The 118,500-nt window shown below is 38.1% G+C and overlaps 3 protein-coding genes across 15 annotated transcripts; 1 reads left to right on the forward strand and 2 right to left on the reverse strand.

Moving 5' to 3' along the window:
• Nucleotides 1-2,187: 2,187 nt before the first annotated feature.
• On the reverse strand, nucleotides 2,188-76,724 carry TRIP12 (thyroid hormone receptor interactor 12). Of its 10 annotated transcripts, none has more exons than XM_051626704.1 (42): nucleotides 76,594-76,724; nucleotides 52,633-52,779; nucleotides 45,441-45,566; nucleotides 43,680-44,479; nucleotides 36,159-36,264; nucleotides 34,785-34,921; nucleotides 33,812-33,895; nucleotides 32,343-32,438; nucleotides 31,218-31,366; nucleotides 30,874-30,909; nucleotides 30,686-30,781; nucleotides 30,190-30,282; nucleotides 29,879-30,040; nucleotides 28,202-28,270; nucleotides 27,914-28,079; nucleotides 27,076-27,193; nucleotides 26,778-26,934; nucleotides 26,313-26,466; nucleotides 25,549-25,777; nucleotides 24,707-24,825; nucleotides 23,876-24,083; nucleotides 22,670-22,770; nucleotides 22,369-22,543; nucleotides 21,842-21,983; nucleotides 20,710-20,901; nucleotides 19,872-20,023; nucleotides 17,915-18,087; nucleotides 17,403-17,476; nucleotides 17,092-17,291; nucleotides 16,119-16,246; nucleotides 15,695-15,846; nucleotides 15,094-15,236; nucleotides 13,685-13,841; nucleotides 12,438-12,536; nucleotides 11,794-11,908; nucleotides 11,377-11,531; nucleotides 10,740-10,904; nucleotides 9,100-9,264; nucleotides 5,485-5,598; nucleotides 4,911-5,005; nucleotides 4,628-4,731; nucleotides 2,188-3,570 (listed from the first exon to the last, which is right to left on the reverse strand). In XM_051626704.1, exons 2-42 carry the CDS (start codon nucleotides 52,728-52,730, stop codon nucleotides 3,374-3,376), a joined length of 6,201 nt encoding a protein of 2,066 aa, XP_051482664.1. In that variant the 5' UTR covers nucleotides 52,731-52,779; nucleotides 76,594-76,724; the 3' UTR covers nucleotides 2,188-3,373. The 10 variants fall into 10 exon arrangements, with proteins under 10 accessions (XP_051482664.1, XP_051482667.1, XP_051482662.1 ...); XM_051626707.1 differs by lacking the exon at nucleotides 76,594-76,724 and adding an exon at nucleotides 76,235-76,574 and having other exon boundaries at nucleotides 17,915-18,072; XM_051626702.1 differs by lacking the exon at nucleotides 76,594-76,724 and adding an exon at nucleotides 76,235-76,574.
• Nucleotides 76,725-89,398: 12,674 nt separating this feature from the next.
• Nucleotides 89,399-93,803, forward strand: FBXO36 (F-box protein 36; the record flags this gene model as incomplete). The annotated part of the gene is given in 2 exon segments (XM_051626562.1): nucleotides 89,399-89,510; nucleotides 93,213-93,803. Coding segments are annotated over 2 exon segments (276 nt in total), but the record flags the coding sequence as incomplete, so codon positions are not given.
• A 5,964-nt stretch (nucleotides 93,804-99,767) lies between these two features.
• Nucleotides 99,768-110,740, reverse strand: SLC16A14 (solute carrier family 16 member 14). Of its 4 annotated transcripts, none has more exons than XM_051626717.1 (6): nucleotides 110,575-110,740; nucleotides 107,226-107,346; nucleotides 106,663-106,939; nucleotides 105,648-105,791; nucleotides 101,783-102,775; nucleotides 99,768-100,081 (listed from the first exon to the last, which is right to left on the reverse strand). In XM_051626717.1, the coding sequence occupies exons 3-6, from the start codon at nucleotides 106,922-106,924 to the stop codon at nucleotides 99,933-99,935; spliced, it is 1,548 nt and encodes a 515-aa protein (XP_051482677.1). In that variant the 5' UTR covers nucleotides 106,925-106,939; nucleotides 107,226-107,346; nucleotides 110,575-110,740; the 3' UTR covers nucleotides 99,768-99,932. The 4 variants fall into 4 exon arrangements, with proteins under 4 accessions (XP_051482677.1, XP_051482676.1, XP_051482678.1 ...); XM_051626716.1 differs by lacking the exon at nucleotides 110,575-110,740 and adding an exon at nucleotides 108,771-108,967 and having other exon boundaries at nucleotides 107,226-107,368; XM_051626718.1 differs by lacking the exon at nucleotides 110,575-110,740 and having other exon boundaries at nucleotides 106,867-106,939; nucleotides 107,226-107,557.
• Nucleotides 110,741-118,500: the final 7,760 nt, after the last annotated feature.

Genomic DNA, 118,500 nt, shown 5'->3' on the forward strand with positions numbered 1-118,500 from the left:
AGAAAGCCCTCTGCAGAGGTACAGGCTTCTAAGATGATGGGAACTGGTATTACTCATTTGAAGACAGATTACTGAAAACAGGTGGGACAGGGCCCAGAAACTGTACAGATAACAGACCTGCTTCCAGCAGGGGCTAGAAAACAGGGCACAAGTGATGCAACACTCAGGATTGTATCAGTATCTGCCCTTAGGCACCCACCATCTCCACAGGGGAGAGTTCAGTAAGGAAAAGGAGACAAAGAAAAAAAGAAAAACCCAAACAGACGAAAACCAAACCGCACAAAAACCCACCCAATCCCCCCCCTGCAACATATGGGTCAGAGAAGGGAGGAGAAATCTAAGCAATTAAATTATGCAAGCAGTCTGCACATGAAAACTGCTACCTCACAAAGTTTAGCAATGGCCATGGGGATTTTACACACTTAGAATTAATTCTTGCACATCTTCTGATAAAATATGAAGAAGCACTAAAACTTACTAATCCACGTCATATGTGATGATACTTAGATGTTTCCTACACAAAATATTTCTGTATAAAGCAAGCATCTAACAAAAACAAATTACTGCACAAATTCATTAGCAGCTAACAGTGCTCGGATGGTACTTTTTTCCCCTGAATGACTCTTTGCTGTTCTTGGTAGTTTAGGACAAGAAACTCATCCAAAATAGTAACTGATACCTGGTGGTGTTTAAAAGCTGTTGAACTTACTCTGCTAAAAAAAGCCTTTACTTTCAAAAATAAGACTTCTTATTATACCTTTTATTATAGTTTATAAAGATGTGGAAAACAGTCAGTACTAAGACGACTACATGTCCTGACTGCTCTTAGGCACACATCTATGATTAATTTTAGTGAGTTTTTCCCTTAATGCAAAGTTCCTGAAAAGGAGGAATCCCTATGATCTTGCACCACCCCTCCACTTGGTCTTAACTGCTCTCAGAAACTGCAGTTCTGTTTGTAGGAAAGTACTGCAGTCCTGCAAACTGTGACTCTTTAATTTATTATTTTCATTTACTACCTTCACCCTTTAAGCCAGACTTCTTTTCTAGTAACAACTAAAAGCTGCCCTTTGTAGAAAAAAAACAAGTGTCACCCAAAAAGGTTTAATTCACTTTTCAGGCCAACTACATCCTTGTTCTGTGCTGAAAACGGCAGCCAGCACAAGAATAAATTGTCACCAAAGTTACTTGTTTTTTTTTTTCCTTCCTTTTCAAACAGGCAACAACTTATTTTCCCACTGAAGTGAGTTCTACAATGGCTATGTATCAAATTTGAAACCTCAAAATTTCAGTCGATGAAAGCCAGATTCTAGAGGGAGACAACATGGGTAAAAAAAAATATCAATACACATGGTATTTTAATACAAAATATTAGCTTTTTTCTTTCTTTTTTCTTTTTTTTTTTACACAAGTCAGTTGTTTTTTTAAATATAGAACCTTAAAAAATAAACAAATTGCTATCCACACACTATAAACACTTTTTTGTGCTCAGTTTGATCAAGTTATCAGAACAATTTAAACACCAGTCCATAGTTTAAACGCTGCCTTGAAGTTTTATGAAAACTATGCCGCACTGTGCTCTGCCATTATCGTATGTACAGTGTGAAGCACCTTCTTTCAGTTTTAATAAGGTAGCAGAAACTGTTCAGTTACCAGGTTCTTTGTGCAAGGGTTTCACATTCTACTCATGCTCAAAACAGATTTGCATTACATTTCAGTGGCACTGGTACGAGCAACCACGTGTAATCCTGTGAATGCTCACTGGAAAAATGTCCATTACACGAACTGAAACACATTCTGCAAGTACAAGTTCTTCAGCTAGATAAAAGAAAACTTGTTAGTTCAGGGGAAACACTAGCCTGATTAGCCAGAATTTAACAATTTCTAAGCACTGAAATTAATTTTGATTTCTCAAAGTTGAATAAAATTAATTAACTATCACATTTTCATAGAGATGAACTATATAGCAGATACATCTCAGGAATATTTGTAATCGCCCGCTTTTTGAACCCATAGAAAGAAAAAATTTCCCTCTAAGTTGGAGGTCTCAAAAGGTCTTGTTTTAGTAGTAAATCATCCACAAGTTGCAGGTTGTTAGCCAAGTAGATTTTAGGATGATTTACTTGCATTACAGTAATTTACACAATTGAACTTTATGCATACAGTACAAAACTATGAACAAAAAGGTGAAGCAAACTTTTTTATTTATATTCAGGTAAAAACATTAACCTGATGAAGTAAATTATTGCAGATTTGAGAAATCAGCACATAAAACAGTTGGACAGAGCATTGCTTACAGGTGCTTTATCTGTGTCAAAAGACAAAGGCTGAATTGTTTGTTCCAAGCTAGCGCTGGGAAAAAAAAAAATAGGGAAAAAAGAAAAAACCTACAAAAGTAATCAGGAACTTAGATTAAGAACGAGAAAACTGTTTACTCAAACAGGGAATGAAACTACTAATTTGTCTTTTAAAAAACTTCCTATCAATTCGAAATGCTCTGGCCTTACCACAATACACACTGGCCAGCCCAAGCTGTTGGGACTTCAACTACATGAAAGAAATAATTCTTCCTCGCCTCTAGTAAGAGGCTTTTGCTGCCTGAATCACTGTGTAAACAGCTCTAGAGCGTCGACTGGTAAAGGCTGTCGCCATTATATCCTACCACTACAGTAAAACTATGCTATAAGAAAGGTTCTACCTAGTTACAAAGGCTGAATTATATTGACAATATATATTTGATTTCAGTAAAATTTAAATTATCTTAATCAGAGAAAGAGGCATGGAGCAGTTAAATGCCCATGCTAACCAAAACATAACAATTGTTGAATGTTGCACACAAAAAGAACCAAGTGAATTGCACATCAGACAATACATGAGGTTGGGTAAAATTAGAGGCAGGTGAGGGTACACAGAACTAGTCTACTAAACTAGATTCAAATACATGGTGTATTTTAATTTCTGTACTTATGTACAAAAGTTGTCTTTGGAGGAAAAACTTCAGACTTAGCTAGATGGATACACACAGCCCAGTATTAAACTGCACAGCGACATTTATTGTTCCAGCCTGGAAAAACATCCCTTTTTAAATTTCACACAGCAAAGCAAGTTAAAAACTTCACTCATCAAATAAATGATAATTTAAACAAGAACTTGCTAAAGAAACCTTGTCACAACAACTTTTAGGGCCTGATCACTTTTAAGTCCATAGGGGCCTTTAATGAATATCAACCAAGTGTCTTTGTTTATAATCTGCAAGCCGTTTTTCTACAACAAGAAGGCGTAACACGTTTCCTTGACTCAGGTGATATATTTAGAAAAGAATCATGAGTTTCTCTTTTGCTGTAACAGGCAGACATTTCATTTTTCATTGTGATCAGGAGAGATGGAATGACTGCTGCCCTTCTCTTGCAGCTATCAAGAGTTTTTCACGCATTATCTCAATAGTTGAATAGTCCGGCAATTTGAGATAGTTCACACAAGTCATTACTGAGGGCAAGAAATCATCTGGGTTCTCTGTAGACTCAAATGTCTTGCGTACAATTGTCAACGGAGGATTCAAACTTCGGAAGCCTAATAACGAGAAATGACATTCAGAATCAGGTTATTCCTCTTTAAAACCCACAGCTCACACTACAGACATCTAACAGCGACAGAAGCACGTGCCTCATAACTGTCTTCATCTCAGTTTTTAAAAGCTTAGGATACGGCCTTATAAGGCCCAGCTAAAAGTTACCTAAATTCCATTCTGTAGATTCGTTCTAAAATATTAATTTTTTTTTTAAGAAGTAGCAACCTAGATGCATCTACTTCCAATTCTGTATTCTGTAAGTACCCTCTTCCAATCACAGTGCTTTCAAGGGTCTGTTGGTTTCATACACACCTTTTAAGATTCTCAGAAATTATCTGACTGTCATACCTTATGATTTTACTCCAGCTAAGGTTTTCATATTCCTAACCATCAATCCTCTCTGCACCATATCTTCCAGAAAGAGCTCTAATTTATTTCTTTAAAACAATCAACTCTTTCTTATAATGTCAATTCCTTAACTAGAAAAAAAACAAAACAAAACACCAAACCCCAAAGAACGTAAGTAATGGAACAGATACATAAATTATGTTTTTACTTGCAAAGTGTTCAGCTGAGAATACAGTAAAATGTTTGTTCTATAAATGGTCCCTAGCAAAGACAGCAAATCCCTCAGTTTTCCTCACTGCCTCTTATCTAAATTCTGAAATTCAAAAGGAGAAGAAATTAAAGTTTAATCACTATGCTAGTATTGTCTCCTTTCTAGAAAAAAAAATGAAAATGTTTCCAGGTAGCAATTAATCACATTGTTATTATCTTAACTTAAAGCAGCTCTAGTCAAGGAATACAGTATTAAGGGGTTTCCACTTTAAATTTTGAACTATTTTTTGTCCTCCAGCAAAAACATCATGAGATTAACACAACATTTGAGAATTCTACCCGAAGTCCGCCCAGCCACTGCCAAAGCTAGACATGTCAGACAAGTCTGAGCCTCTAAAACACGCAGATAAATTAATTTTTCTATACTGAAACAATCAATTTATTCTGAAATGCAATATTATTACTGCTTTTATACACAACAAGGTAGTAAACAAAACCTACCTCCTACAGGCAGTCTGGGGCTACCCGTCACAAACTGAAGAAACAGTCTTTGCTGCTCACTATCAAAGCTACTGAGGATTTCAAAGAGATACTTCACTGCACGACTGAGGGGGGAAAGAAGCACGTTGTTATTGTTTACAGTTATAATAAATTGCATCAGATTAATATTCAGCGCAATACGAATATTTTTAAATAAGTTTCATACCATTCTTTTAGCTTGAATTACCAAGTTCATTTAAATACATATTTTCTAATATTTCTTTTAACACCAACACCATATTACCTGTCGTGTGTATAACCGTGATCTGGCCTGCAACATTCCATTAAAGTCTTTGCATCCCATGTGTCCGTTTTACTGCCGCACAAGAGCTGCTCCAACTATAAAGTTAAAAAAAACAAAAGAACAAAAGAAAAAAAAGGAAATTTTCCCCTTTAGAACTTGAGGTAAAATGAGTACTTTCTGTTCTGACTACTATCACAGCATTCTACTTTCTGGAAGAGCTTGCTACAGAACAATCTTGGTCACACCACACAATTCTCAAATTCTGTGAACACCATCGCCTCATCCCAGTGACAGCCTCATTTGCTCAATCTGCCTCTGCATACCAATCCACTACCACATGAGAAAAGAAAACTGAGCCATTAGTAATAAAAACACTGAATAAATAACCACCAAACATAGAAATGTAACATTTCAGTATGCAATTTAAAGGACATCACTTCTTAATAATATGCATCAGAAATGTGACGTAATCAGACTGTCACAACTGCACTGCATGCAATGCAGAGCTAGGTCAGACTGTCCATATGTATAGATATAAGGTTATAAACACACAAGAAAAAACAAGTTTACCCACCTCCTCAGGGTAGAAGTACTGAAGATGACTGAGGGGGAAGACTGATTCAAATCCATCTCTGAACGAGTCAAATTGTCTGGCAACACCTTCATTTAGTGCCCAGAATATAACCAACTGCAGAGAAGAAAGAAAAAAGTCAATTAACAAAATAAGCATTGAAGGATCATTACTGTACTAAATACTACAGCTGCAGAAAAAAAACTCTACAGAAGTCTGGCCATGTACTCACTCACAGAGTCTGACCTTTGATTCAGAGCTGCTCTACAGCATTGCCTCTTTCTGCCTTAATTCATAAGCTCATATTGCTGCATGTGTCAAAGTGCAGTGCTGCTATAATGGAACAGACACAGGTTGTTGGGTTTACTCTTTACAGGTTTCTCATGTGGTCTGACATTGCAAATTAGTAGAAGTCATTTGTAGTTCAAACAAGCTCATATTTATGATAAACTAAGCATCCAACTCGTGTGTTTAAACAACTTGTCTTTATTTTTGACAAAGCAAGATTAATGCATGAAATTCAGAATAGCTAGTTAAACTGATCCTATTTAACAAAATATTTTAAAATAAACCAAACAATTTTTTTCAGAAGTTTAACCTAGCTGTTCCCTCTGTACACCGATATCCATTTAACACTCAGCAACTGGAATAGAAATCCTTAGGGCATCATTGGCAGTATTATCTTAGTTTCCCCCATGGCAACATATGGGTCCCTTTTCTAATATATAGTTACAAGAAGTAACTATATACTTTTTGTTATATTAACTGGATTAGTATTATAAGAATACATGGGGGGGGAAAAAAGCCACTTCATGTCATGTTAGTGGGATTTGGTAAGCATCATAAGGCAAAAGACAGCAGCAGTCTAAAGTTTTAAGGTGTGTGTTTTTTAGGTTTTTAGTATCTGCAGTTACCCCCTCTCAGGATTAAACTCACCTTCCAAAGTGGACAGCATATGCTGAAACAATCACTGGGGAAGAGGGAAGGGGACATGACAAAATTTCTTTTAAATCCCCTGCAGCCAGCATTTCTCTACTAAATACAGTACACAGGGCAGACTGCATGCCAAGTTCAGATTCTTTTGTCAGTTAGTGCCACTAGTGATTACACTTGCCTTGGCTACCCTCAGCTCTCACAGGAAATGGAAGGCTGGATAGAAAAGATGTGTTGTCAACACACAGCTACTAGTTTTTAAATGTGTTTAAAACTCTGACCTGGAATGCTGAGAAAAGCTTTGAAAGATATCCAAGATATCTACAAATGCATCTGAACATGATTAAAAACTTCACTGATACTGGCTGGACTCCTGAAGCAAGTATTTCACGCTGTCCCAATAACTGAAGAGTTACTTGTTCCAGAAAGCTCTCAGATGTGAAAGCCTGTTAGGTTCTGTGGTAAAGCCTTCCTACAAAAGAGTCAGGCATTGAATTTCAGGGAAGAGACATATCCCTGCTTTCACACATCAGGTTGTAATACTGATGAGCAAGCTGGTAAGCATCAGCAGCACAGAAAGCTGCCCTACTGCACTTGATAACACACACTATTCTAGCAGCAGAGTTGCTGACTTAGAATTGTGATTACTTTTTATGACCATCAGTGTGTGACAAAATCCAGCTGCACTGTATTGTTGTGGATTCGAAGTGGAGATCAAATTGTTAGTCAAAAAACTGTACTCCAGAAACTTTTTGTCTACAAATTTAGAAGATGGAAGTTGGCCTCTTTCTTTTTAGCACAGAAGGGAAAAGGGGAAAAAAAATATAATAAAGTCTTTCACTATACTTGTAGCTGAGATAGTTCCACTTCCTGATAATACTAGCTTCTGTGGAAACCGTCCTTAGGGAAAAAAAGGGAGGTGGAGAGTGGAATGACAACTACAGGAGAGGCATGCAAAGGAACAGTAGGGTATTCTAGCTTTAGAAACTACTTTTAATGGTAATCCACACACAAGATTTTAATGAAAATGACATTTTCAAGAGCAGGGCAGCTGACCTACAGAAAGTTGTACAGGCCAGCTGATAAATTTAATACACGGTTTCTAAATTGTAATTCATCATACTTGTGATACAGAGGATACTAATTTTCTCTCTAAAACCTTTTCTACTTCCTTGACATCAAGTCTGCAATGCTCATCACTGGGATCTAGTTTGAAGTCTCCTCTATATGCCAGGAATATAAAGACACAGACAGAAAAACTGCATAGGTGTCCTTTAAAGAAAATAGTCCCAACAGTTTAGAAAGAAGCAGAAAGCAAGCTCTCTGTAGTTATCTGCTTTTCCTTTACAGTGCCAGAAGCACCAGGACAACGGCAGGACATCCGAGATATCTGCAAGCCTTTCTCAGCATATCAAATACCCGGTATGTGTTACCTAGAAGAAAAAAAACTGACTGCAAACTATATGAAAATCACACTTGAGAGCAATCTTGTTCAGTTTTCCTCAGTAAACAGACTAAAAATGCTGTTTGTAACTTATTGTGCTGCTGGCATTCCTCATCTGTAAGTCTGCAAATAGCTTTATACCCGAATGTTTAATTTTATAAGTGATTATTGACTAGCAAAATATTTCAACAAATAAAGAGATGACAAGTGGATATATATATGACAGCTTGAATCTGGAAGATGAAAAGCACCTGCTCAAGATTAAAGTCGTACGGATTATGTAATAATTTTGCGAAGTTGTCAGTTGATATCCAGGAGCTGATATGCCCATTAATGAATAATTTCTACCAAAACATCAGGTATGTTTCTTACCAGTGCTAGAAAATCTTAATCCTCACAGTGAAACTGGCAGCAGACTAATCTGTCAGAAAATTGATTTAGGAAATGGAATAATGGCTTTTTCATTATACAATCAATCATTCTTATCTCCATCCTCCTCATGACTTCATGCAACAGTAACTGGGTTCTTCCTTTGTTTCTCAGCTCTCTTTCTAGGCTGTTTTTAAACTATTGCCTTTAGAAGTTTCTTGTGTAGAAACAGTGTCCTAGCTTTGTTCAGCAGCATCACCCTTTTGTCTTTCCAGGTTTTATGTCACTTCTGACATAGGAATAAATTAATATGTAGGTATAATGTCAAATTATTATGGCACTGTTTCGTTCTCTGCTCCATATTTTTGTTTCTGTGGTTTGGGAGTTCTGTTTGTTTGCTTGTTTTTGGGGTTTTTTTGTGTTTTGACCCAAAACTCAGCTGACATTTTCATTATTACTATAGCAGTTCAAAGCTCACTGAAATGCTAGTACTAAATCACTCTTGAAGACAGTTTCATTATCATATGCAAATGTGGGAACACATGGAAAGATTCTGAAAGTCTACACCTCAAATTACCTACTACAATATTTATCATCCAAAAAAAAAAAAAGGCACTTCTGACTACTGACTACTTCATTATATATCAACAAGACTTGTTTGTACTATAAAGTTTTCGAGTCAGGCGCACTGACTAGGATTCAAACAGTTTCTCTACAGTAATAAACTAGTACAGAACAGAAGCAATCAGTAGAAAAAATATTCTTATGCCCAGTTAACGAGAATGAACTGAAATAGGTATCAAAACAAACTTCCTGACAGAAAGTTAAGGAAGAACAAAGAAAGCTTTAGTCCTAGCTTTGCTTTTACATACTCTGAGATACTCCTCTAAATTGTGGATGGTGACTGGTGTATCTTTTCCCCCTTTTTTCAGTTCTATGTTAGGAAACCCGGGAAGTGTGAAGTCCAGCCCTAGATCTTCCACTGAGCAGCCATTCATAGTCAGAGCTTCCAACGCATACTGTAGACTTTCTTTGGTCTAAAAAATTGGAAGCAAAAACCAGTGAGAACAATTCATTCACATCAACTTATCCAAAAGTTATGACTTGCAAACCGGTTTTTGCTACGTAAACCCAGTTTTGTAAAAATATTACTACTAATATAGTTACAGTACTCCTTGCTTTCTTCTGTATTTTTCATAGTTAACAGTAAACCAAGACAAACCAAATAAACTATCTTAATAGAAAACCTTGCAAGACAGCAACACTTCACTTTTTCTAGCAATTTTGTAATTACTTTAACTTGTTGTATATGGGGAGGGACTATTTACTAGGATGCATAGTGATAGGATGAGGTGTAACAGATTTACACTGGAACAGGGTAGATTTAGGTTAGACATTAGAAATAAATTCTTTACTGTGAGGGTGGTGAGACACTGAACAAGTTGCCCAAGGAGACTGTGGAAGACCGATCCCTGTTCAAGGTCAGGTTGGATGGGCTTTGAGCAACCTGGTCTAGTGGAAGGTGTCCCTGCCCTTGAAGGGGAATGGCTGGAACTAGATGATCTTCTAGGTCTCTTCCAACCCAAACTATTCTACGGTTTTATTATTTATTGTGAAAATACTCCTGCAAGAAAAGGAGATATGTACTATGCTAAGGCTCTTAGGCTACGTTTTTTTCCTTAGAATAGTTAATGACATTCATATTTGGTGTGCATACTGACATTTTTCAGCTTTCATCCATGAGGTTTCAGGTTTTTCAGACTCTTGTTGGGAAATTAAAAGCGGTGATCAAGGAGAGAGAGAGAGTGAGACAGTGAAGTGAAGAGGAAAAAGGCCCACAAGTCTGCAATAACTTCACTAGTAATAAAGCAGATGTATTAAGAGTATGAATTAGGTTATTACCACCTACCATCTATTAACATTGGATGCTAGAAAGAGCATGCATGCCAAAGGCCTTTTATCACTACTCTGCAACAGTGAACACTACTGTTTTTAGATAAGAATGGATAACCTTGAAAAATTAAGACTCTTCTGTCTCACAAATTAAGCCAGTTTATACCAGTTCTGCACACAGTAAGGGAGGAAAAACCCCACAAAAGGCACTCCTAAGAAAACATGGAAGTTTTACTAAACCAGCAAAAAAGCCAAGCTTTTTGAATGTTCAAAAATAAAATTTCCCCACCCTCTGATATTAATTAGTCTTTTCAAGGTGAAATAAAAAGAGAAGTTATCTTACACAAACATCTGACAGTTTTAGCCATTATTAGCCTGGTAATCACATAGAAGAAACCCATAATAAATTTCTGATGTTAGAGTCTGCATTAGAACAAGACTGTAATAATTACTAGTGAACAATTTAACAACATTAAAGCTACTCCTTTTATTAGAATGAAGGTATTTTCACTGTCACCCATCAGTATTAAGCACTATCACACACTCTCAATTACAGCTACTTCATAAAATCCAAACATGTGAAGATGCACCTCTTCCATTCCTAGGGTTATTTCCCCACCTGTGTTTTGTCCTGTTCAAGTCTCTTCTTTTGTCTTACAATATCTTCAAGGTGATATATTGATTTGGCTACTACTGGATCAATACTGAATAAGTCATGCGACGTCAAGGAAGTTTCCTGTCGTAGCATCCATTTATAAAAAGGAAGTCCAAGAGGAAGGTCCACCTGGAAATCGAAACTTTATTTAGTATTGAACTGTCTTCCAAAACTGTATCTTTCACCATTTTATCTCTTGACTAGATCTAAAATACTTTTTACCCATGCATAGTTCTAGCCCACGCCAGAACATCATGTTTGACCCCTTTTACCTGAGAAACTGACAGTCAAGAAAAGATAACTTGACTGCCTGAGTAGTGCAAATACATGATATACAATTGGCAAGCTAGCAGCTGTAATAAGCCTAAAATGATCTTTGAAAGACTGGAGAGAGGTGGCAATATATGACAAGCAACAGTCTCAAAAGCCACTGTTAACATCCTTCCCTCTTAAAAGCTCAGCTGCATCTCCCCACATCACACCCAAACTGCTAGAGCTGAAAATAATTCCATGCAACTCCTAATGATACTTTTCCCCAACATAGTTAAAACTAGAATTTTAATTTAATCCTTCAGAGTAACATTTTCCATTTTATTCTCACCAGTCTAAAATCCATGATTGCCTTGGCCATCAGTTTTCCTAGAAAGCGGAACTTCATTTTAACTTTTGCAATGTGAGCTGGCTTGGCTGTTCTACCAAAAGGAAGTGCAAAAAGCCCTTGAAGGTTATGGATGTACTTGGTACCTTCCTGGCTTCCTGTTAAGGAAGAAAGACAGTTCAATACATATACTGCTAGTTTCATTCCAGACCCAAGTTTGAAAGTGGCTATCAGATAACCATAACCTAAAGCTTCTTATAAAATTAAAAGAAAACCACAAAGATAATCACACACAATCATGAGGCACATTATCTGACCACAAACTGAGGTGCTCTTTCCATCAAAGCCATTCATTAAAGTCAACTCAGAATTAATTGAATATTAGATCAACATTAATACTTTAGGTAGCAAAACATTTACCTTTTGGATTGGCTAAAGTCACTTCTTCTCCCCTCCAAAGGCCTAAGTCTGCTCTCTGTAGCTCCTGAGATACAAGTGCATAGAACTCTAGCGTGGGGCCTAGGCCTGTGCCAACCTTCAGGGGGAGGGAGAGCGCAGGGAGAGGAGGAGTGAGAAAGATAAATAAGTTAGTCCATTAAGTCAGTTTTACTATCAAAACAGTTAAGTCTGAGAACTATAGTACATTATTGGCTATAAAGAAGACTGCACTGCAAAAAGTGTCTAAAGAACCTAACTATGCCAACATTTACAATATAACTGAGACAGCTTGGAAAGACCACGTATCAAAGGCAGTAATAGTGGAATAAAAGTATTAGCCACCAAATTATCATATTATAGAAGAAACAGACACAGCTGTTTGCTAGAAAAGCATGTGCTCCACAGAATAAGATGGATTATGAAATTTGGTAGATCAGAGTTTCTCCTAGCAACTAAAAAAAAAAATCACAAACAAGTGAATTAAGGATAATTAATGGACACAATTTAGTGGGACCAGCAATAGAAGGACCAAGAGACTGCCCAAGTAATTCTATTAAAGGGGTAGCTTTTTTTGTATTAATATTCAGTAAAAAGGAGTTAAATTAGACTGCATTGATATTACTTACTTCATTCTCGTACTGGATTTCCAACATGGCTCTTGAACTGCCTAGATCCTGCATCACAGATTCTGCCTGTTTCAACAGCTCATCTCTGTTCACAGTGCGCTGCACATTAGAGAAGTTTTGAGTAGTAAAATTATGTCTGTAAGTCCCAGCTCCCAAGGCAGTTACAACAGGAACAATAATAGTTATGCAGTTATTCTACCCCATGCTTATATAGTTTCACAGTTCAACAGTTTGTAATCTTATATGTAAATAAAATAATTGTTGTTTCTATATAAAAACTGATGAGAATTAAAGTGTTCAATACAAAATGAAAAACCAATGCCTTACGTTTCTAACAGTACAACTAGTAGGTACTACTCTTGCCAAGAATCTAGCAGTAGGACTATAACGTAGAAGAGAAGCATTGTTATGTGATACACCTTAAACTAACATGAAGATGAAAACACAGAATAAAGATATCAAAACCCACCAACCTAAAGGAATTCTCTTACACCTTGTCACTGCAGATTCTCTAGTAAGGCAAGTGGCAGGTTTCAAAGAACAAAACAAAACAAAAACACCCAACAAAGCAAAAAACAACAGCACTGGAATTCCTGCATGCTGGAAGCTCTATTCTAGTTGAACTAGGTTTTTATATCTCAAGTCTTTTTTCCCCAGAGATATTCAAGATCATAGAGCAGATCCATGCTATACAGCAGATCTTAGTTTAAGATAACCTCTCTCCAGGCTCAAGGAAGACACACAAGACTCCATCAATTTGAAACAGTCACAGCTCAGTTTTATTATATCGCAACAGGAATTTTAATACTCTCTCAGAATACATGGACAATGCTTTTGTTTACTTAGATAACACTTACGGGTCTAAATCTTATTGCTTAAATAATTCTGAAATTCTACATAAAGCAAAATGGAGGTTTACAAGGTAACACAAGGAGATATTGCCAGTGTAACCAAAAACTTCAAGTTGCTTCTTGGGGTATAGTTTCTGTAAAGGTTCCAGTTCAGAATTAAGCAGGAAGTGACCAAGCAGTGTAACATACTCTAGCCCCTTCTGCCACCTACTGGCAGACACCTAGAAGACATTGTCCTCTCGGAGGCTTTAAATTAATAAAAACAAACCTCCCATTCATTGGTATACTACTAAAACCTGAAGTTTTACAAATAAAACTTGCTGACAGTGGTATTCTTAAAGACAATATAAAAACACACAGATAATTCATTCCAGTTTTAAAGCAAGATATACCTACTTTTTTCCTGTCCAGTCGTGGTGCCACTCTGCTATCCTGAGAATCTGATTGATTGATTTCTGGATTAGTATCCAGTAGTCTTTGCATGGCTCGATCTCGATCAAAAGCAGTTACATAAAACAGCATTTGACGGGTATCAAATGGAAAGAAAAATGGGCTGTAAAGAGCATTGGATTAGTTAACTGTGTTTCAACTAGCATCTATGACTATAGTTTATTTTAAAACACAATAGAATTGCAGTATACCCAAAATTAGTGCTTTATTAAACACTGCGGTGAGAGCAGCCTCCAAAGGAAGCCTTCCCAAACACACCTCAGTTTAGATACAATGCTTATGAGCAAGAGTCTAGAGATGGAATTTCACGTAAGAAGGAACCACAACAAATTCTAGAAACTTCTAACTCTTCCAGAAAAACAACTCAGAATACTTGAATGCTCAGCTATTCAGTTTGTAGCAGAAAAGAAGTACTCTCTTACTTGTTCACATATGTTTTACAATTAGTAAATTTAACTTAGATCAGTGATATTAAGAGGGTGGGTCAAGTCGCCGTATTTGAGGGGTGAGGGGAGGACTGAACTGGGAACCTACAGCAGCACCATTCTATCTTCCATTTTCAAAAAACACTTGAAATCATCTGTGAAAGACTACCAGAGAAACTTCTTATTTTAGCTTATCTACTATTCACAAAGTCATGTACACTAGCAGTGTAGTATTCCACTGACATTTAAGTGAAAAGGCAGTTTTACAGAACAAATACTGCTACAGATGTTCGTATAAGCATATATATTTATATTTATTGTATGGAATGTTTATTAAGAAATTCAGGGTTTTTTTAAAATTCAAAATCAACTAGTTTCTCTTAGAGTACACATTTACAGTCAATTGTCACCAATGTTGCTTCAATTAACATGCTTGAAAAAAATCTAAAATTTCTTACTCTTTCAAATGCAAGAGTTTTACAGCTTATACTCTGCATCAAAATACTATAAACTATTCCAATACAGACTTAATAACTTTGTATTTGATCAGTATTTTTCTTCATACCGTATCGAATATGCTAAATGAGGTTGTTTGACAAAGTCGCCACGAAGCACTTATACAGGAGAAAAAAATTACCTGAATAATCAAGAACTATTATTTCAATGTGAAAACTTCAAATTGCTCAGAAACTCCTGTAAGAAGTGGTCCAAACTTTGCACTAGTCTCTCTCTCCACATTTGGCTTAAACCATGCCATATAGGTGTAAACATTCACCCAGGTGTCTCTATGTAACTCAGAAAGACAGTGGTGACTACATCTTACTCTCCCACAGCACTTTCAAAAGCCTTGCAACGTATGATGCACCTGGGCTGCCGAGCTGAGGCCTAGTGAACTGAAATTAGAAATAGAATATGGCAAGTCATTCATACCATGTTTTTCCAAGTTCTGTCAGCCAAGTTGGTATGTTTCCTGTCATAATTACCAAAGGATCTTGAAGCTGCCTGTTTGCTTTTGCTGTCAGTTTACTGTTGATAAACTCTGAGGTTGGAATTATCTCCTTGCAGATTGCATTCTGTGTTAAATAAAAACAATATACTCGTAGTTAAAGAAATGCTGGAAGAATTACCAAGCCTTTGTTAGAAGCATAAAAAAGCCTCTTAATTTGCTTATCATCACAAGAAAACAAACTTTCATTGTCACTTCGGTAATACAGAGTCTAAGCTATGAAAGAAAGACTGAGCAGATTTTTACCATCCATTTTCTTTTCAGGAACAGTGTTGCTCTTTGAACTTAAGGAAGGAAAAAGCATGGAAAACACGTTTAACACACTATAGAGGAAATACGATAGACAGAATTTATAGCTTTCATCTTACCAGAAGGTAGAGAAATATGTCAGGGAAGATCATAGTACTTATATTATTTTGTCTTAGTGGGGGGTGGCAGACAGAGGAAGAAAGCTACTTTAAGGTGTCTGAGGGACAGAGATGTCTGTATCAAACATGGAAGTGATTTTAAAAGTGCTCTACTCACATCATACAAATAATACCAATATCGACTGATAGCATGTAGAACTCTCAAAAGAAGAATAACATCTAATGAGGGATCTTCAAATGTTATGTTTTCAGGTGGAACCGATATGAGGTAAACTTCTAGAGGATTTAATACCGAAGGGCACACACCATCTAGCAAAAAAAAAAGTTAACAAATAAATTAGAAGTATTCTTAAGTAATTACTAGGAGCCTAGCAAGTACTAGTCACAGCATTCATTTAACTACAACAGTTTAGTCAGACATTTCAGTAACTATTTTTAGCTCTAATACACATATTAATATATGCTTTTCTTATACTATGCTTGCTTTAGAAGAAATACTGTGGTGTCTCTATAAACACTAATCCTCCCTATCCTTTCAGAAATTTCACAAATCTAACATATTAGCAAGGCAACACACTCACCATGCCACAATTCATCATGCTTTTTAGAATTTCTAGGGGAGGTTTTTGTGGGAGCAGTCTGTGCTCTTCCTCTTTTACCACCAACACAGTCTTTACTACCATCTTCATCCTCTCGTACGGGTTTGTACCTAAAAAGCAAAGAGAAGTTAAAAACATGATTGTGAAGTGCTACTTACATGGAAATAAAAGCAGTTGTAAAAGTTTTAGCTGTTTGATTACCAGAATTTCACTTGAATGACAGTTAAAAGCAGAAAGACAAGAACAATGCATTTGGGTATGATCCAGCCTTTGAAGCCAGGCCCTCAGAAGCAAAGTATGGTCATGAGGGGAAAAAAATGGAGACACTCTGGCTCCGTGAACTGGAAAGAGAAGCAAAAGGTATAGACAAAAACATAAAGCGGGTTGTTGTTTGTTTTTTTGGGGTTTGTTTGGTTGTGGTTTTTTTATTGTTTTGTTGTTTGGGGGTGGGGGGGTGGGGGGTGTCTTGTGAGGTTTGTTTTGTTTTTCTTTTGCATAACATTTAAATACTAGAAAGAACAAGACACTGCTGAACATTAAAATGTTTGGTCAATACTGCTCCTTGCAAAGTATGGCCAGAGGACACACTTGCACAGCAATCAGCTATGAAAACCAGTAGAAGTTGATCATCATTTGTAGACTGCAGGCACAGTCTCTATTGTTCATGGTTAGCTACCTAACACTCAATTATTTCCCTCTATCCAGCAGGTGTCATTTAAGATTAGCCCACTTCTTTTTCATTACCTTTGCTCATGAGCTAGCAAGAACATCAGTAGCTAACAGTGAATTCACACTAAGATTTCAGAATCTCAAGCATATCAGCAAATTCAAAGCTTCACAGCTTTGAAAGTGGGGGAAAGAAAAAAAAAAATAAAGAAGCTCTATAACATTTTGTTTATGTATATACATCTAGGAAACCAGAGAAGTTGTTCCCAAATTTCTCTAGCCAACTTACCAAATGGTATGAGTCTTTGTCCAAATCCCAGCTCTTCCCAATGGGTTGCTTTCATCATCCGTAGACTCCCTCTCCTCCTCGGCTTGCAAACTGTACTGCCGAACTGCCTGATACACAGTCATATTGTATGGCAGCAAGTGATCTCCAATGTAAAACTGCAGCCTGTGTCTCACGTTCCCTGAATTTAAGAACTGAGCAGCCTGGCAAAAACCAAAAAAAATCCACAAGAGTCGGGAATCTTGCTGCTAGCTTTTCTTTAAGACCCTCTCCACCTGTTCCCTCCCCCCCTTAACCTCAGAGCAAATGCTTACCAAAGACTCATCTATTTCTTCATCTGAGCCATCATCATCACTATCCTCATCATCTTCTCTAACTCTTCCATAACCTGAGGCAAGAGAAGAAAGACATCCTCATTTGTTTTTACACAAGACATAGCTATGCTTTTCTACTTTTATGAACCCCACTGTTTAAATCAGTTTCAAAACACAGTCAGAAAAAAAAAAAAAAAAGATTCACACGTGTTAGAACAAGTTTCACTATCAGTACTTGGCATAAGAAATGCCAAGTGACTGTCAGATTGGCTGTAAACTAGATTAAACTTCTGTTGGCATTCAGACTGAACTGCTTACAGGAAGGAGTCTGTCCCAGAAAACATTTTCATCAGCCTTAGTCTCCTCCCCTGTAAGCAAGATGCATAAGCACCTCCCATTTGTCTTCAACATAATCCTCACAGGTTTTTACAGAATCTGTATGACTGACAGTACTGATTATCCTGTGAAGCAAGACACATGTGACTGTATAATATATATAAATACATATATACCTCTAACTACAAGGTATCTTTCAATGGCTTGTACCAAAGCAAGAGGATCAATCTTCACAGGTCCACCCTTCCACTGTTTGACATTAGCACAGTCTGGATGTCTTTGCAGTTGGCATTTTAATTGATGCGTATTGAAGAATTTTAAAGCTTGGGATCCTCTGTTAAGAGAAAAACTCAAAATAATTTGTGAAAAAAGTTGCTACACAAAGAATCTAATAATACTTGCATTTTAACGTGCATTAAAATAAGCTAATCCATGCATTTACACATTTACTTGTTCAGAGTGTTATTTCTCATCTTATTTCTCTAAAAATAAGCTAGTAAATTTGGATAATCAGATTAAAAATTTTATTCTACAAGAACATCAGAATCCAAGCTGGACAAAATCTGATTTCCAATGGAAGCTAGACAGATTAAGTCCAGTCCAAGGTCTGATTACAAGATGGCCTATACTGACCATCTCTGAGATTTGAAGTTGTTCAGTGGTCAACTGATGCCACATGAGATTTAGAGCTGTGTTTACCTGCAGAGCAATGAGGATCAGAATCAGGGGTGAAAAAAACAATAATCTATTCACATTTTCTAATAAGGACCTAAACAGAAAACATGGAAGCTCCTCTGTTTTCTTGCCCGCTATAGTTTATATACATGTTTCATCATACTAAATTATCAATACTCACGCTAGCTGTTTTTACACATAAACCTCTTATCTTGGGCTGTTTCTATTTCTACGTGCAAATGAAAGACTAATAAATCATAATGCCTCAAAATCCTCACTGACATAATCCACAATAAGACTAGCAGTCGAACAAGGTTGCTGTTGTCTGACCTCCCATGTTTAATTTCCTATCAAGATTAATAGCATAACTTCATTTCTATGATTAGCAGCTTTATTAGTTCTCTCATTTCCCACTTTTTATAGAAATAATGCATATTAGCAACTATTGTAAGATCACAGAGCACATACTACTTGCAAAGGCCAGTATTAAAACAATTTACTCCTTTAAACTGCAGAAATCTGGGTATTGCATTCCTTTCCATTAATTTTAACAGTTTCACAAAAAAGTATGAATTTTAATGTAAGTTAAATGAATGCTATACTGTAAGGATCTACTGTAATGTATCTTGTACCACAATTAGGGGAAAAAAAAAATAAGTCACATTATCTTACTGCCTGAGAGACAGAATATTCTGGCATTTCCAGCTTTAAAGAATAGCTTTCAACAATTCCTTTTCAGTGCTCTTCCCCCCTCCTAATTTCTACATAGTCACAAGAATGTCTATAATAACATCTGAGCTTTCGGCCTGCAACACAATACTTTAAAAATGTGTACGTAACTTATACTGAAATAGTCTTACTAACTGCTATAGATTGAATGAAATACCACTTTGTTTTATTGAAGCACAGAACAGAAGTTTTAGAAGTAGGTCTTCAGTCCCCTGGTTTTGATACTTAAAATGCAAATAAGTTGGATTCAAATCTATGTTAAGACAAGGCAGTTCTACAGTTAGTTTAAACTATATTTACAGCCAACAGTTATCACTCAATCCATTATCATCCTAGAGAAGAGAACCTATCTGAATAACAAAGTTTAATGCTGTAATACAAACTCTTAGTAGCTAAATAAGTTCACTAAAAAAATATCAGTGTCTCAGCAATAAATAAATTCTTTCCAGTGTTTGCTACATGGGGACAAGGACACTTGAATTTTTAAAGCTTAAATTTAGATACTGCATTTAAAATTACACATTCACCTTCAATTTAAGTGAGAGAAGTTTCAAAGAGGTAAGGAAACATTCAGTTAAATATTCAATCTTCCATTGAATAAAAAAGCCAATTGTGTAATTGCTTTTGTCTTTAAAAAGTTCCCATTACCTCTTGGAACTTTGAGCATTGAAACAAGTTTTGGAAAACAAAAGCTTCTAAAATAACTGTTACCTGAGCATTAATCCTTACCTGCTCCCTGTTCCATTTCCACTAGGGAAGTCATGAACTTTGACAGGAAACTGTTCCATCTGACTGAGGCAATTATTCATTTTATGGACTAATGCCAACAAAGGTGCATTTTCTAATGGCTCTAATCTTCCAAGGGGTTCTTCTCCAGGAAGCTGAAATATATTCCAGTCTTTTAGATATGTGCTTGAATTAATCCATCTTAAATAATTTATACCACAAGTTGTTTAAAAAAAAACCCAAACTACACAGAAATTAAGAACTGCTGTTCTCACTCTAAAGTAGCAACAGTATCAGGACTAGATGGCTCCTAAGTTTATAAAATACCTGTTTCAATTAACACACTTTCCTCTCCTGGTTTCATTTTAATAACCCTACAGATTTTAAGCACACACACAAACATGAACAGTAAGTTTCATGGAAGCTGTAACCTCTCTTCCACTTTATACTTTTTTTAAAATAAAAACAATCTAGTTTCTTGCAGCATTCAGGACAAAAGAGAGCAAATGTTAAGATCACTAGCCAAACTCTTTCCACTTCAACTTTCTAGAAGTCAAGAACAACTTAAAAGATGTTGAAGACTCAGACAATTCTCCATTTTGGAATTTTCTCCACTGCTGTGTGGACTTCTCTGTAGATAGAAAAAATTCTAAAAGTTTGACTTGTAAAAACAAGAAACGATGTGAAAGTTGCAGTGTTATACAGCATAGGCATGAATAAAACACTCCTCTGTACTCCAAGTTTAAGTCAAGGCCACTGTCAAACCTCTCAAATGGTCAGGTAAGCACAATTCAAGAGAAAGACAACTAAGAATGACAAAACAATAAAGAAGAAAACTTACTGGAGAAGAAAAAAATACATGAAGAAATCTTTTCAATCTGATATCCCTGCTTACAGCATCTTTCTCACTTTTAGATGTCAAATAAAGCAGCAGTTGTTTAACAAACCCACTATGCTGAATTTCAAATGAGGAGACGTCAGACTCCGAGACAATGCTACGGATTTCTACAAGGCACTCTGTCCCACCATCCACCTGAAAAATATGAAGGCAGTATTTTACTACCCAGCTGCTAAGGGCTTAAGAAATACCATTTTTACTCCTACTGCATGGAACAGCTTTAAAGGGAGGGGAAAGAAGGGCGAGTCTGCAGTATAGAGTAACTCAATACAAGCAATAACAAGGCAAACAATCTGAGGATAAGCAATTTCTCTGTTCAAGAGGAGACCTTACAGGGAACATCTACATTTGTCCTGTTTTACGAGAAACACGAGGTCCCGTTTCTGTTTCATCCATTATAAAAATGAGCTCCACGTGAAGATTTTAAAATAAATTTTAAAACACCATAGCCTCAGATTGGTATATATTTTACATTATACACGTGTGGGAGAGAGAAGGGGGGAAGATTCATATTTTATTTATTGCTTAGTTAAAACTCAGATGTTCAGCTACTTTAAAAGTTACAGGTTTAGATCATCTATCAAGGTTCATAACTGCCTGAGAAGCAAGCTTCAAGTTCTTGAGATGCTAATGAACTGTTTCGATCTGTATTTCTTCCATCCTTTCAACAAATTGCTACTTCCCTCTTATCCTCTCACTCCACCACCCCCTAAGTTCTTATTACAAATTTTGTTATTTAAGTATAAAGTCAATCCCTAACACACACTGTAGAATATTAAAATTTGAAATAAAATGCTATGTAAATTACACATTGCTAGGAATCAAGAACACCCTTGCTAATACTAGTCATTTATCATAAGGGGTAGTGTGAAAGCTTACATACTAACTCCAAGAAAAAATTCCAAGCAATCTGTTCCAAGTTAAGAAACACTGCATCATCCTTTAAGATAACAAAAAGTGTGCTTAAAATATTGGGCATGCTCTCCAAAATCATCAGCTTTCCTCTAGCTTCCTTCTAAACACTTCTACGGCTTTCATTCCCACCCCCACTTAAAGTAAATTATCCATTTCTAACCTGGAGGTTGAGTTGTTCAGTTGCAGTGCAAAGTCTCTGTAATACATTTAGTGCAGGATTGCTTCCATCCATGTTTTCAGAACTAAAATAACGTTCAACAAATTTATGGGCTTGCTCCTTAATCCAGCCCTTAATTTTTTCTCTGTAAAGAAGCACACAAAAGGCATTTGGCCACTCCAAACATTTGCATATTGAATATCACAAGTAAATGCAGCCGAAGTATCCTTTTCCTCATGTTAAACAATAGTCATGCACAAAACCCCTTCCCTCTTATGCCAACACAGTAAAGGTCGATTCTCTACAGATTATTTCTTGCACCATTTTCCCAAGGATGCTGTTTTATTAAGAGGTTATTTTCTCTACCTTAATTTTGTAATTCTTCCAGTTATTTTAAGTGGTTAACTTCAAATTTCTTCAACAGATGCTCCTCAATGGCTTATCATGCACCTAATGGCTTATCATAAGAAAGTAGCTGCACCTCAAATTCAACACCATATTAGAAGTATGTTTGGTTTTTGTGTATGTACCTGTTATTGGAAATGGTATCCTTGGAAGCAGCCCTTGCAAGACCACTTACTCCTGCTGTTCGTGCTGGTTCAATATTGTTACTGTTGGACTGTGTGCTTAATCTTCCCCATGTTTTAGGATTTAAACTTGCCAAGAAGGAAGATTTAGGAGATTGGGTAGTTGTAGGGCTTTTAGCTGGAGGAAGCAAAGACAAAATTAAAATAAATCAACAAGTTTATTATAGCTAGCACTCCTGACAGCCTATAAGCTTACTTTTAAATTTAAAAGAAGACAGAGGATCTCTCTTTAAGAACTGCTTACCTTGATTGTCTACTTTGTCATCATCTCTTGGAGGCGAGTATTTTGGTCTCCTTGGCCCTCGTTTTGGCAGTCTTTTTCTCTTTAAAACGTCACTCAGTCGTCTGTTCAAATTTAAAAACAAAGTAACATGTTTCCATCCATTGCATTCATATGCATACCCATCCCTCAGTTTAAGATGCATCTGCCAGCTATTTCCTCAATAATTAAAAAAAGGTTCCATCCCATAACAAAGAGTCCATAATGTATGAACAAGCTCTGGGAGAAGGGGCCTCAATTTCATTTTAGTTGGAAGGACAAAGTGACTACTCCAAAATAAAGGAAGGTGTTTGCCTGCTGTCACGTTTCTACAATGGGCAGCTAAGTGCAGCCAGAAGTTCTGCTGATTCAAGGCAGATTAAATTTTCATAGGTTTATTTGTGTAGCCATCTGCTTATTCATTGGAATACACTTAAAAAGAAAAAAAACCCAAACCCCACAAATCTCTACTAAATAAATACCAAGAGACACTGGGTACTTGACCTGCCTCCCCTATTAAAGCCCAGAAAGCACTTTTTGAACAATTTATGGAGTCTCTACTCATCAAACCCTAAACTTACCAAGTTCACATATTTCAATTCTGGTTTAAAGTGAGTTTCCTTATTATGCCAATACATTAAGACAAACATTTCACCTTTAAATAAAAGCAAACTGTCTAACAGTACAATAATTTATTCCTCCAAAGATACTAGTTCTACAAGTGTTCAGAATGGTTGCATTCCAACACAAGAACCTAAGGATGACTTCTTTCCTTCAGTCCCCAGCAGAAAGTAACAATGCACCACAGCTATGAATGCTCTCAAAGAATCACTTGGTCCTCAAGAGTTACATGAGGCTACAGCTCTTGCTCTTGGCATTCTCCACCCTCTCCTCAAACAGCATGCATCTGTTCCTATTATGATATTGTAACTATCCAAGTCTTTGTTTTTTCTTTTTAAAAAACACTTCATATAAAATGAAACAAAACTATTCACTGATAGCTTGCAACACCATTTTAGGTCCTTAGAAGAAACTAACACAGCAAAAAGCTGATGATACTGTAGCAGCTCATGTCAGTTAAAATGTAAAAAAAACAAAAACAAACAAAAAAACCCACAAAAACCAACCAAACAAAAAACCACAGCACAAACAAACACGCCACACATGGCTCACAACCAATAGTGCACTTACCCCTGTGGGCTCAGATCCAAAGAATCCTCCCGGCTGTGTTGTAAGCTGGGAGAGCCCAAATCAGCAGCTGCATTACTGGCAGCAGTGGCTGTTCCAGTACTTATTGTTGTAGTAGTACCCAGTGTTCCTGATCCATTAGTGCACACTTTTGGTGGGCTGGTTAGCAAAGCCTCAGACTCTGCTAAGTTTTTCACTTGGTGCATCACCCCTTAGCAAAAGAAGAAATCTTTGTTGTGTGGATTGGGTTGGTTGGGAGTGGATAGAGGGGCTGGGAGAGGGAGTAGGGACAGAGGTGTTTGAAAAGGTAGAGGTCTGTTATTAGAATCTCTCTTTTGACTATGACAGCACTGGCTCACCCCACCCATCAATACTAAGTTTAAAAAAAAAAAGTTAAACCCTCTCCTGAAAAAGTTTAGGAAAAAAAAAAGCATGACAAACAGTAGCTAAAAAAAACCCCAAAACTCCACAGTAGATTTTAACAGAGTTGCTGCCCAAGATTAATCAGTTTTTTTCCAGTAAGATTACCCATGTAACTTCCAAAAGCCATCTTCAGCCTCACTGCAAGTTCACTAGTGTCTAGTAAGCCTGTACAAACTTGTTTCAGGTTCAGAAAAAAAAAAAGCTTGTCTCCTCTGAGTCTTGGTCAGCTCCTCCCCAGTCATATGACAACAGCTTGCATGAATTTGCCTTCCTTACTCGAGAACTAATATTAACTTTTTACAGCTTGGAGGGGATGGAGTATGGGGTGAAGGATATGGATTTGCCACACATGCACTTTTTCAAAAAATACTAGTAAGAAGGTGAAGAGGAAAAAAAAAAAGCAAGATTTACCTTCTCTCCTGAAGTAAACACTAAAAATGTCAGGTAACTTTTGCATTAAAATCTCTGCCATCTGCAGGGCTCCAACTACTATCTTAAGGTCTTGACTTGACAGCATGGAGGCAATATGACTAAAACAGATAATTTATGAGAATTAGGTTTGTCTTTTCAATTTTGTTATTTAAACAAAAAAACTCAAGACACTTCATTCTTGCATACATAGTACTGGAGGACAAAAAGCAAACAAATCTAATTGTGCTTTTTGTAAAAGCTATAGGACTGAAAAAGGCTTCTTACTGCCTAAATCACTTGCACCAAGTTTTTAACACATGGTATAAAAGAAAGTTTTCTTCCTTTAAAGAACATGGTGGTGTGAAACTTTGTGCTGCCTTTGAAAAACTGGTCAGTTTATTTTCTAACTGCATTATTTTATCTAGATCCCTACCTCATTGTATATTATGTAGGAGAGGTTTCATTAATAGAACTTAGCAGCTGAATGCCATGAGAGTCTTATTATTCACACTGTATTACCTCCAAAGTCATCTTACCCTGAGAAGAGTTTATAGGTAAGTTTAGACATCAAGAAAACAGTAAATGGCAATACTAGTCATTGCTAGTACACACAGCCACATAGGCAACCTAAGTTTCTAATAACAATGCTTAGAGTTGGCACCTACTGCAAGACCTAAGATGCAAAACAACTTCTGAAGAGCTGGCAGCCTCAGCTTTTGGAAAACAAACATTTAAGAATTTCAAAGTACAATTTTCCCCTGAAAAAAAACTATTTGAAAAACATAATCATAAGTTTGAGTTGTAAGCTCAAAATTTTCATTTGCAGTGGTCAACAAACCCACCTTGAAACAGCGTGGTTTTTCAACACATCCTTTAGAAGTTCAGCATCAGCAAAATAAATTATCCTAAGAATTGCTCTAAGGCACTTGTGTCTAACAGCAGGTCCAGCTGAAGAACTATACACTTCATAAAGTACACCAAACAATGTTTTGATAAAGGATTTTGCCAGTTCTGGGTCCTCTTTCATTAGTTGTGCTCGAGCATCATCCTTCTTCAGTTCTGAATGCCCACCTATGAGAAGTTGTGCAACAAATAACTGTGTAAGTTTTTGCATCTTTGCTTTGATAATGAATTTCTTTTTCTAATGCTGAATTAGTTTAGCTCTTAAATTGAAAGGTATAACTTTAGAACCGGAAGTCAGACTATGGTGAGAAAGTATGTACAAATTCCCCTATTTCAAGGGATCAATTTTTTTTCTTCAGTTTTCTTACATATTTCCATAAGCCAGCAAAAAGTTGTCACACAGCCTTTGTTGAGTAAGAGCTGTATGAACAAAACCATTTCAGAAAATCCTAAACCAGGAACACCCCTTACTCCCCTCCCAATTTAATGCATTTTCAGTTTGCAAGAAAAGAATTCACATGTTAAAAATAATACATTCAACAGCATAAATTTTGTTGTAATGCTGTCTTCAGTCACATAAATCAGAATAGTTTGATGCTCCACATAAACTACAAGAAATATATTAGCTGAGTAGCAGACTGTTGTATAATCCAGCTTAAGTTAGCCACAGCCAGACATCAGGTGCCTCCTAAGCTGTACTTACTAGTGTTTGTATTGGCTAAAGGGTTTGGTTTTCGCTGAATGGCACGTGCTGTTCCAGTATCCTCATTTATTTGCTGCATAGAGTTAAAATCAATAGTATAGACACGCCCAAGCGTAGACAGGCTTATCTCATCCTCACCAACCTGATGAGCTGCCTAAAAACAAGAAAGGGTTTAGAGTTAAGAAATCCCCAACAAATAGGAAGCTACATGAAAGCTGATGAGAGGGACAACACAGCAGGAAAAACAATGACTGACAGAAATACAGTAAGAAGAGTAATTAAGCAGTTCACCCATTACTGAATACCAACATGGTGTAATAATACAGCAGGAGGACTGAGGAAACTCATGTTTCTTACTCAAAGAACAAGGCTGATATTTTCAAAACCATAAAGAAAGAACTCAATTCCCTAGAAAACCACACATATACTTAAAAAACCATCACCACACACGTGTGGGATTACTACCTCTATTATTCGACTATCAATCCTGTTATAGGGATGCCAGAGACCCCTGTCATCTCGCCATTGCCATATTGCACCATCTGTATTTTGCGCATTTCCTTTCTTTAGCATAGTATCAACAGCAAAGATTCCCTCTTTTGGCAGGCAAGGCATCAGTTCACTGTAAAGAACATTAAAACAGTATTTTACTAGAAGTGTACAATAAGGTCCATCTAAGCTGAAAACTGTTTGCTATCATTTTACAGAGGTTACAAATTTTAACATACCAACCAGACCCAAAACCTACGGCTGACTAACTTACCAGATAAGAGAAGTAAGCTCATAAAGTTCTTGAGGACTTCGTGGAACAAGGTCAATTTGTTCTTGACAATTCCCATTTGAGGCTCCACAAAGGAGGAAGTGAAGCGTTTCTGCAATATCTATACAAATTATTATTTATGAGATTGTGCATATCAGATTACGGATTCCATTTTGTGTTAGACACTATGCAAAAGAAACAGTCACTGCCCTAATAAAACAGACAGTAGACAGTAAGACAAAAGTCACCTCTTTGAACATTTTAAGAAACATGTTTATGAAGTCTTAGGTTTGTGGATTTTTTGAGTTTTGGAATTTTTCCTTAACAGGACAACTAGGGGAGAAAACATCACTCAACATACAGGGCACAGAATTTTCTTCAGGGGAATGTACAAGGCAGTTGAAGTCAAAAGTCAAAATTTTAGAGATGAAAAGTAGAAAACAAGTGAAAACTAAGAAAGCTACAGCGTGGTTATTTTTTTTTTTAAAGTCTCCCCTTAGAAAAAGCCCTTCCATCACATGTTTTCCCCCACCTGGTAAAGACTATGGAAAGGTTTATTCCGGTTGTTTTGAAATGAGATAAACTTGTGCAGCTAAATACAGACTTAAAATCAGGTGAGTACTCCAGTGACAACAGCTAGAGACAGGAAAGGGGAGAAAAACCCCTCAGGAAAAAAAACTTTCAACAAGATGAACTAAACTTTGTAATCCCAGGGGAAGCACAGTAAGAGAGGGAAAAGTAAGAACACAGTATTTGTATAATCAAGTGCACAAAGTTACTTATTTACTACAGGCATTAACTGAAAGAGGTTTCCCCAGAACACGAAGGAGTCAGAACTCACTTTGCTTCATAAGCTGGACCGCAAGCGTAGGACAGTTGGAGCACATTAAGGAAAACATGCGCACCACCATGATGAACATTCCTGAGCTCAGGATAGGAGGCGTCACTACCAAGAGTTGCTGGATATTTGTTAACAAATCCTTGGAAGCAACCTGCTGGAGTAAGTTCTTTGGGATGGAAAAGCAAAGTTAAAAATGTTAGTCTGGCTTTGAAAGGTAAGATCTTAGGAGAAACTGAGGGAGGGAAGAAGGGGGGAAAAAATGCATGCTCCAAAAAAAGACACCCTTACCTCCTCGTGCTGGAAGTTGTCCACTAGCCGCGCAAAACAGAGGCAAGTGCTTTCAACAGACTTTTTGTCCTATTATTAAAAAAATAACATAAAAATTGTCTGAATTAAAATATTTTAATTTGCACTAGATTATCCCGTCATTTTACGGCATTTGTAACATTTTTCCAAAAAGGCCAGTCAAATCACATTTTACAGAATGTGAATTTTAAATTAATTTATACAGTCCAAACCGACCTCCTGATATTGCATATTCCCTGGGAAACACCTCACACTTGCAACACAAGTACCTTTAGAGATTATTAATAAACAGGTGTATAACATCATTTTGGAATTCTACAACAAGGAACCAAAGAAAATAGAGCTACAAAGCCTAAACAACAAGAGCAATAGAAGGAGTGAAAGCTGTTCTACAGAATGCATGAAGCCTGATTTTTTATATCATGCACTGCAGCCAAGAGAGCAAATCCAAAGACACCAAACAAAAGATAGCTCTAAAAACAGCTCTAATTACAAGTTCATTGAAATACTCAGAAAGTTCATCTGAACATAACAATACACTTTTACTGTAAGGGTGGCTGAACATTGGAAGAGGTTGCAGGAGAGGCTAAGTCTCCATCTTTGCAGTTCTGAGGTTTGTTTTTTTAAAGTTAAAAACAAAACAAAAAAACAGCTGGACATGGTTCTGGCCAATGTGCTCTGGCTGACCTTGCTTAAGCAGGGAGTTACGGCTATGATTACCTAACTCGATTTTTTTTTGCCAGAAAAATTCCACTTCAAAGTTTACTGAAATCTTACTTTTGTGGGCTGTAGCTTTTCTTCAGAGAGCAGGAGTCAGTACTTGTCCCTACTACTGCTGAGGATGGTGCTTTTATGTTTCCAAAGCACCATCTAAAGCTGACATTTGACTTCTGTGAAGCTGTCTCAAAGATTCAAGTAGTCTCTCAGCAAGAAGATATTGGCAAAGTTAAGAATAGCACAAGAACACAAAAGAACATTACCTGGAAGCTTCAATTTAGTTGTATTTGTTAAGGAACAAAATAATGTATCCCTTTTCCACTTTTTAACCTGGATCTGCCAGCCAAGCAGTATATCCAAATCTCTTGGTGCAACAGACATCATGAGTACTCATTTATGGACAGAGCAGGACAGACAGATCTTAGTAGTCCCATGATTTAGGATTCATCACTTCAAACTATTGTATAAGAGTACAAACTTTTTTAAAAGCCATAAGCCCTCCCAAAGTCGGGGGGGGGGGGGAGGGGAAACAAAACCAGAAAAACACCCACCAAAATTTAAGCTGAACTTTTTGAGTTTGAAGTGGGAGGGAAACTTGGAACTCCTTTGTTAAAAAAAAAAAAAAAGAACAGTAATGCTACTGGTTTTCCTCTTACTGATGGGCAACTAGTAAGGACTACAAATCCACTATTATTCACACTGTAAATTAAAGTACCTTAGGTAACTAATTTTACAAAATTAATAAGGGTATCATAAATCCTTACAGCACGTTTACCAAAAAAAGTCCACACACATTAGAATACAACAACTTGACAGTACAGAAACTTTAAGGCTATTATGACACTTAAAAGGCAAACAAAGTAAAGAGCAAGATATCTGAAGGCAACTTTAAAATGCTTTCACGCTAAAATTAAAATCTTCCACTTCATAATAGTTTCTTACCTGATGGGTTAACCTTTGTGTAAGCAGTGGCAAAGAGTCTGCCACAAAGTGAAACTCATCAGGTGTTATACTCTGGCAGCAGTTGGCAGCAATAGCTAGGGCATTCCTCTGTGCATTTATACTGAAGAATTCCAGGTACAGTAAACAGTCTGCCAATCCACCCTATAATAAAATAAACATTTCATTCGCAGTGCTGCTTACGTCACAGAAACTTGTTTTCTTATTTCATCTTCTCAAAAGATCACCAAGATGCAGAACTGGCACAGGTTAAAAAAAAAAAAAAGGCAGGGGGGGCTTTCTTTTTTACTTACTGCCTGCAGAATGGCTTTACTATGCCTGCGTGATAACATCTCCAGAGCTGTAAGTGCCTGCTCTGCCACATCAATGCACTGAATAACTTGCAGCTACAACAAAAGAGAAAGCTTGTAGATTAATTTCTCAACCAGTTTGTAAAAACAATAGTATTCATTAACACTTGGACAGTTACTCTGTACTAAGACACGTATGCTACAGTAGCTGCACTGTAAGCAAGATAGCCAATTTAAGGCTAGATTAGCTACTCCAACTTAGCAGTTTATGTAATTATGCAGTATCTTTGTAACACTAATCAGAGAAAAAGTTCTCAGTGAATCAGACACTGCTTTTCAGTAAGGGTGTGAACAAAGAATAAACTTGTTTTAAAAAGCTTCTCACACATTGAGCATTATCTTTTAAGCTATGAAAAAGTCATGAACTTAGAGGCATATCATAAAGTTCAAACAAAAATAAAAATCCCCTCAGTTTAACACTGTTTTGATTTCATTTTACCTTTTCCAAGAAGACAGGAATTGCATCTACCACTACTGCAGATGATCTGGGAAGTGCTTCCATCATATACGTTAAGGCTCGACATGCATGGTTCATCTATTAAACATAGAGATTTATTTATTTTTTTTTAAGTTGAGATTATAAGTTTTTCTATTTCCAAAATTTCTCAAACATTACAAATCACTTACAATATCAAAGTTGTGCTCCATCTGCAGCAGAGTTATCTGTGTTTTAAAAAAGAAGTATTGTTAGTTTAGTAAGAATTATCTAGAATCTAAGTGAGTACACAGATCAGTATTGTAGCTTTTGACTCAGTACTTTGAATTTTGGTAGAAATTTCAGAAGAGCCACTACTTATTCTTGAGCTATTAAAGAGTTAATAGGACTATTAATTTAGCAAAACACCTCTTCAAAACCAAACAGTAAGATATACGGATTGACATACACATACATAGAATTAAGAATATTTCATTTAAGAAAAATATTGAGTGAAAAGTTGCATCCTCCAACAGAAATGAGATTGAATCTTTACCAAAGCTGGTACAACACTCTTGACTGGAAATCCTCCTAATGTTTCTTCATTTCCCATGACCAACAGCTGGCACATCTCAATCACTGCCTGCAGTTGCTGACTTTCATCAGTGGCTTGGAGACCTTGTAAAAGCTGTTGGGCTTTGGAACCTAGATATCCAGGAAAAAAATTAGGAAAACATATTAGAAGACATAAGTGTTCAAGAGAAATGTTATGCTATACTTCTGCCAGATTGGAAGACCAAAGATAGTTTCTTTTCCTCTGTATTCCTTTCCCTGTCATAAAAAGGGGGGGGAATAGGAAAGGGAGGCAAAGTCTCACTCTTGGCTGTCTTTCAGACTGGTCAGCACAGGGAGTCCACCACACTGCTCACCACAGTCCTCTTGCCAACCTACAAGAGGTGTCAAAACCCACACCACTCCACCTTTAGAAAGCAAAGGACTTGACAACAAAGCCCCTTGATAAAACAGCACATGGAGTCTCCATGGGACCCCATCCTCTTCTTGGCAGGCAGTATAACAGGCTGCCTTTGTCTCTCCTGGGAAGCCAAACAGACTTGGGCTAGAAGGTACACATCTTATACGGCTGCATAATGCAGACATGGTGGCTCAAGACTAAGGACCACGCTCTCACTGACACACTGCCTGAAGGCAATTAGTTTTAACTGAAACCCAAGACAATTTTGAAACTATAAACAACACACCTTAGAACTGACATCTACTACTAGTTTTAAAGCTAGCTTAAGCACTTGTTTAAAGCTAGCAAAAAACCCAAGGGGGTTGAAGAGGTCTTTTGTTAAGCAGCCCATCATGCAAAAGAAAAAGATAAGGAAGGGGTGAAAAGGCAAGAACCCTCCCTTCCCCACCTAGAAGGGAACATTAAGATGCCCCAAAGAAAAAGAAGAAAAGAAATATGGCCAGAGCAAAATTTATCTTCCTTATAGGACAGCAAGCAAATTAGTATTATTGACCAATGGTCTAGCACTATCATGACATACAAATCTCCAACATGTAAAATATTGTATTCAACTATGAAGCTAACACAAATATTAGAATTTACTAGTGGCTGAATTCTACTACTCTGGAAGTGGAAAGAATTAAGTCAAATTAGACAAACTTTGCTTACTAGCTCCACTTCCAATTGTCCTGTGGAAGAGCTGCGACATCCGAGGACCAAGAGGGCCAAACAGGTGAGGAGGAAGACCCCTAGCCTCTAATAGAGCTAAAAGCAAACAGAGGATAACAGCCATTGTCAAAGCTTCTACATATATTTTTAAAAGCTTAAATTCCATGATGCTATAATTTAAGACTATTAGAATTTCAATACTTTAAGTAAGAAGTGTTAGGATTAGATCATTGCAGCTACCTCGATTTCCAAAAAAACCCAAAAAAACAGAAGGATGATCTTTAGGGAATAAATAACTTATTTTTGTATGCATCAGAGCATTAAGGCCCTTTAAGAAGTCACCCACTGAGTTTCCAGAGTTACGTATTTCACAGAAGAAATCTGGTCTACTGTTTTAAGTCTAGATCTAGAATATTAGATACACCAGACTGCAATTTCAAGTCCGAACTTAAGCTACACAAAATAGGTTAAGTTTATGTTCCCGCTTTCAGGAACTGAGTAGCACTATCAATCTGAAAAAATAACACTGAGAAAAGGGTCAGAGCTTCATTTGTTTTTAAGCAGGAGAGGGAAGGACTTCACCAGATGTAGGGGTTTTTTTGGTTTTGTTTCTGAACACTTTTCAGTAGTCTTACTTAAGCTAGACTAAGTGGGTGATTCTGATTTTTACTGTAGGAAGCATAACTACTGCTGATCGATACAGGAACAATTAATAGTAAAAATGAAGTCAGCTCAATATTCCTAATGCATACCTATGCTTACTGAGGACTATGAGCAAGTGACACAGCATTCATTTCCATATTAAATATCCAGATTAACCAAAACTGGTCATATGCAAGGGAGATCATGATCTCAGAACTGGCAATGGAGTGGTAAAATAATTAAAACAGTTGCAGGACATGCAAACTAAGTTCCTGTATTCTCAGGTTTTGAGACTTGAATTCTTTAGCCCAAGCACAAAAGCAAGCATTTTAAGAACACTTAGATTTTGTTTGGTCAAAGCTTACAGCAACATGGGTATCAATGACAAGCACCAAGAAAAAAAAAAAAGAAAAAAAAAAAAGGTTATCCAGAAGCAGGCGGAGTTCCAACAGGCCTAACCTGACTGGTCAACTAGAAAGATGCTTGCAAAATCTAATTTTCATATTTGAGCTTACACACTTAAACAGGATTCTCTACCCCCACTTCCTCCTGAAAAATCAGTAGTACTGTACTATACACCATATAAATGAGTAAGGACACTAAGGACACTAAACCATCCCCTCTAGACATTATTTTCAACTTCCTGTATCTTTAGTGAATTAAAGCTTGTAACTCCATACTTCAGATCTACAGTAAGCAAAGCAACACATGCGCAGACAGAGAAACAAAATACAGCCTTCCCACTACAATACAGAATTTGGGTAGGTATGGCTATTTATAGGCTGCAAAGAAAAAAATAAGTTGTACATTACTAACAACTTTTATACCTTGCAGTCTTCCCATCTCAGAATCATCTGACTCACTTTCTCCAGAGGTTGTCATACCTACAGCCCCAGCAACAGAACTAGAAGCTAAAGAAATAAAATACATGTTAATGCAAGTTAAAGAGCCTTTAAAGCCATAAATCTGCATCAATTCCACAATTTAACATTGCCACCATCATACTTCTGTACAACTGTAATGTTAAAGAAACCAGTCTAATGCTTTCCATAAGCTGAAGTGAGAGGCTATATCAACACAAGCTGATGAAAAAAAATTAAAAATACATCTAGATCAGGAAACTACCTTTCAGACAGATTTACCTGGTTCCTTTATATTTATATGTTTTCCTTAACTGAGCGTTATGCTACACTTAAGTTCCATTAATTTTTACTTCTTGCACTGATGAAGCTAGTTTTAAACAGAAACTTCCTACAATCCAGCATAATTGCTGGGAAGCTCATTTGAACTCACAACTGATTAGGACCTAATAATAACAAGTACTATTTAACAGGATTCAAGAAAAATAAACTTGGTTACAAATTTCTCCAGTACAGACACACTTGTCATTTCAACAGAAAACTTGTAGCATATTTATGAGCAGTTACAAAGGAGTTTTCAGACACAAACGCATGTCTTCTCTGCAGAGTTTGACATCTCTTCTGTTGGCTGTAATTTACATAGCATCTGCTGACGTTATAACTTTTTAAAAAAAGATAGATGCCTGAAACTAAAGTCTACTCTACTGGACATAGTTTGGAGACTACAAAAAAGAAAAACTGAAACGTACCAGATATCCAAGAGATCAGATTAAAAAATAAGGGCCCCTCTCACTCAAAAAGCTTCCAGAATTACTTACCAGCTGTACCACCTTATACAATAATTTCTCCCCAGAATTTAATCCATTTAATTATTTTTAAATATTAAGAATCTTAAATCAGCAACTGTACTAAAAATGTCTCAGTTGGAAGCTCTTCTTACCTGCAGCTCCCTGGGGAGCCTCATCTGTACGCGCAGCTGAAGAGTTAACTCCATCCTGGTTGTTGTCAGGATCAGCCATCTTCTCCTGTCGGCGAGCTTCAGCTGCTCCTCTTTTGCCCAGGCCAGAGCCTCGCCGACTAAAGATTAAAAAAACAAAGTTTCAGACCTTATGAACTGAGAACAAGAGATGTATTAACATAAGACTACTCAAAATCATGTAACATTTACATAGATCACTACCACATAGGTGCACAAACAACACTTCTGTATAAGAATCAGTTTTCACAAAATTATCCATCTCTTCTTTGTCTTCCTTGCCCCATACCACGGCAGTGATTTGTTTATGCTAAAGCATTACAACTCGGTTGTTACATTATACACCTCAAGATGAGGCAGTCTACTAAAATGTAATAGTCAAAATGAGCAAGATTGAAGTGACTGTTAGTTACAAATATTGTACACATTTGAAAAGTTCGATGATGGAATAGCTATCTTTAAAGGAAGTTCTGAACTACTGAAAGCACAGAGAACTATAATGTTCTACTTGGTTTTCAGTGACAGAACAAGTTTGAGGGCACGAGCCTTTTTAAATTTGCTTTTTCTAACACTGTCATTACCACTACAAATTTACATGCCTACCAATTAAAACAAATTCAAATGCACACTTAAGAACAGAATCAGACTTCAGCAGCTCTGTTTAATTTGTTTAAATTGGGGAAAAGAAGTTGTGCTGGAACTACTAAATGTAGTTTAGGCATAAGAAAAAAGTTTAAGGCTTCATAAGTCTAGCTTCAGAATATAAGCAACTACAAAAATTTTTTGCATTACAGGACATATTTACTCTCCCCTTCCATTTAATCTACCAGCCGTTTAAGATAATTAATTCAGGACTAATTTTTCCCTGCATCAGAATGTATATTAAGTAACTAGATATTTATAGTATTGTTCAGGTGCAGCTGCTGACAAGCTGAGTCAGCACAGTAACAAACAATTAAAACAGACTCCTGTGTGCTCATGAAGATTTATTTTCAAAATAATCATCTATTTGATTATTCACAATGGAGAGTAGTTCAGCACTCTCTCTTAAGTGTTTAATATCTTCCTAAAAAACACCTCCCTAAGGAATTACTTAAATTTGTATTATTACTGGCTTTGGGTGTTTGTTTCCCTTCACCCGCACAGCCAAGGGGCTTATTTGAAGGCCTGGTGGTGACAAATTCTATGTGCTATCCATGACACTGATGAACAGAGCAACCTAGCAGGCCTGAAAAGCTCCAGCTACTTCTACAATAACAAAGAGATGGCTGAGTTTTCATGCATGAAAATGACAAATATCAACTCACTGCAGTTATGTTCCATTATCCTAAGTCTTACCTGGTGCTAGCACAGGAGCCCGTGGTCTTTTGCCGTGTGCTCCGCCGCAAACTGGGGAGCTCAGCAGGTGGTGATTCACTGCGCTTCTTTGTAGATTTTCTTAGACCTATTTAATATGGAAAAAATTGAGAGTAAATCAGTCTTCAAATACAGAGCAGTTCTACAAAGAAATGAAACTTCTGTGTACAGGAAACTTACATGTAGAAGAAGAGCTTCTACACAGGACCCAAAATAAGTAAACATCAGCTTTTAGTCACCTTACACTGAACTGATATACCAGTGAAAAAAGGTTCAGATACTTACTTTTTAGTCATTATTGTAAGTAATACTAAACTCCAAGTTGTTACCTAGACACCTTTTCCTAAACTACACACTACAGTCATACAAGAGCTTGTCATCCTCTCTCATGCTAAACATATATTACATTATGGGATACAAACTTTATTATTTCCACACACTGCTGCTCAACACACTTAGAAAAAGATGCTTTAGCTTTAGATAAAGAGAGAAAAAGGAATTACATTGGCAAAGAGGGCAGTGGTGGTTGCATCTGTTTTCACCCACCTGAGTCAGCCTCTGCACTATAAAACCTAATTTTCTTCACTAAATTAATAATTATTTTTAGGCAGTTTTATTCATAATAGTATGGCTTAAGAATAACTGTCTTAAATCAAACCCATGCTCCTCCTCCCCAGGACTGCCAGGGTTGAGATGTGTCATATGTATTATTTGTGTTCCTGTTCAACTACATCCCTTCAACCCCTGTCACCATCACAGGGTCTTTCTTGAGGCAAATAATCAAGCATATCTTCACAGCTTTGGAGAATGAGTTCAAGTTTTAAATTTATAAGTATTTGCACAGCTGAAGACTGACCCAACTGGTATTAATTTGCTCTAGGTTATGAAGCCATTGTTCTCATGACACATCCCACCACAGAACCAGGTAAATCTTAACCACACAAAACCCATGGAATACCGCATTTCAGATGAGGAGCAAGATTACTATCAGACTGAAATATGCCATTACAGCTCCCAAACCATAAGGCTGATAATTAAAGTGTCAAAAATTAAAAATCCTTATCTGGCCTAGCTTTACATTTCAGTTCCACCCACCCCCCCCACCCCCCCCCCCCGCCTCTAAAATAAATAAATAAGAGAACCCCACAACATTCAATTTAGACATACTCCTACTAGAACAGATAAAAGATGACAAAGTTATGTCACTGCTCCCTCTTCTGGCAACAAAGCTGAAACAAAACATTTAAATGTGCAATGTTTCTGAGCACAGTACCTATCAAACCAACTCCTGACTACTTCCTTAATTCCAAAACATTCCTGGAATGCTGAGGTGCAGTATTGAGGAATGAAGTGATAACTATGCAAATTCTGACTGGATATTTAACAGAAAAGAAAAAATGCTCAGAAAAGCTATTCTTGACTTAGTCTGTCCTTTCAAACACTATGTTATCTTTGACCCAGGAACACAATGCTGTGGCAGTTAAGTTCCATATAGATGAAGGTTAACCTGATATTTGTGTATTTACTACACACCTGGCTTACTGACCCAAGAAAACTGGCAGCCTTAAGGAAACAAAGTCCTGTACTTAACAGCCACCAGGCACTGAAGCTGGCCAACCACTTGAATATTCAGATGGTCTGTATATACAGAACAAAATATGTAACTTTCTCATATATTAAAAAACTAGCATTTTTACTACATATGCTTTCAAATAAAAAAATAAGTTGAAGTTGCTACAACAGAAATATGAGTACTCCAACCCTACTCACATACAGTAAGATGGGCAGAGAAGTAGGTTATGAAGGAGAAATACAAGACAAAAACAGCATGAAACAGTTGCCACAGGATCCCAATGCCATAGCTATCTATTTTTCTCAAGTACTAGAAGCACAGATAGAAAACTCCCCTCATAGCTGCTTATATTTTACAACAGAAAATGCAAGCTTTAACTGCCATTAGGTACAGCACTGTATTACTCCACAGAAAAGGTGTTTACCACTCTGATTTCACATTACACATAAGGAAAAGTAGGCTACTCAGTACCTATAATAGCGTGGCGAAATTCTAAGTGAGATGTACTTTTGCCTTGCATTTCAAAGAATAAGTTAACCAACCTGTTACAGTGGAGTTCACTGGAAAACTGTAAAATGTATTGTAATTCTTTATGTCAGCATGACACTTTCTACTTTAAATCTGTACGTACTCATTTTCAGGTAATTTTCAGACCTAAATATTCAGTAACTTCTTATCAGTTTAGCAACAGGCTATCAATGCAATCCCAAATCAAAACAGGATTTCTGCTGGGGGTAAAGGTTTTGCCAAACAGCAGAGCTGAACAGCTTACTGTTGTTAAACAGTGTGATACACTCACTCATGTCTTACTGTCCCCAAACCAACCCCAAGATGCACAAAGTGCACACCTGACACACTCTTGTTCTGTTGATATTCTGGCAGCTTGGTGAGCTGAGCTTGCATAACATGGGTCAGATGAGCACAGACACTGTGAAGCAGTAGGGAAATGAAACTGTGAAATGAGCTGTCCTTTTCTGAAAGAGGTATTAAATTACCTGAGCCATCTCTTTGAACTGAATTACCTCAGTAAGAGGGTTTTGAAGAATGTAAAGAGCTACCCGGTTACCACCTGGTGGATGAGCTGCAGAATACATCACAGCCTGAACACCCAGAAGAGCTCAACTTACTTTCTCCTGCTGCTCAGGAGTAATTGTTCTACTTGTGACATCTTTTTGCCCATTCCCCTTTCCCAAGTCCTAATTTCTCTACCAGGGCACATAAACTTCCAATTCCCTCTATTAATTTCAAAGACTAAAAAGGATGAGACAGAAGACTTCTCAGAGCTTACTCCCTGCTGTTCAATGCCACTCTCTTGCCTTAAAGTTCATTGTTTAAGAAGGTTTCCTAAGTCAATCTTACCACCCATGTCTTTTGCAGTCCTTTGAATCTTCCCAGTACCATAAGCACAGGACTGCTAAATTCTTCAGCATAGGACTGAACTTACCCTTCACTGGCATTGTCAAAATTTGACCTCCCCATTAAGGCACTGCCAGCATGGCATCCAGACTGAGAATTAGCCCTGTGTCTGTAGGAGTTGCAGGAGGCTAACAGCCCCAAGCCTCACTGCTAAAAATGGCTCAACCAGCATTCAGAGAGATGGGATTGTCTGACAAAGGAAAGCACTGGTCATACTGCCACAGACAGTGGCAAGGGATTTCAGAGGAAGAGGTTTGATGTTCATCTCCAGAAGTTATTTGGCTCTATTTCTGCTTTCAAAGAGCAGGCAGAAGTTATGAACAGAGCAGGACTTTGAACAAATCAAAAGAAAATTAGGTTTCAGCAGCTCATATTCAGTAACTGCAAGAGCTTCAGATGTAAACTTCAGAATTAAAGTAGAGGCATAGATTTCCTTAGGCAAACAAATATATTACTTATGCCCTGACATCATCTTTTTTGCATGCCAAACACTCATGACTCTGAAGGAAAACTGATCCAAACAGGCTAAACCTGAAACAGCACAGCCTAACATCAATTAAAAAAAAAAGTAATAATATCTTCACATTTAAGTGTGTTTACTGGTCAGCTACTTATTTTTTTTTCTTTAAGGCATTTTTTGTTGCATGGAAGAAAACAGCTCTGAATGCAGCTGTACTGCATTCACTTATTTTAAGTCTGAGTGTATTACCCAAGCCAAAATAAAGCTAGTCAAATTTTCACAGTCCATAACCTGGAAAGGCCTTTGCAGCTGAGAAAGATAACCAGCCAAGGTTTACTTGCTGGGACTGGAAATTCAGATTGGTTCCTGTGTTGGGCTGTTCTCCTTACACAACAGAGGGAAAATACCTGTGGACAGGGGAAGCAAGACAACCTCCTTGTCATTCTAATACTCCACCACTCCTCTCCCTCAGTACCCACTCAAACATCCTCCCAGCTCTTGATTACACAGCCCCACACAGCCCTAGTTCACAGTTAAACCAAGTATATCCAAAGCTAGTAATCTTACTTACTCCATCTCAAGTCCACAACTCCAAGGCTCTAACGACCATCATGCAGACAGCAATGCACCCACAATCCCAAATAAACTAATTCAGAGCTGCTTTTATGTTCTTTTCTTCCTCACCTCTACCAAATTCCTTGAAGCCAGGAGTCAAACACCATTCATGCTCCATGTTCACCTTCATGTGGCTTTTGATATACCCCAATCATCTCTCCACCCCCAAAATCTTCAAGTATTACGATTCTCTCTCTCGGACAACCACTCTAAGTTACTCTTCTCTCAGCATCATCCCAGCCATCACTGCCAGCTTCTTCCTACTTAAGGCCCGTAAGACACTACACAAAGGCCAGCAGAGATTTCCCTAATAATGGAGACATAATTAAGCTTGATTTTATACTGTTACATAATCAGCAAGGTGATCCACTTTGCAAAATTTAAAAAGCTCCTACAAAATATAGGGCTTGAAAAGGATGCAAAAATACTCAAGTATTTCCTCTTTAGCTGGAGCAAAAACCTTGCTCCCCCCCACCACCCACCAAGAAACATTTAGCTACAAAAATAGAGGTGAAAAACTTTACCCTAGCCTGTTTTTGGTCTTTCAACAAATTCTACAGCTGTTGTTCAGTGATGTCACTGCTCAGTTACACAGGCTGCTCTGTAGCTGAAGATGTGGAAAGTCACCTTGGCTGCATTTAACACCTTCTAATTATCCAGTAAGGACTGAAAAAGAAACCTCAGAGTATTCTCCTCCAAAACAATAAAAGCTTCTCTAAAGATGGCAACCATGTCTCTCCTTATTGTACTCTTCAGTCAAGTAAGCCAGATCAGCTCTTCCAGTTTTTCCTTCAAAGATCAGAACTACTAATAATTCTTCTTGTACTTTGACTTAAAATACCCAGAATTGAACAGCATTGCATTTGCATTGACATGACTAAACATATGTTAGCCAGAATAACCCCAAATAATCTCCTACTTTTCTTCCTAGAATCACTCACCCATCATTCTTCCTGAAGTTTTTGCAGCTCCATATAGTTATGTCTGCATGTTTGTTTTTGGTTTATCTCCCACTAGTTCTGTAAGCCCTACTGCAAACTTCTTCAAATCTGTTTCACATTATATCCATATACAAGTCTACTGAGTTTTAGCTTTACTTTCTACACAGAATTACTATGATTTCTAAGGACATGTTTCCAGGCAGAGGCATGTACACCTCAGTAAGCCAATCTAGATCACTATTTGCCTTACTGCTTTAGAAAGCTTTAAGAGTGTTAATATTTGTGTGAAAAATCACCTATTTCTGCTCCCTTATCCTCCAAGGGTACTAGCTTGCTACAGAAAATACATTTTAATTTACTCATTCCTCCTTGAAAATCTACCTTATTTATTTTTAAAATACTTTCTTGTCACGTCCCAGCATTATCCAAAATGTGTATTTGGTTAAAATATTTCAAATTTGTCCCAATATCTGAGTTAGTGAAGCCATATAAGACAAGTTTTCTCTTTTTTTAAAAAAAGGGTCAAGCGAACAATAGTTACTATTGGTTCAAAGAGCACTTTACTCTGCTGTCAAAAAACTCTAATGCTCTATTTGAAAGGCTGAGACTATTTGAAAATATCAAAGTTTAACACTTTCTTCTATTCTAGGTTGAGTTCTTACTCTTAGTAGTAATTCAGTATAATCACTTACTCTGATCAACGATATTCAACATAAAAAACTTTGAATTAAGTTTTGCTGTTATGTACAGTAAAGAGGCATTAAACACTTTGTAATTCCTACTATCACCTGTTAGTATTTTCTCCCTCCCTCAAACTGGGACACCTTTTAAAGAAAGTAACTTTAACCTCTACCAAGTCTAGCCATGTCTCTCACCATCCTTTGAGCCCCCTGCCAGTGATGTTTTATACATTACACATCTGTATACATGGACCGTAGATCCATACCAACTTGGTTTTGTGACATACACTTGAATGTCTTAGTTCAACTTAAGTTAATCTTTTTGCAAAAGGTGACTTTCAGGTCATGGAAGAGCTGAAGCTCATCAAGTTGGCTTTCTCAATATTGTCTTTGTGGAGCCAGTTTACATTCAGTTTATATAGACAGGCTTATATTCTCAAGGCTGTTTTTCAAGCTTCTTAACACATACTGCCTTACATTGTTCTATCTCACCCTTCCCCTTCTCAGTTCACGCTCAAGTTTTGCAACTTATCGCATAAATTACTCTCTGGTTTCACCTTCTCATTGTTCCTTTGTTGGAGGCAAATTCTCTTTCACCCTGTTGCTTTTCTTTATTACTAGAAAGTCGGCTGTAACAAGGACAGACTTAGCTAACAACTCGTGGTCAATCCCATTCTTGCCTGATTTCTTCCTGGCTCACCCTGAAGAAATTCAGTTTTTACTGTGAAATTCAACACCTAAGAATCATGAAGCAAGTAAATAAAACCTTGATAAAAAGAAAGTATCTTCTCTCCCCTTCCCCAATGCTATTCTTCCTCAATTAGGTTAGGTCACTCCAGAATCAATAATCCAGTCATGTAAGTTATCCAAAACAAGCCTGCTAGGTCAATTACATCTATTTTGATTGTACAGGAAGACATCCAGTTGCTCTTGTGTATTTCACATATTTCCTGCATTAGTACTAGCTATCACCATGCCACAGTTGGCACAGGTGACTTGTGATCTTGTTTAGGTACAGGAACAACAGTAAGCAAGCTTAGGAATACAACTTTTTGAACCAAGTTTTAGAGAATACATGCTGTAAGTAAATCACAGCACAGAAAGGTAACAATGAATTTAAAAAAATAAATCGTTCAAGGCAACAGAGCTACAAGTGTATCTGCCCACAAGCAAGCAGGTGCTCTGCTTAGAGACAGTCTATATTTATCAGTGAGTGTCCAAGAACAGTACCTGCTATTCAGATTCAGCACCAGAGACAGGATATGTTTTGTAGGAACAGTTTAAAAGGTAAAGTGACTAATGTCCCAGGCACTATGTACACTAGGTTTAAAAATTACTGTTCTTAAAGTAACATCATAAACTCTCACAATAAGGAAAAATTAGGAACACGGGCTTGAAACAAGAAACCACATATCATCCACTTCTTTTCCAGCATTTATTGTTCCCATTTCTGGACAGAAAGCTGAAGAAAATGAGGAAAAAAAAAACAACAACCCTGAGTAATATAATTAAGGGAATTTTAGAACGTGTGTTATCATCACAACATCCAACTATTCTGCATATATTTTATTTTTAAAATTTATTTGCAAGTAAAATTTATGCAAGACAGAGAAGTAACTTAAACTTACAGAACACTGTACTCAATTCGCTTTTGCTGCAAATAGTTTGTCACAGCTTTACTTAAAGGCTCAGCAGAACACACTAGAAGTTAATTTCTCTAATAAGATCCCAAGAAGTCTGAAAACAATGGAAGTATTTGCTTAGAAGACTTGGTTTTAAAATGTTCATACTTATTCTTCCACAAAAGAAAAAACTTACTTGCTAGCTTAGCTTGTAGTCCCGAAGGTCCAGGTTTTGATGTCTCTGACTTGGAAGAGCCTGGTAGAGACAGTTTTGTTTTAGGGAGACTGACTTTTGGGCTGAATCGAGCAGCCCAGTCAAACTTTGAAGAGCCACTTGTTTTACTCGGTTCTTTGTCCCTGCTACTCCTTCTTGGACTGGGGCTGGATGCAGAACGGGAACGTCTAGCCTTATTCTGGTCCTTTCCCTGTTTCACTCTGGCACCTTGAAGAACAGTAGAAGAAGCAGAGGCAACAGCAGAAGAGGAGGAGGATGTGGAAGCTGAAGAAGAAGAATCAGTGATGGTGCTACACCCAGCTTTGGCTGAGGTCACCGATTTTGAAGCCAGCTTGGAGAGTTTTGCTGACTTCTCTTCAGCGCCAGTTGATTCAGCTGCTGAACCACTCTTTATACAAGACAGATTCTCTGTCCTTTTCCTTTTCTGACTTCGGGAGCTACCAGCAGCTCCACCCTTTCTGGTGTGAGCCTTGCTTGTTGATGGCAATTGTGTAGACTTGGGCTGTTCTTGGTCTAACTGTCTTCTTTTAGATTTAGTATGTGGTTTACTAGTTTCCAAGGAAGTTTCAGTGTGCTGAAGTGCTTTGGGTTTTTTAGCAGAGCTAGGAGAATTGGTCCTCCTGTAATCTGGACTAGCACTGCGTTTAACTCCTCGACAATTGTCTCTCTTAGGCACTTGCCCCGTTTTTTGCTTTTCTGAAGTACTGACTCTCTCTGGATCTTCTTGTTGTGGTATTAAAACAGCAGATGAGCAACTACCTCTGTAGAAGTAAGCAGAAACAGCATTAGTACCAAACTCAAGAAACCTCATGTTGCAACAGTTTAGCACGATAAATATCAGCATTCTCTAATAGTAAGTGAAATCACAGGAAAGAAAAATGGCCAATTATTAAGTTTACATTGAAACATGGAAAAAAACATGCTTTTATGAGCAGTCATATTGCAAACGTGAAAACTAAAACAAAAAGCAAAAGCAAAACACAGTACACTGCTTTTTTTAAAGAGGAAGATATGAGGTAACTTGGACAGATTTTACTGTTTGTTGTTTTTTTCATATAGATATGTCACACTGATTAAAAACAAGAAGAAATCAAGCCATGAGCCTATTACACAAGTGTTTGTGAATATAAGTTCCACAAGAGAATAAGGAGTGTTCAGTAATGCATAACTAGTCGTATCTGGTTTCTAGCTCAAGGAAGGCTCTTACTGAAATGTAAGGTTTTCACCAATTTTGAAATTGAGATAATGAATTGCACACAAAAAAGGCAAAATTCTCTTCTCCTTGACAGAAAACTGGTTCAGTGTGTATACAGCAGAAGTGCATGAATGGCAGATAGAACATGACCAAGATGATTATCCAGAACACAGGCACACTTTCTATTATTACATTGTTCAATTAATATTGGACATTGCTCAGAACTCCTTGGGCAATCTTCCCCCAACATGAAGTAGTAAATGGGGAAAAAGACCTTGCAAGTATTCCAGGACTAGTTATGCAGAAATCTTTTCCTCCCCATCACTGATGGAATCCTCTTAGTCAGTGAGTTAGAAAAACAAAACCAGAATGTGAAACACTGATATGTATCTACTGAATGCAATACCTAGTTTAGTTAAAATCTGTTAGTCATACATTTTATAAGAACTCTATATAAATAGATATATTATACACAATTGTGAAGCACAGATAACACTGGTTAATATATGAATACGAAGTACAATTACCTTTTAGAAAAGTGTCCCTTGGACTGCTCAGAAGTAGTATTAGACTGCACTTTGGGTGTCTTTGAAATTGATTTTCTACTCTCAGGAGGGCTATGTGCCTTATGTTTTGCCTGCCCTAAATGTGACCTGTCAGCAGAAAGTCAAAACAGAAAGCTATCAGGATTCCAAGATACAGATACAAACCTGCAGGTGGAATTATTATTTATTTCTTGGACCATTCACAAGTATTAGTTTACAGCTTCAAAACTTTCCATATCAACTCCTAACATAAAAGCAATATTTCAAAAGAACTGCCTGATGCAGTTACAAATCACTACCGGTGTAACTGTTTTGTAAAGCACACAATTATTTAGTCACTTTAAATGAATAAAACATCTTCTCATACCAAGCTGTGCAAATAAATTCAAACTTTCCGATGTGCAACGTTACTGAATTATTCACTGAAGCATTAAGTTTGAACACTAAAGCACAAGACCAGAGCACCTGTCAAAGACTTCTTTCTCAGAAATAGATACATACTTAGCATACATACTCAAGATTCTATGCCCTAAGACTTTACCTAGTTGAGAGTGTTCACAAGTTTATCTCTGCTCTTCAGTCTAAGAAAATCAAATGCTTGGAATGGAAATGCAACCAGTTCCACTCACTAGGAAAGCTCAACCCTGTCAGTTACTTTCTGGCTGCAAATCCACAAATTCAAAGGATTCAGAGCTGTTTCGTAAGAGCTGAAGTAAGAGGAATTAAGAAATCCATGCTACTGATGTAGTCAGATGAGAAAGGAAACTTGTGATGTCAGAGAAAGCAATGAGTTTCACAGAGATAAACTACAAGTCTTCCAAGCAGCTTTCACTGCATGCAAAAAATGGTTTGTTGCATGAGCTCTGACTGGAGGACAAAGATCCTACGTCACAGATTAAATTTAAGACTAAAGTTACATGTTCACATATTCCATATCTATTTTCAAAACCATTAAGAATTACCATCTACAAGACTCAGAAGAGACAGCTCACCAGAATTTAAATTAACACAGTATAAATAATTGCTAAGGCAAGAGACATCTCACTTTTACTTCCCTGGATGAAATGTACTTCTGACTCAACAGTCACAAGGAAAACTCTACTGTTCATATCCTACCCATACAGAAACCCCAAGCACCACTAGCCTTTAGGAAACCTCAAGCTAGCCTAGTATTAATGCTGGTAGAAGCAATGTTTTCAAGTTAAAGAACTGCTAATATATGCTTATATGCTACTAACCTAGGCTATCTATTCCTTTGAGTTGAGCTACACAAGTAGCTTTGAATGCTATAGGGCAAGGAGAAGTATAACTTCATATTTGAGTGCCCTGCTCCAACCTACGACCCCAAGCCCAACCCATCACAAACGTCAAGAGGTTTAGGCCAAAAGAGTAAGAGGAAAAAGTAGAAGAGTTCCATAAGCTTTCAAATAGCTTCTACGAACCAAATGCCAGAAAATCAGTAGCAAAGGCAGAGCTAAGCCTGCTACTGAACCAAAAGGTTCACCATCCTCTTCAGCATTTTAACACAAACATAAGCCTTAGAAAGAAAAAAGTACCAAGTCTAATCACCTAAGTCAAAACCACATGCTAGTTTGTTGACAGGGTCAAAAACATTAGAAAAACAGCCATATTATTGAAATTTTTGTTAACTTCCCTTCCTCTGTTCCAGATTATTCTCATTTAGTGAGATACTCGAACAGATGAGAGCACCTAGACAGCACATATTCAAAATACTTTCTGTGGCTCATCTTGCTCAGACCATAAGAGTCTGAAAACATCCTAACAGCATCTTCTCCATACTCTGGTAATTTGTTTTAATTTCTCATACTAGAAAAAATCATTTTTAATATAAAAAGTGAAATACAGATCTTTAGTTCACATTAGCAAACTCCATCAAGGCATTTTGGGAATGTTTTGCCTTATCCTGAGTGTTTGGATTTTCCTTTTCCCAACAAAAGATTTGGGCATGAAGTTTAATTTTCCCCTTGAAATGTTTTTATTACAGGAGTAAGAGAACTTATTGCATAATTTATACTTGTCAAGAATCTCATTTTTTTATATAAGCTAATTGATTAGGGTTTGTTTATTCTGAAGTATATTTTTAAAGGTTATTTTCCCTTAAAGATTTTTTGTTTGCTTTAATTAGAACTGGACTCAACCCTTAAAATATTCACAGAAACCAAATATTTTAAGATATTTTCAAATACAGCAAAACATCCAGTACTTAAAATTACATATTGAGGAGTTTCCACTCGGTACCAGGCTTCCCTAGTTCCACCTTCAAACCTTTCAGGATCTTACAAGTTTTACAAACCTAATTTCATACCAATGTCCAAATTATGTGGACCAATACAGCTACAACCCTACCCTGGAGATAGTGAATACTGTATCATGCAGACTATTTGTATTTACTCTATTTTCTTAATCCATCTAACTATCAGCAGAAATAACACTCCTAGCCAGTGCAGAAATGTTACACTAGAAACATAACAAATGGAGCCAAAGATTGATGAGGATTTTATTAAATTTTATTTTTAAGACCTACTAGGCACTCACTTCTTATTCTTTAATCATTCATTTTGCATGTGTTGCAAAGAGAAGGTACGCAAAAGAACAGCAATTGTACATGCAGTAGCATGTCTGTTAAAATGAGCATGACATTAACTCCCCTTCTCTAAGATTTATACAATGGCAAGCAAACTGTCCATCTGGAGAGTCCACAGAATTAAGTTCAAATAACTTAACCATACACCAACTAACAAATACTGTCTTAATTTACATTAAGATTATGACAGCTTGCTTAAGGTCTCCTTGAACGTTACCTTACATACTAAGGTAGTGTGAATAGTCTGATAAGCTGGAAATAAAACGAGTAACACTTGGACAACTAAGTGCTATGAAAGGTACATGGGCTACTGGAAGATTGGTTCTTGTTAAAAGCTATAAGCTACCTGTACTTTTGCCCATAACTTACCCGTTTACAAGCTCTTTACTCTTCTCCACCAACACAGCATCAACTCAGAAGATTCATTTGAACAAATATTTCAGAAACAAGTATTTTGAGAAGCTAAGCTCACCATTAATGATGAAAAATTATAAGGTAAGTATTTACGAGCTTACATGTGTCTATTTCTATTTGCAGGGGCAGATTCAGGAAGACTGAGTGCTTGGTGTACCTTCAAGCATTGTTTTGGGGTTTTTTTCTTTGTTGTTTTTTTCCACCCCACAACTTACTTTCATAACCCACTCCAAGGCTTCACTCTACTGGTCAAAGCTGTATGCTGATACACATTTTAATTCACACTCATTTTACAGTAACACACTTACAGAAGTTCACAACTGACCCACCATTTATTTTGAAGTATTTATAATAAACAAACTGCAACAAGCCCTTAGTCTTCTTTAGCAAAAGCATAATAAAGAACCAACTGTAACCTGTCCTCAAAGAATTACTCTGTGCATATTAAAAAAAAACATACCTTTTGAAGTTAGCTAATAAACAAAGTGTTTCATCTAAGTCATGTTCCTTAGCAGCTGAGAATGAGGTATTAAATGCTTTCAAATATGAAGTCCACAAAATTAAACACCCTATTACTTCTGCCAAGAGAGACTAGAAAAGCAATAGCACAGATGAAATCAGTTGTGTAAAAAAAAAAACCACTTTTCTCCTCAGAAATACTCTGTCTTCCCCATTGATTCAAATATTAAGTTTAGCTATTAACATCTTACCTGAGACTTGTGTAAAAGATAACATATAATCAAGACTGGTTCAAAACCAAATCCTGTTCATGACAAAAGTAATAACTAAAAAAATAATTATTCTTGCTTTACTATTTGAAGAACATCAGTCCAAACTGTCTTCCAGATTCTGCTTATATCCATCCCCTATGCAGCTAACAAGGATCTCGTTTCTCATTTAGCCTTAAACATTTATATACTATATTCTGAAAACTTAAAATTTGTATAAAGTCTACTGGAAGAGATAGTTCAGACAAGGATTCATACTGTACAATTAAGAAGGTGTCCTCATAAGTTAGGAGAGTATCACCAAATACTTTTCATTCATAGAATGCTTCAGGTTGGAAGGAACCTTAGAGATCATCTGGTTCCAACCCCCATGAATGGATGGGCAAGGACACCTTGCACTAGACCAGGTTGCTCAAAGCCCCAACCAACCTGGCCCTGAACACCTCCAGGGATGGGACACCTACAACCTCCCTGGGCAACAGTGAGCCCTGAGGAACACCACTTGTGACTGGCCGCCAGCTGGACTGGACTCCACTGACCACCACTCTTTGGGCCCAACTGTCCAGCCAGTGCTTGGTCCAACAGATTGTATGATCATCCAAGCCACGAGCAGCCAGTTGGCTCCCTGGGCTCCAGCACACTCTGGTGACTCATGTCGAGCTTCTCATCTACTACCACCCCCAAGTCCTTCTCCTCAGGACTGCTCTCTATCCACCCTCTCCCCGGTCTGTATTTATGCCTGGGGTTGTGCCAACCCAGGTGCAGGACCTTGCACTTGGCCTTGTTGAACTTCATGGGCTTGGCACTGGCCTACCTCTCCAGCCTGTCAAGGTCCCTCTGGATGGCATCCCTTCCCTCTTGGGTGTCAGCTACTCCACACAGCTTGGTATAGTCAGCAGACTTGCTGAGAATACACTCAATCCCACTATCCATGTCTCCAACAAAGATGTTGCACAGCACTGGTCCCAACACTGACCCCTGAGGAACACCATTCGTCACTTGCCTCCACTGGGACACTGAACCAAGTTGAACACAACTCTCTGGGTGCAGCCACTTATCCACTGAATGGTCCACCTGTCAAATCCATGTCTTGTCACTTTGGAGACCAGGATGTCATGTGGGACAGTGTCAAATACCTTGCACAAATCCAGGTAGACAACAGCAGTTGCTCTGCCACTATCTAACATCTCTGTAGGCTTGTCATAGAAGGCCACCAAATTGGTCAGGCATGATTTGCCCTTAGTGAAGTCATGCTAGCTGTCACCAATCACTTCCGTATTTTCCATGTGCCTTAGCAGATTTTCCAGGAGGATCTGCTCCATGATCTTGCTGGGCACAGAGGTGAGACGGATTGGCCTGTAATCCCCTGGGTCTTCCTTTTTCCCCTTTTTACAAATAGGGCCTATGTTACCTTTTTTCCAATCAGCAGGAACCTCAGACTGCCGTGACCTCTCAAATATGACGGACAGAGGCATAGCAACTGCATCCTTCAGCTCCCTCAGGACCCATGGATGGACCCCATCAGGTCCCATAAACTTGTGCACTTTCAGGCTCTTTAGATGCTCACAAACCTCTTATTCTACTACAGTGGGGGATGCTTCATTCTCCCAGTCCCTGCTTTCACCTGCTGTGGCCTTTGTGATGAGGCTGGAGCACTTGCCAGAGAAGACTGATGCAAAGAAGTTATTGAGAACCACAGCCTTCTCAATATCCTGCATATCTAGGTCTCCTGTTTCCTTCAGGAGACAGCCTACATTTTCCATGGTTGTCCCTTTAACCCCAACATACCTATAGAAGCTTTTCTTATTGTTCTTTACATCTGTGGCAAGATTTAATTCCACCTGGGGATAATGACTCTTCTAACCTAATCCCAAGCTGCTCAGACAACCTCTCCGTAGTCCTCTCAGTGTACCTGCCCTAGCTACCACCTTCTGTATGCGTCCTTCTTAAGTTGGAGCTTTCCTAGGAGCTGCTTGCTCATCCACACCAGCCTCCTTGAGTTTTTACCTGACTTTCTCTTTGTTGGGATGCATCGTTCTTGGGCCTGGAGAAGGTGATCCTTAAATATTGGCCAGCTTCCATGGGCCCCTTTACCCTGCTGCTCTAGAACACAACTTCAGTTTAACTTCACCCAAAGATTCTAAATTAAGTGTTCCAAGGCCATTCCATTATGTTAGCCAAAGCACAGGAAGAGAGTATGACAGATTTGCTTCAAAATAACATTTCTCAACTCAAATAAAATACTATCACAGATGCACCCTAAGTTCACAGTTAAAGAAGTATTATCCAAAAACAATTTTAGCTCGCTAAATAATCAGCTACATAAGTCAGCATCTTCCCCCTCCTTATGCTACAGAAGCCTTGTGTTTATCATCTGCTTTTTCCATTTGTACAGTAGAGACTAGTTTAGAAAAAGTAAAGCTGTATTTTGCAGATTGAATTATTCCCACCCAATGTTCCCTAGGAGAAGAGTTGGCCTCCCTAATCCACTTAACTTTGTTCTAAGTTAGACTTTATACTAGTAAGAAATACACCTCATCTTCATCATACAGTACAGCCCAATTCCTTCACTGGCTTTTCTTTTTGTGCCACTAATCTGTGGTATTTTAATACTCTTCTAAAACAAACAAACAAAAAAACACCACAACAAACAAGCCCAAGGTATGCATTCAAACAACAGGAACAGTAACACCTTGGAGAAAGCAAAAGACAGACAAATACTGCCTAACATGATACTATAACCTTCCTTCATTAGACTAGTATTTTAACAAATTAAAGGAAGACTTTGCCATACTGACTTCATTCATTCACAGAAAGCCTCTTAATTCCTTAAAAGACACGGCAATAATTATATAGTCAGCAACCACAGAAAGGTTTCAAGGACCATCTGTGTTGAGCATTGAAGCAGCAATCTCTTAAAGAGTAAATACAACCTGGTCCACTCACTCACTAGTATAAGTGTATTAAACAATGGCAAACCTTTTGTTCTTGGATTATTAAAAAACTACACAGGATTAACATACAGTGCAAGGGAACAGAAAAGTGAAGACTGGATAACTGGCACCAACAGGGACACAGATTTCCCCAGATTGCACACAGCAGTATCTCCCTGTGTCCTCCCACATATTTTTGTTATCAGCAACAGAAAAGGCAGAAGGAATTTGTTACTACTTATGATTTGTGGAATATAGCTCAGTTAGACTTTTTCCCCATAGATCTTCTACTGCTATTTCAGCTGAACATGCACGACAGTGAGTTAACTATGTTTCCATTCCATGCAATAACACCACAGATAGCATTTCAGGAGCAAAAAGATTGTTCTCAAGTTTCAATGCTTGGATTGCAGGGGGGAAAACTTCATTCTCTAATTAAGTTAGGTGAATTTTGCTTTTATTCATTAAAGCACACTCATAAGTAACTGTCATACCTTCCTCCTACTGCGTCGTCTTGTGGCTGGGCCCCAGCAGTGTTCCTCTGTGAACGTCGCAGTGACCCCCCTGGATTGTTATTAGGCCGGTTGGACATTGGCACCTCTCTCCTGAAGGGACATACCCTTTCTAGACACTATCATTCACTGGAAGACAAAAGAGATACAGTCATAAGATGTGTGGTGTGAAGACTTGCAGCTACACCTCCAGAGGCCAATGTAAATGCTATTGTTTAAGCAAAAACCTAACTAAAAATAGTTTAAAGGTTTTTGTCTTAAAAGGCACACAAACCAAGACTCTTCAAGAGCATTTAGATCCTTAATACAGAGCAGCCAGACTTCAGTACGTATCACATACAGATGGACTCTTGGACTAAATTACTTTTAAAGGTCTCCTCCAACCCAAGCTATTGTATGATTCTATGAGGACATGCTTCTTTTCTAGGAGGCTTCTATAATTATGTCAAAAAGACAAGCAAATGCAATTTCGGACAACCTGTATTTGTCAACACTGAGGAAGAACACACTAACTAGTAAAATTCAGTGTTTGATAGAGAGCAATAGTACTTAAGTATTTTAACTCTCATTGTAGATGACAATGCCAGTTTCAGAAATAAGCAGTCTCTGCAAGCTTCAGAGCTTTCAGTACAGCTTCTCTTTCTCCAGTTAGCGTCCCTTCGCATGAATATACATACATAGTAATTCAGGAAAAGAGCTCTAGCTATATAAAAAAGAAATTCTTGCCCATCAGAGCTTAATTAGTGGGAAAAGGTATCTGGGACAGAAGAATTTAAAAGTACAGAACTATTTTAAAAAATAATATTATTATTTGCATTACTTCTGGAATTGCTTTGTGACTGCTAGAGGTCTACAGATACTACTTTGGTAATTATTTATGGAAGACTACCACAACATTCAGCTGCAGGCCACAAAAACTGAGGCATTTCAAGATCAAGCCTCATTCAGCACCTTAATAAAGACATGTAACACTTGTATCCTGTGCTAAATTGGTATTTCTATGCAGAGAGATCAACAGGACCAAAACCAGCAAATCCTGTTTTACCGTTTCTAATTGTGTGGAATCTGGTAAAAAAGTTATGTGCAAGGAAAAGAAAAAGCTAAAAGAAGGATAATAAGCAAACTTTAATAATAGAATAGTCTATATGCTGATTCAGTTTCCATTATCTTTATAACACAGTAAGTCTGCCAGGAAAAAGTTTGAAATATTTCAGCTGCAGCTAACTAAGGCTCAGCTCAAATTCAAATGATTCCAATAAAATAACTCTCCAGGCCCACCACTGTCAGTAAAGCCAGACAATACTTGATTGTAATTGTCTATTCCTCTGAAAGACCATACAGAAGTGAACAAACGCAAGTAGAAAAAAAAAAACCAACAACACCTAAATGATTCAATTTCACTATAGGCCATAAACATCAGGCAGAGAAACTGGTATTATGCAAAGCACTGCCTCACATACCTAGTGCAATGCCAAAAGGTGCATTTATATGATCAAGACACCTGCATCACACAAGAAATTATTGATCATGATTCTGCTGCCTCACATTCAAGTCTTATTACACTGCAATGATAAAACCTAGTACTCAGATTTCCCAGTTAGCGTGTGAGAAATATTTTAAACAAGCTCCAGGAATCAAATAAGAATACAAGTTAGGCTGAAGAATTGTTCCCCATCCTAATTCCTACAGGACAGGAGTCAAAAGCATCCATGAAAAGTTCTTCCTGTTCTTTCCACTAAGATCTAACACAGCAGCAGACAACAAAAGCAAAAACTAAGATTAATTAGCAAATCATTATCTTTACCTTGGGGTTTTTGTTTGTTTTCATTTGTTTTGTTGTTTTGGTTTTTACCTTGTGCTTCAGAACTTGAAAGGATATAAGCAGAGCCAAAATACACAAATCCAAAAACCACAGGTGTTAAATGAGCCTTGTAGTTAAGCAGCCTTGGTGACTGGGAAGCTGAGAAAGCTGTAAACAGTACTCCTCAGAAGCTGAGCTTTCCCTCTTCATTATTATGTCTCTTATCCTAACTCCTTAATCATAGTAAATATTCCTGCTAAGAGAAATGTTTAAATATTTTAAGTAATATATGACAACACCAGCTTACAACTTCTTATACTTTAGAGCACAAAAGGATTTACAATGGAACAGAAAAAGCTTGCTATAGATAGAAATATGCCAGTTTGCTGGCAGAGCCAGATTAGTCAGGTTGGGGAGAACATAAGGGGCAGCATTCTTTGCAAACTACACTGCAGTTGCAGGACAACCCTAGCATTAACCAGGCAGAAAGCTGACCGAAGTTCCAGCTAAAGCCATCACAGGCCCTGTCAAATGCATTTTCAGTTTGTTTCTTTCTATTCAAATACCAAATAAAGATTTTCATAAGCATCAGCAAGAAAGCATGTTTTCTGCCATTTCTGAAAGCAGGGAGGGGTACGCCCCCCCCCATTCAGAAGTCAACTGAAAGTTGAAATTGAGTAATAATGTCAAAACTACCAGTCATACTATATGACACAGTTGCCATCTGCTCTATCACCTCGTACTGCCTAAACAACGTACATTCAAGCAGGTTTCATTCCTCAAAGAGCAGTGCTAACTCCAGAGCTCTGCTAGTTCTGCCACATGCTTTTACACCTGGGCCAGTACACGGGCTCCTCCACAAAATACCAGAAGATTTAACTGAAGAAAATATCACATAAGCCATTCTGGTGCTCTCTAGAGAAACTTTCATGTTGATCTGTCTGGGTAAGCTACTCACTTTAAGTAATCTGTGCTTAGAAATTATGCAGCACAGTGTGTTGTCATACCTGTGATACTTTCAACTGTGGCAGCTGGTTTATCCCGTAAGGTCTCTCTCAAGTCAAGACAATATACAAAGGCACCTTCAATGTCAAAACTTCTCCATTTAACTGTGTTTCTTACTGTGCAGGGTGATACCATATGACCATAGTTTTCCTGACTCCTAGCTTGCCTTTAAGTATAATGCTGTTTCATGATTCAACTATGAACTTTAACATCAAAACACTAACTTCAGTCTCATTCCAAGTATCTGTAGCCACACAGTACCACATGCTCAGTTAGTTCAGTAGGGAAGAGATGTCTCCAGTGGGTCACAACTGTTATCTTCCACATGCTATAAAACCAGAAGAAAGCCCTAAAGTTCCTAAAACTGAACTGTTCTCAGACTTGTCCCTCCATTTGTAAGCCTCACTCCCAACACTTGGTTAATTCTTTCCCCTCTTAAGATACCAAAAATCAAAGCAGATGTGCAACCCAGTAGATCAGTGGAATGCACCAGTGCAGTCCTGTCACATTTTAAGATCATTTCCTCAAATACATTGAGCATTCTCCCCACAGCCACAAAAAGAAAAAGCTTCTACTGTACATCAAATCTGTGTGCTTCAGTTGACAGGCTTTATGATTTTAGAATTTTAAGTTCAGGTCCTCTTGCAGCATAAAGTTTTCTGTAAACAAGCCATTTTACTTCACATTTCACAACTCCATATTCCTAGCTGTAATGATGCCAAAGCACTGGACTGCAGATGTTGTCCTCATGAGCAGACTAATGAGTATGAATACTAAAACCCAGCATTTCAAATAAATTCATAACACATCTTTTGAAGACATATGAAGGCATCTAGTTATTTTACATAGTATTCTTAAGTTTTAGTCAACACAGTTTCATTCCCCTTGACAGTCATCTTTGTTACTGTAGACAACAGCAACTAGAATTAATTTCTGTAGACCTCATGTAACCAATACTTCTGCTAATGTATAGCCAACATAACTTGGAGAGGTTCCACACAAACAAAATACAAAAAAAACATGCCAAGTTGCAGTGAAGCCTTCACCTCTCTTCTTATAGAAAAGTGAACAGGAAGTTACTGACACTTTTCCACATCTTTGAAGCAAACTGAGGAAACAGATAACCACAGAACAAGACTGTACCAGCTTTTACTGAATGCCCAAAAGCGTTTCCTGGAGGATACTGAGTAGTGTAATGCAGGCTACACAGAGTAAAAGAGAATGAGTAAACTGATGCACTCACACAGGCTCTAAATAGCATAACAAGGTAAATTGGTAAAAACCCCTGCAAAAACTAAATTGAACGTTTCATGGGAAAAGAGCTTTCTTAATGTACCTGGATGAGCTCTAGATCTTGTTTGTTGGGTTTTGTTTGGGTGGTTTGTTTTTCAGGAACTTCTTTGCAAGAGTCTTGGTAGTAAAAGAATTTTCAGGCTCTTGCACTCTACTTTCTGAAATATTTAATATGCCAAGCACCTCTACCTATACTATTCCATTACAATACCTGTTATCTGCTTGGGTTTAACAGCACTGGTCGGCATACTTCCTCTTTTGTACCTTGGCCCAAAAAACATTGCCTTATTTAATGCTGCTGCAGCAAAACTGCAAATACTTACTGCCCTGAAGTCAGTATTAGGCAAAGGGAAGGGAAGAAGGGAAAGACGGGAGGATGTTTATATGCCTTTTAAGTTCAGAACATTTTCTTCCAGTAAGTCGTGTATCTTGCCAGCCAGAACCCAGAGTTCAGCATACTTATCACAAAATGTTAAGTCTAAGCCTTCAGATTTGTATTCCTTCACTTCAATGTAGATAATGTTAATTTACTTGATCAGCTGTATCTGTGAAAAATCTAGCCAGTTTAGCAGAAGACACAGGCTAAATATAACACATTTTAAGAGTTGAGATATTGACTACAACTAAACTGAAGAACTTACTGCATACAGTTTGGTAACTGCTGAATTGTTTAGGACCTGCATTACTTCATTTTAATCTGATCTCATAGCTGCACCTCATTTTTGCTCACTGCTCAAAAGGTTCTCCTCATTTACTTGCAAACATACACACCTATTTTCTTGGCCTGCAAGCAAGCACTTGCAAGCATTCATTCAATTACTTCTACTACTTCACCAGCTGACTCAGATGCTCATTATTCATATGACTTTTTACCCCAGTTAGTTGCTTTAAACTGAGTCTAGTGCAGCTGACTTGGACACAACACTCTTCCTCACTATACTCTCTAAATTCAAGAGTTATGAACTCTGCCCAGTTCTTTTTCCACTCTAGTCCTCACCTCTAAACACAACTTCCATGTCAAAGCTCCTTGCAGGCAGAAGCTTATACTTTGGGTTTAGCACTCTCTTGTCCCTTCTGCTTGTAGAAATAGTCTATGGAATAACTTAGGGAGCGGGTACAAAAATATACTGAAGATTTCCTAGAAAAATTTCCATATACACACAAACAAGGGAAAAAGATATTGTCCCATAAGCTGCAAGATTCTGAAAGGTACAGTAAGGTCAATTAATTTTGGCTGCATTCATACAGATCTTGGGTTATTCAGCTGCATTAATGCTGAGCCTTACAGAATGGCAAGCTTTTCTTCCTCCAACATAGGAAGAACAAGTTATCACTTAATTTCTCATCTATTTCCGTTATCTATTTTCTCCCCATTAATAGCCATAAACTGTTTACATTATTTAAAGATACTAGAGTACAATAAGGCTTACCTGCTTTACTGCACCTAATGATTTAAAATTCATGTAATAACTTTTATCAGATTAACTTATTTTCATACAGAAACTGCACAAAATGGCACTGAATCATACAGTAAGTTGGACTACATTCTTTTCATATTCTCCCACTCCAACAGTAAACCCCCACACACACACACGCACAGACACACCAGTGAGAGAAAATTCAACACATGTAGAAAGACCTTCAGGACAAACAAGATTCTACAGCCTCCTAGTACTGTAACATTAGCTCACTGACAGGAAGACAGACAAGTAGGTATTGAGGAAACTTCTTAATATGAGCGTGTTTGGTAGTAAGGAAACAGATTTCTACACCTCTTCCAGCACAGAATTTCTGCAAAGTTAGCTGCATCACTTTTATCAGTTCTCCTGGAAGACATTAATAAGATATTGATGGGATGACAAACAAGAGTTTAACAGCACAGAGGCAAGCTTCTCTCAGACCTGATGCCTTTTTGATGCTGGGTTCAACCAGAGTACAAAAGTACTTCCAGCTTGGCTGGAAAGGACCTCTTGAAATTACCTGGTCCAACCTCCTGTTGGAAGTAAGACCTCAGATTATGTCAGAGCTCTATCATTCTGCTAAGAAGTGACAATTTTCAATCATGATGACAAAACACATTTCAAGTTCTAAGCATGAGCAGAAACGCAACAGGTGTTCTCCCCAAAGGAGAAGAAAAAAATCCCAAATTAAATAGCAAAACATCATGCCAGATAAAAAGGCATGCAGAGAAGACACTAACAGATTATCAGAAAACAGTATTTTCCATATAAGCTTTTTATCAAAAGTCATGCAATGTCTTTTCAAGTAATACAAAATCTGAGATCTGTGGAGATGTACAAGTATACAAAGAGAAACTTCCCATCCCTCCTTGGAACAAACTTTTCAGAGAAGAAACAGCTCTGGCCCTGTTCCTCACTGCAATCATGTATAGCTCAGAAAGCATTCTCTCCCATCCAGTTCCTCATAAACACAACCCAGTAACCTGTATTAAGGTGAAGTAGTAAGCAAAATGGGGATGTAAGGTACAGATAGCAAAGGAGTTCAGTCACTGAAGACATTATAGGCTTAGGACTGGCTCACATGTCCATTTTTACACTGGGTAACTTTACACAATACATCAGCTGTTAGCCAAAGACAATTTTTTCCAAATTGCTTGAGGAAAAAAAAAATCTTCAGCACCATGTTCTGCTTAGCTTCATTTACAATGGAAGAGTTCTTTTTTATTCAGCTACTCTGCAACCATTAGAGTAAAAGCATTTTGTAACCATTTCAAAAATGCCCCATACACATTACAAAAGGTATGGATATGCAGAGAACTTCTCAAATAACAGTAGGCCATAAATACAGTCCAGCACTTCACAGGAGTCTGAAAGAAAGAAAATCAGTAAAGGAGCAGGAGTTACCACACCTTCCACTGACTTTACAACAGACATTCATCAGAAGATTATGGCAACCTTTGGGTCTTGGTAGATTGGGAAGAAGTCAAGTTTTCCCTTACCAAGTCTCTCCACAGCTTAGACCTCACCTAGCCTCCTAGCTGAGAATGCAGCAATGTAGAAGGCTACCTTCATAGAATCAGCAAAATGAGCTGCTAAGAACTTGAAAGGATGTGACCACCAGGCTAAGGTTCTCTAGACTGCATCTATGCCTATAATTGTTTCTCTTACGCTCATAAGGAAAGAAATACTATAAGTTGTGTCAGTACTCTTTGGACTGCATTTTGGTTCACAGAAGTACACGTGTCATTCAGATTTTAGATCTTCATCCAGAAGAGAAGAAAAACAGCATTTCATTTTGTTGTCATGTTTCTTTAGAATTTAGCATTACACATCTGGAGGTCCTCAAGGCCAGGCTGGATGGGGCTTTGAGCAACCTGATCTAGCAGGAAGTGTCCCTGCCCATGCAGGGGTAGTTGGAACTAGATGATCTTTAGGTCCCTTCCAACCCTAGCCATTGTACCACTCATCTTTGGAAACCAGAAGTATTGTTAACTATTCCTCTTGTTTTTGAGACCATCAGCAATAGATTTTATTATAAAAACAATATCTTATAACATTTATCTACAAGGATAGATCACAAATAAATTGAAAGAATCTGTCCTTGTAAAAATAATAATAATAATTAAGTTGCTGTTCTCCAAATAAACCAAGTTTGATAACTTCTCATGTCACTGTTTGTACATGTCCTCACTAGTTTAATGTAAGTTTTCCATCAGTGTATGATTTGACTTGAATTCATTATCAAAACAAGGGAATGCTCTCTCAGTGGCAGAATGCCAAGACTCAACAGTTCAATAAAGTATTTTCATGTTTACAACAGCCATAGTTTGAGTCTTCAGTGCTCCATTTTTTTTTTGTTTTTTAACTCACTAAATACTCAGTGCTGTTGCATAATTCAGTCCATTCTGCAGCAGTTAATTTTTTTCAGCTCACAAATGCAAACATTATCAAAAGCATACAAACCTGAAACTTCTTAATTAATCTGCATTCAGTAAAAGAACAGTCTGATCTGAATAGCTGTGAGACAGCCAGTGACAGCTCAACTTCAGAAGAAGCCTGGAGATATTCAAGCCATCTCAGAAATATCAAAGATTTGTTATACCACTTGGAGAACAGACACATATGAACAGCAAACATCAGCTGCAGAATACTAAATCAGTTTTTTTGTCTCTTTGTTGGCAGATCTTTTTTCCCCTTTTAGCACAGCAATGAGAAACAGAAAAGCAACGAATGGGTGTGTTCAAATTTTATTCTTCTGCATGCTTGTGCCACAGAGGAAAATTTCTCTCCCAAATCAAATCCTATTGCAAGAGCTTGACTTCCACAGAAAACTTAAACTTAACTGTTACTGACAGGCTGTTAAGAGAAGTTCACACTGTGAGAGTCTCAGTGAGCAATTCTGCTACCTGGTACTAATGAAGTGTAGTTCCAACTAGTTAGCAACCATGGAAATAATACTTTTTCCCCCCGCTTTTAATTAAACAAAAGCAATGAGTACCTCCAAGGGAAAAATAACATGTTTTTCAGTAGCCAAATTCTGACCAAAACTCTGCTAACTTGCACCCAGAGTGAGCTGATGTGAATTCCTGTGTTTCTAGCACACTCCCAACAAAAGCCATCACAAGCAACAGAAGTAAAATCTCTGTCCTGCATTTTCAGCTTCTCTAGAAACCTTTGTTTAGTAGGAGCCAAAAGGCACTATCAGTGTGGTGGCTTAAGCTTTCACAAACAGCATTATAAAAAAAACAAGCTGCCTGGCAAGCTTGAAGCAGTGCCTTCAGAATAAGGGAATAAATTTGAATGAGGAGGTTTTCCCTTCTGCAAGACAACAATGAACATAAGCACAGAATCCTTCACAAAATTCAAAGCAGCAACAAGGCCAGAAATGAAGACAAGCTAGCAAGCAGGTGGTCAAGTTAAGAACAAGTAAATAGGTGTGGCAAAGTTGGGGCACGAGGCATTTATTACCAGCGAAGAAAAAAAGTCAGATGAACAACTACTGTAAATTTTAATTTAGAAGCTTCACTGCAGTATTGTCATGCAGGTGAACCAAGAAGTACCCAAGATCATCACCCACTTCAAGCCTGCCCTGCCCAATACTTGATGCCCAGCTGCCTTTGAGCTGCATAGCTCCATTTACTTCAACATTGAGTTTACATGTAAAATCTACTGCTAAAACACCAAGCCTCTTTCAAGCCCATAGACCAGATGGCGTCTTATTTGCAGTTTGCCATTTAACTGCATCTGGCACACACAGCCCGTAAGTAAAGGCAAGCGCCACAGCACTACAGGACAAATACTGATATGGTACATACACATGTCCTACCCGCAGAGCCTGTTAGACAATACATACCCCAAGTTGCAGCACAGCACGTTGCCTGAGCCCTGCCAAGTTCCTAATCAACCTCTGCCAACCTATCTTAAATCTCACAGAGACCTAGTGAGCTCAGTGGCTAGTAAAACATTGTTTCACCACCTAAAGACTAAATCAAGATAAAATAATCTCTGCAATCTGCAACTTAGGGGGAGGTGGAAACAAAAAAGAACTTTAACTAGCCATTAGAATGAAGAAATTCAGAGACCAGACTTGACAGAAGTTACTGCTGGAAGAAGAAACAAAAAACAGTTGACATGTACAAGCAGATTAGACAAGTGCCACAGATAAACCCACGATTACAGGTCTAAGGGCATTACGTAGATCTACCTTGGAAACAAGGTAAAAGGAGGAGGAGACCGAGTCTTTATTTTGATAATATTCAGCTTTAAACAAGTTTACATACAAAAACATCAAAAGTTGAGAAGCCAATTCACTCATTCTAGCATGTCTTAAAGAAAAACACTTCAAAGATTAAAAATAAATTAAAAACATAATTTATGTGTCCAGGGGGAGGGGGAATGCTCACCTGTTATCTGCTTAATCAAAATGGGTCTCAAGTTTTTACATCTTCAAAATATAATTTAGACATTTCAGAAAAATCAGGTGGATCTCAGGAGTTTTCATTTGTTTTTCTTATCACTAATATTTAGCACTGACTCAAGCCGATTTATGTGGAGGTCTCCTTTCTTAGACTGTCCCAAGGAGGTTATGCTATCCTCCTGAACAAAGACTTCTACCCAAATGCTACACAAAAAAAGTAACAGGCATAACACATAGCAATATTCCTACACCACATGATACAATCTGGGAAGTGGCTTAATTGTAGTTGTTGAGGAACAAATCCAATTAAAACAGGTTAAGTTTCCGGCTTCCTCAGCACTGGATGTGCGTATTGATCTTTAGCTATCGCAAGGATACTGCATCAACAAACAAAGGCATTAAAACACATCTAAGGTTTCTAAACTGGGTAGTGCTCAAACCAATGGCATCTTGGAATTATGTGCCACAGATGCACCTTCCCAACCAAAGAAAAATAATTTACACATTGACATTATACCTTGCAGTGATGTAATTAAGAGTGACTCCAATACACATACCAAATTACTGACAGGCACAATTAAAGACATTTACCTTGTATGAAATCATGAACTAAACTACCTATCAAATATCTGTACAGAAAAACAAAAGTTCTATGTGAAGATGAACAAAAGGAAGTCACATCCAAAGAAACACCTGTCGAACACTAAAGATTAAGCTGTCTTTAAAGCTTATTCTATTACTGATAGGATCAGGACTGGAGTGCTAAGAGCTCTGGTAACTAGAAAGAAGAACTTATACTGTAGCTTCCACAAGTGCATTTTAGGAAGGCTCCAGTCTTTATAGTAATGGGAAAAGTTGTCAAAAGCCATAGTATCAAGATTTATGGAAGAACTGAAGCAACTTTATGACACACTTCACTGATGAGACTGTCTATTCCACACATACGCACCTTTTCAGTACTTGACAAACCAAATGAGTTTGTGAGAATGAGGCATTGCACATGGAGATCATAGAGTTTGGAAATGGTAAATGAGTGTCCCAAGAACCTGAACAGAGAGCAAACTTCAATGCAGTCAAAAAAACCCACAAATTCCTCTCTTCCCTCCCATAAGTGGAAGTACCACCAGCTCTTTTTGTTTTGTACTTTACCTCACCAATGACTCTGAACATCTCTCTCACAAGCTTCCCACACACCTTCCTTGCACAAGCAACAGCTGTAACTATGCCCATATTTTCAGTAGATTAACAAGATGACACTAATAACATATTTTTCCTCAGAGTCATAGTCATGGCCAGGTTTGCCAAAGCCTGAATTCCTTGCTGATAGTCACTTCAGAGTTGGAAGAAAAGCTACTTACTTCCTGGCAAGCAGATGTTCCAATGGATGCTGCCTGAATCTGTTCAATGCCTTTTGTAACCTCCCAGATAAACTGCTGCCCTCTGATGTACTGCAAGGATTCACAGACTACCAGTAAAAGAGAACACCTATCAGAAGAACACAAAGTTTACCTTGTCACAAAAGAATAAGTAGAGCTGTAGGCTTTCCGTAGCTCGAATTTAGGATCAAAAAATCACTATTTAAGAACTAGATATTGCAATAGTTGATTTCATAAGCCTTTGTGCTTGCAGTTTGCTCTGTGACCCAGTCAGAATACTCAGCAGTTGCCTCCTAAATGGATGACCTTTTATCCTACAAAAATACTTAACCATGCCTTACAAGCAACCCTGTAACTCACGGAACACACCTATTACCTAGGATTGGAAGAAAATATGGTGAGGAAGACAGTGTTTGCATTAAGTACTTCATGTGCACAAAGGTAGAATACTTCGGAGCAAAGCTACGCATCCATCTTGCTTGCTCCTGAAATAATTTTTACAGAAGTGAAAAAAATCCCATACCATTAAGATAACACTGAATTGAAAGCAAACTTCACTTAACTCCTCTATCAGATGTCTTGCAGTTGTTTTTTTCTTTTAAAAATACATAAGATACTCAAAAAGCTTCAAAACTATTCCACATTATTCTCTTCACTATTTATTTCAAGTGATTTAGTAAAATGCACTAGCAAGGGAGACAAGACTTAAAGTGGAGAGGACAGCTTCATCCTGATGCAAGACACAACACCTTGGGAATATAGTGGCTTCACGGAGAGATTAAAGAAAGAATATGAAGTACACAGGCTTGTGAAGGAAGAGGGGAAAAAATCTGCAGGCCCAAAAACGAGTGCTGTTTTGCCCTTCTGCATGGTATCTTAACATACCAAATGCAAAATGTAGGTATGTCATGAAGGCTGCAGCCTCTCAATCCTACATCTGCTTTGCTAATCAAAGATTCTCAGATAGGAGCATGTACATCTTCATCCCATGTATGACTAATGAGCAATGAAGTGTTCTAGTAATCACAGCATCTTTACTACCTCTACTTTTCCACTTCAAGTCTCGAAAATAAATCTTTTCTCCCATCAATTATTTTCTAGCACTTCCAACCCCCATCAGCTATCAAAAGTGTTGAATTAACTATAACAACTTTGGGTCTTCTGCGCTTTTCAAGCTTTTCATGTCTGGTTTTTTTGTATTTAACGGCTTTCCTGGCAGAATAGTTTTGGGATGCAGATATTGTATACTGCAATTTGAAAATAGCCTGATCAGTCCAGCACAAACTTCTTCCACAGAATTTAAAAGTTAAATAGTTTAAAACCACTGCTCACCAAATTTGCAGTATTAAAAAATACTTTCAACTATTTCCTATTAAATGTCTATTTTGACTAATAAGAAAGTGGAGGGTATAAAGCATCTAACATTGAATTTTCAAATTAGCAGTCTGCTGTTGTAGTTTCAAACACCAAAGACAGCATATGGTATTAGCATATACTAGTATGTCAATACCGCAGAAGATACAGGGATAGAGTACAATTACTAGTTTCACTCTAACACAGGACATTTTCATGTTAGAATTCAGCATATCAAACTTCAAGATATTACCAAAAAAAGACGACTGCATCTGTACAGACTTACATACAGTTTAAAACCTGACACTTTACTATCACCAATTGTCTCCAATAAAAGCTTTCAAATTCTGCTGAAGCAACCTTAAATTAGATCAGCTTCTCTTCCACTCTCCCACCACAAACACTACTCTAGTCTACGCAAATATAAAGAATATACTTTTCATGGTATAGCTACAACTTTTACAACAATACAACTAGAGTCAGTGGTATAAAAGCTGAACACTTCTACATACTTCCATGCTTTCTGTCTCCCTGTTAGCTTTTAGCTGGCAACAAGATATTTTAGGCTAAAAGTCAGGAATTTAAAGTGCTCCAGTCAAAACTGATTCAAAAACTGTAAGGAAGAACTGTACCTTTGCTTTAAAAAATAAATATAAAACAAACTACTATTTAAAACAGATGCCATTAAGTGTTGACAGTATTTCCAGGAAGAGGCCTCTTCACAGGTCAGCCTACCTTCCTTCCCTGTGTCAGCAGTGCCACTGAATTAGTTAACTCTATGAATGTATGTAGGTAAGACATTCTCACTGAACTGGAGTTTAGCAGAAGTATTACTTGATGAGGACTATGAAACTACAGTTTACAGCCCTGCAAGTTACAAAGTTGTGTTACAGAAAACACACTATAGCAAGAACATTTTTTGTCTTAAGTGCTGCCATCTTTTAGACATATGTAGATTTAAAATACTCAGTTACTGTCAATATGCTGTCAGAGGCCCAGTGTTGAGAAAACAGTTGGAAATCACAGTTTCTGTAAGCTGTAGGTGCTCCAGCACTTCTAACGCTTGAAGGCAGGTATAATCTTAAACTTGTGATGGAATTAAATCTTGAAACCCTAATTCAGTAATGACAGGACATCAGTAGACTCCAGGAGTGAAAGACTTTTTTTTGACAGAACCCAGGACACAGGCCTACAGAAGAGAGGTAATTAATTATCTTATTTCTGTGGTTTAAAATCCAAAACTAGTTAAACAACCGGTTGCTGTTAAGTAGCATCCAAATAAAATAAATCACTGTGTAAGTTCAGCAAAAATTATTTGTTATTAAGAACAGACTACTACCTATAGAAAGCTCTATTGTCCTTACAGCCTTGCTTATTTCAACATAACTACCCAGGTGATATGGTTATCTAAAGCCAGAGCCGTTCCCTCAAAATGTTCCTGTATTTCCAAAAACTAACTTACAAGTTCCCTTTCTTCTCTTCCTGTAAGCATGCATCAAATACACAGAACATTAAACAATTCTAATGAGATATTTGCAATTCTATGAACTACAGTAATACCGAGCAGCATGAAGATCCTATTCCTCAGTACAAAACCCAAGAAGTTTTGCTATAAGCCAAGCCCTTGTCAGTTGCCATAAGCATTAGTGACTACATGTTCCAGGTTCTCGGAGTGATACTAGAGGAGAATGGGGGAGAAGTTGTGTGGATGAAGAACGAATACTTAAGATATACCATTAGAGTAACTGAGAATTCTCCACTGCTTTTGCACAAAAGATATTTGTCTGGAATACTCCACCCTGTCACAGTTGGCCTTGTATAAGAGAGACAAATTCCAGTCAGGAGAACAGAAAAGTGCTCTTACAGGATGCAAATAGTCAGGCCTGTATTATTTAGCCAGAAAATAAGAAGGTTATAAACGCTGCCTGTAAGTACCAAGGGTAAAACACCAAGAAAAGAAAATTACTTAAAATGAGAGGATTGCATTGATACAGTATAGCACACACACACAAAAATATTACAAACTTCCAGGCTGGAAATTTGATGATCCTAAATCTCACAAAACAACATGTTGAAAGAATCTCCCAGGAGGACTGAAGAATTAAAAAAGCAAGTATGAAAACAACACCAACGCATGTACTTAGCTCCTTTTTAGATGTTTGCAAGACATTTAACTCTACATCAACAGTATCAGCAGATCACATTTTCTACATCATGAGGCCTCTTTCTGAGCTTATTTCTAGGTATAAGTACTTCACTGTCCTTAGAGACAACTGACAAACACCTAGTTCTGTTGTACTAGGCCAACCACCGGAGAGATTACATGCTTAGGTTGCTCAGAACCAAGATGCTCAGGTACAAAAATTACTTTCAAGACTCAGTTCATAAAAAAGGCTAGTATCCCCACTTGGATCTTTTTGCTAAGGAAGTAACTGGAACACCATTCTTGTTATCATAGCGCTCATTCCTTCTCAGAACATTAAAAAAAAAATCAGAGATGGCACTGCAAGGAAACAAACCTGTATTATCTTGAGTTTATGAAGCTTTTCTTCAAGCTTCTATGGTACCACTAAAATTCTGTTGTGACTGAGGAAACAAAACTTGTCCCCACACTTTCTCCTGGGAAAGACAGGGCAAAGCAGAAGACAGCTCTCCACAAAGCAAGTTATTGCAGTAAGGAGAGAGTTCTAGGATTTAAAAATAAAAAAACCACAAACCATACAACCACACTTTTGGATAGGGTTATTCCATGCAGAGGTTGTTTATCCAGTTTGATCCTTCTATTGCTGTGTCACTCTGTGCCCATATGTTCACGTTTGATAGCTCCCAAATGTGTGTGCGTAGGGGGGAGGAGGGAGGAGCATGAAGGGGGGGAACATGTCAGAGTTGATACATTCAGAAAACCAAAACAGCTACTTAATTTCTTTTTTCTTAAAGAGCTCCATGTAGAACTAGCAGAAAAAAACACGGGAATGCTATGAAAGTGTTACAGAGACTTTATAACTGAGTTATTAACAACACTCAAAATAATTGATATTTCTGAACAGGTTACAGAACAGAAAGTCAAAACACTAATTTAACTCTGTCATCACTGAGATTAATTTACAAATAGAGTGACATAATAACATGGAAAATATTAAAAACATTTCTTACTTGAAGGGAAACAGCACAGATAAAAACACAACATCTGGAAGCAAGAAAGTATATCAACAAGTGCACTGTATTTTAAAAGTGACATAGTGATTATTTTGTTTGTCACTTCAGTGAAGTCCCATAGACATTTACATTTATTTTAAGCGTGCCCTCAAAAACTAACTCATTACTATACTTGTATTTACTTCAAGTTTCCAAATATACAGTTCTCAGGTTCTAGCTTACCCGAGCTCATCTGTGTACAACAACACAGTTAAGTCAGAATCTTCAGTGCCCATTCTGTTCTAACTCCAGTTTGGTTTCAACAATATGCAAAGAATCTCTAAGATACCAAAAAAAATCCCCTCCTTACTGCTGTGACCATAGTGGCCAAGTATTAAACCTTAATGAAACGCATTTAAGTGTTACAGCTCCTTCACATACTAAATTCCACAAAATTTTTCTTTCCTCTTCACAGTTAACCTGAAGAGACCTCAGTTTCCACCATCTCCGTGAAGTATTAACATTAGCAGTTTGAGGTGTGCAATGGCATTTTCCTTAACAAGACTTCTTCCAATTCTAGTTACAGTGTGCTGACAAAACTTTTGAGCAGGAGTCTTGTTGTCAAGAGTTTAGTATAAAACATGGCTATGCTATGTTCTGTTGCAAGTCTATGAATACTTGAGGTAAATGAGAAACAGGGAGTATGCAGCAGAACTATATCAACTTAAAAGTTGTCGTACAAGAAATTTGAAGAAAGTGTATTTGTGATCTTATTTTTGGCAAACAAATATATGTGTTCCTCTGCCAAGCTTTTAGTCACCGAGTAAGTGAATGAAACTAACTTATTTAATCCATAATCTTATGGTATAACACAGGCCTTCATTTTTATTACCAGTGTTTTATTGCAGAAAGCTATCTGCTAAATGAATCTGGCAGAACACTACCAGAGCAAGATACGGCAGCAGACACTGTCATTACATAAACAAGAAAAACATTGTGGAATAGGCTGTAGCTAATCTTTAAAGCACAACTTTTAACACTTTGAATCCTGGCTTGAAGTTTGCCAAAGTTATGCTGCTTCCATCACTTTCTTCAAATAAGATTCACTTGAAATGGTGTTTTCTCCAGAAATTTCCTAGTTAACTTCAAGTAGCACTTTTATGTACACCAATGGTATTCCTGCCCCTTCCATTACTTGAATACATTTATTCTGATTACTAGTGTTACTTATAGACCCACAACCTAGCCATGCATCCTCTTCTGAGGTGCTATTTGCTCAGGCTTATTCACACAGACTATGACTCTCTGTGTGCCCTTGCTCAAGATAGTGATTTCCCACCTTCCCCTCACCCCTTTATGATGGATGACTGAAACAACTGCAAAGGTCAAAACAAGTGGAATTTAACAGAAATTTCAATTCCCAGTCTGTAACTTGATACCATAACGTATCCTCAAAATAAAGAGGAAGACAACATTCACTAAGGAACGCAGAGTTCCAAGTTTGTATTCAGCTTATTAATATGTTACTTTGTTAGTTCTTAAACAGCCACATCTCATCTGTGATCAGGAGGTTCAGTTACACTGCACACACCTTCCAAGAAGGGACGTATACTGAATAAGCTAATTACACAAGGGATTTGACAGTAGACGATACAGAACATTACTGACATGGATTAAGATGCCATCTTCTAGCCCTGACATTAACCACAAAATAGACATCTACCACAGACTCATATTCCACAAAGATAAATTATATGAAGAGTTTCTCCTCACTAACTCCAGGAGTTAAAAGCATCTAATCATTATTTTGTTTTTTATTTATTATTGCTTTTTTCTTTTCTTTAGGGGTAGTGAGGGGCAAAGAAGATGGGAGGCAGCTACAGGGGATGCTGAAGTCCACCATCACTGGCTTTACTATGCATTGTTTATATCTCTCCTTTTTTGGTGCCTCAACTCATTCATATTGCTGCTAAAAAATCTATGTTTTAAGTATATAACTGTGTACTTTTTATCTCCACATTTATAAACCTGTACTTCTACTTTTACATCTAAGCAGTCTTGAACTAAGACAGGAGGTAGAGAAGACACATAAAAGTCCACAGTAGAAAGAGAAGATAATTTCTCCTACCCAGAGCAGGTAAGACAAACCATAACAAGCTCATAGCACAGGAAATAAGACAGAAGTTGGACATGGAGAAAGATGAGGGAGAGCAAAACAGCATGCATGCTTTCTAAAAGCAAAGATAATGTAAGACTAGACCTAGTTACCTTGGAGCCTAAGTATCTACCAGATGACCTACAAAGGTATGTCCCAGGCCTATTTTTCCTAATGGCTTTTCCTTTAGGAACTCCCCGTAAAAATCAATCAAATGAAAATTATTCATTACAGTTACTGCTCTGCATTAATAACTGCCATTAACCATACTTAAAACACACAACACTTGTCAGGCACAAATCTGAAGGAGATGCACATTGCTGGTATTGAGTCTACTGCCTCTCTCTTGACTAAACAGCTTTCTGAAATTTCAACACCTTTGTCCCCTAATAACACGTGTACAACAGAAAATATATTACGTTTATATTCTTTTATTTCCACCTTGACAAAAGTCTAGCAAGTAGTTGCCCTTCTTCATGCAAAGTTTACTTATTTGGATGTTACACAATAAAATTAGGGTTAGTCACACTGAAACAAAATAAACATGGAATGTAACTGGCCTTTCAGATCTCAAAAAAGTTTTCTTGTTGAAAAGGTACCAGAAACCTTAGCTTCCATTTTGAAATACCAAATTGCTCCCTACAACTCAAGGTTCACATTCCAGGCGATGACTCAGACCCTTTCAGACCTTTTTAAAATGTCAAATCTTTGCAGTTCAGTATACACACTTTATCATGGACACCCATTACAAAGGAGACCAAACCGTTCAGAAAACACTGAGAAGGTGTGATTTCCCCACTCAACAGCATTGTACTGCTACACGTGATAGAATCCTCTGGTTTACTCTCCACACATACCTTTGTAGGTTTATTGTTGCAGAGTTGTTTTCCCCCTTCTTATCACTGAAGAAGATGGAGCTATTTTATCAGTAAAGTAAGCAGTAAAAACAATTTATTCAAGCATAGAAAAAGTCCAGTAGTGACCAGGGACATGTGACCTTTTGTGGGAAACTGTTCTGTTCTTCTAGAGGTCCTTTCCAGACTGGTTTAGTACATGAAAGCAGAAGAGTTGCTTCCTTGGAACAACTGGAGGTAACTATGGCTTGAACACCACTCAAGTTCTTCTCACACATCTTTAATAATGAAGTCTGGCATTGAATCACCGTGATTAACGTTGCCGACAAACACCTAAACTTTGTTTTTTCCTATCTAGACGTCTTCACTTCAAAAGTTGACAATCTATTGCTCTTATATATGGCAGTTTTCTGCCATATCTGTACTGAGTATGTTCATGGGTCAATTCAGACTGGCAACAGTTTGTACACTGCAAGACAAGCCTTATTATACACAGCGAGAGTACACAGATTGGTTATGTGTGCTCAAACCCTGGCTGCCAGACAGAACTACAGGAGAGTATGACTGTGTATTTACACAGTTCGATTCTACCAACTTGATGAGAAAAATTTTATCAGATGGCAGGATTAGAAGAACAATTGCTCTTCAAAACTAACCTTTGAACTAAAGTAACTATCACTGGTATCTGAAAGCATTCAGTGGAAAAGTGAGTTGACTTACTGCTGTCTTTCACACTGACTGCACATTTAATATGTGTAGTTTGAAATTTTCTCTTTACAGAAGATTGCTGGACTCACATTTTAAAGTTAATAACTTTGTTAAAAACAACATCCTGAAACAAGCAACTACATAAAAGCACTCTGTCATGCTTGATCATCAGTGACAAGTCTGAAAACAGTTTTTCTCCTTGAGAAACACATTATTCCATATAAATTGGAAAAGATATCAGAAGGATGAGGAGTTAATGTGACTTTGTTTTGCAGTTACCAACTGCATAACCTGAATTAAAACTTAACTATGAAAGCTCTAAGCAAGAAGTTGGCTCATATACTGCCATAAATCTGCTATGACACTATATAGAGATTAAAATATTAAGAGCAAATTAAAAGTATTCGTCCTTCAGAAAAATAAACCCACTGACCCAAAGGTAATGTTAGCCTACAAAACAATTCAATGTGCTACCACCTTCAGAGGCAGTACTAAATTACTCTTGATGAAAGATTTCCACAATTAAGTATGTCATAAGAGACCATAAAATATTTTATGTGGAGTGTTACTAATTTGACAGGTGATGGACAGAGCACAGATCATCCAACAGGCCAGTGGGAGATCCGAGAAACATTGCCAGTTAAGTTTGTGACAATGTGATAGTACACCACATAGTAAAACTTTGGGATTTGATTATACTTTGTCACAATACTTCAGCCTCAGACAGAAGACAGACCCATTATCAGAAATGTTTTACATAATGTTTACTAATTAGCTTGCTAGAAATTAAGATTCACACAGACATTTCTGAGATCCACTTACACTGCAAATGAAGTACAAACGTGTAGGTTATTCAAACAGTAACTTTCCTACACATGCTTCAGCTTCACTTAATAAAAACAAAAGGAATTTAGGCAGGTTATCTTCCTGGATTGCCTCAAAAGTATGTAACTGTGCTCATCAGGGAGGCAAGGACCCACATAAAAATCCGTATCTTCGTTCATAACATTAAAGTCACCTATTAAATTTTTACTAACCTACTACACAAGGACTATGTAATCTGTGTTGCCTATAGCTTTTGACCTCAAATTTGGGAATTATAAGTTTTCATTACCTTTGTTTTTCTCTAGTATTTCTATTCTGGGTTTGAAGACAAACAGTCAAAGTGCAAGATAACACAGAAAATTAAAAATGAACTTGTGCATGATTCCAGACTGAGAACAACAGTTCTGATTATTCATTTACTGGGAAGATACAGGTTGTTTCCCTAATGGCCACTTTGGCCTGAACAACTTTTGCAAGCCATCAAAAGACTCCATTTTCATAAGCCTCTTACTCAACAGGTCAGCACTCCTAGTGAAGCAGATCTGCTATATTAACAAAGTAGTAATGCCACACTGTGGATGATCTACTGTTTTTCTACTAACAGCTAAGACCTGTTTAGGGTCCTACCCTATGGAGCCATTTGGAGACTGAAGAACATTCAGTCTTACAAGTTGTCAATACAGGCTTACTACTCCCATTTTTTTCAGAGAAACCCCAGGACTGAGGAAAAAAAAAATAGATTACCTGTATTTCTAGCACAACAGGATACAACAAACAATAAAGACTAAAAATACCCTTCCATTTTAAGACCAAAAATAGTGTATACAAAGAACCAAGCCACTCACAATCAGCTGTATTTTATAAATAAAGAAATCATTACAAATGAAAAAAAGTCAGTTTCTGAAAACTAGTATTGCTTGGAATATTTACTCACCAGCTACTTACTGCTTTTAAACTTCTTAGTTCAACTACTGTTAAAATATTAGCTGGAAAAACTAAAATATAATTAATATTTCAATGTCTATCAATATTCACTCAATAGGCTACCAAACAAAATTAAGGAATAGTTATTTTTCAAGTATTGCTTTCATGTTCAATATGCGTATTTTATATACATATAAAAACTAAAATACATTTAAAAGCTTTTACTGTGACCAAAAAAAAAAAACAAACCACAACCAACAAAATTTTAAAACTTCAAATCTGATTGAGCTGAAAGCAAATATCAAGAAAGCACCTGTGTACAATTATAAGTCTGGTCTTGGGGATGGGAGGGAAAAGAGAGAGAACTGAAGAGAATATAGAGAAATAATCACAGCAATGCTTGCTAGCTTTTAAAGTCTTACAAAGGAAGTATCCACAGTGAGTTTCCCTAAGAAAAGTTCGGAAAATTAGTTTAAATTTAAGTGATTAGAATTCCTCTTCTTTCTCCTTATAAAGGATGTACTTCATATTTGTCAGGTGGTAACTACTCAAGTCCTCTTTCTGACAGCCTTTAAAGCACCAAGAAGCTTAATATTCATAATACACACAATACAGAAACTGTGGGAGTTAAGCTGTTTGAGTAAAGTTTTGCACTATGGTGCCAGAACTGCTGGATCAATATTATTTATACCGAATAATGCAGAAAGAGAAACAAAAAACACTACACAACCTAATGAAGAAAAAAAAAAAGTATTTCGAATTAAAATCATTGTTGGATTGCTACACATAATAAAACCACCCTCAAAACAAACTGCACACACTCTAAAAATGTTCCCAAGTTGCATGCCAGACGTACAGAATAAATTTAGGCCAGTACCAAGCACTCATTTCTTCCCCGTGTGTAAATGCGACACAATCAGGCCTCACATGCAGGCCTCTCTCTCCAATACAGGCAGGACCTTTGTTCGATACGTCGATGTTTTTCCCCCAAAGCCCTTGACATAACTTTCCATTCTTTCCCCTATTATTTTCCGGTTCACAGTCTAGACTTTCGGACTCCCGTTCTGTGAAAAACCCCTGGCTGTCGAGAAAGCCAGTGCACCAGGCGGGGGGGGAAGGGGGAACAATAAAAAAGTTGAACAGCAGGAAGACGGGCCTACAGGTCTGGCCAGAGCCCCGGTATCGGTTTGTTTCCCAGCCCCGGAAAACCAGCACAGTTACCAGCAGGGGGGTCGGCCCCAGCACTACCAGCACCTCCAAACTTCTCCCGCCCCCACAACCTCCCCTCCACCCCCAGCCCGCCGGGGAAGGGGAAGAAGGAAGAGCCAGGCAGGAAAAGCAGAACCCAGCGTTTGATCAGCCTCCAAGTACGACGCATTATGCAAGCAAACGCGAGGACCAGGCAACTTGCTTCTCGACTGAAAGCAACAAAAAACATCGGCTCTAAGAAACGAACTGTGGAAATAGCCCCTCTTGTGGGCAGCAAGCAGCGCAACTGCCACCCGACGGGCGCCTCCATTCCATTCCCACCTTCTTCCTCCCCCGAAAAAAAACCTTGTGAAATATGGACGTCGGCCGATTATTTAGCATTTTTATCGAGCCGGGCAGGGGGGGGCGGGAGGGGGAAGAAAAAGGAGTTGCTGGTTGGTTGTTTTTTTTATTTTAGGATATTTTATAGCTTCTTCGGAAAATAATATTTAAAAAAAAAATAAAAAAATTTAAAGGAAAGAAAGAGCCATTAGGGAAAAGGGGGCCAACCGGAGGGGGGGAGGGAGAAGGCGGGGAAGGGCACACAGATCGGCACGGCAGTGTCAACACTGACACTGCCCTTTTGTATCAGCAGCCACAGAGGGCCCGGGCAGGCGAGGCGAGGCGGCAGCCCTGCCCGGCGCGAGCGTGTCCCCGGAGCGGGCTCCGGTAACTGCCAGGCCATTTTGTCAGCTCCGCTTCCAGCCCTTCCCTCCTCAACCAGGGCCCCCTCGCTCCATTACACACCTCCGGACCCCCCCACACACACTCACCAGCGCGGCGCCGTCTCGTCCCCATCTTTCCGCCGCCTCCCCCCCAGCCCCATCCGTAACAATGCTCCGGGATGGCGCTGCTCCCCTCCCCCTGCCCCGGGCCGCCGGGAAGGGCAGCTCGACTAATGCCGGGGATGACACAACAGGCCCGGCCGCTCAACACGGAGGCTGCTGAGGGGCCCAGCACCACACAGCACCACACCGCCCCACGCCCGCCTCCCCGGCGCCCCCTGAAAGAGCGGAGGGGCCCCGGGTACCTAGTTTGTCCCGATGCGGCCTCCGCAGACGCTCCGTGCCTCCCTCCTCCCGGCAGCAGCCGCCTCGCTTCCCTTCAATTATCAGCTGAACCGCAGCACCCAGCAGCGCCCCGTCCGCCGCCTCCGCCGCCGAACCCCTTCCAGCGGCGAGAGGGGGAGGCTGGCGGACTACTTTCTCCCGGCGCCGGGGCCCAGCCGGGGCTGCCGCGCCTCCCGGCCCGACCGGCGGCCCCTGCCCCGGCTGCCGCCCCCCCGGCAGCCCCCGCCGCGCCCGGCTGCGCGCCCGGCTGCGCGCCCTGCTCCCTGCGCTCGGCGGGGTCGGCGGCGGGCGGTCGGTATCCCTCCGCCGGGGTCGTCACCTCTGGGTCCTCTCGAGTGTCCCCCCGCGGGCGGGGCCGCGCCGGAGGGGCTGGAGCCGGCGGGGGAGCGGGGCTCTGCCGGCCCTGGGGACGAAGACCCTGCCCGACCGAAGGGTTACTACCGGGCGTGCTCCTTTAAGAGGGGGCTGGGCTCCCGGTGACCCCGCGTGATGTCCGCCTCTTCCTGGTTGCCATAGTCACCGCCTTCCAGCGTCCCAAAATGGCGCCCCCGCCGCGCGGGGCGGAGCGGGGCGGGCCTGGGCCTCCTGCGGGGCCTGCGCTGCTCCTCGCCCGGCGGGTGCCGGGGGACGCGGGCGGGAAGCGGTGTCTGCCCCGCCGCCCTCGTCCCCTCACTTCATGGCCGCCGCTTCTTCCTCCGCTCGGGAAGGAAGGCAGCTGGGACCGGCCCCCGGCTCCTGAGGCAGCAGCGGCCTCAGTCAGAGCCCGTCCTGGGGCTGGTGAGGAGCGGAGGGGCTGGCAGCGACGCGCCAGGGAAGGGCCAGGGTCGCCTCTTAGTGCCGCCAGGTAGCGACCAGAAGGCGCTGCTGGTTTGGCCTCCTGCGGGCTGGGAACGCCTCGCCGCAGCCTTGGGATGTGGTGTCGGTAAGCAGCTAGGGAGCAGGTAAGGGTCTGCCACCAAAAAGGGTTACTTCCTAGCGCAGGTGAAAGGTGTCAGGAGCTCTGGGAGATTCCTTCTACGAGAGGATCCTAGGCCTGTGGGAAGGGGCTCTGGGTGAGGACCAGAGGAAGGGAGGGGGGAAAAAATTCCTTCCAAATGGTGACTTAGTAGCTACACATCTGTGATTTTGTAACCATAAAACAAGCTGTACTAAAATTTAAAGTAAGTAAATAATAAATCCTTCAGTAATGTCACAGTATTCATCCTAAAGAAAGACAAGTTTAGCTGTGCTCTCAGAGTAACTAGACTTAAAGGGGAGGGGAGATTTTAGTCTAGCACCTCATTCCAGGAAAATAAAATAAAACTTCCTATCTGGAAATGGGAGGACTGTGTGCATTTTCCATATGGTTCCTGAAGATGTTTAGGTGTCCAGCCTTCTGGCTGTGTACATGACTAGTTTTTGAGTCAGGGAAATATGAAGGGCTAAAGATCCTGCAAGATTTCTTTTTTTTTAACCTTTTTTTCAGAACAATCTAATAGTAACCATCAGTGGAGAATATTTGACAGTAAACATGAGACTTTACAAATTCAAATAATCTAGAATTTTTGTTTCATTTTGACCTATTTTTGACTGTGTTGACTTTGTATGTGTAAGAGATGAAAACAGATGCTTGTCTCAGGCTGGACATACTGATCCAAAAGTTGTGAAGTTTAATAAATGTTTATGAGAAAAAATGTTAAATGTCTCACCAGAACAAAAAAAAGCCCAACATATTTTGAAACTAGGAGGATTTTTTTTTTTTCCCCCCAAAGTAAACAAAAATAGTGAATATATTTACTTCCAGGGATGAGGAAATTGCCAGATTTGTAATTGAGAAATTTGGGGGGGGGGGTGACAAACTGAAGTTCAGCTGCAGTTCCAAATTTTCTGTATTCTGTGTATGATATGCTCCTTCTTTTGGTCTCTCTAGTGCAAAGATCTTTTTTTTTAAGTCACCAGTGTCTTAAGCAGTCTCAGAAGGAGTTTTGGTTTCCTTCCTCTCAAAAAAAATTGTAGGTTAGACCGACAAGGCGACCTTAGGAAGCTTTGAGTTCCATCAAAACTGAGAGTATTTATAGTGCTGCACAATAGGTGCTTTTCTGCAACTGAGGTCTTGTCACGGGTCTGTCCCACTGACCTCATAGGAATCTTATCAGTGCCATGCTTGTTCATGAAATATGTAACTGAGTGTTATGGGGGTTTTGCTATTCATTTTTGCACTCAGATAATAAAAATAAGATGTTCCTTATTATTATTATCTTCATTTTTTTTGTTCTCATATCAGTTTCCTGTTAAACACTTAAGATATCTATTTCTGGTTTTGTTTTCAGCTGCCCAAATGCTACCTTAAGCCAAACCAAGTTAAACTGTGCCAAAAGCTTTGTGACTGTCAGTGGAAGTAAGTTAAAATAATTCTGTAAATGTTTATGGTACAAAAACATTACCAGGAAGTTAATGTCTGGACTGGTTTGGATTATTTGAAAAACTTTGTTTTGATTTTATGACGGTAAAATCATTTGAGTATGATGCAGTGAACATATGTATTTGAATATATATTGTTATATCCTCTGAAGCTGATGTATCTGATTCCAGCAAAGCTTCCCAATCACATTTGAATTCACTATTGCTGAAAATAACTAACAGCTTTAACTGCTGTGCACGTAAACCTTCTGGATGCTATTTAGCCTTTCTGCAGGCTATGGAATCTCCTGAGAAGAGATCAGTGTCAAAAATAGTAATTGAAGGTGTGTGCATCACTGATGTGCCAAGTTATGTATCACGTAAAATATATTTAGCCATACTGTGTTAGCATCTAGGGGGCCTAGTTTCTGGGTCATGTTCCCCATACGCTATTCTGCAGTCTCCTAATAAATAGTAGTCACAGCCTGAAAGACCTTACAGTCTAAGCCTCCAACCTTGCACATAGTTACATGAATGCTGAAATTTGCTACTTTGAATAGTCCCATTCTTCGAAGTCAGTGGTTTCAAAACAGTCCATTGTTTTTCTGTATAAACAAAAAGGGAGTTTGTGGCCACATGGTGCATTTGTATGAAGGCTCCCATATTTATGTGAGTGTTGCCCTGCTTTGAATGGTCTGCTTTGACTTTACATGAGCAGTAAATCGAGCTCCTTCAGGGTGAAGTTGTTCATTCAGAAGTCATCTTATACAGCTCCAGGGTGCAAAATGTGTTAGGGCAAAAAATTCAGTTAGACAAGGAGGCCATATCTCAGGGGGAAAAGCAAGTCAATAGCAGCAGGCTTTGTATTCAAACAAGTCATGTGACATGTCTGTGGCTTTTCTTCAGCTTTCTCCCTCATTCTAGGGAACTGACATCTTTCTTCCCTCATGCAACCTGGTATGTTAGGGATGTTCTCCAGAAGGCTTTTTTGAAGTCAGTTGCTCAAGGTCAGTACATTAGGCCCAAACTATGGTGTGTTGTATAACTAAAAATAAAAGAATTTGAACTGCTGTAAATTAAAAGAAAGGCCATCACTGAGAGCAGAGTTAAGCATACACTTAGAAGTTTGCTGAAGCTAAGTATAGGACAATAGTCATATAAAGAAAACAAGAAAGACAAAAAGAGTACCTAGGGTTTGATAGGACAGGGGCACACATCCTCAGATATAAACATGTGAATTATTACTTTGAAAATAAATCGGACAATATTCATTATTTTCAACTTACAACCATTTGGGTTTTGACAGAAAGTATTTCTAAATTAATGACTTCATCATTTGTACTCTTCAATTTCTCCTTGCCTTCCTCTTTTTTTTTTTTTTGTTTCCCCTGCCCTTTCAGGAGTGTTTTAAGTTGTTATGAAGGAAAAGTTGGTGTATTTGTCAGGATAAACATACTAAATAGAAAAACACGCTTGGCCATAAAATGTGTTTTAGGAATCCTGCTGAAATTCATGGGAACAGTTTTGGTTTTGTGTGAGTGCATGTGATGTTATATAGGATGGGAATCTTTTTTGTCTCAAGACTGATACCAAGGATGGCAACTTGTTTAGCATATCCTTTCCATCTACCTTTCACTGTACATGTTTTTCAATCACTATTGCAATGCCAATTTAGTATTTGATGTGCTAGTTATAATTTGGCAATGTTTGTCACAAACAACAATAGGCATCTGTTTGTGCAAAGCAAACAATAAATCAAATGGTTTCCAACATTAAACATTAGATGCCTTGAGTTAGCCATACAAATATCCTTTTAAAAATAAAATTTTTTATCAGTTGTCTAACAGATTATAAGTACAGGTTTTTAAAATTGGAAGAGAGAAATCCAGATGGTGGGGCAGTGCAGAAAAGGTTAGTCCCTCATTTTCGTCAAACAAGGAAGACAGGCACAAACACACCCCCAAAAAAAGTCTGCTGCTTAATCTGCTTATAGGACAGGCTGATAACTAGAAAGATGAGGCTAGTAACAAAAGAAATGTTATGGGAAATTGATCCATTGAACATGTAATTAATACTAGCATCTGTCACCATTTAATGAATGCTGCACTAATCAGAGGATTTTGTCAATTTAGTAAAATGTTTAGCTACTTAGCTGTAAAAGCCAGGCATCATATGTATCCAAAACTAACATAGTTCTTTACAATATTCCACATATAATCTGCTCATATAACAGTCAGGATATCAGAATTTTATCAGATATGTAACTGCAGAATTGTATGTTTCTCAGGAATCAGCAACTAGATTCTCTAACAAATGTAATCAGAACATCTAGGTGTGAACTACTGTAGGTGAGTAGGCAAACAGTTCTGACAGCTGCTTTTGCTCTTTACCTATCATTGCTCATATTGTTTAGTGTTTGCTTCTACATCTTCAATCAGTTTCTGATTAAATCAATATATTCTGAACACAGTGTATTATTATGGATACCGAGAACAATATCTTCTTAGAAGATCCTGTAATTGTTTTCATTTTAAAATAGTTATTTTCTTGGTTTTTTTAGATGTAAATAACAATTCTGAACCTACAGCAATTAAATCTTAAAAAAAAAAGTTAAAAAAAAATCTCTTCAGTAAATATCCTGATTCCATGTCAGATCTCTGTAATGCTAAATTTAACAAACAAACAAACAAACAAACAAAAAACCAAAGATACCAAAAAAAACACACAAAAAAAACCCAACACAACCAAAAAAGCCCACAACAACACAAAAAATAAACCGTAGCTGCCAAAATTTCTACTTTCGGAGACATCAATAAATAATTGTTTTACTGATTGTTGCCTGGTTGGTTTTAATTTGTGAGTACCTTCAGGCTCTATTGAAACCTGCAAGGATAGTTCCTCCATTTTGAAAAAGGGTACTATAAAGTTAATTAAGTGTTGCCTTTGTATATTTAGCTTGTTTTTAAGTCTTGTTGATGACACTTGATATATAACCTATTTGATTGACAAAAGATGCCACTTGATTTGCTTAAGCCAGATGGATTGGGGAAAAATTAACAGATGTTATTATAGTAATTAAGCTGAAATTAATTCCATGTTGTGTGAACAATTTTTTGCAAGATAAGTCTGATTTTAAGTAAGAATCTGTGGGAGATGAATCTTTTTCTAAGGTTCATTTGCATTTGAAACCTGAAGGACACCATACCAGTTACTGCCTAGCTGGACCAGTTCTATTCAAGTATCTACTTTGATATTTCAAATGAAAAATTTTAGTTCTGAACAAAAGGAGTGCAGAAATTTGTCTTAAGGAGATTTTTAAAAATATGGTTTTGTTATGAACTACTTATATGGAGGACTTTAATTGCATAAAACTAGCAACTTGCTGTTGTTGTAAATTAGAATTGTTTCAAGCATCATTTGATGACTTCAGAAGGCAGCCATTTTGTTCCAGCTCAGGTAATGCTCTGTTATGCTGGAAAAGAGTATTTCCAAAATAATTGAACAGTTTCATGGTAACAGTATCACACAGTATTAAGCAATTATTATCAGGAGAATGTTTGTTAAGCCTAAAATACATAGGGAAATCTGTGCTTTTTTGCTGTATCTAATTGAGATATTTAACCAAACAGTATTGCTTGAGGAAAATGGAAACAGTTTATTTTCTGGAGAAATTATGCTGTATTAGGAAAAATATATTACTGTTGTCAGATGTTTCTGCCCAAAGCTAAAATTTATTGGTTTAGCAATGTGATGTTGTGTTGTACTTTTGATGCTGGATAATATCTCACTTCTTCCATAATGCACTACCTCTGGATGTATGTTGTTGCTAGATCCTATCCACAAGGTTTTGGGAAGATTCAGGAATTCTGGGTTTATCCAGCACAAGAGACCAACCAACATATGAAAATTTGGACTGTTAGCAACTGAAATGCAGTTTGTAATGTACTACAGTAGCAATGTTGGCATTTCAGGGCTTTCTTATTGAGGGATCAAGGCTTCTTTGCAGAAGACATCACATACAGCAGTTTAAGTGATTCCTTCTTCCTGCCCAGAAGATTAAATTAATTCTGGTTTTGTGTTCTTGTTTTGTTTCCCTATGAACATTACTAAACACTTAACCCTGTGAAACACTAGTTTGTAAATTTGAAATTAGAGATCTAACTGTTACTGAGCCCTTAAATGGTTATTATTTGTGAAAATCAGTTGTTTGTGAGCCTATGATAATTCAATATTGTCATGTGGGGTTACAATATTCTTTTTTAAAAAATGGTTGAGCTGTTATTTGAAGATTAATTGGAATATTCTCATATCAATTTAAATTAAGGCATGTTAATAAAGAATTTTAGTTAATAATCTGTTACCATTATTTGCTATTAATTTGGTTTTCTGTATCACTGGTAGCCTAGAGATTAATTTTTTTCCTTTCACCTAGACTGGTTTTTGTCCACTTGTACCTAGTCTTTAGTATAGCAACAACAGTATTGCAATGAATTGCAATGTTTAAGCTTCCATTTTGTTTTACATTGTATGCATGGCTTTAGTATTTGTGGCTTTCTGCAAAAGTAACATGTTTGATCTAATTCTATCTGCCAAGACTGGTTTTCAGCTCATGAAGGTGTGATAGTTTCCCAAGCTAAGCAATCACCCCTATCTTTTGCTTAAGTGAATGTTTCCCCTACTGTACCTGAGTGTCTCTTGTTTACATGTTCATTACTGTCAGTGCTTGTTCTTCCAGGGAAATAATTAGTTACATTCTTCACTTGCCTTACTTTAGGTAGTACATCCATTAACCTTCTTGCTCTCTGTCTTGGGAAGCCTCAGGAGTAATTCTACTTCTGTATCACCAAAGGTAAGTTGGTGTTCCTATCTGTTGTCCTGTCTCTCTACTTCGTGCCTCGTTACGAAAATAATTATTTCTTCTTTTCTGTTGCCTCTATTAACCAAGAGCAGTTTTCCTTATTTCATTTGCCACATACACAGCAGCATTCATATGGAGAACCATCAGATAACATTTACTTGACTGGTTGTACCATATATACTTTGTTCATTTATTAGAAATCAATTAAGTGCACTCAGTAATGTGTTCAAGGGAAGGAAGAGGGAAACGAGTAGAAGGCAAAGCTAGAAAAGGATCAAGATCTTTATCTCAAGGTGTTCTAGGCCATGAAAGTTCATCTAAGGATGCACTAGTGTAATTTAAATTTTGTTTTTAAACAAACTTGAGAAAGCTGGTCTAAATTACCCTATGGAGGCTTATTTTGATTGGATATGAACTAAATCAGTTTGTGCTAAACTGAAATATGCCTAAACTAAAACAAAGTAAAAGTGCCTGTAGCTTTTGGATGGACTTTGTTAAATTAGATTAAAATTGTGCACTGGGTGCTACTACTGTGAATGTCATTTGTTGGATGACACCTGAATTAGACACATTATCTGGAGAAGTGTAGTAACTAGAAGAAAGAACAGTAGTGCACAGTAAAATAATCAAAAACATTTGTTGAAAAAGAAGAAAAAGCAGAAGCCTAGGAGAGCATCTGAAGCTAGAGCTCTAAATAACATAATAGGATGATGGTGTACAACAGAGTGAAAGGAATGACAACAGATGGGGATTGCAGGCAAGAGAAGCTGCATAGCTGGAAAGCTTTAAAAGAGGAAACATACTTTTGACAGAAAATACCATGTTTTTAATATATACGCACATCAAATTATCATGACAACTGATAATAAAAAAATAGATTTCAGCATTCACTACACTGATGCTACAGCTGAGCTATGCAGTCATTCCTTCCTATACAGTTTACAGTGAGACTGAAACCCACGGGTAACAAGTGTTAAGTTCAGTGCAAAACAAGCAAATAAAATTGGAGTGGACAACATTACTGTTTGAAGAAACAGAAAGGGGAAAAAAAACAAACAGCTTTTCACAAAGCATGCTACTTGTAGTACTGAGTTGATAACTGATAGAGAAAAAGGGTTTACATGTCACCATAGCATTTTCTGAAAACTGGAGACACGGGTAGGAATTGAGCATGCCTGCACCTGGTGATGGGTTCTTTAGTGGTCCTGTCATTTGGTCGGGGCGAATTACAGCTGTAAATAGACAGCAGAGGAATTTTGAAAAACACATTGAGAGCGTTACTCTGCTCTTAAAATGTGTGATGAGCTTTTTAGGAGCTAGGTGAACAGATGTTTCTCAAAATTTAGAGTAAGAGATGTCTGCTGAAAGTGAGCTGGCCATAGAAAAATATAAGAAAACAATTTTCAGCAGATATTAGATTAGACTGGTTGCAGATACATACAAATCAGGATGATAAGAAGTATCCAAGAAGGAAGCAGTGGGATGATTGAAGACTTAATCTGTAATAAAAGGAATGCCAGTTGTATGCACATACCCTGCTGTATTTGCAGATTTCGTAGAAAAGGACTTTCCATTGTAACACTGCTGTTCTGTAGGTCTTCTGTACACCCAGCAGGGAACCTGACTGTTCTGTTGTTTGTTTTGTTGTTTTTTGAATATGTTTTCACTCCAATGAGGAAAAAAAAATAATTAAAAAATTAGAAGAAATTTAAAATACTGACTAGACCTGACATTGTAACAAGGTGACCTTGAAACTGAAGTAAGGAGGACAAAACAAAAATAAACGGTTTCATATGAAACCTGTCAGGGTCTTATCCATCTAGAGAGGAATGTTATGTCTTGCACTTAGCTAGCATCCTTTGTTCTGTTAAATAGTGGAATAATCTTTGTGGCAGTCTTATCTAGGTCTGCCTGTTTAATCACATTAATAAATGGCAAGTGTATGCTCATAATTGAAGACTCTGATCCTCTAGAGTAATTTTTTATTCCCTCTGATATTGTTGCTTTCCCCTCAACACATACCCCCTCCTTTCTGCATTGTCTCTCACTCTTCTGCTCTGCTATTGTTTCCTCTGATCTATGTGCACAAGTCCATATAAAGGTAGAAGTTAGCCTCCAAAGCACCTGTGCTGTAAGCATCTGTGATAAAAGCCTTTATCTTTTATTTGCTTCTTTTCTTGCCTTCTTTTTTTTTTTCCTCCTCTGCAAGCTCTGAGAAATCCAATGAGGAAAGATACTGATATAGAAAAGATACTGATAGAGGAATAAAACAGGTATAACTGAGAGGAAGGGAAGAGATCATGTAAAGGCAGCAGATTTCTTATTCAGACACAACTACTGCATTCCCCAAATGAAAAGACAGTTATTTTTTTTCCGAGCTTGTTATCTTCCTCCTGTATTTCACTAAAATATTTTTCATACACCTTAGGGGAAGCCTGTGGCAATCACACATACATACACATGCAGAGCGAATCCCTCAGCTGAAGTGGGTTGATGTTTCAGTGAAATGGGGGGCAGTGAACAGCTTTGCAGTTGCTACATACAAAATCTTGGAATTGAGACATTTCTTTCCTTCTCCATGTACTTGAAATTTTTCTTTCTATTAATGGTGTTTGTTTTTTTTTTTCCTCCAAAACCAAAGCAAATGTAGGGGAGGGAAGTGTGTGGTGACTATTGTGATCCTGAGGAGAATCTATACAAACTTCCAAGTATATACTGGTGTCGAAAATTTCAACCTGATGGGCTGAGATAACTCCTTTTTTCTTATAGGAAAGTTTATTTAGCACAGCCTATTAGTTTTGCACTTCAGACTCTTTGCTATATCTGAACTGTTCATTCCATAGAAAGACTGAAAAATGGAGTATGTCTAATAAATGCCAGAGAGACCTGATTTGTTTTTGGTTTTTTTCTTTTTTTTGCTCAGGACTGCATGTGAGAAGGAAACTACTGTCCTGTACAGATGTGATCCTGTCATTGTAAACAAAATAATAATTTGTATAACTCCCTGTACTATAGCAAGTAAAAACAGAATTTTGTAGCAGTTGTCAAATGAAACATGGGTGTTGTAACCCCTACTTTAAATTTGAAAAAAAAAAAGGTAATATTTTGCTAGAAGAGAAAAAACATCCCATTTCACAGATGTAACAGGCAGCAACTCGTACCTATGTGATTTCATATTGTACGTGCCTGGAATGTAGAATGGGATCAGTATTTGTGTTTAGGTCAATTTCAGTTTGGTGAATCACAAGTAGTATTTCAGGTAAGTGTCCTCAGGTGATCGTACTTGTCAAAAAGCTTTGTGTAACATGATAGAAAGGCTCTGAAAAATCAAGTAGTAAGCCACAGAACCAGCCTTAGTGTTCACAGATTGAGATGCTGATAGGATTTCCTAAAAATGTTAAAAGATGCCTCTCTGATTGCAGAGTCTAAGTCCTGCTACAAAAAAAAATATATATACTGCGAGCAATGGATATGAGAGCTTCTTAATTTTTGCAAGATATTTGTGCACCTCTCATTAACTAGCTAAAAGTGACTGACTGTAATTTTTCTTTTTTTTGAGACAGTGATGAAATTGGTAGAAAAAAGTTACTATGTAACTGTGTCAAGATCACTGCATGAATATTGGTAATGTGTTAAATATCATGTATTTAACTGTTTCAGAACATCTTGTGAGATAGAGTATAACAAGCAACATACAGGTATGCAGGCACAGTGGGAATATTTATTTAAACCAATGATGTCTTTTCATTGCCAAAATTTTAACTAGTGCTGGAGGCAGGAGGAAAAAAGGAGACTTAACAGATTCTTCAGTTCCACTTGATCTGCATTCTTGCTTTCAAGTTAATCACAATATGCCATTAGCAGCCTTACATGAAACAATTGCCCATGTGTATTACCAGTTTTCAACAGCTTATCCCACAGGGATCAAAATAGCATTTACTTTAGCTGCATCAATGTAAATGCAGAAGGATAGTCTCACTGTAGCTCTTTATTAAGTTATTTAACATTTTGTTTTTGTTCTTTTGTAAATACCTGGGTTGGTGCTACTTAGTTCCATAGTATATATATAGTACATGGTTGCCTCTTCTTGGTGAAGAGTGAGTAAAATTTTAAGGTATCTATTTGGGATTTTTAAAGGGACCTGAGTTTCATTCATTTTCAAAACGAGCATAGCTCTGTCTAAGGCTAAATATTTCTATTGTCCTATTCAATTTTTTCTTTATTACTTATGCAGTGAAAGTTGTAGTGTGAATGTAGCTGCAAGAAAAACTTTACAGCACTGTAGGATCAGCTTCTCAATTAGATGTGGCTACACTAGAATAAGAGTAGAAAAAGATATTATATTATATGTTAGCCACAATAAACATCAAAAGGGTTACATTTAGTTGTCTATATTTGACATTCACATGTAGATGTTCAGCCTTTATTCAAACTTACTGTATGTAAAGTATCAACAGGATACAGGCAAGGCTTGAAAATTACAGAAATGATGGGTGTGAGCTTGGTACACTTTCTGGAATCTGAGCTTTAATTTGAAAATTAATGTTAACAGTGAGTGCAACTCATCATGAGTTATAAAGACTTAATTATTCTCAACTTTAAAATCTACATTTTGACACTGAAATACGAGAGAAACCTAAAGTTTAAATTTAATGTTGAGAGTTGCAAACCACGTTGTCAGGTCCAGGATCTGTAATAATAAATTGAAATGTGTTCCTCAGTAGGTATATATGAATAGTGTTCTGTGGCTTATTGACAGCTAACTCAAAGCTGGCTTTTAATTTTCCTTTTCTACATGCCTGTAGAAAAAAAAATAAGACTCTACAGAGTGTATTTTTTATATGTATCTGTGTGTGTTTATAAATTTACACCTCAATGGTATTCTTATTTGTGAGTGTTATTGCTCAGTGTGTCAGGAAATCCGCCTATGCATACAACAATATAAAATCCTTACTTTTCTCAATGAAATGGAAGGAAATAAAACATTATTATTAGAATTATTACAAGTTTAGTTTTTTTTTAACCTTGCCTACAACAGCAATGGAATCCTACTTTTGGCTTGTAGTGTGATCTTTGCTAACAAGTTGTGTGGAGGGAGAGCCATGATTATGACTCCTGTAGGCCCAGCAGTGACCCCAACAAAAGTCAGTACTAAAAGCTGACACACCGTTCAAGCACATAGGTAAAGTTTTAAGACACCTCTGGGAAAACTGCTGATAGCCAGGGCCACTTGTTCTCTATTATTTCATAGCTACATAGTTTACAATTCATATTAATCTTCTGTCTCAGTTGTGTGCTTCGCAATGCAGGCTTTTTTTCCATTTTTCTGGCTCTGAAAATGTAAGTTGAATGTGCACTTCTGGAGAGCTTTTTCCAGAGTCTTCAGCCTAAGTGCTGCACTTTCAACTGTCCTGTTATTGTGAATTTTAAAATCTTAAAATGATAGTTTAATTTTTAATACTGCCAATTCTGAATGTAGTCAAATGGCTATTTCTGCTTAACCACAGAATTTAATGCCTGATGAATTTTGTTTCTGTGACTAAATGGAAAACAAAAAGAGAATATTTATAGTTTTGCAAGTTAATCTGTCATTAAATGTGTTTTAATTTCTACAAACAATTTGCACACAGGGATTGAGAATGTTTTCTTTGTCAAAACATTTCTCACTTGTCTAGGTGTGTTAGGATGTGTATTGTCCTTTGAAGCATGTTGTAGGGCTGCTGGTAATGTAACCATGGTCTGATCTCTTACAATAATTTTGTTTTGGGAATGCAGTAATATTTACATAACCAGAGGAGTCCCAAATCTTAGCAATATATTTATCTCATGGTACCTGATATTCCTTTCTTTGTTTTGTTTTGTTTTTTTTTTTCTTCATCCATAATCGTGCATCATTTTCAGGTGGTGGAAAGTCTCAGTTAGGAATGAATTTCATTAATCCAGACCTGGAGAAATTAAAGAATGTCAGGAGGATTTTTTGGATGATTTATGTCTTCATAGTAAGATGACAATAGTAATTACAAATTTACCCTGGTATATATTGGAGTAATCTAGCAATATTGATCTATAATAAAGATATTATTGCTTTGGCTAACAGGCTTTTTTGTATTAATTTATTAAAATAAATGAATGTATGAATACTGGAAAACCAAAAAGACATGACAGTAAATGTAAATATAAATCCCAGCAATATTGATGGTTTCATTGTAAGACAATGACAGAGCTATTAACAACAAAAATAGGCCAGAAAGGAACTTGGTCCTTATAATGCTGTGCCAGCACATTTGTTCTTATGGCCATGTCATGAGCCACCTGGATTCCCAATCTGATTTAACATATGTAACATAAAGAGAAATAGGTACTTGGATTATACAAGTGCAACATGACTTTAGGAGCATACAGCCAGAAAAAGAAAGGCAGTGGGTACATCACTAATTAAACCTCAAAATTTAGATTGATAGAGCTGTTTTCCAACCTGTTCCTGACAGACTTGCTACTGAGAACATCTGAAATAACTGCTTTTTCCCCAAGTTCCACAGGACTGTGTCCCAAGTATGTATTAGTCTGTGTCTTCTTGTAATCCTGGTTCTCAGTAATGGATTAATTTTAAGAGATGTCATGTCACCAGATATGGTTGGTCATGGCTCACAGAGGAAACAGTCTCCTGAAAATACAAAGCCAGAGACACATGAATTCAATAACTGCAATGAACAGCTGAGGTCTGAGCTATGATCTGGTCTGAAAATGGAGAACTTCGTAACTGCAGAGACTGGACTGAACTCTGAGGCTTTTCTAGCCCAGGAGTGTAGACACCTTGCAGTGGTGAGATTTTTTATTATTTTTTTTCATAAGCTGCTTTTGTGTTCTGTTTATGTACAGAGAGACATAAAAAAAAATTTAGTTGCAGATGTGATTTCATATTTATCCTATTTTTATTATATACTTGAAATATATCATTTACAAATGAAGTCCTGTTTTCCTCATCAACAGCTTTGGTAGACATAATCTTATTTACAGTGAGGCAGAGCAGGTCTGCTTTCCCAGAAGTGTATGAATCACACGTGGTAGGGGAGAGGGTGAAATTACCTCACTAGAATATACCATCTTCAAGAGTAAACTTGAGTGTGTCTCCATTTAGGATCTGAAGTAAGACCAACACAGGTTTCCTTTGCTTATTAAAATCTAACACTTCCTACAAAACAATCAAGAGATTTTTAGTCCTAGTGAGTTAATGTGGTCTGTGTTTCTATGTTTAGCTTTGTGTTTCTGATCCCCTTTATCATTTTTGCAACTGACCAATTTCAACTGAATTTAATTGAAATAATAACACTTCCTTAGGCAGTTGGGTCAGGAGACAAAGAAGTAGTTTTCCACACATTTTTGCCAAGAATTGCATAGAATTTATAGCTGATTTTTAGCAATAGGTTTTCATAGGTTTATTTTCAAAACTTAATTTCAGGTTTTTTATTCAACCTCATAAAAGTAGATTTGATATGTGAAAGATATCACATATGTGAGGATTTCAGCTTGGTTTTTTCCTCATTGCTTTTATTGTAAAATTTTCCTGTGGCATTTGATATTAATATAATATCACAATAAAACATCTGTTTTAGATTACCAGGGTACAATGATTCAAATATTTAAATTACTGTTAGTATGCATTTTTCTACTGTTATCCTGTGTTTTCAGGAGCTTACAATCTGCCTGTTTTTTTTTGAAAAGGGTTACTGGTGGTTCAGAGGTTTCCTATCCCACGGGAACTATTGAAAGCCACAGTACGTAGCATTTAGTAATTTCTTCCTCCTCTTAAAATTATCTCCAAAATCATACGTGGGGTTTTTCTTCTGGTTTTCAGTAAAATTTTAATATAAAGTAACTGTGTTTGTTTTTTGAAAAATGCTAACATAAATAGATGTATTATGAACATAAAATTACTATCTTTGTGAAAAGTTGTATTGTTATATTATTTCTGTCCATAGCTTTTGCTGTTCCACACAACCTGATGTTTTTACACCTCCTTCTCTCCTCCTGTTAGAGGAGTTTTACTGCTGTTCTCCTAAGTATTCACAAATTATTGTTTTTTCTATAGTTCTCCACAAATACATGTACTGGAATAATATTCTAGTTACCCTTACCAAATTTTTTGCCAAATGAACGTTCAAATAAAAGACTCCTCACCAGACCCATGGTTTGCTGCTAAATATTTGGTTCATCTCTACCAGCAAAATGTTTCTCTGTTGTTAAGTATTAGTATTTTCTTGTGTTATCTTCTAGTTCTCATTCCTAAGATTGTATCTGTTTTCACATGGTTGGAGATTTTTAGAGAAAATTTAAAGCATTTGGAGCATCCAAAAGAAAACTAAAGAAGTAAACACTTTATAACGAACATTAACATTTTAGTAAATTTCTATTAACTACCATACAGCTGCAAACATCCTTGTTTGTTTTGAAATGGCTTCTTTACTTTTTGGACAGCAAAGTAAGGGATCATTGCTTTATTTCCATAGTCTTGATAGAGCCAAGAAGGAAAAGCAAGATTTTGTATATGGCTGGATTTTCATTATGGTTTGGCAAAGATGGATAATTAATTTATGATGGTATAGGGCAAGAGAAGAGAGGTCTGTTAAATTTTTGGATGAGTGAACAAATAGTACAAGCTATCAAGTAGTGTCTAGCACTTGTGGGATGAACATTTCACAGAAAAGCTGAATTTCAATACAATTTCACAGTTCATTATTAGCTGCAGATACATTTCTGAAGCAAGATGCATATAGCTTAATATTTTAAAACAGCCAAACCAGGTCACATTATTATTTCTAGAAATAAATAATTTCCAAGAAGAACTCAAGGAGCAGCAAATATTCACGTTGTAGCCTGAAATAGATGCACACTACAGACAGTATCATTGTCATTTCTAGTATGCAAAGATTTGGATCATTCTTACACATTAGCTTGAATTACATCAGCCAGCCAATTTTTAGTGGGCTATGTAGATCATTTTTGTACTTGCATAGGAAATTTGAGTAAAACTCCCAACTATATAGAAGTGAGATGCTTGAAAATCAAAAAAGCAAATAGAACCAAAAGCAAACTGGGTTTGCTTGCAATATGATACAGCAACAGAAAAGAAATCTTGAAGTCTTCCATTTCATCTTAGTGGTGTAACTGTACCTACATAAGAAGTAGAACTACAGGGACTATTAATGTCAGAGCATAATTATTTTCTCCAAAGCATAAAAATGAAGTACTTTTTCAGTTGTTTTATGAACCTCATCCTGAGTACATAGCACAGTCTTTATGTAAATCAACATAGATGTGGAAAAGTGTACAAAATGGATCTGGACAAGTTTCAGTTCAGCTTTGCTGCTGTTTTTTGTGTTCCTCAGCTGAGACAAGAATTTGCTCTATGCTAGACAATGTACAGTTTTTTAACTAAAGTTTTGTTTTACTGCTCAGGCATCCTGAATTGCACTAGTAGCTCACAAGTCTAATTGAAATGCTGTAAGTTAGTACTGTTGGGTCTAAGATACTACATGTTATTTTTCTCTAGAAAACATTAAAAAAAACCTTGAGGTGACTTTTTGGGTTGTTTTTTAGGGTATACAGGCATAATACGGGATTATTGGACAGAAATTTCAGACTTTTACAAATCAGTTCTCTCTTGGTTTGTTACTCATTGTGAGGTTTTTTTTAAATCACAGTTCAGATTGCTATAGTGTTTGGTGCCAAAGTTCTGGATCATGTCCTCAGTCTGTGCTGAGGTAACTGTGACTTCCTGGAACAGCTTCCTGTCCCACTGCTCCTGTACATCATTTCCTTTCTGGAGCTTGAAGATATTGCCAAGCTTTCTCCAGTTTCATGCTGATTTGAAATGGTAAAAAAAATAAAAATAAAAAAATTAGCGTTGTTATCTTTGCTGTGCAGAATGTTAGTTGTGATTCATCTCACACTTAACATACTAATCAATTACTCTGCTTTACTTAATGTTTGAGACAATTAATTAATCATCTGTATCCAAACAACTGAACAGGTGCAATAAAAACTAGATCTTAGAAAGTCTGTTGGAGAGACTGTGCTTATCCTGCAAACTTTTGTTGCAGATAATAAAGGCAATTATCCAGATAATTCCATTGTAACCCATGGTTGGGTGTTTTACACTACTTCCAGGATTAAGTATTTGAAATGTAAAACCCATGCTTTGCATTAGGATTTGCAACACTAATGTATAGGAACTTCAGCTTCAATCCCCTTATGCTAGACTCATTAACAAACAAAAAATCATTGAGAGATTCCTGGACAGCTTGCATTTTAAGTCTTTGACAAAAGACAGCACAAGGAAAGAGATTTTTTTTCTTCAACATTTTTGCAGAGCTCATAGCAAGGAGCTGTAAGAAACAGACATCATGCTTGCTTGCTAGGAAGCTCTTTCCAGCTTTCAGGAAAGTGTGGGCAATAGTATGAACACATTGAATTGAAACTTCAGAGTGAATAACTAAAGTTGCCACTATTGGCTGATTGCGGAGCCTCTCAATGCTGAATGAGGGCTAACAAGTAGGGAAGGATACCCTGGAAGTCCCAGGAGAACAAGAACCCATCTGTTGGTGCAGAGAGAAAAGTCACAGAATAACTTAGGGTGTGTTGAAAAGGCCTTTGAGGCATCATCTATTCCAACCTCCTGATCTGTGCAGGGTAAGGTAATTGGAGGGATGGAAAGATAATATATTCAGAGCTGTGATCTAGGAAGCTTATTTTCGTGGTCTGAACGCCTTAAAATTGCATTTTCTATCCCAGTCAGAGCCTCAGAAAAGGCTGATGCAGTGACTCAGGTGGGGGGGTGGGAAGAGTCCTAGCTTATGAAAAATGAGAAGCATATTAAAGAGAAAAATAACCAGATTTTTATCCCCAGGGGTGCTGTAGGAGCCTAGAATGAAGCAGGTCAAGTTATGGATTGTACTATTACTGAAGACGTAAGTAATGGTGAGACCTTGGGAGGAAGATGAAACCAGGTTTAGTCATCTTGAGTCTGATGTGACAGCTAGATACTCTGAAAGACTTCAGAGAGACAGATTAACCTTTTTGTTTGGAGAACAGGACATGTCTCTGGTACAGAGCATTTCTCCAAATTGCATCGAGATTATTCACAGGGCTTGTATTATTTTGAGCCTATGGGGCCCAAGATTGCAAGAAAAGTTCTGTAGAAGACTGCTGACAGTTCAAGAGGACATGGCTGTACTCCTGTGATGTGGCTACAGAGACATTATAGATACTTTATCAAGAGTGAGCTCAAGTGAGCACAAAAAATGGGAGATGGTGTAAAGAACAGCAGAAAATGGCAAGATAGGAAAACAAATGAAAGGCAGGTGGAACTATATAAGCTTGTTGAGTTCTAGGCTTTATTTCAGTTTGAAAATAAAACAGTTGATATTGTGACTGGGAAAGACCTAGTAGAGGATGAGAGAATATAAACAACTAAAGAAGAAGAGAATGGATAGAAGGGAGGTCAGGAAATCATTTATTAGTGTATTTGGAGTCCATTTGTCATTTGCAGCGTGTGAGTGGAGTAGGATGAGGTATTGAGGAATGCAGTAAACTTTTCATTAGTTTAACATAAAGCCTTGGATATTCTGGAATTTAAGGAAATCCTATGAAGAATTAAGTTGCATAATAAGACAAGAGTTTGGCACAATTTAATAACCTATTACAACTAGTAATGCCATGCTTTCTCTCATTTCAGCAGTATTCTTAAGGAATTAAAAATTTGCTCCAATACTATGAATTTTCATTCCTGACTAATTTATGTGTAGGCTGTAATGCTGCTCTATGTGGAATTAAAAAAAATTATATTCAGATTTTCAAAGAGGGAAAAACAGAACAGTCTCTGTTGTCAGGACTGCAAAGAGGAACATAAAAGGCTCAGAATAGGCTGGATTAAACAGGTATGCCATGTAGTTCTGAGCATTAACCTTGCTCTCCAGTGTATCCCAATGCTTTCAATATGCATTTCAAAGGGTTTTAGATTTTCACTATGTATTGTTTCTAAATATTGTAACAGAAGCTCCACCTCAAACGAAACCCTGTGCAGAGGCCCTGGTGCAGACACCGCTTCTCCCTGCAGGAGTTTTCCAGACACCCCTTCAGCAAACTTCCATGTTGTGATGTCTTCCAGCACAAGCTCAGGATAGGATCCGTTTAGTCGATCGTCCTTAGCATAAACAGGCACGATTAAACTAAAAAAGAGAAGGGCTGCCTGGTGTGAGCTGCAGGAAGCTGCGCCCGGCAGAGGGAGCCCGGCTCCCGGCGCAGGAGCTGCCGCCGCCCCGCGGGTGTTCGCGGCTACCGGAGGGAAGACCCGCTTGCTGGCAGGCGACTCAGAAGCCACTGGCACGGAGAGAAAAACCGTACGAGTGGCAGTGATTATCTTTTTTCGTTCTGCGTTTTGTTGGTTTTGGCTTTGTTGTGTTGTTAATAGAACACTGTATTCGGAAATAGAAACACAGTACACTAACCACGATTTGTAACTTCATGGTGTCCATTTTTCATAGTAACATCAGAAAGATGAGAGTCTGAAAGCAAGCTGAAATGTAAAGAAAACTTTCAAAATGCATACATTTTCATTTCAGAACTTCTACAGCAATTATACCCCAGTAATCTCCGCTTTTCCTTTGCTAAAAGGAGGGTTGTGTGTGCCTGCAGTATGATCACTCTCACAATTCAACAACAAAAACACGAGCACACATCCTGACACAGCTTTGCTGTAGTCAGTGAATTAAATTGTTCAAGGTACCCAGCTACATCAGCAGTATGTAACAGAAGTTAAACCATGACTTGGTATATAAGGAGTGGATTTGCTGTTTATCAGGTCGGACATACTGGCTTTTCTGTACAAGGGAAAGAATATTATTTTAAGGATTGAAAGAGGAAAACCAAACTTCATCTTACTAGGCGCAACATGTATATAATACAGTGTTTAATGTGTTGGGCATCCTGAAATTGTACTATAGTGAGCATCATAACAGTTACCAGCAATAGAAGAGGTTGCAGCTTCTTTGTACTTCTTCATTCTGACTTCTCTGTTTTGTACATGTGTTACACATGCTACATGTCGTAGGTCAGATGCTCTGGCATTGTCGTCTTTACCTTTATAGAAAACCACCTGTCATTTCTCACTGCAAAAATTGCTGATGAATTGATTGCTGATGAAGGCTGAATCTGCAGTGTTTATAGGCAAAAAACCAGGTACCTGGTTCCAGAGTTTGACAAGTGTTAAAATGTTTTTAAATTAATCATCTAAACCTCAAGCAAAAAATTTTGTCACCAAGAAGAAACTTACTTGGCAACCAAAGATGTGGATCAAGTGATCATCCTCACCTTGGACAATCCATGCAAATCATGTTTGAGGCACTCTGCCAGGATGGTATATGGGCACATTTTTGCCTGATGTTGCAGATGCAGGAACTTTCAAAACTAATTGACTTCCATTGTTTGAGTTGCATAGTTGATAAGAGAAACTTGCTGTCTTACAAGGCTGTAAAAATGGTTACTTAAGGCAGTTCTTACTGACATAACTGACTTGCTCCAACAATCAACTTCAGTAATTAAGAGGACAAATATCTTTACTCTGAAAGTACCAGTTGATTAATATATCATTATTCACTGACTAGACTGAAGTGTAGTATTTGAAGAGCATATTAGATTTACAGTTTTTTAACATGTCAAGTATTAAACTTGAATTTTATAAATGGATTCAAAACTATGAATACAAGATTCTTGTATCATTTTGTTTCTTTATAGAGTGGTATTTAAAGTCTGCAAATACATTTTCTAAGTTAAGAATATTTAGTTCTACAACTATGTACCAATATTCTTGAAGCATTTGGTGCTTGTAGATCTTCAGATAGAAGAAACAGTTAAGTATATTCTTTCCTCTTTGTGACTTTCCTTTTATGACAATGACAAATGCAAATATCATAATGCACATAAAATACTGTATTCATAAAATTTCAGTGTAATAAAACACTGTAAAATGTAATTTTGCTTTAGACAGATGATTTTAAGAACTATAGTATGGGAACAGAGCCACTGAACAACAGACCCTCTTTTCTCACTTTCTGTCAATTTACCACCATTGAATTTTTTTCTTGGCTTGTGCTCTCGTAAAAGCTTTAGGCAGTTTCAAGTCAGGAAACTAGGACCCATACTAGCCAATACAGACTGAGTGAATCTTAATTTTAAATCCTGATTTAACTATTTTGTTAGCCCACTTTCCCTTCTCATTGATCAACCTGTGCCTCCTGTTACAAGAAAAAACAGCAATCGTTTTGCAGGAGCATCTTCATTTTTAAGCTTAAAAAAATAATTTAATTAGTAAATGAACAGAAAGTGAAATTTTGGGTAATATGATTCCCATCATATGGCCCAGTAAGAACTTCTATAGAAAGTTATACTGCAGATATCATAAGTGAACAACATAGTATTAATTACAGTAATATGCAAATAGAGTTGATTTTGACAAAAGACAAAGTGAAAATCTAAGTAGAAAGGGTAAGTATCTTTCAAAAAGAAAAAAGGGAAATTGAGGGAAATCATCATCACTTCAATATATATACATTTCAACAGTAAAAGATATCTCAGTTAAAATAAGCTTTCAGCAGCCTTCATACCAAAAAGACATTAAACCTGTAACAAAAGAACTCATGTGAAAGTCTAGTTTATATGAACATTTTCTCCAACAAAAAAGCTGATTTTAAGAAATTACTGTGTGTTCACCCCATGTGTTGCAGTTTGCTGCAACCTCAGTTATTTTAGTATGAATTTTAAAGATCACATCTATTCTATATGAATGAACAGGTATAAATCTTAAAGTAGTTTCTTAAGGTACTCTTTTTTAACTTGGCTCATTTCAGTGATCTATTTTAAAGTATGTGCCTGCAAACAGCTGTAGAAGTGCAGAACTAAGAAGTTGGTGAACTGCAATATAGAACAGTACGAGTTGCCATTTAGAAAGTTTTTTAACCAATCTTGCAGATATAGAAGATACATATAATTGCATTGTTGCATATTGAACTGCTTCCCAATATTTGTTCAATATACTTTAATAGTATTCATAATTTTTAAAGAATTCTAGCAGCATGTATCAGTATTAAATTAAGAACCTGATTTTTCATGAAAAAAACTTTTGTAAAACTATCAGGAAAAAAACTACAGTGACTTTTATTTTATAGGAAAATTAACATCATACTCACCTCTTAAAGCTGAAAAAACTCTTGTACCATCATACAGAACATTCTGCATTGATTATCAGGTGCTTAATGTTGTTTAAGAAAATTTATTTTAATATTTTCAATGGTTTTTAGCTCTTCCATGCTCTGCATTATCTGATTTTCTAGTGAATAAACATCTCAAACAAGAGCAGTCTTAGACAGTTGATGGCATAGATTGTGAGCAGCAACATGACTGCTCGTGATTTAACAGATTTTGTCAATAAATTAATTGTAACAAAATTTAATGTGCTGTCGTCCAGTTCTTTATAAAATTAACTTGAGTCAGTTTTGCCCAACTCTGTTTCTTTAGTACTGTTTACTTAACAAACAGGTCCCAAGGAAGGAGTCAATGGCAATGTTATGCAGTTCTACAATACCTCTGATTAGGTAAAGCAGCCAGAATCTTCAAACCATTTCTGGAAACATTTTCCAGTTTGTGAATAAAAGTAGTATTTTCCACATGTTGCCTCTTCTTACTTTTATGATTGTTTTACTTCAGGTGCATTGTTGCAGCATTTATAATGCAGACTATGTACTGAGGATGGCTACTTCACTGTGCAGTTGATGCTTGAAAAAATAAAAAAATCTTGAAGTAGAGAGATCTTTCAGAAAAATATAGTAACTTTTCTTCAGTTTTGCAACACAGAACTAGTAATTTTAATACACTGAATTAACTGAAATATTGTACTAGCATTTCAACAGTACTTGACTAGCTGGGTAAGAAATACAATCAATCATTTTTTTCATACTCAGTAACTAATATTTTATCAGACAGAATACATAATAGGACAGACTGTTATAAATCATTCATATCCTGACCAAATTATCTTGTAGGACTAGTGTAAATCAGGAGTAACTGCTCTGCAGCTAATATAGTTTCACCAATGGGTAGAGGTGAAAAGTTAAGAGAAGAAAGAGTAAAGGCTCCTGGTATTGTTTCAGTTTTAAAAGACTAGTAGGGTGCTTTTAATTGCTATATTTGTTTGTTCTAAGGTGAAAGATCTTAGCTCATTTTAAAAGCTTATTTCTAATAACTTGTTCACATTTTGGAACACTTGCTTTTCAAGTGTGGTTGGTTCCATAAGAAAAACAGCTGTGTACTGTCATACAATAGAAACATGTAAACAAAAAAATTCTGTAAAAAAACTTTTCAAATTTGTTCTATACTTGTGCTTCTTCAGTAGATTTTTCTCTTGGTTGTTTCTTTTGAATACAAGGTTGTAAAAATAAAAATATTATTCCCACCATGTATAGCAAGCCAGATATGTAAAAAGAAAAATCATATTTTTGTGTGATGTCATAGATCCAACCTGCAAAATAAGGACAAATGTTACAAAGTTTGACAACAAGGTACATTGCATGGGAAAACATGAAACATTCTGTACATTTGTCTCATGACATTTTACTCAAATCTATAGATGTTTTGTGGAAAAAAAGAAGTGATTGTCACTTCCTCTAGATGCTACAAATGGAAATGTATTACAAAATCTTGACCATTCACCAAAACCCAAAACCAGTGCAAAACCTATCCCCTCATCTAAGTATCATGGAAGTCTTAAAATGGGACTCTATCTATATGCCATCCTAAGAAGCCAAGCAACCTTCTCTCTAAAACTGTACAATTTTCAAATAAGTTATCACAGATCTGACTTGAAAATAGACATTTTGGAATCCCAAGCCAATTAGTTCTTCCAGTTTACTGTTATCTTTGTAAAATGCCCAATACAGCAGGCTACTTCAAATGCTGTGCCTTATGCAAGTAACATTCCCAATAGCTTTCCAAAAGACTCACACACCAATAAAAGACTTTTCAGGAGATATAATCTCAGCAGTGCAATGACTCTCATTTCAACCTCAATTCCTTTACAAAAGTACATTAAAGTTACCTCAGAAAAGTTTGAGTATTCAAAATAGCAAAATCCCCTCATGTCATGCTAGTTGCATTGTGATGTAACCTCAAGGCCAGTTTTTTTTACATCAACTAATTGCATCCTATTTGCTTCATTACTAATGACCACACACAACGATGTGTAGCACAGACTGAGGTGCTGGAGGAATATATGGTCGAGTAAAATACTGCAGCTTTTCAAAGGGCACTGTATGAGCTTTCTTTTAAATCACATCAGCTCACTCAGTAGTGGGGAGAGAAGGTGAGAGCCTTCTCCCTTGCCTCAGGTGCTTGTGCTGCTAATAGCTTCAGTTCAGCTTAGTGCCATCCCTGGCTGACCACAGACATTACTCACAGGTTTCTTACTGCTTTCTTCTGATTTGCAGCTCTGTAAAAGACAGTGGTAGTCTGGATATAGTATTGGCAGTGAGTACCTGTATCTCTTCTGTACTTCCTCACCTCTTTCTATGAGAAAGGAATGTTTGTTTATAAGGAATGTTTGTTTAAACCTAAGTAACTTTAGGTATAACATACATACACTTCTACCTTCTGCTGTGGATGGCAATAAAGAGATTATGAGCTGTGAGGTCCGCAAAGTAGGTATTTCTGGCTGAAGGAAGGCAAAGCTGAGTTAGTAAAAACTTAACACATCCATTGGCAGCTTGGAATGGTGACACCCAAACACAATTTCTAGTTCTTGGGGGTAATACTATGGTACAAACATCTGCCTACCCTGAACACTAGTCATCATTTTTTCACCTAGATACAGGTATGAGTATGTATAGTGCATATACTACACAGAACACCTAAAACTAGGTTAAACCTTTCTAGTTTTAAAAGAGTGTATAATAGTATTTTAAGAAAACCTACAATTTAAAGGATAGATTGTAATAGATGTGGATTATTTGCAAGGATTGTAATTTGAATTGTGTGAACAGTGAGCTGGTACCCAGCAGATGTGATCTGTAAATCTGTACAATTTAAAGCTGGATGTTAAGATCCCTTCTGGAGCAGCTGTAATTTTGTTACCTACACATCCTCATAATATAAGAAAGCTCAGTAATATCAAAAGTCACCCAGTTATTATACAAAAATCTGTTTGTTAGCAATTTTAACTTTTTACCTGCAAAGGGTGGTCCAAACAACGCAGATATTCCGTTGGCACAAATGATGATGCCATAGGCATTTGCAAGGTGTTTGATTCCAACTAAATCTTCAGTCACAACAGGCATTAGAGAAAAATAGCCACTAGAAAATCCTATTAGAGCACAAACCACAGCCAGGCCAACATATGTTTGCAGTAGTGGCAAAGTAAGAATGCAGGTGACCAGGGTAAAGTTAGCCATGAGGAAGACGTTCCATGTGCTGATGCACGGGAGATCAGAGATAATTCCAAGGATCACTTTACCAAAAATATGAACAATGGCTATAATGGATGTCAAAGGAAATATATTGTTCTGCCTAGATAAGTTGTACTGCTTGACTATTTCTGGAAGATGGATAAAGGGAATGACAAAGCTGCTATAGGCAAACAAAGCCCAAATTATAAAGGCCACAAAGACTCTATTGGTAAACAGTGATGCAGCCCCAAAGTAGCTGGAGTACCACATTGCAAAGCCCTTCCTGACTGTGACTGTCAGCTGGCTCACTGTCTTAAGGATGCGCAGTCCGTGCATATTCCTTCCACTTCTAGATTTACCTCCAGTTTCCATGTGCTGAACGCGATCAAGCACTTCTTCATTTGTTGCCACTTCTTTTTTTTCCAGTTCTTCACTGAGGACTCCATTAGATTTTATAGTCTCTGTAGAACGGGACAGAGCTTTTGCCTGGTTATCTTCACTGTTACTTCTAACAACGTATTTTTCACTTACATCTTTGAGAGAGAGTGGTCTCATGAGCGCCCCGCAGACACAAAGGTTGAGGGAGATGGCACCCTGGATGAACATAGCATTCCTCCACCCAAATTCAGTGCAGAGATACTTCAGTAAGGCAGTCATCAGGAAAGCTCCAAACCCCGTTCCCGTGGTACTGAGTCCTTGTGCAAGTGCTCTTCTCTTCTGAAAATACTGCCCTACCATGACCACCGCAGGCAGATAAACCATACCACTTCCAATGCCTATGAAAATAAAACCCAGAATCAATCTGAACTTTTCGCTGACAAAAGTGGTAAAAAAAAAAACAGTTTTATTCCTAAATTTTGAGTGAGCATAGCAGTAAAACTGAGAATAAATATTTCATTCTCATGTTAGCTTCCATTTCTGTCCTGTACTATTTTCCAAAATTTGCAATACTCATTCCAGAGAACACATGACTGCTATTTAATGGCTGAAAAAAACTGAAACACATGGAGGATAAAACCTTCACCTCACTTCAGCATGACACCGCTGGAAAGTCCCAAGCATTCCACAACAAATCAGTGAGAGTTAATATGGAAGTAAACATTAAAAAACTCTATTTCTAAATATCAGCATTTGTAATACTTGCATCTGACAGTATGAGTGACCAGAAATTGCTTAGTAGGCACATCTTGTTGCTTTTGCTTAAGATCCAGACTGAGTTTTGGTCCTTGCTTTCTAACTGTGGAGCTACAGGGACTGTGAAATACATTTCAGGAGACAGCACAGAGGGGTTAGCCTGCTAGTGGGACTGAGCACATCTCTAATTTTTTAGAAAATCTCTCACTTGTACTTAAAATCCAGCACATTATTCGTACCTATTTCAAGCAGAAAGTGTTGAGAGTTGTACAAATACATCATTAAAGGTAGCAGTTGCTCAGTTTTTTCTAACAACAAATTCCTGACAAGAGGGGATTTGGACTAGAAGAGGTGTATTCAGAAGATTATTCCAAATTCACTGAAATGTAGAAGAGTGTTTTGGACTTAAAAGTTTTCCTAGATAGCTGATAATGTGGCTGCATGTGCCTACAGCATCATCTCCATAAAGGAAGATTGGAGAAAGAGTGGTTATTCCAGCAAAGCCTGACGAAAAGGACCTCACCATTACTGCAGCGTACCATGGTCAGAGCTCACCTGTTTTACCTGTTAGAAGTATTTTTTTGATATGCAAATACATTATTAGGTTTTTAGTTTACATGAGGTTTCCCCCCAAACCCAGCCACAAACTTTAAGGAAAGAGACTCCCTGCCCCCTCAGGTCAGCCTGCTGTTGACTCCTGTGTTAGATCAGCCTGGGTTGTGCTGGTGTCAGTGTTCACTGCTCACCCCTGCACAGCCAGCAATAAGGCAGTTTCCACAGCCAGAAAACAAAGCATTTAAAAAAATGTTTTATCTTATCTTTTAATCCTGTGGGCTACATAACAAAACAGTTTAATCACCTGCAAAAGCGTGCCACCTTCACAGGTAAACAGGGGGCCACAGGTCTCTCTGCTCTTTTTCCTCACAGATTTGTCACCCTGCACCAAAATGGCCATGGCAAGGCCAGCCCTGCTCTCCCCCCTGCAGGGCCTCAGGGGCCATTCTGCCCCCAGCCCACAGGAATTCCCTGCTGCCAGCAGCTCCAGGTGCCCAGCCCCGGGCTCCCTAGGATGGCAGAGAAGGGAGGAGGCTCCTCAGCCCCCCCATACTGCTGCTGCTGGGAGGAAGCTGGTGGCCAGGAAGGCTGTGAGGAGTTCGGGCAGGGAAACCAGGGTAAGGTGAGCAGCACTGTGGGAATGGGAGCTGAGGTGGCAGGGTGAGATTATAGGGAAGTACTTGTGTGGGTATCTGGCACTGCAGGTCACCAATGGGGAGAAGAGGAGTCATGAGGAAGCCTGCGAGCCCTGCATGGAGGCCCAGAGGTGATGGCAGGAGGAGGAAGCCACTGTAAGTGAACAGCAGTCCCTAATTTAGCAAAACTGAGAACATGAAAGAAACTTCCCTGAGGTAGCAGTGAGCAAAGTGACTGAGCAACAAGATAGAATATACTTTATTAGAAACAATGTATGAAATAAGGACACATGCATGGCCAGGGATAGAGTTAAATGGCTGGGATAGAGTTAATTTTCTTCATGGTAGCTACTATGGTGCTATGCCTTGGATTTGTGACCAAAACACTATGATAACACAGAGATATTTCAGCTGTTGCTGGTCACTGCTTACACAGCATCAAGGCCTTTGCTGTTTCTCAGGCTGCTCTGCCAGTGAGTGGGTTGGGGTGCACAAGAAGTTGGGAGGGGACACAGTTGGGACAGGTGACCCCAACTGACCAGAGGGATATTCCACACCCTATGATGTTATGCTCAGCAATAAAAATAGGGAAAGGAAGGAAGAAGGGGGCACATTCGGAGCTGTGACATTTGTTTTCTCGAGTAACCATTACACATGATAAGGCCCTGCTTTAGTGGAAATGGCTAAACATCTGCCTTCCCATGGGAAGTAGTGAATAAATTCCTTATTTTGCTTTGCTTGTGCATGCAGCTTTTACTTCATCTATTAAACTGTCCTTACCTCACTTTTATCCTTCTGATTCTCTCCCCTATTCCACTGAGGGAGGGTGAGAGAGCAGCTGTGTTAGGCTTAGCTGCCTACCAGCAGTAGCCCACAACATCCTTTAAAATGTGTTTTGAAGCAGTACGTAGTTATCACAATCTGGTATTTTATAAGTGTGGAGCAACTCCTATAGAAAACATTTACTGTTTCTTCCTATGACAAAGAAAGGAGTTAGCTGGATATACAGTTCTTTACATCTTTAAATAAAGCTGGTTAGAGTCTGGGTTATATTAATCCTTCCAATTAAAAATGTCCTCTAATATATTCACTTGGCAGAAGCTGATAAAAATACCGTCTCCACATGGCAGATATAAATCATAACAGAAGTTACTGGGCCCAATCCACTGAGTAAATAAGTTTTCTGAAAATATTATAGGCTGTAAGAGCGTGAAGGAAATGCTGGAATAACTTTACAGTCTAACTCCCTCTTTACTCACCCAGATAACTTTCAAAGGAATGAAAAATAATGGAAAGGACTTTGAATCATTAGTACTGCTCTTACCAGCTGTCACTCCAAATGTAAGGAAGAGGTAGTGCACGTTTGAGGCATAGGCACTCAGTATCCAACCCAGGGCATTCAATATCCCTCCAATTATAGCTGTCCTGCGGCACCCACACATGCTGATGAACAAACCAATGAAAGGACCTGTTGAAAAACATGAAAAAATGTTAAAATATTTATTTATTTGTCTACACTCTACAGTAATTTTTCACAGGAAGGTTATTCTTGATGTTTTAAACAAAACGTTAAACATCAGGCTACTCAGGCAATTCAGTTTATTTTCCTTATTACTGTTTAAAATTGTGGAACGAAAAATTCAAACAACCGACCAAATACTTAGCAAATACCCCCAGGACCTAAAATCAAAGTTGCCCCATGAAGAAGGGATGGTTTAAACAGAGGAGAAAACTGAAACCGTTGTTCCCAAAAGCATTGCTGGGTGACTGCAGCTCTTTTTCACAAGGAACTAGAAAGTAAACACTTTATTTTGTTTTCAGTGGAATATTTTAGGCAGCCCTAAACACAACTTTTTCAATCTTAACTTAGGAGACAAAGGTGTGTATATACATAAATATATATACATATATATATATATACACAAACATACGCCTCCAGATATTATTTGGGGCTCATCCAACCACAACTTATGAAATAAATTTTAGTTCAGCTGCCAAACAGAAATATAAACCACCCAAATTCAACATTTTCTCCTCCCAGACAGAGTACACAAGCTTCACGGATCAGGATCATATTTTCTTAATTCTAATGAGACCTTGAAGTCACAGGCACCCTTTCCTGTCTCCTGGAGTGATTGTCTCCTCTACCATCTTTCCTGTTGTCCCCTTTCTCCTTCTAACTTGAAAATTTTGTGCTCATGACTTTAAAAAGGCAATGCAGGAGAACTTGGGCAGTTCTACTAGTAAAATGGAAAACTGTAAGAAAACACTTGAGGGATGAGTGGCAAACATATTCTAAAAATCTATGTAGTTTTTAAATAAATTATTTTGGAACATACCTACAATAAGTGTAATGCCCATGCTGAGGGAGCTAACCCATGCTGTTAAGCCACGACTTTGATTAAACTCTTCAAGCCATTCAATGTTGAGTATTCCAAGGGCCATCTGGGACCCCATGATAAGTATGTGCACAAGAAAAGAGGAAAGTACAATCATCCAAGCCCATCCTCCATCAATGTTTGGATTAGGCTTAATTGGCTTACTTCCAACTTTGGAGTCATCTCCAAAATCATATCCAATATCCTCTCGACTAGCATACATTTTCTCCACAGTATTCTGAAACAAATGCAGAAAATACCTTCAAAATACACACCAAATTATAATATTTTATATTTTATAGTTTGGTTATAGTGAGTAGCATAAATCACTACCATATCTCACCACTGCAGTTTAGTGCAGTTCTACAGTGATTTATGGGGTTTTCATTGTTCAAATGAAAATGCATAGAAAATTCTCTAATTAATGTATGTCTTTGTGTACCTTATTATCACAGCTGTCTATGTAGGAGTATTTACAGCTTGACAGTAGGCTGCATTATTTCCACTACTATACATTTACTTACTTGTTGGTGGTCAGGAGCACTCACTCGTCATGGGTTGACTGAGGTCACAAAAAAAGACTGGTCTCTCTCTGTACACTCCTCTGTATCACCTTCTGCTGCCTTTGTGTTCAAGTTGATAAAGCTTGGAATAAAAAAAGGAAATCCTGAAGAGGTAGAGAGATTAAGTTACCATATCTTTTCAGAGGAAACCACTTTTGAGATGTATTTCTTAATTAATAGTGGAAGAACAAGAGTGAAGACAAAGATTTGAGGTTCTTGATTTTCAAAATGCTTGGCTTACATAAATTACAAGGGGACTGTTACTACCTCACTGGAAAGCTTTTTATTAGAGTTAACTTAACAAACACTTTGCTATTATGCTTTCAGTTTCCATAGTATTAATCTATATAATCTTACTAAAACGGAAGAATCCTTCTAAATTAATGTCAATGCCTTTCAGAATCAAACTGAGTAGCAGAGTTATGAGCGTATGTGTATGTAGGATCAGGCAATAGTAGTTAATTTGATTACTTTCAGTTCTTCTATTGTTACTCTAAGATTGCAATACAATGTGAAAATAAACTCAACCCCCATTTTTAATGAATTAACAGGTGCAGAACACAGTCTTTTCTCCATCTCATTTATGCTGCAACATATTGAAATGTTAGCCTACTGTGGAGTACCACACAGGTTTCCATGGAGACTGGAAATTTAATGATACAAATTACCAGATATGGCAATTTTTTGTCTTTTCTTCTCCAGAGAAACAAAAAGAGCCATTGGCTTCACAATAGTCCAAAGAGAGAAGAAAGTTACCAAAAATTATTTTTAAAAGCTCCTTATATATTCCGTGAGCCCTCAGAATCTGTGCCTCACGGCTAGTGCCTCGCTGCTGAAAACTGACAGCGAATGGAATAACTCAGATTGTGTACTAACTGAAAATTCAGGCTCATCTTTAAATACACAACTGCATTTTTTATTCTCATTACTACACTTCCAAACTACTTTTTTCTTATTGCTAGACAAACATACAGAGACAGCCTTGAAGTATTTCATACTAATACACACACTACTACGTGGACTCGGAGCTGACTGGTCAGTTAGCATTTCTTTCACAGCCACCTGCAGGTATATGTAACCTCTCCAGACTAGCTGCTGAGTAAGTAACCTTTGTAGTTAAGTAACATCTATAACAGTACAGGTAATTTATATGTGTAACTAAGGGAAACTTGAACGTGCAACACTCATCTTTGCAATCTTACTGACAGAACAGGCTTGGGTTGAGTACATGCAAGTTAATTTCATGCTTGCATCTGCCCCACAAATCTTCAGAAAATGCATATATTCTCCCTTAGAACTGGATTTTTGCTTATTATTACTTTTATACTGTTAACTTTCCACTAATGTCACAAGTTTAGAGTGAACACACTCAAATCAGGGAAGGCCATTTCCAATAATTGCACAAACTCTCAGGCTCTGGATAAAGCAAAGACTGGATGTCTGGATCCGTTCCTCACTACTGACTCATCGTGCCATGGTTATCGCACCCAGGAGAGATGCACCTACCTGCCCTCAGCCTTGTGCCCACACCACAGCACTGTCAAGAACACAGTATCATGGAAAGCAGAGAAGCCCAAGGAGCTCTTTGCAATTGTGAAATCCTAGAGAAACTGCAATGGAAATGACAGCAGCTGATTTGTGAAGCCAACCGTATCTCCCCACACGAGCAAAGTAGTGAAGACCAATTCACAGAAGTGTTTGCATACAGCCCCTCACAAGGGATTGAACTAAAGGCAGGAGAAGCTGGATTCTTGTTTGATCAGCTGAAGGACAAGATTTTTTTTCAGAAAAAATAAACTTTTTACATTGTATGCATGCACAGAATGCAGAGCTCTTAGAAAACTGGCCCAAACATTAGAGCCCACAAAGATGCTGAGCTTTTTTGAAAATCTGACTCATGAGCTATTTTAGGCACAAATACAGGTTCTGTAAGAAGACCAAAATTAGCAGCAAAACACCCAAGTTCCCTGTACCATCCATCAGTCAAGGTACGGCTCTTCAGCTTGTAGTTGAACTGGATCATCAAAAACATCTGATCTTGATACAAAACATCCATGTGATTAATAATTTACATATACTTGGGTAACCTCTTCCAGTACCTGACTGTCTCCGTGCTAAAAAGTATAGAATAAACTCATACTTTAAAGGCACTTCCAATTGATAACTCTTAAATGCATTATAAATAGTAATTACTTTTGCTTCACTGTAATCCCAGCACACATAATTACCTGCCTTTTGATGACATAAAAAAAAATTAAATCATTTTAAAGCATAGTTTCTTTTGGGTGTAATAAATTTTGGCAGTCTAACTTCAGCTTGCTAATGCATCAAACACTTTAGTTGTCAATGACTTCACTATCGATGCAGATACTAGCCACTCATGCAGATCAGAGCCACTGTCCGAAATTGTGCATGCCCAGCAAGGAAGAGAAAATCGGCGAAATTAAACGCTTAAACTTCTAAGCTACTTGCCAGGTCACAGGCTGGCGTGAAGTCGGCGGCGGTTCAATTTCCAGAGGAGGGTTGCTGCCCCTCTGCCCCTCAGGGCTGTTTCCCAGGCCCTGCTCAGAAAAGCCCCCGGTGCTGTTCTGCCTCCCTGTGACCCACGAATGGTCCCACGTCCCCTGAGACTGCAGGAAGGGGCTCAGACTGTAAGCAGTTTTCTTCCCTTGGTGCCAAGGGAACGGCAGCTCGCATCAGGCGCTGTACCTCTGCTTTGTAAATGGTTACAGGGAATTACTGGAGCAGCCTGAAGGGATGTACGTTCCAACCCCCCTCCCTCCCCCCAAGACAGTAAATTTGGGAGCTTTACCCGTTACGCCCTCCCAAGCATGCAAGTGAAGCCCTTCTACCCAGAACGGGGCGGGCTGCTCGCCCCACGGGGCAGCGCTTCTGGCGCAGCCGGGGCCGCCTGCCCGGCTGCTGCAGCGGGGCCGGGCGGCGTCTGGGAGCGGGGAGCGGCGGGGCCGGGAGCCCTGGGAAGCCGGGAGCCCTGGGAAGCCGGGAGCCCTGGGGCAGCCGGGGCGGCTGCCGCTGCCGCCCGCCGGAGCACAAAGGGTGACCGCTAGTGACCCCGCCGCCGCAGCACCGAGGGGCCGCCCCGACCCGCACCGCGCCCGCCCAGCCCAGCCCGCCTTTGCCGCAGGCTGCTGCGCGGTTCCCTGCCCGCGCCCCTGCCATGCGGCGGCTCCCGGCTCCTCCCCGGGCACTCACCGCGCCCGGTCCCGCCGCCGCGGCTCCCAGCTCCCGCCGCAGCCGAACCCGCCGCGCTGCTCCGCGCCCCGAGAGCTGCTGCGGGCTCCGTGTTCACCTGCGCCCGCGCCAGCTCAGCCTCGCCCTGCTCGCCACCCCGGGGCTGATTTTCTCTAGAAGTCTGGCACCGGTCTTAGGCCTCTTGCTCGTCTTGTGCACTGCCTTGTCTCCATTCCCTGCAATTTCAAATCTCCACGCTCCTTCATTCCTGCGATACCGGCTAATTCTGGTTTGGCGGAGCAGATTTGCAATCCTCTCACATGCACACTCTTGTGGCTGAAAGAAGTTTGTTGCTGCACAGGTTAACGCCGGAGATTTACATCTGAGAGATGATACAGTCCAATAAAAGCAGCCAGTATCAAGATGTTAATGGCCGTTGGATTATGTTTACTTAAGAGGAAGGGAAATTTATATAGCCAAATCACCCTAAGAATGAAGTTTGAAAGCTTCATTGTACAGTACCTCATTTGTGCAATAAATAAGCTTTGAAAATGAAGAGTTGCAGAAATAGCTTCCTACTTTTTCAAAGCAGTATCCAGACTTCAGTTGTGTCTGTCTGAATAATCTGACGTTAATGAGGTATACATTCTGTAATACTACAATTGCTTTGACTACTGACAGTGAATTTACCCAGACTGAAGCTGGGGTTGTTTAGCCTGGAGGAGACTCAAGGGAGACGTTATCACTCTCTTCAACTACCTGAAGGGAGGTTGTAATCAGGTGAGGACTGGGCTCTTTTTCCAGGCAACTAGCAACAAGATGAGGGCATGGTTGGATGTTAGGAGTTCAATGATCTTTGCCACTCCTCTTCAAGTGGTTGTAGACTATTACCAGATCTCCCCTTACTTTCTTCTTTGGCAGGCTAACCAAGCCCAGCTTGTACAACATCTCTTCATGAGTCCTATGCTGTAGGCCACTCACCATCTCATCAGCCTTCTGCATTCCCGTCTTCTGTTTCTCAGTATCCTGCTTAAACTGGGGAACCAAAACCAGCATATACTGTCCCAAGTGTCGACTCAACCAGCACTGAATATGGAGGGATAGTACTTCCTATTCATCAGCTGTCCATGCTCCCCTCCTAATGTGTTTCAGTTTAAGGTTCACTTTATTCACAATAAAAACACCCTGTTGACTCATATTTAACTTCATGTCCACTGTGACAGCTTTTCAGCTGGGCTACTTCTCAGGCTGCCCACTGTGGTGCCCCATGTGCACAACTTTGCACTCCTCGTTAAACTTCATGAGGTTTCTTTAGACACAGTTTTAAAATTTCTTGAAGTCCTCTCAACTGATACTCCTCTGTTTGGCTTGATAACCACTCTATCTAAGTTAGTATTGTCTGCAAATTTGGTGCCGGTGCATCCTGTGTCATCATCCAAGTTACAATGAAGATAATGAACAATGCTGGCACCAGTATGGTGTTCTGCTTGTGCTGGCTACCAACTAAACATCAGCCAATTGATTACTACCCTTCAAGCCCAGCAGTCCATGCAGTTCATTCATCCAGACTGCACTCCTCAGCTTTTTCCTCACCTTGGGCATTAACCATTTGCTTAATTTCCATTGCTCAAAATGACTGACTGTTCAGCCCTCGGAAAATATGTATTGATGAAAATATGAAGTGCTGATTTAGCTTCCCAGCACTTTTCCTCCACTCTTTCTGCAGTACTGATTACTGTCTGCCCTAAAGCTCTCATTATGTCACCATCCTACTGCCCATGAAATGGTAGTACTGCGGTGATTGATAAGGAAATAAAGATTTGAAGTGACAGTTTGGTTGCTGCTGCACCAGGATACAGAACAGAAAAAGCATCTTGCTCCCAGTTTTGAGCCTTTACCTAGTACAAAATATCACCAAGTAATCTCGTCAAGTTTTTCTACATAGTTATTGTTAAAAATATTTTATAATATGTAAATATTTTGCCTCCTCTTAATTTCAGTAACCTCTTTGGATTATTGTCAAACTCTGTATATTTGGAAGGGCATGTTACATTGATCCTAAGTTTAAAAGGAAAAAAAAAAAAAAGGAAAACAAGCCAAACAATATTTCAATTTGGCATAGAGATTGCACAGAAGTACAGCTTTCTTATGACACCCTAAAAGCCTGTGGTTCCTTTTGTTTTGGCAACTACAGACTGCCAAACAGAAACAATGCCTGTTTTCATTTTTTCCCCACTGCCTGATCCTCAGTATCATCAGTGGATTTACTACAAACCAAAATCCTCCAAGAAGATCCTGAGCAAGTATGAACATTTTTAGCAACTCCCTTGCCTTCTCCCATGACAGCTGCAGAGTTTTACCAAATGGGAAAGAATGACCTAACTTGCTATCTCCAAGTTCACCCAAGACTGAGGATAGACCATGGGAATGGAATTCGAAAGTGGAAGAAAAAGCAACATTTTTATCATTGCTGGCATGGAGATTTCCATTTAGACAAACAGCTATTTGTCTTTTCTCTTTCTTCCCTCCCCAAGAGAGCTGACTCATTGTAGCAGCTCCAGATCTGGGAGGGATCAAGAGGTCCTGTTCAGTTTTCTTAGTGTTATCACATCCAAAAAAAACCTATTCTGTGCATCCTATGATTCTATGTGAAAGTTTCCTGGAGAGTCTTAATAAAAGGACAAAAGTAGGTCCTCAGAAGATGGGGATATGAAAGAGGTTAACAATCCTGCCTCAGAGCGGAGTGGCTATTTCATCAGTGCCCTGTCAAGATTCATGGAAGAGATTTCCCCAGTGAAACTGAACATTGCTATTCCACAGATGAGTTCGGGCCAGGTTCTTCCTGCTGCAGGAAAGGGGATTGCACCAAGAATGAAGAGGGAAACTGAGTAGGAAAAGGACACTGCTCTGGTGAAGAAGCCTAGAGAGCTAGCAGCGAACATTGGAAGGGTAGGAGTGTGTATAGTGGCTTCTGCTTCTGAACTGAATTGCTGCCACCCACATACTTTTAAGTCCTTCAGGAGCTGCAGCAGCAGCAAACCTGGGTTTCCAGGTTGTAGATGAAGAAACCAATGGGAAAATGGATGTTCTGCAATGCCTGATATTTATTTCCCTACTTCAGAAAGTCACAGCACAGGAGAAACAGCACTTGCTTACAAAGCAAAGGAGGATGTGATGAAACAGTCCTTTTTTGCAGCATTACTTAATTTCAGGCTTGTACATTAGCAATCCAAGTTGCATATTGAGAATGTAAAATAAACAATCTTGTAAAAAGATCCTTTTAGTTGTGAGTATTATTGTAACACTAACATGTTTTGCACATGGTGTTATCTTGCTTTTCTGGTTTAAAACGTGTGAGCATTAAGGGTGTGGTTGCAGTTGGTTCAATATCAGAGGTACCGCACTATAAGAAGGAGCTCGGGGCCCCCTGGTATGACTCACGGTTGTGCTGCAGTCACTTCCTTCTCTGGGTCAAACTCCTTCGTGTAAGAAATCTCAGAGCTTGCAGTGAGAACTGTTTGGCTTGGTCATGGGTTGCACCTGTTGCAGAAATACCAAATTAACTGCAAGTTCCAGTAAAGTCAAATTAGCACTTGACTAGTTAATAAAAATTAAAGTCTTGGTTTCAGTGGTACCAGGGTTTAGCCCTTCAGTCTGTGGTATTCAAATCACAGTATAATCTGTGTGCGGTAGCTTTAAAAATGTTGACTCTTTAAGTGTTTTATTCCAGTGGGTACGAAGTAAATGTTTTGCATAGGTCTTGTCCAAAATAAGAAATTCATTTTTACTGCAGATTAAGCATACTTTTAAAAATATATTGCTAGCTTTGTTCTGTAATTTGCTTTATGCTTATCTTTACAGACTTGTAAGTCAAAAGAATCTCCTGATCTGTGAACATTTTGAAAATATCATATGTAACGTTACTTGTGCTTGTGAACTTTGGTTTCTTCTGAGATGTATTTGAACTGTGTGATTTTCTTTTCTGTTTCTCTTTTTATACTCTGTAGCACCACTGCCAAAGTATTGCATTTCTGGATAAACAGTTAATGAAATATCATAGCCTTTAGGAAATCCTAACATAAACATTTTAATAACTTATGTGTATAAAATCCCAAAGCAATGTATTTTCAGAAAAGGTGGGGTTTTTTTAAACACAAGAACTGCAATAACGTTACGTGAGAACAGAGTGAATAAACAATGATTAGAGGCAGGGGGGGACCCATACACTGTCTTCCACTGGATCAAGAGCTGTAAATATTTTCACTAAGTTACAGGAGGCAACTTACTCAGTTCACAGCTAATTTGCACTGAGCAATTAGTGGGTCAGATCACACAGGTCATCTGCATCAGTACTTGAACCAGATATTCTCAGGTTGTGGGAAGCTGCTGGGGTGTTCTCACTGTTTCTGGACTTTGTTGCTGTTGCACTTTCCAGAGCTGCAGGGGCTGTTTTGGAGGGTTGGAGTGTGACTGATCTGCATTAGGCCAAACCCAGAGAACCTGTAACAAAGATGGCTGTGAGAGTTCAGCCAAAACTATTTGTACAAAAGCTGATGTTACATGTCCAAGATAGTGTAATTCCTTCCTTCTCAGCAGCTATTCCAATGTCACTTGCTTGTTTTGTTGGGGTCCATATCTCAGTATATAACATTTGCAACTTTTCAAAGTTAAGTAAGCTTTCAGTGCTACATTACAGCTATATCAATCTACATATGAAACCCTCCTAGATTTCTTCATACCCTTTCTGCAGTACGTTCCTCCAGTGAGCTCTAAGTGAAGTCAACATTAAACCATTGATTATCTGCCATCCACGGTAGTCCCACAGGTGCTGGGCAACCTGTACCCGCTCTCCAGAAGACGTTACATGCATCAGAAACTTGGTCTTGTTCAGCAATTTCTGAAGCTAGACCAAATGTCTTATGATTTGTGAGCTGGAGCAGTTCCCACATCCTGTGTGGGACACAGGTCACTATCGATTGTTTTCTTACCGTATGACCAACTGCAAACCAGCAGGATCAGCAGCCTGCAGGACTGAAAGGGATAGATCGTTTGTGTGGATATTACGGTGTGGATCATGAGGGGTTTTATATGAAAACCAAACATCCACAAATTCTGAGCAGTTACTGTCAAATTGTCTTTGGGGAGGTGAGACTTCTCTGAGTTTCTGAGATAGAGGGTGACCTGCTGGCTGGAAGGCCTGCGTTCACCCTCTGTTTTCTAAGCAAGCAGTGAAAACCATGCAGGACCTGTAAGAATGGTTACCATTCAGTACAGAACGGAATGTACAATATAGGTAATTCTGTTCCATTGACAAATTGGTAGCTGTTTTTCAGTATTACTATTTCTGTTACTTTTGCTATTTATTGTAGATTTTTTAATCAATATGTTAACATCCATGTCTAAAGAAATCACCATGGTGTTGGTGGTAAATAGAAATAAAATAAAAAAAAATTGAACAGTGGTTAACTCTTCATCTGAAATTAAATTATTTGTGTTCATTGTACACTCCTAATGATTACAAAAGGTAACCTAGCAGTAGTGAAATTTCAGATTCCAGGGCCTGAATATTTTAGGAATTACTTTATATTTGGTAATATAATGGACTAATTTTTTATTTTTTTTTTTCCGAAATTTGACATAAATGCTTGAAGGGATGCAGAATGAAACTGTTTGCAGAATCTGCCTAGCAACAGAAGATGCTTTCTCGCCCTCTGGTGGAAGATAGTAAAATAGTGTTCTTTCCAATATTGCAGGTGTAAATCAGCAAATAATACTTTCAGAGGTTGAAAGGTTTTCTGAATATATAATTATCTGTGTTTAATGTATAACATAAATTTAACATGAGTATCAGTGTAAAAAGATATACTTTCGTATTAGTGCTTTTTTTCTGCAAGTGCAACTTTGAAAAAGTTATCCTTAATTGTATTAATTGTAAAATATTTGTGTGAAAAAAATGTACACATATCTGGACACATCTTTATATAACAATAACACTCTAGCAGTTAAGATTAAAAATAACTTTTAATCTCAAAAGTAAAATGCAGCATCCAGTTGAACACAGGAGGAGCTTGCATGGTGGTGTTTGACAGATTCACCCTCAGTTTAAAAAGCATGTGCCTAAATGATAAACTTTTTATTTTAATTCAGATATTTTCAGCATTTGTGGTGATCACCTTAAGAGAAGGAGACTGCCACAATACTTGCATGCAATGCACATTTATTTCTTTTTCAACATTAGCTGTTACAACCCACTGTTTTGTTTCAGTCTATTAAATAATTTTTTAAAGAACAGCATAAACATCTTCCGAGCACTTAGTATTCATTGTATGTGTAAACTGCTTATAGAAGTAGTGATTTACAGGACTAAATCCATACTTAGACTAGTAGAAAATACTTCTCATGTATTACTGATTAAACAAGATGTGCCTATAATTACCCACTTCTAGTTTCCAAAATACAGCAAGACCATTGTTTCTTGGCTAGATTCCTGTTACTGTTTTCAGTGGAAAGTTTGTTTTCTTATTCTGCTGCTGAGCTTTCTTAGCATATTTATCTATATTTTGTTTTTATTATCTCATAGCCTTCAGCTTTCTCCACCTGCAAGTCACTGCCTTGCACTGAGTGTGTCACTGAGCGTTTTAGTTAATTTGAGTTTGTGTATGTGTTGTTTTTGCCAAGTCACTAAAGGGTAATGAAGATACTTTAAAATATATTTTGGGTGACAATTCTGGGTTGTCACAGTCTCACTCAAGTACTAGCAGAAAGTGGATCTCTTAGCAAGGAGGAAAAGCTTTTTTCTTGTATGGGGGAGTGACTCAAAGGACTGTGGTTCAATGAGTCACTCGAGTTTAATTGCTGTAAGTAACACACTGGGGTGAAACAGTGCACTGGTGATACAGAAGAGATGGTGTCATGTTCGTCAGAAATGCCAGTATGGCCTCCTGGCTGTATCTGTACTTGAAAATGTCCTCCAGCATGAAGAAGAGGGGTAACGGAGGGACAGAGGGATGTAAGAGACGGTGCTTTGCTGGCTGCCGCAGCAGCTCTGCACTTCCCTCCCGGTAGAGATAGGCTGGCATACACACATCCCAGGCTCTGGAATCTGGCAAACTATTTACGGCTTGGTTAGTTTGTGTGGTGTTTTAAGGAGGGCGACAGAGAAGAAAAAGCAGAGAAACACAATATGAAAGGAACTTTTATCCACTGATTGTTCATGTTATCAGATGAGGAGAGAGAAGTCACAGATTGCTGGCCAGGATAACGTAGTAGTGTCATCACACCTACCAGCCTGGAATTGTTGGTTCTGTTTTCCCAAATGCTATATTCCTTTCCCTTTAGTGTCATAAGAACGTTATAAGGATTATTATTTGAAATTGTTGGCTCCTGGGACGTGCAAAGTTAGTTGTTAACTTTCCCCTGGTTTCAAAATGGAGCCCCAAGCTCCAGCAGCTGTTTGTCAAAGGACCTGGCAGATGTTTGGGGATCCCCTTCCTGCTGCTGCACACAGAATGAAACAGAAAAGAAAAAAATATTTTGAAAACCCCTAAATGTTCTCTAATTTAAATCAGTTGATGATTTGTGAAGTTGCATTAATAGGGAATCCAAATATGCTTTTAATACAACTTTATTTTCATGCAGTAAGAAATTATGGTTAACTTTTATAAGCTTCATCTTGGAAGCACTTTTGTTCATGTTCAGAAATTGTTTTCACCTAATTAATGCGTTCCTAACTTTGAGATGATGATTCTCTCAGTATTTTCAGGTGCCCTGTCTTTGTTTAAGCTGAAATATTTCAGACCCACTTACCAACATTGTCTCTGAAAAGGCACGTACTTCATTCAGCTCATTTAATGACTGGCGTGACAGCTCCACGAGTTTGTATTTTTACATGTATTTCTTAAACGCAATGTAACGAGACTGCAACAAGAAGCTATAATTAGCGTTAATGAGGCTGCCCGGAATGAGCAGCCAACCACAACATTTTACTGTCCCTGGAAATACAAAGATTTCTGCGCCTGCGGCGGCTCCGTTTCCCCCGATACCC

Source organism: Apus apus, chromosome 8 (assembly GCF_020740795.1).
Source record: "Apus apus isolate bApuApu2 chromosome 8, bApuApu2.pri.cur, whole genome shotgun sequence".
Taxonomy (NCBI): domain Eukaryota; kingdom Metazoa; phylum Chordata; class Aves; order Apodiformes; family Apodidae; genus Apus; species Apus apus.

Excerpts from the sequence above, each read along its gene's own strand:
- TRIP12 (XM_051626704.1), bottom strand. The coding sequence starts at position 52,730 with ATGTCCAACCGGCCTAATAACAATCCAGGGGGGTCACTGCGACGTTCA. Across the intron at positions 30,041-30,189 it reads GTAAAGCCATTCTGCAGGCA|GGTGGATTGGCAGACTGTTT; the intron begins GTAAGTAAAAAA and ends ATTTTATTATAG. Across the intron at positions 26,935-27,075 it reads GAGCTTACTTCTCTTATCTG|TGAACTGATGCCTTGCCTGC; the intron begins GTAAGTTAGTCA and ends TGTTCTTTACAG.
- SLC16A14 (XM_051626717.1), bottom strand. The coding sequence starts at position 106,924 with ATGTATGCTAGTCGAGAGGATATTGGATATGATTTTGGAGATGACTCC. Across the intron at positions 102,776-105,647 it reads TACATTTGGAGTGACAGCTG|GCATTGGAAGTGGTATGGTT; the intron begins GTAAGAGCAGTA and ends TTATTTTCATAG. Across the intron at positions 100,082-101,782 it reads GTTTGGACCACCCTTTGCAG|GTTGGATCTATGACATCACA; the intron begins GTAAAAAGTTAA and ends CTTATTTTGCAG.